This window comes from Patella vulgata, chromosome 3 (genome assembly GCF_932274485.2).
Source record: "Patella vulgata chromosome 3, xgPatVulg1.2, whole genome shotgun sequence".
In the NCBI taxonomy this organism is placed as follows: Eukaryota; Metazoa; Mollusca; class Gastropoda; family Patellidae; genus Patella; species Patella vulgata.
The window spans coordinates 78,807,862-78,952,040 of record NC_065881.2 but is presented as its reverse complement, the minus strand read 5'-3'; the positions used below and the strand labels follow the sequence as shown (position 1 = coordinate 78,952,040).

Here is a 144,179-nt window from a genome sequence, read left to right as displayed (position 1 = left end):
GAGACCGTGGGGAGAAAATTTAACTGCAGCAACTCGTTTTCTTGCTATTCCAACTCGTGGATACAGCAACTTCAATGTGGTCCAATATAGCCTACCTTAAGTGGCTGACCCGAATCTCAAACAACTAAACAATGGTCGCGGGCTATGGGAACCTCGCCCTCCCAGAGAAAACTTAACGGACGCAAATGCGTTTTTCTACTATACTAGCCAGTGACTTAAGCTACTCCAAAGTTGCCCAAAGGTTTTGTAACCGAAATCCCACTCGACGCCGACCTTAATTCCAACCATCCAATTGTATCCACAAAAAAATAATCGATGCCCGAAAAATGTCGCACAAAGTAGAGTGGCCCCAGACAAAATGTTTTAATCCATAGTCAATTCAGTACAAATTCGTGGTATTATTTATAAGAAAAGTAAATTTAGTGTTTTATTACACTTCTGGCACTTTAATTTGCCAACTAAATGAAATATTAATTTCTTTTTTCACTTTACCCGTCTGCCCGAAAAGTCAAATTGCCCGAACGTTGGGGGGGGGGGGGGGGGCAGGCTTACCCCTATGCCTATTATTTAGAAATCTGTTCATATGTGAAAACCAATATACTTTCAGAGAGTACGTCCTAATGTCTTAGATGCCTTTGCTTTTCTTCACTCTCATCCAGAGATCAACGAAGGTGCTCATGGCGGAACTGCCTTCCTTCCATTCCATAGATATTATCTTCATCTGTAAGTATATTACACTCTCCTTTAAAGGTCACAATGAGATAGGGGTGAACGGGAGGATGTTAAAACACATATACTAAACGACTATCCAGAAGTAATTCACAAACGACAAAATAATAATTTGAAAGTCGTGTAGAATAGTTAAGCAGGCGTAAACGACTGTCGTTCACGTTGGGCTGCTCACGTATTTTCTCAAACATAATTGATTAGACATTACAATAAAAAAAATAATTAAAAATTGAATATAAATCACTTTATATACATCGACATGTGCTTTTATATCCTTTTGAGGATACTTAAGGTTCCAACAAATAGAGTTATATATAGACCCATTTAATTGAGTGAGGTTTCTGACTATATGCTGTTGATTGTAGGTATGAGAAGATGTTGCGCATGTATGAGCCTACTGTCAGTTTATGTTTCTGGGATACCACCTTAGAGCCAGAGAACTACGAAGAATCGGCTATGTGGACTGCTGATATATTCGGTAGTCCCCGTGGACTTATCACAGAAGGTTTTGCTGCCAACTGGCTGACACCTTTGGGCCCTTTGATACGTGAAGTTGCCGGCGCGAGAGGAAGAACTTTAAATGACAGAGATATAGAAGAAGTTCTGCGCCAAACCAGAATAGGAGAAATATCATTTCCGAACGGTATAACGTCTGCCAACGTCGAGGAATTACATAATCATGTACATTTGGTTGTCGGTGGTCTAATGTCTCAAATTGAATCTGCTTCTTACGATCCTATCTTTTGGTTTCACCACACGTATGTCGATTGTTTGTATGAACGATTTAGGAAGAAGCAAAATGAAACCGGAAAAATAAATCCCCAACGTGACTGGCCACGTGATTTTGGTGATCCATCGAACGCTCCCTTTGTACCGATGCGATTGGGTGCGATGATGAATATTGATGGCGCCAATAATATCTTCAGCGGTATGATAACTTGTGAGGATGTACCGGAATGTCGAACTGATCGCGATTGTGGTCGTTTCATGAATTGTGACAGGATACGTCAACGCTGCATTTCAAATACCAGGAGAAATTCACAATCTGCATCCATGTTCGGTGGAATGTTTGGAATGAGCACAAATTCATTCGGTGGCATGTTCCAAAATGGTTTATTTTCTTCACAGGGTAGCGGTGGCTTTCCAGGTTTCAATCCAATGAGCTTCAATAATAACGGTAACCAAGCTTTTGGTCAAATGAACAACTTCGGAAATACCCAGGGAGGTTTCCCAGGTGGACCATCAAATATGCAGCCAGGGTTAATGGGCAATCAAAATCAAAATTTTGGAGGACCACCTCAACAATTTCAAGGGATGCAAGGATTCCCTGGAGCAGGTAATCAAGGACAACAGAACATGCCACAATTCCCAGGAATGCCAGGATCCAACAATATGCAATCTTTCCCCGGAATGGCCAACTTCGGAGGGATGATGCCGGGAATGCCTAATATGGGAGGAGGCGGAATGCCTAATATGGGAGGAGGCGGAATGCCGAACTTCGGAGGAGGAATGCCTAACTTTGGAGGGGGTGGAATGCCTAACTTTGGAAACCAGGGTGTTCAAGGTCCAATGGGATTCGGACGCGGAATGCCTAACTTCGGAGGAGCTGGGGGTACACAGAACCAAAATCCAGGAATGAATATGGGTCCTGGGGGACCACCAAGCGGTTTTAATTTCGGAAAATAAGACTTTTCTTAAACATAATATATCATTGGACATTTGTATTAAACTCAAAATATCAGTATCGTTTGAAATAGAATAATTCTGTTCTTGAAGAAATGGAGGGTAAAGTAACGGCGGTTGCATCATAATTATACATGAATCGTTGTATTAGATAAATAAAATGATGGAATAAGTACGTGATTGCAGAACGTACAACCATTTACGCTTTCGTGTGAAAATAAAATGTTTCTCAATTATATTATTCATTCTTGACTTATGTTTTAAAAAACCAAACCCAGGATTAGTAAAAAGAAGATTGATAATTTTATTTAATTCATAATTTTTTATGAAAAAAAATAATTATAACAAAAGTGTTTATTTCATTTCATTTAATTTAATTTATGTTATGCTAATCAAAAAGAAAAATATAATTATATTATTCTTTATGCGAGATATGGTATTCATATTAATATTACATGTATATTTAAATATATAAATAAAGATCTTGATTTGATTGATGTATCTGTATTTTTCAAACCTGTTTGTCCTCGCCATTCCATTTTATGAATCTTTCACCATGGAATATTTTGAGACAAAGCAGGGAGAGAGAGATGGGTTTAACGACCACTCGACATAAACTAGGCCATTTCGGGATTAACATATGGTTCAAATTCATTTCAAAAATTCGCTTGTGTAGGGGTCTTTAGCAGTGGGAGGAAACAGGACCCGACAGGCGACCTTACTCCTTGCCACGTACAACCGGGATATCGAAACCACGCCATTTTAATCACGCGCACGCGCTTACCATTCGGCCATCCAAACCCCAGAGACAAAGCAGAGTGGAGTTTTCGCATTGTTTGTCTGCGCATGCCATTATTTAGCATGGCGTAATAGAATACTTTACGTGACGTGATTTGTAATAACAAAATGAACCTAGATCTACGAAGCACCTCTGCCGGTTTGCACGCGTGTCCTCTTAACATTTGAACTTTGTATTTACTAAATGGAATGAAGTGAAATGGGGTTTAACGTTCTGTTGCTTTGCACCGAGTGGTCTCTGGTAAGCGGGCGTACATAATACAGTGTGCTACGGTCTACTCTTATTTCTAATTCCGACCATCAGGGGTTCCTTTATGTGTACGCAATGCACAGAACCTCGACTTTTCGTACCACTCAAACGAATAAGCATTGTTCTTGTCAGGTCCTCTTGGTAAGTGAGCACATTAGTCATTGAGCCAATAATCTTGAAATCAAAATCGGATCAAGCTCAATTTAATTAACTGTTACACATTGCAAGGTTTGCAGGCGTTTGAAAGGGTTGGACTTCTCTATTTCTGTTCCTGCAACATTCATAATTTATCCGATCATCTTGTAAGGTGTGAGGAAATTATATTCTACCAGGGCCTTGTTTCTCGAAATCTTAACTAAAGATAAAATCCAAATTTTAGTGGGTACTTCAATTTTGATTGGCTAAGCACTAAAATCAAACTAATATTATCCAATCAAATTACTAAAATTTGGATTTTATCTTAGTTAAAATTTCGTGAAACAGGCCCTTGATCTTATTTCACGGTATATTCACTGAGTTGTTATGTTCCAAAGTCTTGACCAATCGCGAATTAGCCTAAGCAGAAAATTATCATTATTAAACGTAGTCAAGGTAATGAATCTATACTCTGGGTTTCATCGCTCACACAATTAGAAGCAAAGTAATCATGTTCAAAAGCCTAAACCAATCAAATTGCTTATTTCTCCTTAGCCTTATTCCGACATTCCATATATCATGTTACATATTAGTGAAAAGCACGTTCATGTAAGTATGTAAATAGTTTTCTAGTACAATCGTATTTTCATAATTCAAATCCAATAAATATCAGATATCGAGAGTTGATTATGGTCTGGTGGATTAGTTAATATGCCTGGGGGGTGGGGGGTATTCAATGTCAAAATACGAGTCTTGAGTTGATAGACAAAAATCCAAAATGTTACCTATAATAATTGCTCTTTTCAAAAATGTAAATAATTTTCTGGCACATTCATACTCCCTGAAAAACGACCAAAGTTGGATGGAACTAAAATCTATTGCCATGATTGCGGAAGGGTGGGGGTATTCAATGTTAAAATAAGGGTCTTAATCCGAAATTCTCGATACCATGCTACCTATCACTAAAAGCACGCCCATTGCTGCTTAAAAATATGTAAATAATTTACTGGCACATTCAGATTAGCATACCTTGAAAAACATCGAGTGGTACGAAACACTATTAAAGGGGTATCCAAGTAAAAGTACTGGTCTAAATACGAAATTCCAGATACCATGTTACGTATCACCGATTGCTCTTTTCAAATATGCAAATATCTTTTTTGGGACATTCATATTTGAATAACGTTACAAAATAAGATTAAAGTTGAAGTGACGGAAAGATTATGGGCGGGGGGGGGGCAAAACTAAACCAAAGATACGGGGCTTAATCAAAGATTCTCTATTAGTAATAGCATGACGACCGCATTACACGCAAAACAAAAATCTACAAGATAAACCTGCGGACAAGACAGAAAATAGACATTGCACCAAATAAACAAATATAAAATCAAGTGAATGGATCCGGGGGTCAGCCGCAAGCGTCCACAGACTTCACTCGAATCTGAAAACAATCAGAAATACAAAAAAGACGCAACAGAAACAATGCGACCAATCTTGACAGTGGTCGTCTCCTGAATGGCGATAGTCTGCCAGTTGACGTCATGAGGTTAGAACGTCAAACAATTTTAACAATAAGGGCGATAATCCGGATAGAGTCTCAGAAAACGCTAAAATAATATATAAATGTAGTGAGCAAACAGGAGCATAACCCGACAACGAGAACATTCTACAGTACGAAGGGTTAAAACTCTACTTAGTCTATACTAAAAAAATGTATAGTCATTCCTCTCTTTAAATATATTAAATAAAAAGTGTAGTGAGCAAACAGGAGCATAACCCGACAACGAGAACATTCTACAGTACGAAGGGTTAAAACTCTACTTAGTCTATATTAAAAAGTGGCTAAGTGGCTAAGACGCTGGCTCGAGCTGGGCTGGAGGTCGGGTGTTCGATCCCTGCATTGGCCGAGAAAGTTCATTCAGATTTTCCGGCGTGATTCTCCCTTGTCAGTGATGCAGGACGGAGGGGCTGACAAGGAAAGCTGTCTAGTCTTTCGGATGGGACGAAAAACCGAGGTCCCGTGTACACATTGGCGTGCATGTAAAAGAAAGCTTGACAGTTGGAATTCGATATAAGAGTAGGCCGTAGTGCCGCTGTCCGGGCAAAATTTCCCTCATAGCACACTGTATGGCGTATGCCCGTCTTCATTAGCCCAGTTCGGAGCAAAACAGTAGGACGTTAAACCCCATTTCATTTCATTTCATTCCTATATTAAAAAAAATGTGTAGTCATTCCTTTCTTTAAATATATTATTGTTTTGTTTTAATGAAACAAAGTTAATTAGGCTGTACTCAACTCTGTTTATAGAAAGACCGTCCAGTTATTGTGTTATAAATTACTGGAAAGTATGTTTCTTCCCTCTTTGAATCTATCAATTATTTCCGGACACATTCAGGATTACGCACGGTCGTCTAGATAGTTTCTTATAGTGTGCCAGCTTGATTTAATGTTATCGTGAGGTGAATATCCTTGTAGTGTGCTGGTTTATAGTATGCCCGATTTCCTTAAATGTTAACAAGTCACGTGATATCATACGTTTGCATTGTACTTTTTACATATATTATCAATGGAAACGACATTGTCGCAGAGCATATAATATTCGCAGCGATAACCTTCCCTTCAAACGTGCATGAAAAACGTCATTTTTGTCAAGGGGAGCATGTTGAAGAATAACGACGACTGGTTTAATACTCTGGATTCAAGGCACCCGTCCTCTATTATCCGGATTTGAAAGAAATGGCAATGTCTGCCAGTCCCTTCATTGTTAATGACTCCTAGCTGTAGAAGCCATTCCACAAAGCACAAGATCCGGATAAACGGTACTAAAATCGATGGTTACCTTAAACGTAACCAGGAAGGCTGTGAACATCGTATATTTTATTTATTGAGTGCATCCTTGATGATGCGCAAACTAAACACAATCATGAAAAACTATGCCACTCACCTGCTGCCAACTCTCCTACAAAGAGATATCAATAAACCCCTGCGTATGGATCTCTCCAGAGGCCTACTGGACAGGTAGGGACTCGCCTACCCTGCCCTCATAAATGCAAAACAAAGAAACCGAAATGGTTCATAACGGTGGAATCCGATGAGATTTCCTACCAGGGTACAAGGGTGTGTATGTGGCTATGGACTCTCCCTTCCAACAATCTGCCCTCTCTTCTGAAAAAATTCCCTCAATTTTCGAAAGAGGTACCTCCAATTTCTCAAGGAAATTCCCGCTACCCTTCCCTTGTTCCAACCAAATCCAGAGATACTCAAAACCAATCATGCACCATCTATCAATGGTCCTTTTTTGTTGGCTCTAAAGCGACGGTTTGATGGTGGCAGGTGTTCAATGTTCTCTGATTTTAAGTTCGATTTTTAAACTTTTGCAGTTTGAAACAATTTATAATCACAATTCCGCATTTAGCTCCGTATTAAACTTGGCAGGGTCGACTTTGTAGCTCTGGATCCTCGGACCAACTGGTTTTGTTGGGGCCCCATTGCGGTGAAGATTGGGTGACGTGGCGAGAAAACGAGACTAGTTTGATTGCAATTTCTATATCTCACTCACAGATCATTTGTCTCCTCGCTTAGATGCCACTGAGGCCTGCGGACCAACTGCTTTCGTTGGGCCCCTATCACGGTGAAGATGGGCTCCCGCACCAAGACTGACGGGCCAAGTCCGACGCTGAAAACTGTACCTGTACATCATTAGAGCAACTTGTCCTGGACTAAAATGTGTCCAGAGTTTTTGACAAATCGACGCGGGCTAATATTTATAGAGAGGTTTTAAATTTTATTTCGAGATCCAACATCAAATTCATTTCCACCAGAACCAGATTGAGCGGGATGCTGACCGAGCTGTCTGTGTGTGTGTTCTAATGTGCTAAATAAATCTACTAACATATTGACATACAAATTGCTTACCAGAAATGTCCAATGTAATCTCAACCCGGCTTCCTAATTAAAATTCACAACTGGATTAATATTTCCATAATATTCAGAATCAATTAATCTCCCTTAGTTTTATTTATTTAGCTAAATGAATTTAGGAAAATGAGAATAACAATTGCAACGCTACCGCTGCAATATATGTGCACATTCCTGCTTTGAAAAAGTATTTTTTCAAATGAGAATAAAATATGAAATGGTAGCAACGACTGTAATATGACAAAGAGGCAACGAAGGCTAGGTGTTTGGGTTGTTTTGCCAAAATTTACAGACAAATTAACAAAACATGGGCGTGACACCGCCCAATGGGGTCGGGACATGCACCAAAATAAATAGTTGCTGGCTTTACGATATAAGAAAATGAAATGGGGTTTAAAGTCCTACTTTATATGGAACAGTATAAATAGGTACAGCCCTGTTATTGAAACGATTGATATTGAGTTAACAACCTTAGCAATTCATCAATAACGACGTAAATTCGTGATCATTAACTACCTTCGGGAGCCCTGAAACTACCATACTCCTGTTCAGCCCTTTACTAAAAAGGGAGGGGAAAGATAGAATGTTAAAACGTGTTGCAAATTTCTGCATTAATTAATCATCAGTAGAAATGCGCTATGTAAAATGATAAATCGTGTATTATTTTACAGGTACAAAAACAAAAAAAAGATATATTTCCGTTTTAACCAATAAACAATTGTAATTTCATGCAGAAAGATATGGTGTTAAAACGTGTTGCAAATTTTGGAATTGCATGGTAGGCCTTAAATAATCACATAAATTAACACATGGTATTTTGATTGAGTATTTTACAGCAATAAGAACGTTTCCGTTTAATCGAAAATTCCAATAAACAGTTTATTTTTAGTTCGAGTAGAAAGTGCTACAGGTGGTAGATAATATTTAAATGTTGTTTAAATGCGTATTTTCATAAATTATTATGCAGATAGATATTTATATGGAAAGTCCACTTGAATATAAAATACGATTTTATGTGAAATCGGCTTCCTGAATACAATGCATGAATGCAACATAGGAGGCTTATGAAATTTTACATATTTTACAAATTCTCTCTCTCTCTCTCTCTCTCTCTCTCTATATATATATATATATATATATATATATATATATATATATGTTTACTAATTCCAATTGTGGACGCCGGACCGACGTAGCCACGTATGGAGACGACGGCAATATACGACCACATTTCAATGTGGGCGTATAGAAATTGTTTGCATCAGTTTGGGGTGATCAGCCCAATTTGGTGGGCTATATCGCCAGGCTATTTGCCTCACTTCCACCGGTGTTATTATCGATATAAATTTGATTTCTATATCTTTCATAGCTAACCAGCTACACTCGATGACTCCCATCTACAAATTAAGAAAAACGTGACCCCAAAATTTGAAAGTCACACAGAATACATACATTTTTGTCTACAACTTCAATACTTTGAAGGATACGCGCCGACATTAAACCCCTCAGTGTGATAACAAATGACTCTCTCCTGCCAATCATATCCGAGATTTTCATGGTGGGCCCTTAACCCCACGTAGGCACTATATAAGACGTTACATAAACAGCTTTATTTCATAGAAATGGACAGAAAACTAGAGCAGGTAGGATAATGTCGATGGTCATATTTGATGACGTCATAGTGGAATAAACCTATCACGTGATGAGTGTCCACCAAAGTTTACAATACTTCATTCGGAACCCCTTAAACATTGTTTCAAAACAATTCCCCCTACTCCAACTTTCCTACAGAACCATAGTCAGATTCCAGATTAAAAGTGATTGTCTAATAACGGAACTGAGATTACATTGCGATCCTGATACAAAATGATTTTGTATATGATATTTCTTTACTATTATAGAAAGTTAACCATCTTTTAGATGACTGCCCATATAATAATCATATTTATAGGTAGTATATTTTAAAAATAACCCTTTTTATTGTTTTGGTCAACTACGTGTTTATTACTTTATTTTTACAAAACAAGTGTACTTGATACTTTTATCAGCTTTGATGGTGCAAACACAGTTATCCCTAGTTTTACCATCATACTCCAGTGCAAAGTGGTCACCTGGATTCTTGCAGTTTTCATCTTTATCTTCGCATTCTGAAACAAAGAAAATATAGTGTGACTGCCAGGCTTGAATAGGTGTTATTTAGATTGGATTTGAATTTTTGTAAGGAGTGTGTATAATTCAACGCCTTGTACGCGTTTGACTATAACTAGCAAGTGATAATGCAATCCATTTCAGTTTCAATAACAGCGATAAACACTGGGTTAAAAAATGGTGAAAATGTAAGTGTAAAATTTGTGAGTTACTCTAAATACGTATTGATTACATAGTTGTGATAAACAAATAACACATCCAATTTTCTAATAAAAGACAAAATAAAAATAAGTAAAATTTTGCAAACTGTGACTTGCAGGTTTGGGGTAGTCCTCATCAAACAGACCCCTTTGTTATTCTTAGTGTAACCATCGCATAAGTTCTATCAATTCGAGGAAAGACACCCTACGTGTAGCTATTTTTAGTAAAACAAGTGTAGCAAGTTCTTGAAAAGTGAAAAACTCAGACCTGAAGAGAGATCGGTTAAAGGATTAATGCTCAGATGACGACAGGCCTTGTCAATACTTACGGACTTTACTGCGCGTGAATACGCCATTATTGCAGGAATATGTTATGCATGGCCCATAGGTGTCTACAGTATGTTTTGTTCCATCTGCATAGGATAAACCTTCAAACTGACAGTCAACTGTAAAATAAATGGACATATCTTCATCCGGGGCCAGTATAAAATTGTGAATATCACCGATTTAGCCACAAAAGCCGATAACACCTGATATCACTTGTCAGTTGCAGTATTCACATAGCCAATATATCTGTGGTGTATGCTTATACAAATTATCCCCTTGTCAGTGGTGCAGAACGGAGGGCCCGGCAAGGACAGCTGCCTAGTCCTTCGGATGAGACGAAAATCCGAGGTCCCGTGTATACATTGGAATGCACGTAAAAGATCCCCTGGCAGTTGGAATTCGATATAAGAGTAGGCGATAGTGCCGCTGCCCGGGCAAAATTCCCTTCATAGTACACTGTATGGCGTATGCCCGTCTTCATTACCCCAGTATAGGAGCAGAACAGTAGGACGTTAAACCCCATTTCATTTTATTATACAAATTAAAAGTCATTTAGAAGATAATGAAGACGAGCTTACAGAAGTATTTGCATCTATTCTTGCTAAAATTCCATCTAGTGACTGTCGAGTGTTATTTTCCGGGCGGGGGCCCATCATTATTAGCTCAGTCGATTCGAAACAGTATGACTTTAAGCCCTATTTCATTTTATTGGTGGACCTCGATTATTTGTTCCATCCGAGCACCTCCGTTTCCTGGCGAGGCCCCGGCGCTACTGACAAGTAGAAACTAGGGTTAACAATTTCAAGGAGCCGGACCCCCCCCCCCTCCACAAAAAACAAGTTAGTTTGCATGCGCCGTACTGATTGGGTCGACGTAGTCTTGTGATTCAAATGCATTCTTTGTTTTAATAGTTTTAATCAAAATTAGGCTGATAATATGGAAGAAATGTATTTGAACGTCTCGCCGAAACATTAAGACTAATGTACGGCTGATTTTATTGACTAATGGCAATGATTGTTTACAGCAATCTGTATCGGTCCATTTTCGTCAAGAAATATTCAGAAAATGGCGTATTTAAATATGTAAACTTTCATTGATAATTTGTAGCAATATCCAATTCGAATCTCGATAATATATTTTCCTCTCTCCTATAATACTACACCAGGTTCAAATCTCCCCGACTCCCATTAGAATTCGACGGTTGTCCTAATTTCTGTACATTGCACAAATCAACCATATGTTGGTGTTATAATGACGTAAGTGTTTTAATGACGCCATTTCATTACACTCTTATCACAGCCACAGAATACACAGTACGTCAGGTTGTAGTCAGGTTGATTCATTGTGCATGAGGGTGGGTCACCAACGTCTATTCGTTCCAAGGAGTCTAAACGAATGTTAATGATTGCAAATCCCACATAACAATATGATGTTAAATTTACGTTACGTTTACGTAAAAATGGTCAGTCAGTTTACCATCATTTTGCTCATCTTTTTAACGATAATTTTACGTCAGGAAATGACGTTAATCTAACGTAAAGTTTACGTCATTTTTACGTTACATTTACGTCATTTTCTGACGTAAATCTAACGTAAAGTTTACGTCATTTTCTGACGTAAATCTAACGTAAATTTTGCGTAAAGTTTACGTCACTTATGTTAGATTTACGCCAGAAAATGACGTAAACTTTACGTTAGATTTACGTCAGAAAATGACGTAAATATGACGTAAAAATGACGTAAACTCTACATTAGATTAACGTCATTTCCTGACGTTAAATTTTCGTTAAAAGGATGAGCAAAATGATGGAAATCTAACCGACCATTTTAACGTAAATCTAACATTAAATAAACATCATTTTCGGATGCAATTCTAATGTCAAATGAGCAATTAAAACCTTTAATATAATCTATTATTGGTGGTTGTAATTGTAAAATTCAGTCAACCAATAACCAAATCTTCTTTAACCATATGAGGTGCTAAAGACTCCTGGCGCAAACAATTATTGAACTGAAACTGAATCGTAGGCCCCATTTCTCTCTATCTATTTCGTCCTCGAGGTTTCGGTGGTCAAACGGTTAACGCATGTTCGTTGCATCATAAGTTCCGTCATTGAATTAAGAGAGAAATCGGGTTTAACGTCCACTCAACACAAATAAGGTCATTTCGGGACTAACACATGGTTCAATTTTTTATTTCAATAATTCGCTTGCGCGTAGGGGCCTTTAGCAGTGGGAGTAAACCGGAGGACCCGGAGAAAACCCACGAGGTTGGACAGGCGACCCTACTCCTTGTCACATATTGAAATAAAACTAAACCACATGTTAGTCCCAAAATGACCTAGTGTGATTCGAGTGGAAGTTAATCCCCATTTCTCTCTATACATGTATTTATCAATAACCATTCAGAATTCTAAATGTAATTGCAACCAAACGCCAAAAAACCAGTACAACTTACATAATTATTCAACAAAATATACTACAAGTATCTATACTTTATTCAAAAAATACATATATAATGTAATAAAATACAAAAGTAGACATTTAAATTGTAACAGTTTATCCACAGCATTAAGTTGGTGACAATTTAGGAAATGGTCTTCGAGAAAAACTTTGAAAATGTGGAAATACGCCAACACATTCAGCAGTATATCAGAAAGGAAAACTGTGACGTTGACCAAATTTGATAAAAAAAAAACAAAAAAAACCCCTACGGCCTCTATCACGTTTGCTAAAGGTTTTCGAACTAGGTGGGATAATACTGGAAAGGAAATTTGTGGAATACTGAATATCTATGCTTCACACCAACTTTGAAACAAATGTGAATAAATTATAGGGCAGTGTTCACAGGTTTTGCAGCCAATCTGCGGGGGTGGGGACAAAATTTGAAAAAGATACATTAACGATACTTTCTGTAAGATTTAGATAAAGAGCTGACCATTCTTGCTATGATTGTTCAAAAATAAATAATATACATGTAAAATGAAAATTTCATTCAAATTACTTCATTCTGAGCCAAGTTATCACAGTTTCTAGTTTCGACATGATGTGTGCATTGTGGTAATGAGGGCACAGGTATATTCGAGACTTGGCCTCACTTTCCCATTTTTTAATTAAATTTTTAAATTGCAGGCCAGTTAAAATCTTGAGTATCCAATGCCTTCATATTGCATACTTTTACACATTTTGTCAGGCAGTTTCATTTTGATTTTCCCTAAATTCGAATTCAACCTTGATTATGCGATTTGTCGAACAATCAGGAGCCATAATCGAGGAAGTTACGTTCAGATATGCGCGATTATGAAAAGGAACCAAGATCTTAGTGTGTAATGGTTATATATATACACATGGTTTTTTTTTATAAATCGAATAAAAATTGTGACCTCTATAGGGACCACAAGCTAAAAACGGATGGACGTCTGGACTGACAGGGGCTACGACAATATACGTCCACATGAAAATGTGGGCGTATAAAAATTGTGACCTCTATAGGGACCACAAGCTAAAAACGGATGGACGTCCAGACGGACAAGGGCTACGACAATATACGTCCACATGAAAATGTGGGCGTATAAAAATTGTGACCTCTATAGGGTCCACAAGCTAAAAACTTGATTTTTCGTACAATCAGGGACCATAATCCAAGAAGTTACGGTCAGATACATGCCAATATCGAAAGCAACCAAGATCTTTTGGAGATAAACCTATATTTCAAGTTTCGTCAAAATCGGATAAGAATTGTGACCTGTAGAGTGTCCACAAACAATTGTGTACAGACGTCCGGACGGACCGGGGCTACCACAATATACGTCCACATGAAAATGTGGGCATATAAAAATTTTGACCTCTATAGGGTCCACAAGCTAAAAACATGACTTTCAGTACAATCAGGGGCCATAATCCATGAAGTTACGGTCCCACAAACAATTGTGGACGGACCGATGGACGTTCGGACGGACAGGGGCTACAAAAATATACGTCTACATGAAAATGTTAGCGTATAAAAAAACTGTCACCTTCACAAACTAATTTGGACAAACAAACAGTCAGGGCAACGATATAATACCCCAATATTGAAATAAGGTATATACTTAATTACACCAATATTACATGTGTGATAGAATTTGTTAAACACATTACAAATATAATTTTAACACAGATTTTTGCTATTATTGATCTATCACAAAAATTTGAAGAATTTGTAAGGGTTTAAAAAGTTTCCCCGTATACTATGGCGGTATATTAGATTCAAAATTCTAACATGCTATCGTCTAATTTCTTACTTCTACTCTTGTAATTTCTAACTTCCATTCATGTAATTTCTAAATTAAGACAATGTATAATTCAACTTCTTTTTTTGTTCAGTGTAAATTTTAATTGTTTCATCTTATTTCTATTATTAAGGCGAAAAATGTCTAGTCACTTTACATGTTAAGCATGAATGGTAAACAAATTTAGAATTTTGATTTCTACCTAGCAACCATCATTATGACGTCGTTTGGTGTCGCCACCGTTCGCTCAATTTGGCGATTGAGCACCTGATCGGGACCATTCTGTTGATACAAACGACTCGCTCTTAGTCCAGTTGAATGGTTTGGTGGAGTGCTAAAATTGAAAACAACTTCGAGAGAGAGAGTCTGATGGGGTTAAACGTCCACTCAACACAAACTACATGTAGGTTCGGTATTAACATGGTTCAATTTTATTTCAATTATTCGCTTGCGCGTAGGGGTGTTTAGCAATGGGAGGAAACCGAAGGACCCGGAGAAAACCCACTAGGTTGGACAGGCGACCCTATTCCTTGTCACGTACAACCGGGGAATCGAAACCACACCAGTTGACTCAATGACATACCTTATGGTACAGCGCGCACGTGCTAACCTTTCGGCCATCCAACCCCACAAACAACATTGAACGTGATATCTATGTATGGTTTGCAAATACGATTTCAAATACGGTCGGTAAGACGCTGGCTCACTAGCCTAGCGGTAGGGTGTTCGATCCCTGCATTGGTCAAGAAAGTTCATCCAGATTTTCCGGCATGGTTCCTCCTTGTCAGTGATGCAGGATGGAGGGCCTAACAAGTACAGCTGTCTAATCGTTTCGTAGTGCCGCTGTCCGGGCAAAGTTTCCTTCGTAGCACACTGTATGGCGTATTAGCCAAGTTCGGAGTAGAATAGTAGGATGTTAAACCCCATTATATTTCATTTTCTATTTCAAATACAAGCTAAACAGCATTTGTTCATTTTTTTTAAGACAAGTGCAGGATTTGGAGAATTTTATTTTATTATTTTTTACAGTTGAGCCAATTAGACGAAAGCTCGTTAGAATTTTGAATCTAATATACTGGCTGCAGTAGATTTTCAACTCACTGATACAACTCAGTTCATGCCAAAGAGCGGTTATATGATACTGTGACACAGTGACAGGATATCTGCTTGAGGCAAACTATTCATAAACAATTGACTCTTACAAGATCAGACGGAAAATATTTTAAGCCTACTGCTTGTAAAGTAAAGCTTTGGCCTACATTCTGGTGAATTTTGTGCTACCATAGATACATATATAAAGTCTTTATTCTTTGCCATCTGGGTGGTTTCATAGACGAGTGTTATTGAGGAGTGTTATTGAGTTCAGTCGCTTGGTTTCAATCCCAAGTCGGTATGTGACAAATAGTTGTGTATGATAAGTAGTAATGTCATCTAGCTTCCATATACAAAGCCCTTATCAACCTTTTTATAACTTCCTCGACATGACTGCCATGAATGGTGCTCAAATATAGGATCTGTAAAAAAAAAAAAAAAAAATTCAATTAAAGCAACTTTTATACTCCAAAATCAAAATGAAATTAGGTTTAAATTATCATTCAATGTGTACAAAATACCTTGGTTTTTTGTCCCATTCGAAAGACTGTACATTGGCCCCAGCCTGCAGAGACTGGCGTTGGCCCTCTCCAGACTCTCTGTCGTGCGCTCAAAAGTCAACTTTAGTTATGCACAGCAGGTAGATTTTTGATGAAAAGCAATAGCAGCCGGGGTCCAAGGGGGAGACGTCAAGTTTGGAATTACGTTCTGGTTGATTACAGTGTTACAGAAGAATTTGCTATATTTCTGCTATTTAGAATCAGAGAAGATTGAGATTAAAGTGTTGCCAATGCTATGAAAGTAAAAATGTCATGTGCCAAAGCCTGCAGCGTTGAGTAGTGAGGACATATTTTTTTTTAGTCCAAAAGGTCTAAGTAATTATTAATTAAGTAAAAATGAAAATGTGTACAGTAATAACCTGATAGTAATTTTTTTTTTTTCACAAAAGCAAACTGTTTCGTAACCTGGCGTCTTACAGAAGTAAGAATTACGGTGAAAAATTAGAAAAATAAGGACAGAAATAATTTTACATCTGTGTGAATAGTATTTATTAGTATTTTTACTACTATTACATTGTATTGTAAGTTCTTTTCATATCGCTGAATTTGTAGTCTCAGTATACGTGTATATCAGCAGTCGGGGATATAAGAAAAAACTTACTTTCAAATAAAACCTCTCAATTTAACTGGTATAATCTATCTTTCTCTGTTTGTGTAATCCAAGTAGCTGTATATTGAACATTTCTCATGCACTCCACGAATAAATTCCAAAACGCCCGCCATCTTTAAAATAACCTTCCCAGAATACCTCGCTTCCGGGTTCAGAGTTGTGAAAAAGTACGTACAAATATAGAAGAATCAAAATGATTTTAATAATGATAGTTTAATCAATGTGGACAATATACTGAAAAAGACAACAAACATAGACCACCTAACATTGAAATCAGTTAATAGAAATTACATTTAATAATCTATCGATGTAGTTATTCATTTGTATTGACTGTAATTTATCTTGACCTTGACCCAAAATGGCGGCATATATCATATACGTAGATAACGGAGTCTATGCGACTATCAACTGTATGCCTACGCACTTCAATATTTTATATATAGTCTATAACTACGTAATATTTTAGGCCTATGAATAGTAAAATTGAAGAAATTATTATATGATTCAGAGGCCTTTTTTTAAGCATGCATATGATATAATATACATACGTACAGCTTTATTCGGATCACGACGGATGCAGTACTGCACTGGCAGTAGCCAAACTCGTATATTTGGTTGATGTTTTTTTAAATAGATCGACTAGAGCCATTTTATTCAGTTGTATCAAATTAAATAATCCCGATTTTTAAAATAATATTTCCATTGCGAATATAGGTATCTACTTTTAAGATGTCGGAATTTTTTTTATATTTATTTTCCCAGTCTTATATTTATCTAGGTCAAACTACAACATATTTATTCGACCGTTGGACAACTTTCAAACGTGTGATAGAATCTACTATAAGGACTAAATTAAATATATTTTTTGTGGTAACAGAGCTTAGACACATAACAAATTGTACACACATGCAATAAAATAATATCTAAATTTCTACAAATTTTGACCGAATTTAAATTGGTTTGAAAGGCCACTAACTTGTCTGAGTTGGGGTATTATGATAATTTATATTTACTTATTGTGCAAAAGTTAGTCAATTTAATAAATTCAATTACCACCCATGCAGTTAAACGCTGCCCCAAAATTAACATTCAGGCTGTAAAGGTGTTTTGGGCAATGAAATAAAAAAAAGTATTGTAATATTTTGGAGCAGATTTTATTTTGTTTAACTTCTAATTGGTTAATTCTTGTATGCATGGAAAACAGGCCACATGAAGCCAAGCCTAGAAAATATGCCAGAGTGTCCTAAATCTAATTAGCCATCAAATTTCCAAACATTCAACCAAAATGAGACGGAGGAGTCCACTAGGCCTACTATATTATTATTATGGTTCAATTATAGCACTTCATTACACATGCGTATTTCTAAGCGCATTCACAAAAACACCCATTTCAACACCATTTTTGGGGGGTTGGATGGCCGAATGGTGACGACCTGTCATTTAGTCAACTGGCGTGGTTTCGAAACCCCGGTTATACGTGACAAGGAGTAGGGTCGTCTGTCCAACCTCATGGGTTTTCTCCGGGTTTTCCCACTGCCAAAGACCCCTACGTGCAAGCAAATTATTGAAATAAAATTAAACTATATGTTAGTCCCGAATGACCTAGTTTGTGTCAAGTGGAGGTTAAACCCCATTTCTCTCTCTCTCTCTCGTTAAACCCCATTTCTCTCTCTCTCTCTCAACACCATTTTTGAAATAATGATTTTTTAAGTTTTGGATGGAAGAGGACTCACAAAGAGTTTTTGGAAGACAATTTCACCGTTTAGCTGCTCTGACAGAGAAAGAATATTGACAAGCATATTCAATATGTTTCTTTTCTTACGATAGTTTAACAAAATAAAATTTACAGTTCGCACTACTTTCGAGTAGTTGTTGTAGTCACAGAGACTCGAATAGTAAGGAGAATGTGTTTGTGAACTGCACAGGTTTTTTTGTGGAATAATATTTATGACCCCTTTGCCACAGTGGCTAAGTGAATAAGACACTGGCTGGCTTGCTTGGAGGTCACAGGTTCGCTCACAGTGTTGCCTGAGAAAGCTCATCAGAATTTTCCGACATGGTTTCCGCTTGTCAGTGGTGCAGGGCGGAGGGCTTGACAAGGACAGCTGTCTAGTCGTTTGGATGGGACTTACACATTGTACACATTGGCATGTACATAAAAGATCCCCTGGCAGTTGGAATTCAATATAAGAGTAGGCCTGAGCACTGCTGTCCAAACAAAACTCCCTTGTAGCACACTGGCGCGAGGTTGGATGGTCAAATGGTTAGCGTGTGCGCGTTGTATCATAAGGTATGATTGAGTCAACTGGCGTGGTTTCGATTTCCTGGTTGTACATGACAAGGAGTAAGGTCGCCTGTCAAACTTCATGGGTTTCTCTGGGTCCTCCAGTTTCCTCCCACTGCTAAAGACCCCTACGGGCACGCGAATTATTGAAATAAAATTAAACTATATATGTTAGTCCAGAAATGACCTAGTTTGTGTCGAGTTAATGATAAATGCCATTTCATTCTCTCTGAGGTCCCATGTACACATTGGCATGCACTTAAAGATCCCCTTGCAGTTGGAATTCAATATAAGAGTAGACCTTAGCACTCCTGTCCAGACAAAACTCCCTGGTAACGCACTGGCGGAGGGTCGGATGGACAAATGGTTAGGCGGTGGACACACTAGCCGAATGATTCGGTGTCCACTGTCATTCGGCCGAATAATTCGCCCGAATCAATTATATTCGCCTGGTGTGTTCGCTTCGCCGAAGCATTCGGCCGAATATAGAATTCATTAGCCAATCACCACTCATATCGAGAAGTCACATGATAGATTAAAGACACAGACGCCGCCATGTTTAATCATGTGACGTGAAAGGTGATGCAACCGACAGGCTGAATCGGGCGAAGCATTCAGCTAGTGTGTCCACCCATTCAGCCGAACGATTCGGCTAGTGTGTCCATCGATTTAGCGCATGCGTGTTGTATCATAAGGTATGTCATTGTGTCAACTGGCATGGGTTCCATTCCCGGGTTGAATATGACAAGGAGTAGGGACGTCTGTCCAACCCCGTGGATTTTCTCTGGGTGCTCCGGTTTCCTCCCACTGCTAAAGACCCCTACGGTTAGTCCTGAAATAACCTAGTTTGTGTCGAGTGAATGTTAAACCCCATTTCATTCTCACTCTCCCTTTGGATGGTGCCACACTTTTTCATGTATTATCATTATTTGTTTTCCCTCTCAGGTTTGATTTCGATTGCAAAACCACATAAAAAAGGCTATTAATTGGACTACTTTCAAGTTGCTGTAGTCACAGACTCAAATAGTAAGGAGAATGTGTTTGTGAACTGCAAATTTTTTTTTTGTGGCACTACATTTATGACCTCGGAGCCACTGACTGGCTAGTGTTCATCAGGATTTTCCGATGTGGTTTCTGCTTGGCAGTGTTGCAGGACAGAGGGCCTGACAAGGACAGCTGTCTAGTCGTTCGGATGGGACGAAAATCTGAGGTCCCATGTACACAAAATGAAATGAAATGAAATGGGGTTTAACATCCTACTGTTCTGCTCCTAAACCGGGCTAATGAAGATGGGCCTACACCATACAGTGTGCTATGAGGGAAATTTTGCCCGGGCAGCGGCACAACAGAATACTCTTATATCGAATTCCAACTACCAAGGGATCGTTTACGTGCACTCCAATGTGTACAATATCAAGTTACTGTAGTCACAGACAGGAATAATAAGGAGAATGTGTTTGTGCACTGCACAGGTTTCTAGTCTTTCGGATGGGACGAAAAACAGAGGTCCCATGTACACATTGGCATGCACGTTAAAGATCCCCTGACAGTTGGAACTCAATATATGAGTAGGCCTTAGCACAGCTGTCCAGATAAAACTCCCTTGTAGCACACTGGCGTGGTTGAATGGCTAATGGTTAACTTTCAAGTTAACACACTGGCTAACTAACGATGGGTCCGATCCTGGTATAGAATTTTCCCCTTGTTTGTAATGTAGGACAGTGTCTAGTCCTTCAAATAGGACAAAAAATCAAGATCTTGTGCTCATGTTGCATGTGCATGTAAACGAAACCTTGACAGCTGGAATTCGAAATGAGAGTAGGTCATTCATTCATTCCTTTTTCTCTTTATGTGTCGCTTACAGGCTGAAATTCTTAAAGGAGTTAAAAGGTTCGATCCCTGCATTGGCCGAGAAAGTGATGCGGGACGTAGGGCCTGATAAGGACACCTGTCTAGTTGTTCGGATCCGATGAAAAACTGAGGTCCTGTTGACACATTAGTGTGCACGTAAAAGATCCCTTGACAGTTGGAATTCGATATAAGAGTAGGTCGTAGTGCCGCTGTACGGGCAAAATGTCCCTCATAGGACACTGTATGGCACATGCCCGTCTTCATTAGCCCAGTTCGTAGCAGAAAAGTAGGACGTTAAACCCCATTTCATTTCTATTGTTGAGCCCCTGGAAATGGACAAAAATGGGTAGCAAGGCATATAATAATATAACATGAATGTATATAAACTGAATAAAGTTCAGTCTTATCTGGTTTTACTGTATATTTTAATCAATTATGTTCGACAAAATATGCAAAAAGCCCAAATTGAATGACAGTCTTTGGCGTCTGCTTATTCTAGTCCACACCAGTATTCTCCTGTGGGATATGGTTAGCCTTCTTCATCGAGTCGCTTCATTACAAATGGTGCTCATGTTATTAAACTGACATTTGTTTACGTAAGAAAACTAAGGATAAAAAATGACAGTAATTTAATTGTTAGTATCATGAAATTAAACTGACATTTGTTTTACTTTATACAACTAATATCAGGTTTATGTTAGAAAACTAACATTAGATTTATGTTAGAAAATTAACGTTAGATTTACGTTAGAAAACTAACGTTAAATTAACGGTTAAAATTATGACATAAAACTAACGTTATATTAACGTTAGAAAACTAACGTTATATTAACGTTAGAAAACTAACGTTAGATTTACGTCAGAAAACTAACCATAAACTAACGGTTAGAAACCTGATGTAAAATTTACGTTAGAATAACGTTAGAATTATAACCAATAATACATATATAATTATTATGTCTGAATTCCAACTATTTATCAATTGTTAGAATGTGCACACACTTGTAATGTTATTTAATCAAGAAGTATTTAAAGCGAAAAAAATTGGTTAGTAATCCGTCATAAAGTTTACGTTACATTTACGTCATTTTCTGACGTAAAAGTAACCATAACCATTATGACGTAAAAGTAACGTAAATTTAACCAAAGAATTTTACCATTATTGGACGCTAACCAAAATCTAACCATAATGACGTAAACTTTACGTAAATCTAACCATCAATGTTAACTGGGATAGAATAAACTGAATCATATTTATATAAATGTATATATATAAAATAATACTTACGTGCCAATACTGCGGTTGTTATAGCCAGCATAAGAATTAATATATATTGCCAAGATGCCATCTTTCCAACCCTCAACTACTTTGTGAAGAATTTTCAAGTGAGGGTTATTTATATTCCTCTGACTCAGCACACAGTATGTTGATAATTTACACGATGCAATAGACTGCTGCAATTTTAATATCCTTAAAAAATATCTAATTTTATTGCATTGAGTTATGAAACTATTGATCATATAATTTGTGAAATACTATATCCCATACAATATAGTGTGGTAAGGCATGTCATCGGCCCGTAGGATTTATATGCTAAAATTGATTTTTTTGTTGTTTTGGGTTGATGTTGGACCAAGCTATGCCAAAATGTTGGGGATCAAATTTTCCGACCCCTTGGGAGGGGTATTTTTGAAATCAGGATCCCTCTGACCGAAGCCATGGCTATCTCCGCCAATAATGGTTGGATTTTCATGATCTGAAGTTCATTCTGGTCTTTTTTCATGATATACTTAAAGCGAATGGAAGTAGTCTTCATTGACTTCCGGTAGGAAATACCAATTTCCGGTGTCACACTCGGATCGAATTCAGCCAATAACTTTGGATTTTCATGATCTGAAGTTCATTCTGAGGTTTGTTCATCATGCGGACCTCATTCTAGGATTCAAATTGTTCGTTTTCGACCCTTGAAATCTGGACCCCTCTGACCCGAGTTCTTGGCTATCTCTGCCAACAATGGTTGGATTTTCATAATCTAAAGTTCATTCTGGGGATTTGTCATCATGCCGACCCCATCTATGATAAGCTTAAAGGAAATGGAAGTAGTTTTCATTTTTCATTAAATTCCGGCGGGGAATACCAATTTCCGGTGTCTCAGCCTACCACTTTTTGTGGTTTTTGAAGTATGGTAAAAATGGTTCATATGGTCACTTTTGGTTGACTGGGATGTTCTGTTATGAGATTCAAAACACCTTGACATTTTTAATTAGTAAACAAGTTTAATATCAAAAACAAAACGAATCTTAACAAGCCAGAAGTTCACTGCAACAGTTATACATCATCCTCGTCCTCCTGCACACCCCCATTAAAACATGTGCAGAGAGATTATAAGGCAGACCATTTTTGCGGCAATTGCATCGCCCCGTGCAGCCTGTTGTTCAACCAGATTTTGTGATTCGACACAGGAACATAAATGCCTGTATCCAACTGCCAGCCGCTTTCGTTAGGTTAGGTCGACTTGTCGCGTATCGCGGTGTACTTTGTTCCTGTGATAACGGGCAACAATGTGACACGAGTCAAACACAAAATCACGGTGATGTTTATGTAAGAAAATCTTTGTGCATGTTTGAAGACACAGAAAGTCCAAAGTCAGTAAAGTGATTGTGGATTTATTTTCATGAAACTTTATCCAAATCAAAACCATGTCATAAAGTTTATATAAAAAAAATGGGTAATATTTGCAATTACTGTCACATTTTTTTTCGGTGGGGCGTACCCGTCAGATTGTAAACCTATATCAATGCGGGTTTTTCCAAATTTATGTGACTTTTCCTTTGGGGAATCACGTGGCTAAGTGGGTAAGACGCTGACTCGCTAGCCTGGAGGTCGGGTGTTCGATCCCTGCATTGGCCGAGAAAGTTCATTCAGATTTTCCGGCGTGGTTTCCCCTTGTCAGTGCCCTGACAAGGACAGCTGTCTAGTCGTTCGGATGGGACGAAAAACCGAGGTCCTGTGTACACTTTGGCGTGCACGTAAAAGAACCCTTGGCAGTTGGAATTCGATATAAGAGTAGGCCGTAGTGCCCCTGCCAGGGCAAAATTTCCCTCATAGCACACTGTATGGCGTATGCCCGTCTTCCATTAGCCCAGGTTAGGAGCAGAACAGTAGGACGTTAAACCCCATTTCATTTACTTTGCGAATTGGTTTATATTTCTGAATTTATCCTTTACACAGATGACACAGAGATTTTAAATTACAACTCGTCTGTGAAATGATATATATTTTCAGAAAATCGTGGTCGAATCTCGCCTTCAGAGTAAATGTATTGCATGTAATGTATTTTTATGCTGTAATAAATCAAAACATTGTTTTCTAGATTTTCATGGTGCGTATGGAAATTAACTATACATTTGTATTTCAAGTTAAAATTGTTTACGCCTTTAGTTGAATAAATTTAATTATGGATTATTGTTTCAAATTGTTGAGTAAATATAGTGTTCTTTGTTTGAATAGTCTGTTTAGCGTTGCAAATTGAAAGTTATGGTGAAATTACAGATTTCAAAAATAATTTAAACGTTTGTCTTTTTCGTATACGGAACGTTCAAGCCCACCCCACTCCACCCGCTTCAGCAAAATTTGTAAAATTTAAAAATAATTTTGTTAAATGACAATGACGTCGTGTAGTTAGACTCAAATTTCTTCTTATAACAAGTTCGCATCCCGTTAGTATCCATTTTCCCTAATTGCTGGGCTATATAACCAAGAGTTTACTGACAGGGGCAGGTGACGTGCGGAGAGCAGCAGAGGAGAACGCAATATGGAGTTTATGGGCCCACTCGTGTTCAGCCGGGGCAGAAGTACGGAATGTTTGTCTTGTTGTACCATGTTAATGTTGTCGTTTATATTCCTGATGTATTTTAGTTCCTGTTTAATTTATGTAGCTGTTTTACATTCAGTTCCGATGCAAAAAAAACCTATAATATACGAAACTGATCTCTGTTATCTGTAAAATAGTGTTGCAGTGTCTGAGAAGGAAGTTTTTCTCTCGTGGCTTGTGTTGCAACCGTATACCCAAATTTCTAGAACCAGCTATTTGACATCAGTGAACCCGTTTATATGCAGGCGGATCTTCAATTTAATAATCCATCTGCGTAACAAATTTAATATGTATATAATTTAAAAATTAATTAACAACTTTTAATTGGCTTTTCTTTGTTTGGGGAGCCACGGTAGCTGAGTGTGTAGATGTTGGCTCGCTAACCTGAAGGTCACGTCTTCAACCCCTGCGTTGGCCGATAAAGTTCTGGATATTCCGACGTGGTTCCCCCTTGTTAGTGTTGTAAGACAGAGGACCCATATACACATTGGCGTGCTATTCGAAATTACAGTAGGCCGTAGCGCCGCTGTCCGGAAAAAAAATTCATCATAGCACACTGCATTAGCCGAGTCGGAGCAGAACAGTAGAACGTTAAACCCCATTTTATTTCATTTTTCCTTCCTTGGTGTTGTCTGTTTTTTCTCAATTAATCATGATGAATATAACACCTCATTTTGAAAAAAAATACAAATTTATTTTATGGCTGATTATTGTTTATATTTGGAATTATATATAGGCCTCTATAAGATTACCCAAATTTGTTAAGTGTTTGTCTCTATTGTTCATTTTCCGACCCTCTCTGTCACACTTTCCCTTCGGACTAAAAATAAAATGTTTATTGGAATTTTCTATTAATTGGAAACATACTTGTAGCCGTAAAGTACTTGATCAATATACAATTTGTTAATTTATATGAACATTTGAGGCAACCATGTAATACGTAAAGGTGTTACACGTTTCAACACCATAATGTTATTCTACGCGAACTAACAATAAATTGCTTATTGGATAAAACGGAAGCATTATCTTTTGTAGATATAAAATAATATACCAATTATAAATTTATATGATAGTTTTGGGTCTACCATGTAAAACGGAAATTTGTAACACGCGTTTTAACATCATATTATTCTATGCGAACTAACATTAAATTGTTTATTGGATGAAATGGATTTTTTGTATTATTTTGTAGCTGTAAAATAATGTATCATATTTCTCTACGCCAATTAACAATAAATTGTTTATTGGATAAAACGGAAACAGTAGCTGTAAAATAATATATGAATTATCAGATTGTATGACGTATTTTGTACATATAATTAAAGTAATGTGGAAATTTGCAACACGTTTTAACATCCTATCTTTCTCCTCCCTTTTCTGGGATCGGCTGAAAAGGAGTATGGGAGTTCCAGGGGTCCCTATAACTAGTTAATTGTATTGTGTACTTTGGAGTCCCCATTAAGTCATGAGTTTATGTCTTTTTTGATGAATTACTAAAATTGCCGCAATCTAAATATGTGCATAAACGAGAATCACCAGGATATACCATAGAAAGCACCATTTACAGTGAGTTTTTCAAAAGACATTAGAGATTTAACACGATCTGGGTTAATCGTAATTAGTAGAAATTGAACTCGGCAACCCCAAAACCCTTATATATGTTTGGGGACAGTGCCAAGTACTCGACTTAAAATCGAAGAGACACCTTCGATATCCCTGGATTAACGATCGCAACAAGTTATAGCCAGCGATTGCCAGTCAAGATACGCAAGAGGTGGATAGAGAACAAGCTAAATAAAAATAAACATTTTTTCGTACAATCAGGGACCATAATCCAGGAAGTCATGGTCCGAAATGAAAGAATATGTAAATGGACTCAGATATTTGGGATATAAAGATAGATTTTCCGGCGTGGTCCCCCCTCGCAGTGGAGCAGGACAGAGAGCATGGCAAGGGACAACGTATAGTCGTTCGGATGGGACGAAAAACCGAGGTCCCGTGTACACATATGTGTGCACGTATAGATCCCTTGGCAGTTGGAATTCGATAGGCCGCTGTCCGGGTAAAATTTCCTTCATAGCACACTGGCGAATGTCCGTCTTCATTATCCGGAGCAGAAAAGCTGGACGTTAAACCCCATTTCATTTTCGTTTATTTCGTCATTGTTGGATTGTAGCTTTAAGGTGGTGATATTTTCTAACTAAAGTTACCAAAGTGGTGGCTTGGATGAGGTTTGACGATGCTTGGGGCCAATTCCTTGATTGTATTTAATATTATTATGCCAACAAGACTCGGGTATAGGACATAGTACTCAGCACAGAAATGTGAGACAGGAAGATATTTTAAATGTCATGTCACAGACGAAATAATGTTGCTCCATAATTTTATTGATTATTTGAAAATATCAAACTGAATTTAACACGAAGTTTTACATGTATTTACAAGGCTTTACTTAAAGGAGCTAAGTCGCTAATATTTGGGACCTACAAATTGACACAAATGGGTCGCGACGCATACAATACTGTAATATGAATGTATATAAATTGATTTACATTCAATCGTTTCTGTTTTTACTGTAATTTCTAATCAGTTAGGTTCGGCGAAATACGCCAGTATTCTCAATCAAATTTCAATCTCTAACGTCTCGTTATTCCAGTCTACGCCGATAGTATTTATTGGCATGCTATCCAGATAAGAATATAGTTGACATAACTTGTGGAATATTCCTAGCCCCGTTTTTCGAGCCCTTATTACAAATAGCGCTGAAACGCATTATGGTACATGATTCGTGTACCAATTGTAAAATGTTTATTTTGTCTTTAAATATTGGATATCAGAAGGCCATCTTTTCCCGTTAAGATCACAACATCAATTTTGATTTAAACCGACAAATAAATCGTGTTTTCAATGTCGAAGATTTTGGATGATATTGAGTTAGAGACTTAGCTACATTAAATTAACACAACAATATGTTACCAACCCATGTTTTTTTTAACTATATTTTATTCAATAAGAACAGGGTTGGGGAACAGGCTAGGCCTATATCACCCTTCAACAAAACAATATAATTACAATTAGTTTACTTAAAGGTACAATGTCACTCTTGCTGGTTTGACAGCTTCAAAAGATAAATAAATAGCCTTATTCTAAGTACTAGATGTGTTATTGTCTTACCTGTTGTGTAAATTATCCATTAAATCATATTTTTACTTGTCAGAGGGTTATTAAATCCAAGTTTTCCATGATGTCATTACCGGGGTGTCCCACGCGTGTGGCGCTATATTTTCAGTATTGTCCCAAATAATGATAAATAGGCCTCTACATAAGATAGCGGAAATGGGGATTAAAATGACTTGGATTACCGCACAATTAATTCAAGTTGATTAATGACATTCTATAGACAGTTCGTCCGCGGATGATCTGCCTGTATTGTTTACAGATATATACTATATAGCCTATAACAAGAGAGAGAGAGAGCGAAATGGGGTTTAACGTCCACTCGACACAAACTAGGTCATTTCGGGACTAACATATGGTTTAATTTCATTTACATAATTCGCTTGCGCGTAGGGGTCTTTAGCAGTGGGAGGAAACCGGAGGACCCGGAGAAAACCCACGAGGTTAGACAGGCGACCCTACTCCTTGCCACGTACAACCGGGGATTCGAAACCACGCCAGTCGACTCAATGACAGACTTTATGATACAGCGCGCGCACGCTAACCATTCAGCCATCCAACCCCCCCCCCCCCCCCGCCTATAACAAGCTGGTGTCTACACCACTATAGGTTCGAGTTCGATATTGATTTTTTCTGTCGATTGACAAGTCGGAAGTAATATTTAAGTCACTCGTGTAATTATTAGTATATCGTTATGCCTATTGATTCGACTAAGAACTCAAACAGGCAGGATATCAGGGAGATGGTCGTGAAAACCAAATTCAACCTAGTATATATTCTCATTCTAACCCCGCTTCCTTCTTTCAAATTACACCCCTTTCATTCACCACAGATAACCAAACACATAATTGTGAGATATCGGCGACACTACCGAACAGATGAATTTTAATCATTATAACAACATTACAATAAATAAAGACCATCATATATATACAGCCAATGTTATTAAAATATATAATTAAACAAGAAATATCTCAATAAACTAACTATCAATAAAACAAAACCCCGTGTTGTCTGTCTCGCAGTGTCGTCTGAAGTGACGCAAACGTGTCATTGACATAGCGTAACCAATAACCTACTTTAAAGAAAGTACGGAAACACTTTTCCGCAACAATGAGAAAATAATTTTCCTCTCATTCCTTCGTCAACCGAGGAAAATATCATTTCTTATAAGCTTATTATTTGCCCTGGGAAAACATTTTTTAAAACAAAACATTAAATGATGTTTATAAAAGACGCAAAATGTTGTTTCAAGGACACGCCAGATTCGTGTTTCAGATGACAAAGTCCGACTTTGTCGTCCGTGATCTCTGAGTCCGCCTTTGTAATTTTAAATTTTCCATTTTAATCTAGTTGGTTATTAAATATACACCCGCTCAAAAATTAAGCACCACCAACTTCAATAATAAATTTTGAAGCGAAAATTCAACATAGAAGAAAACGGTCAATGATGTTTAAAACTAGGTTACGTTATAGAGAGGTAACATGCAAAAACAACTTTGCATGACATGCACGTGCCCGCTGAAAGTCACTGTAGCACGGTGACCATACAACTGTAAAAATCGAAGTTTAGTCCTGTCATTGCTAAAAGGTTTCAGAGTCAAAAACGCATTGGACCTATGCCTCGACGGCGTATTAATAACAATGAGAGGTGGCAAATCATCGGAATGCAAAATGCTGGCATGTCATGTAGGGAAATTGGACGGCAACGTAACATAAACCACAGCGTCATCAGTCGTCTTGTAAGGAAGCACAGAGATAAGGGGGGTGTCAAAGATCGTCAACGAAGTGGAAGACCACGAAAAACCACACCTCGTGATGACCGACTCCTTGTAAGACATGCCAGACAGGACCCGAGATCGACAAGTCGGAGTCTCAGAGACAGGTGGCTTATCAACACCCGATTGTCCCTTGGTACGGTGAAACGACTACTAAAAGCAGGTGGACTGGCAGCACGTAGACTTATCAGACGTCCTCTCCTCACTCAGAGACATATCCAAGAACGATTACAGTGGTGCAACGCAAGGAGTGATTGGAACATCCGGTATGGAGACGTGTCCATTGGTCGGACGAGAGTCCGGATTTGGCGTCCACGAGGCACTGCTTACCAACAGCATAACATCCAGCCAGAGATTCCATTCGGTGGTGGTTCTGTGATGGTCTGGGGATGCTGTTCATATGACTGCAACCTCAATGGCGACAGATATCAAAATCAAGTCCTCCAAAGGGAAATTGTGCCCCATTTCGACAACCACCCGTTGGCGGGTCGACCAATCTTTATGGACGATAATGCCCGGCCCCACCGAGCCAATGTGGTGAGGGAATATCTTCGACGTAACGCCATTGACACTCTCCCTTGGCCGGCAAGAAGCCCTGACCTCAATCCGATTGAACATTTATGGGACATTTTGGATCGCAGGGTGCGAGCACGGGTCCCTGTGTGCAAAATCTTGCTGAACTTACACAGGCTCTTCGAGAGGAATGGAATAATATTCCACAAAATCAAATCAGACGACTCATTTCCAGCATGAGGAGGCGTGTTGAAAATTGCATCGGTGTCAGAGGAGGTTACACCCGATATTAACTGCAATTTGGGTGAAGGAAGAGAGACAATTAACAAATTATTTCAAGGCCTTTCGGATGAAAAACAGTTGACCGGTTTCTGTGGACAGGGATACTTTATTGGCTATCAAATTTGCTGAAATATTCATGTATTGAAATATTGTTCATTAAACATTTCTTTCTCAATTTATGTAGTCATTTATCATGTGTAATACAAGTTTGCTGTCATACAAACACAGAGATGACATATTCAAGGAAAGTTTTGCAGCAGTTATTGATACACAGTGGGGGTCATTTCAATCATATCAAAAAAATCTGGTGGTGCTTAATTTTTGAGCGGGTGTATAGATCATTTAAGCTATGTATAATGTTTATGAAAGTAACCTGCATTTCAATTATGACAGGATGAGCCTTATAACCCAAGGTTTGTCAGATTGTTTGACGATCATCATTTCAATGTTTTCACTTCAGTTTTCAAATATCTCGGCAATAACTGAAAACAGCTTTTACTTGTTTTTCTAAGGACTGTTAAGCATGCCGTACAAAAATTAAGCCCACAAACAATAACTCTTTCACAATTTCAATCTTTCAGGTACCACAGAAAATACTTTTAAGAGGAATCAAACTGGGCTTTTGCACCAGTGAAAGGAGCCACGTATTATGGCTTCATGTTATCCTTGCTATATAATATGGTGAAGGGCCCAGATGCCAGTCAAATCTACCAACCTTAGCCTATGCAGATCACAGCACTAATTGCAATGCGGACCAGACTGCGCACGCTCGCGGTATTACGGTTTCCCACACAAACCCCATGAAATGTTACCTTGGACGCTACCCTGCAAAAGGCAATGTGTCTTTATTTAAGGAAACAAAATCGAATAGGCCTACTAATTATTGATCTCACATCTCCTGCCAATACTGGTCTAAGCCTACTATGTGGCTTCTCTGGCAAATTCTAAGGCACCACTTGTCTGCGATATCACCCTAGGTGGAAACAGGCATTAAACCTAAAGCCCTCCCCCCACCCCCCATTTCGGATGGAGCACGAGGGAAAAGAGCACTGGGTGGGGTTGACATCTGAAAGATTGCTTGCTGGGACCATTGCAAAAACCAAGCCTGAACCAACTTCAGAAATAGCCAAGAAAGAGAACCAGATTTTAATGTAAGAATTTTTTTAATTTTTCATAATAGTATTTCTTGGATTAAAACCTGTATACTGTCCATATGTTCAGGACACAACAGGGGGGTATTAGACTATTAGGACTCTATTCCCTGTAGTACCAAGGCGTCACATCACAAACTGCCTGTAAGACATGTGTCATCTCTGCGATTAACATCTAATTGCTAAGACATCGGTTCGGTACACATTGGCAACAATATGATTAAAATACTTTCGATGGCGTACACTACACGAAGGTCTGATCGGTTGTAGTGGAAGGTCGCGTCAGAGGTCATACAAGCGGCTTTTGACTCTATGACGTCAGTCATTTGATTAGCCAATCAGCGTTGATGTTTCTAGTTGGTTACCCACAGTTCCGTGAAATTCATGCAAAAAACTTGCCGTAACACTTAACATCATATATATAACATCTTTTCCAGATCCTAGTGTAGTAAAGACAAGTAAAACGAAATTTTGAATTATGAAAAATGAAACGAAACAGGATCTGTGTTTTAATCAGATTGCATTGGCAAAATCCAGAACTCCTGGCTCTAAACCCTTCTTTCTTTAGGCCTGAAATGTTATCTAAATTATTAGACTTATCCAGACCATAATCAACTCTCGATGTCGTCGCTAGACTGCGATATTTACTGGATTGGAATCCGACCTGCTGCTCAGTACTCCTTGATGATTAAATCAAAAAATGGATAATCGAGACTATGTTTTTTATCGTACCGACTTTATTATGATCGAGGCTAGGCCTAAAATTCTATCGCTAAATTCGCGGTTCAGAGTAGATCAATTTGACTGAAATTTTCAGAAATTCCTTTAAATTATCTAGTTTTTAACAATAATAGTGACAGCTCTTTTATCTAATTTTCCATAATGTATCTTGAACTATTTTGAAAATATATTTTCAGTAAACCGGGTAATTTGAAAAAGAGTGAAATGAAGGGGTTTTCACTACTGCTCTTCAACTATTCACGCCTATGACTTTAGTCTTCCTTAATGAAATCTTTCTAAGGATAATATGACAAAAAAGAATCACTTACTTGTTGTAAAGAAATACAATTTTCTGGTCTGTTACCACAACATAACTTCTCAATATCTGTAGGCATAACTCCACATCTGTCACAGGAATTGGATTTGGTGATTGGCTTGACTGTTGATTCACAACTTCTTCCAAAATATTAAACAAATTAAAGGCATTATTTCATTCATCTACTTCTAGCTCATTTACCATTTTCTGAAATTTAAAAATTGTGTTAGCAATTTGTAAATAATTATCCCCCAGCTCATATACTGTCTGAATATTTTATATAATTATTATCAGAAATGATCATTTTGTATTTCTATGTAAATATATCAGCTTATTTTTTATACAATTAATTTTTCGAAAATGGCTGCTCCTCCTGAGCTCATATAAATACAAGAAAGAGTGTAAAAAATAATCCATCGTGAGTTTGCAAAATTTTTTTAAGTAAATATTTCTATAATTATTAAAAAATTGTTCTTTGTAAATATTCTTCTATTTGCTGTTTTTGTTTCTATGTAAATACATTAACTAATTAAGACTACTATATTAAAATAAAGTTTGTTCTTACTTTGAGTCCCTCTGTTCCTTCCTTTCTGAGTCTTTCAACTCACTCCCATGTTGTGCCAGTTTTCCCTTTTTGTCTTTTGCCATTTTTGGACTCAGTGGGGGTGGATTATTGAGGGGTGGTTTCATGACATGTTACATGTAATTGCAACTTCCATCTAGATCTTATTGTCCTTGATGTAGATGGTGCTGTTGATTTTGAAGGTTGTGTTGCATTAGTAGCTTCTGGCAGAGTTGGTAAAGTAGGTAGTGGTGGTTGCCAATACCGGGTAATGAAACTAACGGTTCCACCTTGCATGTCCTACACAAAAACGGTAGATCCGTTCCAGTTTTAACTAATCTCAAATAGACTGCGAGAGAGAGAGAGAGAAATGGGGTTTAACGTCCACTCGACACAACTAGGTCATTTCGGGACTAACATATGGTTTAATTTTATTTACATAATTCGCTTGCGCGTAGGGGTCTTTAGCAGTGGGAGGAAACCGGAGGACCCGGAGAAAACCCACGAGGCTGGACAGGCGACCCTACTCCCTGCCACGTACAACCCCCCCCCCCCCACAAATAGACTGCTTTCAAAATACCTGTAAAACCAACATGCAAGTAAATAAATAAGGTTTTCCAGAATTCATATAAAATTTTAGCCAATATGTCTAATTAAAATTAATAATTACATACAAGAATTTTTTCTGATCCGCCCTAACTGCAGAAATAAATCTTATGGATGATTTATTTAGCTTGGGTTGATATTACTGACCGAGGGTGAAACTGTAAATATTCAGCTGTAAATATTAAAAATGCAGCTTGGTGAAGCCATGCCAAGATAAAGCCTAATCAAAGCTAATAATGAAGACAATCATCTCATTTAAAATATAATCAGACAGTTTGATCCACCAATTAGGTAACCAGGCAAAGCCAGTGATATAATCAGTTTACTCGAGGCCTGAAAGTGAACAAATATGTAAACAGAATCTGGTGGTAATAATAATAGACGATTACAGTAGTTAAAATCTTTTGCTTAATTCTACAAAAATTTGTATCTCAGAAAATATTAATTGATTTTGTTCAAGTGAAATGTCCGTAGAGCCATACTATAGAAATTTTGTGTTGATGTATTCCGTTGGTAATGTTTTAATAGGTGTGTTTCGTGCATCTAAATGTAAGCATATCAGCAGAAAGTGATAAGGATGTTTAAAATTGTGTCCACATCGGCAGGTTGGAGAGTCCGTTATGTGTCTTAAATATGCATGTCCATTAAGATCACTGTTTGATACATGAAATCGTGAATGGATGATTTGAACTTTTCTTTTACCAATATTGTAGTAAGAAGGTACCAAGTGATCATGTTTTGAGAGATTTTGTTTAAATGTGAATAACGTTTCTTCTGAATTACGTATAGAAAGATCTAGACTATTCCAAAGTCGCGTAGTTGAAGGAAAGTAAGAGTTATAAAATAGGTTAGTTTTGCAAAAATACTTTGTTCTTTTGAGTTTTTTTAAATTATCATAAAGGTATATAATCAGGGGTTAAGTGGTTTATTATTTTATATAGAAAAATCAACTTGTGTCTTTCACGACGTTGTTTTAGAGGTAATATACCGACTTCTTTATATAGTAAATCATGGCTAGTTAGCTTCACGGCGCCACATATTGTGCGTAAAGCATCTAATTGTAATTGTTCTAACTAGTTAGCTAAATATTCTGTGCACCCATCAGAATTATGTCAAATATAGGAACTATATATTGCTTTGAGTGACTTCCTGCCTAGTCGGTACTAAGTGATCTTAAGCAGTTGATAAATTTTGAAACTGTATTACAAAGATTTTAAATGTGTATGTTTCATTTAAGAATATTTTGAAAAATAAGCCCCAAATGCTCGTGAAGAGATACTACATTTACTTTAACCGTGCTCATGCAAAGAGGAATCGGATCGTGCTTAGATATGGTTGATATTGTTAATGTTTCAGTTTTACCAGGATTAAAGGAAACTAGCTGTGTTTTAGCCCATGTGTGTATTCTTTCAATATCTGAATTTAAAATTTGGACAGCTTTTGTATGATCTTTAATCAACATATATAACGATCTATCATCCGCGAATACTTTTATATTTGACTGTAATTTTTCGACAATGTCGTTAATGAAGATCAGAAAGAGCAAAGAACTGAGCCCTGCGGAACACCAGCAGTGACAACTGAGGTACCAGAGGAGGCTTTTCCGACGAGAACACGCTTTGTTCTATCAGTTAAATAACTTTGAAGCCACTCCAATACCAAACCAACCAAGTTTCAGATATTGAGAGAATATCATAACTATCTAATTTTGAAGAGATCAAGTCAGTTTAACCCCTGATACTCCTTACATTCAGATGCATTGTAGATAAATATACTAAACAGCCAAAACAACGCGTCAGTACGATTTCAAAATCAGAGAGGCACTTTTATCAATCATTCTAGAAAACGACTTACTAAATCGATCAAAGCAATGTTTTGTGAACAGTGGCCTATGTTGACACATTAGTGATTATTTCATCACAATTCCAACACATTACGAGACGGTTTAGACTCTGTACACAGTCTATATATCAGTATCTGGTGTGTCCACCGCGAGTGTTAATAACAGCAGCGCAGCGTCTGTACATGGAGTGGACCAGACGATTGATGAACGCCATTGGCACCTGGATACACACTCTCAGAAAAGCCTGGCGCAATCCATCGGCTGTGTTTGGTATCGGTACGACGTTATTAAGTCTACTCTGAATTTCATCCTAAAGGTGTTGAAAGGGCTGGCCAGTGCATAACGTTGACACCGTTCTGCTGTATCGGTACTGATGGGTCTTCCGTGTGTTCCCTGCACTGACGTGCTTTTTCAGATGCCTGTGTGAAGGGATTCTGTACGTGCTGTCGCACATGGAGATCTTGTCGCCTTGTGGTAACCCTTGGTCTACCAGTTCGGGGGCAATCATCCGTGGTGTTGGTGGCCCGAAAGCGTTGCTGAAGCCTGTAGATAGTCCGAACATTGACCTGGAAGTGATTGGCAACGGCCTGGTCAGTGTGGCCAGCGTCGAATCTTCCAACGCCTGGTTCCTCTAAGCTGTCGTGGCATGCTGCTGGCGTTGTAGTGTGAATGATTCAACCAGGTATGGGGGTGCATTTTATAGGGCTGCTCCCAGTGAACAGCACGTGCAGCATGGGTTACATGAAAATCATGGAGAACACATTAGCATCTCCGAAGTCAGGTTGCGTTTTTGAAAACATTTCCTAGGTTTAATTCTGTGTTTGGAAAGGACCCTTATTGCTCAGGTAAAGTTGGAGATGTGGTCACAAATATACAATAAAAACATTTGGCAAGTTTTGTGCAATGCGTCTATTCAGAGTAACATACCAACCCGATGTTTCTTTTGCTACTTAGTATAATTACTTTTATGATTAGGGCCCGGATTCTATTCAACATCCCCGGTTGTACGTGACAAGGAGTAGTCTACCTCTCACCATCCTTCAAGCCACTGGATGGTATCAAGAAACTGCAGCACCTCGGGTAAATCAGTTGATTTGAGTGATGTCAGGTGTTACAGTTACACTACAGCTGGAATGTTAGAATTTATTTTCTAGTTCCATTTCTTTTTTCAATTTATGTTTTCAGGTTTCCGGCGTGGTTTCCCCTTGTCAGTGATGCAGAACGGGGGGCCTGACAAGGACAGCTGTCTCGTCGTTCGGATGGGACGAAAAACAGAGGGCCCGTGTACACATTGGCGTGTACAAAAAAGATCTTTTGGCAGTTGGAATTCGATATAAAGAGTAGGCCGTAGCGCCGCTTCCCGGGCAAAATTTCCCTCATAGCACACTGTATGGCGTATGCCCGTCTTCCATTAGCCCACGTTAGGCGCATAACAGTAGGGCGTTAAACCCCATTTCATTTCATTTCATCTCTTCAGGTTTGATGGGGGGGGGGGATCACGTGGCTAAGTGGGTAAGGCGCTGGCTCGCTAGCCTGGAGGTCGAGTGTTCGATCCCTGCATTGGCCGAGAAAGTTCATCTCGATTTTCCGGCGTGGTTTCCTCTTGTCAGTGATGCAGAACGGAGGGCCTGACAAGGACAGCTGCCTTAATTGTATCAAGATCTAAAGCACATTTAATGTCACTTGACCCCTCCCCCACTGTACTTTAATGATCTGAAGCGCTCGCGTTTATGGGGGTGTTTAGTAGTTGGAGCGTGAACGTGACTAAACAGCATACCTCTATCTCGGAAGCAGCCAAACAATATTGACAGAGGAATGATGCTCTGCGGACGAATACTAGGAAGTCAATGCTTTCTAATTCTATACTGAAACATTCAGCGAAATATAAACAACTAGTTCTTACATGGAATAAACTTTATATATATTAACAGCTAACCAGTACAATTTACTACAAATATATATAAACAGTTCACACATCAGCTTACATTAAGTTTGGCATGGGCCTAGAATAGCCTAATCAGTCCGCATACGCATGGGCCTACTATAGCCTAATTAGAGAATTCGAATGCGGATGAATTCATCTATATATTCTGATTATACAATCTACGTGCTGAATATTACACTGAAGACACGCTAAATATTACTGACGATGCTGATTACATACTGACGTGAATATTATAATAATCTGAAGAACAATCTGAAGGTTTCACTGAACATTACGTGAAAACTGAAATAAGAAAAAGACATTTGATTACCATACAGTACTGTTTGACTAACATTAACAATGAACACAACGTAAACAATACGTAACCCTGTTGAAAGGACGAGAACAGCTGACAGCACTGTCTCGACGAATCCTAAATATGAGTAAAACATTGCTTGGCATAGCACAAAATAACACTTACTTGTAATTAGACATACAACAAACATCTTATCATATTAGAAATATACAAATTATGTGTTTATAAAACGTAATACCTTTATGACTTCACCCCTTTCCCGATTTGACACATTTGGCTGCCATGATGATCCTGCGAAAGACCACGTATTTTGAGGGAAGCTTATTAGGTATACGTAATAAAGTTAACTAAATACCAATAATCTTAATTTGATTCTCTGAATAAATATCTACATATTTAATATTCCAACTAATAATATAAAAGCTATGAGATTAAACAAGCTTAAGGCATATATACAATATTAAAGAGACACAATAAACGACACCAATTAATTCTCCCTCTAATATGCAATTGACCAGCAAACGGTCAGTACACTGAGTTAGCAATCGGAAAACTATGGCTATCGTACGGCTACCGTTACAGTGACAAAGAGTAGGGTCGCCTGTCCAGCCTCGTGGGTTTTCTCCAGGTCCTCCCACTGCTAAAGACCCCTACGCGCAAGTGAATTGTTGAAAAAAAGTTGAACCAAGTATTAGTCCCGAAATGGCATAGTTTGTGTCGAGTGGACGTTAAACCCCCTCTCTCTCTCTCCTCTCTCTCTCTCTAATGATGTATTTCCAGATTACTTAAACTACGTGAACTATTTTATCACCCACAAATGTCGAGAATTTTTTTGAATTTTTCACCTAGTAAACTTTATTTTTGAAAGACGAAATGTCGTATTGTTGAGTTATATGAAAAAGGCGCAATTTCACATGTCCTCAATCAGCCACCATAATATAATCAGGCGATACGTTTCAAGTCAGTAGCTTGAAGCGTATATATGGTATTAGTGTCAGTGGCCTGTGGCACGAAGTAACAGTATATTGTCGCATACATAATATATTATGTCAACGCTTGGGCGATATAATATATTATGTCAACGCTTGGAACTAGGATGGAGGTGACTAGGCATGAACTTGCAACGATAGATTTAATTGGCGCTTTGATAACCAATGAATGCTTTGGAGACATATTTTGGCGGTATTTTCCATCATGGAATCGGTAAGTTTCGATTGTTTTTTTCTTTTCTGTTTTTTCTCTCTTTTCTGTGTCCTAACCCTAACCCTAATCCGAAAGAAAAGTGCCCTTTTTTGAAATTCTGACATCACAGGTGCCCTTTTTCTGATAAGGATGCCCTCTTTTATTTACAGGGACACTTTCTATTGTTAAGGGGGTGGACCGGTCCCCATGGTCCAACCCCTGGATCCGCTCTGATGACGCGTACATTCCACTGAGTCTACAGGTCTAATATGCTAACACGCTTGGAGCGTCAACACAATATATTATGTCGCCCAAGCGTTGACATAATATATTATGTATGCGACAATATACTGTTACTTCGTGCCACAAGCCACTGACACTAATACCATATATACGCTTCAAGCTACTGACTTGAAACGTGCAGGGTGCTATAATTGTAAACAGCATCATTATTTCATTCTAGATAGTCTACCATAGTGAGCGGACTGCTGATGACTGTGTCTTTATCTTTGAGTTTCAGATACCGTACTATTGTTGAAAAATGGGAAGAATCAAAAATGTGAAGCGGAAAATTGTAAAAGTGTTCTTTTGCCTTTTTTTGTTCTCGTGTGCATTTCACAAATTTAACTGGAACTACTTGAAAACGATTCCGAAGGAAAGGGTCCATAATTTGTCTCCAGATTTCTTTGTGAATACAGCTGGGTGTAAAATACCGGATTATAATCCATTCAGTACTTCCATTAGAAGCATCTTTAAAAATAGAAAGAAATATGGCTGCAATGTGAAAGACACATACACGAGTAACGAAGGGCTTACCCTAAGAATATCTGAGAAACTGAAAGATTTCACAGAATTTTCCCATTGTGAATACAGAGGTATAGAAAGAAAGTCTAATTCCGAACACAGAGTTATGTTTACAGAACCCATAAAATTCACGGCTGATGTAAACGTTACGCGCGATCAAATCAAAGTCACTTGTTTTAATAAGAAAGGAAATATTATTTATAGAAATTATCACGCGTTTATTATACCCAAAACGGAACGAATTAAGGAATTGGATAAGAAATTAGTCCAACACAAGGCGCGAAACCGACCAAGTGAATTGCTGAATGTCTGGATGATTGGTATAGAATCTATGTCGAGACTCAACCATATCCGAAATATGCCTAAAACGAGAGATCTTTTACTAAAGAAACTCGGAGCATTTGACTTTAAAGGTTACACTAAAGTGGCAGACAATTCTTTTATCAATATTGTACCTATATTAACGGGACATTTCGCCGAAGAGGAATTTGAAAGACTAGATATCACCAAATCCCTCCGCGAAAGAAAACAAACACCGATGGATCATCTTAATATAATTTGGAGGAATTACTCTCAGGCTGGATATTCAACGCTGTTTGGGGAAGGTTATCCAAAATTTGGAACATTCCAGTCAACCGTGGGTGGTTTTCAAAAACTGCCAACTGATTATTATTTACGGCCCTTTACTTTAGCATTAGAAGCCGATTCCGACGTATGGAATAATTTCCACAACTGTGTTAACGATCGCTCAGAAACAAGCATCATACTTCAATACGGTTTAGACTTTTTTAAAACTTTTAGAAATCGTCCAGCGTTTGCCTTTTCATTTCCAGTACGCCTGACTCACGAAGATTCACTTAAATACGCCTATACCGCCGACGACTACTATTTTGAAATCCTAGAAAAGGCTCTAAATAGCGGAGTGTTTAAGAATACTGTGTTGGTTTTCTTTGGCGATCACGGCTTTCGTTTTGGAAATTTTTTAAAAACATTTATAGGCAAATTGGAAGAACGAATGCCCATGATGTATGTTGCAGTTCCAAAGTGGTTTCATAAAAAATATCCGCAAATTGTGAATTCTTTATCGCATAATACAAGAAGATTGACATCAAACTTTGATATTTATGAAACTTTAAAAGATATTTTATATTTTTCGGGTAAACCAACCGGGAATATTGACGCCAAAAAACAAAGGGGGATAAGTCTGTTTGAAAAAATCCCAGCTGACAGAACTTGTGAAAATGCGGGAATCCTTCCACATTGGTGTGTCTGTAAATTAGAAGAAGATGAACTAACTAAAAATACTAAATTTCGCGATAGAAGTGCGCAATTTTTCGTAGATGACGTTTATCATAGATTAGCGAATCACAAAATGTGCTCAAGACTCGAACTTGATGAAATAAAAGTGTTCAAAATATTTAAATCAACAAGCAGAAATCCCGATAATGCTTCAAATAGTGTCAATCATACCACAGTTACGAATTCTGCTCTCTCTATTGGTTCAAACAAACACATAATTAAAATTTCTGTTGTATTAAATCCGAGATCGGGCGAGTTCGACACCACCTTAGTTTACGACGCTTGGTCTCAAAAATTTGATTCTTACGAAGCAATCAGTAGATTGAATAAGTATGGCCACACGGCAGATTGTGTCAAAGGTGAAAAGATTCAAATGCTTTGTTACTGTAAAAAACAGTTACTGGATCTATTCCAAGATTGAAAGATTATGTGTTTTGGAATGCCACCGGGTGTGTATTTCAGAAACCATGCGATCATAGAAACAAAAGCTAGTTTGGGTTTTTGGGGGTTTTTTGCGGTGTTTTCTCTCAGGATTCCGGGCCACTTTTCACTGTTCGGGATAAGGGATCGGGATCTCGTGATTTCATATTATTTTAGTTTTCTCGCATACAGATGCGTCACTCAATATATTTTCTCAAATGTTTTTTTTTTATATATAGGCTGGCTCTTTTATTTCATAATTATTGAGCGGAACTCGCCCTTTGCATAACACGACAGACTGTGACAAAGTGATCTATAACTTTTATCAAATTGAACTTATTGATCTCCAGCTGCTTTTTGATAATATATATATATATATATATATATATATAATATTGACCTTTCAACTCTGTTTGCACTTCTCTTAAGTCACGACTGCCTGTGTTGTAATTAAACATGTAATTAATTCAATATGTCCTTTACAAGCTACGCATGGTCTGTGTACAACACTCAAAGGAAATGCAGTGGTCAGTGCATCATACTATGACCTTATAATGACTTTTAAGAATATACGCAATGCAATTACAGATACCATAATCTGATAAACAATATCAAATATGATGATTGCTCTTATCCATATTCTATATAACCAGGATTTTACTGGCACTAAGTCGGGCTTGGAAAAGAGCTCCTCCCGAATTATTTCTATTTCATGTTCTTAATAAAGGTCTTATCACTATGCTGATGATCTTCTCTTATCTGTAGTGTTACAAGAGATGACGACATTTTTTCTGTCGAAAAAAAAAAAATATTTTACGTACAAAAGCAAAGTAAAGTATATTTGATATTATTTTAGCTTTATATCGGATCAAGCCTCCAAATGATCGGTAGTCGCGGTAGCTCGGTGAGTAAGTCACTGACTCGGTAATCAGGAGGTCTTGGGTTCGCTCCCGGTTTTGGAAAGGGTAAGTTTCTCAGGTTTTGTTGTGTTGCAGGAACGGGGGGGGGGGGCTGACAAAGAACAGTGTTTAGTCATTCTAATGGGACGAAAACCAAATGGCGTTCACGTAAAATAACCCTTGACAGTTGGAATTTGAATTAAGTGTAGGTCGTAACGCCGCTGTCCGTGCAAGATCCCCACACCGGGTTTGTTGCTGCCATTTCATAATCTCTCGAGAACGCGAGGAAACAGGGCGAGGATATCGCCCAGAGAACACGAGATTATTTTCAACTCGACTTCTCGCTCCCTTGTCCCTCGAGTACTCGCTCCCTCGCGTTCTCGCCATTGAAATTCCTGGCGGTCTCGCTCTCTCACTCTCGACTTCTCACTCCCTCGCGTTCTCGCCTTTGACAATCCTCGACTTCTCGCTCCCTCGCGTCTTCACACTCTCGCTTCGTCACAATCTCGACTTCTCGCTACCACGCGTCCCTCGGCATTTATATTTGGACATGGATCCAAATAGACGGAAATGTTTGGGATTCTAGAAAGTTTAATAGTCCTAACCAATTTTAATCCCTTCTAAGACAGATATCATTGCATTATGTACTGGATTTTAAGTCTTCTCGAATCTCTCTTTGCTCTCTAACTTCATCAAGGTTCATCGATCGGGGTTTTTTTATGTGTGGTTCCCCCTTATCAGTGGTATAGGACGGGGAGTCTGGCAAAGGACAACGGATAGTCGTTCGGACAGGATAACAAAAAAGGGGTCTTGTGTCCGCAATCGAAATGAAGTGGGGGCTATGGTGGCCCAGTGAGTAGGAAGTTTGCTCTTTAACTTCATCAACGTTCATCGGGATTTTTCTGGCGATGTCCGCCCTTGTCAGTGGGGAAGGCACGGAGGGACTGGCAAGAACAACGTATAGTCGTTCGGATTGAATAAAAAAAACGAACTCCCTGGTCCGGAATCGAAATGATGTGGGAGGTACGGTACGGGCATTTCTACAGCAGAACGGATGTCAACGTTATGCACTGGTTATCCCTTAGTCCGGACTTAAACCAGATTAAACATCTTTGGGATGAAATTCAGAGGAGACTTAATAACGTCGTACCGAGAACAAACACAGCATGTACAGACACTCGCGGTGGGCACACTAGATACTGATGTATAGACTGTGTACAGACTCTAAACCTTCTCGTAATATCTTGGAATTGTGATGAATTAATCACACACTGTTGTGTGATATATGTCACACATACTGTTCACAAAAAGTTGCTTTGATCCATTTATTAAGTTGTTTTGTAGAATGATTTGATTAAAGTGCCTCTCTGATTTTGAAATCGTACTGACGGTTTGTTTGTTTTGTTTTTTTTTTTTGGGGGGGGGGGTGCTGTTTAGTTGCGGTTTAGTATATATAGGAAAGGGGGTGTGCAAAGTGCTCTGTAAATTGTGTGAAGAAGAGTCTAAAATTACAGATGTTTGCTCACATGTGGGACATGCCTAAATTTGCACAAAAACAACAATTGGTAATGTTGTGCGTCCCTGGGTACAAAAACGTCCTGACAGCTTACTAAATGTATTTGCAAATATTAAGCTATATATACTTATTGATTATTTGAAAATATGAAACTGAATTTAACATGAAGGTTTACAAGTATTTACAAGGCTTTTATTAAATTAACACAATATGTTACCAATCCATGTTGGGTTTTTTAGACTATACTTTATTCAACAAGAATAGAATTGTGGAACAGGCTACGCCTATATCACACTCTCCCTTCAACAAAACAACATAATTACAATTAGTTTACTTAAATACATGTATATAGTCAAAATTATTCATATTGTGTTATTAATTAATAAAATTATGAAAAGATACAATGATACTTTTATATTTTATAAATAAAAAGGCCTTTTGATATACATAATGTGTGATGTTGGTAACATCAATGCTGATTGGTTAATCAAATGTCTGAAGTCATAGGATCGAAAGCCGCTCGTATGACCTCTTACGTGACCTATCGCTACAACCGGTCAGATCTTCATGTAGTTTAGGCCATCGAAAGTATAAAAAACGAAACGAAATATAGACCTGGACCCTATTTTACAAAAACTTAAATCTCCTTAAAATCGTCTTAAACTAAAATTCCATCCTAACTTAAAGCAGCTAAGTCTCTAACTCAATATCATCAAAAATCTTCGACATTGAAAACACGAATTATTTGTCAATTCAAATCAACATTGGTCTTGTGATCTTACAGGGAAAAGATGGGCTTCTGATATCGAATATTCAAGATCAAATAAACAAGGGACTCAAAGAAAGAGGCTAGACATATTCCACAAGTCATGTCAAATGGTGACGGTATATTCTTATCTGGAGAGCATGCGCAATAAACACTATTGGTTTAGACTGGAATAACCAGACGCTAAAGATTGTCTTCAATTGAGACTTCTGGCGTATTTCGCCGAACATAACTGATTAGAAATTACAGTAAAAACAGAAAGGATTGAATGTAAATCAGTTTATATACATGCATATTACATTATTATATGCGTTGCAACCCATTTGTGTCAATTTCTAGATCCCAAATATTAGCGATTTAGCTCCTTTAAGATAGATGCGTTTCACAAAACGATTTTAAGCATTTTAGATAAAATCCACTAAGATAATATTGCAAGTTAAAATTGTATCTTAACTTAAAATAGTGGCGTTTCACAAAGCTATTTTAGAGACAATTTTAACTAAAATCAATTTTAACTTAAGACAGCTGTCACCCTCTCCTAACTTAAAATCACGACATTAACAGACATTGATTAGAGCTATGTTGTGGGATCTATTGCGACATATGGTAATATATTTGGAATAATGATAATATTGCAAATGGCCCGGGTTGTATAATTTAAAAATACTATCATTCACAAAAATAATTTCCATTCATTTTTTTTTCATCGCATGGGAAATATAGCTGCGGCCCACCCGTTTATTTTATTGTAAGGCAATATAAGCAATTAGATGACACCCCAAATTGAAACCCCAATAATAAAAAACTCTTCAAAACCCCAGTAAACAAAACTCTTTGTTACTATTTTATATATTACTATGATCCAAGTAAAAACTATACTATTTTCAAATAATTAATAGACCAAAAAAAACCTAAAATTGTTTAAAATGAGAGAGAGAGGGGGGGGGGGGGGCTTTTCCTGACTAACACATGGGAGGTCTTTAGTAGTGGGAGGGCCCGGAGAAAACCCAAGAGGTTGGACGGGCGACTCTACTCCCTGTCACGTACAACCGGGGAATCGAAACCCCGTCAGTCCTATAATACTAGATACGCCATAATATGCAAAGTAGTTATGGCTTTGGGGTTATGATTATTTATATAGGAGCAAAGGGCATTTTATATTGGGAAAAAATCATTTTAAGTTAGTAGGATAGATAGGCATTATCCAATAAGGAGTGTGGCACTTTGGCATTTTCCAATTATTTTTGAAAGGGTCCATGTTTGTTCTGTCGTAAGATCGCGTGATTTTGTCGTAAGATCGTGTGATTTTGTCGTGCCGTCGTATCATCGACTTGGCGCCACGATAAGTCGATGATACGACGGCACGACAAAAAGCCGAACTGTCGTATCATCGACTTGTTTAAAACTGCACAGTGCACATGCGCTATAGTCTTAATCTATATACAAGACCCTTTATATACCTATTCGCTAAAACACTTAACACATGTGAAAATAATATAAAATTAAAATAGTTTTAGAAAATATATTTTTATAGGTCTGGTTTTTTTTACGTTTTATCTGTCAACACTCTACCTACTGGCCGCGAATCTAGATGGACTTTGTTCATATTTGGCACAATCATTACTTTCAAAGAAAGGATGACACGCACGGATGTAAATGCATGACCGAACCACTATAACTGTCATATTGAAACGTGTTTTTTAAAATCTTTTTTTCTTCGATCGGCTGCTTCCCTTGTTTTCAAGTTAAATGGTGATCCATTGGAAGGAACATTTTGAGTAAATGTATCATTGATACGGATTCAAAATGTGATATTTCTCATTACTACCCTATGTTGTTTAATCAATTTTAGACACATTAATTTCCAGTCGTATCAAACATCATTGATAGGGGCCTACCATTTTATTGATTCCGAAATTATTTGTTAAACAAAATAAGAGGCAGGAGGGGGGGGGGGTCGTATGGGACTTTCAAGGTGTGTTCATAGCTGAAGGCAATACTGGACCTATTTTTGATCATCTAGGCCCCGATCCTATAAGTGATGCCAAACGGGTGAATATGCGATAAGGTCAATAACATTTTAAAGAATGTGGCCTGATTTGAGGCTTTCTACAATCCTCTTCCCACCCTGTAATAAAATAAATTGGAAATCTTCTGAAATCGCTTCTAAACTATCGCTTCAGTAATCTATAAGTATTGCTGGTGTGTCATACACCAGGCAATGTATGCTTGTTCGATACCTACCGACACCACTTGGGGGGTTGGATGGCTGAATGGTTAGCGTGCGCGCGCTGTATCATACAGTCTGCCATTGAGTCGACTGGCGTGGTTTCGAATCCCCGGTTGTACGTGGCAAGGAGTAGGGTCGCCTGTCCAACCTCGTGGGTTTTCTCCGGGTCCTCCGGTTTCCTCCCACTGCTAAAAAGACCCCTACGTGCAAGCGAATTATGTAAATAAAATTAAACCATATGTTAGTCCCGAAATGACCCAGTTTGTGTCGAGTGGACGTTAAACCCCATTTCTCTCTCTCTCCGACACCACTTCTTATTCAAGGAATAATAATAATATAATAATAATAATAATAATAATTTATTTACAACTTTAAGGCATTTGCCTATAGTACAATCACATATATTTGATAATGATACAATATAAATACAATCATAAAGTCTTGGCTTTTGACTAGTTAATATACAATATAATAATCAAGAAAATATAATAGTGTACAATTATATCACTGTTTTCCATAACTGTCAATATACAATTTAATAAAAATATTTTAAAAACATAATATAACTAGAACTAAAAAGAACAATCTGGTACGAAAGTATATAACACAATAAGATACATTTTAATATTTAAGTATTTCGTTTCTAATTTCCATTCCCTTTGAAATGTAGATAGACAAATTTCGAATAAGAACCGGATCGTTTGAAGTAAATAAAGATATAAGATTACATTCATTTAGCAATTAGCCATCGAGGTAAAAAATTATTTCTTATATCATTTAAAATTGGACATTTTAACATAAAGTGAATTTCATCACCGATTTGATTTAAATTACATATTTCACAAACACGGTTTTCCCTTGGGATTTTAGTCCGACGTCCTTCTTCAATTTCAAGTAAATGTGTTGAACATTTAAAGTTTGCTAATGCAAAACGTAGTTTGTGTGATAGATCATTTATTAAGTAATATTCCCGGTATATTCCCGATTTTTTTTTAGAGTAAAACATACAACGGGGCGAGTTCGAAGTAAACTCGTGCCACTCTTGTAAGCTAACATCTCTGACACGCTGTTTAAAAAGGAATAAAAATTCATTCACATTTGCGACCCCCTGGCTTATCCAAACATGACCAAATCCGTATATAAACAATATATTTCTAATTCTTGAACACCAATTTATCCGACCATTTAAATCCTGATTATAGAGCATTTCGTAACACAGTTTAGGTAAACCAAGATCGATCAATTGACATTAATTTAAAGAAGTATTTAATAGGTTTACAAACATAATTTACATACAGTTCGTATCTTCCACATTCAGCTCTTGCAAGAGCATTTGTTGTTTTTAACCCTGTACAAAGTATCCATTTACAAAACTTAGTTTGAACTTGTTCTTTGTCTGATATCATTTCTGTGCCCCAAACTTCAGCACCATAAAATAAAATAGGAGAAACCATTGAATCAAACAATTTAAAGGCTATATTAGCGTTTCTACTACCCAATTTTGAAATGCATAACTTGATGACGTTTAGTGCCTTAGATGCCTGCATTGATAGAGTTTTGCAGCACACATTCCATTTTAAACGGCTTGAAAACACAACACCAAAATACTTATAACTATTTACAACTTCAATCGGATTACTTTGATAGTGCCACTTTTCTATTTTGGACAGAACACCTCCATTTTTGAAAACTACAATTTTAGACTTTTCTATATTGACTTTCATATTCCACTTACTGCAGTATTTCTGTAGAATATCTAGTTTATTTTGAAGCCCACCTGGTGTATCTGCCAAAAGAGACAAGTCATCCGCAAAGAGAAGCAAGAATACATCATCAATGCTGGAGTTAATAAAGATCCCAGAGCCACTTTCAGTTTTGGTTACTAGTGCCAGTTCATTAATGAATATTCCAAACAACCAAGGACTTAGTACACATCCCTGCTTTACCCCTGAGAGACAGTCAAAGGAATCCGACAGAGTACCATTTGCTCTTACGCAAGATTGGACTGATTTATAAATATTACATAATAAATTATAAATTCGTCCATTGAGTCCTCTTTTAATAAGCACGTAGAATAGCTTACTTCTGGAGATACAGTCATACGCGGTAGAAAAATCAATAAAGGCGCAATAAAGCACACCACCTTTGGGTTTTGATAAATATTTTTGGACAATAGCATTAAGTGTAAATATATTGTCAATGGTTGAATACCCTCGACGAAAACCGGCCTGTTCCTCTACTAGTAAGCTATTCTCGTCTGACCATTTAACTAGTCGTTTGGTGATAATTATACATAGGATTTTACAAGAGATATCAATAAGCGAAATTCCTCGGTAATTTTTAGGAATATCAGTATCACCCTTTTTATGTAAAGGATGTATAATGCTTTTGGACCAATTCTTGGGAATGGTACCACAACTTAATATACAGTTATATAATTTATGTAACAATGGTAACAGTTGAGATACCACGCGTTTATAAAATTCGGGTGGTATCCGGTCCTCACCCGGAGCTTTTCCCGTCTTTAAATTTCCTATCGCATGCATAATTTCTGCTTCTGAAATTTCGCGGTTTAGCTCGGCATAACCTGGATCCCCTACGATTTGTTCATGTTTGCTTTCGTGTTCAATCACATATTGTTGTACAAAATTGTCAAAGTTAACATCCGATGTATCTACAGTCGGGTTTAATAACGTTTTAAAACGATCATACCAATCATCAATACTTATATTGACGGCCGGGGCTTTATTTGTGTTAAAGTGTGTTTTGATATTTGACCAAAAAACACTGGAATCTTTTTCATCGCACAATTTCTCGATTAAAGATTTTTTAAAGAGTTCTTCTTTAAGTTTATACTCGTCTTTAAAGGAATGTTTGGCATCTAAGTATCGTTCTAAATCTCGTTGGCTATTCGTGATACGAAAAGTATTTAATAAATTGCACGTTTCATGTTTCAGTGACCGTAAGTTACTGTCAAACCACGGTGGTTGTGGGCGGGATACTGTACTCGAAGTAGACACAGTTTTCATATTGGATTTATCACCAATGGATTGTAATAATTTGTTAAGGTCAAGGACGGTATTATCAATAGTTGTCAAATCAAGATTGTCACTTATACATTCGAGTTTACCTATGAAATCATCTGTATTTATGAAGGCGTCAAATTTGTCTGCAAAATCACCTTTCCACTTGTATCTCGTTATGTATTTTGTCAGTATACGTTTCCAGGCATATTTGTAGAGTACATGATATTGGAAAATGTTTGGAAATATCCGGTGTTAGAACACAAAAGTCAGTAATACTTTTAAAGAGGCTGTTACTAACAAGAATATAATCTATAGTGCTAGCACCGCTTGAAGATACATACGTAAAATCGCCTCTGCTATCAGATGGTATTCTACCATTCAATATCAATAAATTATTTTCCCAGCACAATTCTAGGAAATGTTTTCCGAATGGATTAATAATTTTGTCGGAATTTTTACGTGGCACGTCTATTTCAACATATATATTGTTCTACGAATATCTCGTAAAAAGATTCTAGACCCGGAATGTGATCTGGTTTATCAAACTTCACGTAGTCCAAGTCCAACCTCGTTCTCGCATTCATGTCGCCCATTAAAACAATATCGACGTTTTCATAAAGATGTTGTATAGAAATAAGTGCCGATTCGACTGCTGATAAGTTACATACAAAGTCGTTATTCTGGTAGAAAATCGAGTCTTTAGGAGGTGTATAGATACAACCAACTACAATGTCTTTTTTAAGACCGAACGTCGTTGTATTAATGTGTAACCATACCATTTCTTCGTATGTTCCGTCATTTAATATTTGTTTAGTATACTTTTGGAGAGAATTTTTCACAAGCATGAGTATCCCACCCGATGACTTGAGTGATTCACATTTTCGCATGCAATCAAAGACACAATAACCATGAAAAATTTGCGCAAATTCATTTTTTGTTTTTTGGAATGTTTCAACGAAACCTATTATATTATAATCTTGGATATGATCATGAATTTCGTCACCATACGAATTGAGTTTGTGGGACAGGCCTTCAATATTCCAAGCCAGAAAAGTTAATTTATCAAAATTGTTCTTGTTATTTTTCAAGTTGGGTTGCTATTTATTGATTTGAACAAGTTGTTTATTAGTAAGGTCAAATGTAAATACATCTTTGTTTATAATTAACTTGTCGTATTTCAAAATGACAAAGTTCTTACTTATCTTTTTGGCCTCTTGTAAGTGAGGTATGAGTGCTTTTGGGATTGAGCGAACTTGATATGAAAAATCCTCTGAAACATGGACAGTGGATTCTTTGAGAAGTGTTCGAGATTTAGTCACTATTAAGTCTCTTGTTCTGAGTCGATGAAAACAAACTTTGACTGGGCGAGGGCGATTACTGTTCAATGTTTTCTTTCCGATTCGATGAACTCGATCAATGGCTACTAAACTGTCATCATCGGCTCCATCTAACTTTAATTCATTAATCAAAACATTTCTAACCAATTTCTCGCTATCTTCCCCAGTCTCCCTTTGGCCAGCGTTCCTTTCTTCTAGACCATAAAATATCAAATTTTTCTGTCTCAATATATTATCCGTTGAATCAGTTCTCTGTTTGAACGCCTCAGTCGCCGATTTAATTTCTTTCAATTCACTTTGCAACTGAAGTACTTCATCCTTGATGTTCATCTCACGGACCTCTCCTCTTAAACTAGCAACTTCATCTTTTAGAGCGGATACGACTTGAGTTAGGTCTTTAATAGCATTTCGACTTGAAATAGATTCTAACTCACCGGTTATTGGAAGCTGGGCTTGCCTTGTAGCAGGGCCTGGATTACTCTCGACATCTCCGGCCATTATTAGAAGTACATTGGCAACGAACAAGAGTGATATCGTCATATTTAGATGTAAACCTTGAGTTCGAAACTTCCTGGCTGCTATCCTATGTGTATAACATCCAATGTGTGCCCTCCAGTCATCCAAATCACAAATCATTTTACGAATTAATGTTCTATATATAACACAGAGGAAAAAAAGTACACAAAATTATCCTTGTTATTAAATAGTGATCAGTCAAGCGAGGAGAGCACCTCTATAACACGTCTTCACATCTCGCTTGTTCAATTCAAGGAATCAACATAGCTGACTCACTTTTGTCCTGCTATTGTAATTGTAGATTTTTTGAATATAATATACTAAATATAATTCAATTTTGGGCGCAAAATGTTTCATTATTTTGAGAAAACGAATAATTAATCAACGTTTTCCTATTATCTCTTTTGTACGAGTCTTATTTATATTTATCTAATCTGCTACTTGTATGATGTAATGAGTACAGCTGTATTTTTGTGACTTGTAGAAAGAGACTAAGCCGACAAGTCGACATCTCGACGTTACGAGAAAAATGACACGATGACACGACAGAGTAAAGTGTCGTATGATTGCGTCAATACTGTCGTGATTTCGTGTTGTCGCGTTATGAAAAGGGCGAGATTTAAAAGGGCCACTATCAGCCACCATAGTTAACGGTTCAACCATGCTTTAGTGAATCCAAAGGAGATAACTCTTATAAATGCTTGGGAGCAGACCACCAAATATTCTCCCATTGTTGTCAATTTGCCCGGCTCTAGGAGTCCCTCAAATGTTGGGTTGGAGACTCTCCATCGCGGAGCAAGATTAGGAAATGTCTTGCTTACCCTACCTTTGCTTTTATTCCGATCAGAAATCATGAATATTCACCAAAACCTGGCAGCAAAATATCATTTCGATTCTAGACCAAAAATATGAATATACATGCAAAGGGAGGGAAAGGAAGTAACAACTGAAATGTTAAGGTAAGGTAACCATGCTGGAAAATCACGACGAACTTTTTCGTACATGTTGGTCAATTGTAAGAAATAAGCCATGCTGTCGTCTTATCGCATATTATGTTCACTCTACGTGAATCTAAACTCCACTAAATTGAAACTAAATTAAAGTCAATTTAATATGTTGCATTCGCTGTTGTTAATATACAATTGTGGATTGTCCCGAAATGATCTAATTTGTGTTGAATGGAATAGATCTACCTATTTCACAATGTTATCGATGATGTTTAACATCAGTTACGATGGAAATAATATCTTGTTAATTTCTCGGTGGAACTTGCTATGTCTAATGATGAGATTTAAAACATTTAATGGTAAATGCGAGAGAGTATCGTTTCGAACTGTTAAAGGACAATATTGGTGCCAGTCATTATCACATATGTGATAGAACTAATTAAACACGTTCCAAATATAATTTTATCACAGAGATCATTGCTACGATAACTGAGTAATACAGTTTCCTGAATCGGAAGTGACGAACGCCAAAGGAAAACACGAGCCATCCCTCTATATAACTGACTGATGTGACGAGTGATAACAGATACACGACCGAATATCTGCTCACTAATAATTACTTCCAAGACCAAAAGTTGTTATATGGGACTGTAAGAGGATACCTGACAATTCAATAAAGTAATTGAATGTCATTAGATAAGAGATCACGAGAAAAATAGAAATAGTCCGTACATTCCCTTGTTTATATTCATTCTATACCTTATAAAAACATGGTAATGCACGAACTTTATCTGTTTTTCTTCCGTGTTCTCTTATCTAGTGGCAGTCAATTCTTTTTCTGAATTGTCAGATATCCTCTCACCGTCTCACACAACAACTTTTGGTCTTGGAAGGAATTATTAGGGAGCAGAAATTCGCCCATGTATCTGTTATCACTCGTCACTTCAGTCAGTTATATAGAGGGATGGCTCGTGTTTTCCTTTGGCGTTCGTCACTTTCGATTCAGGAAACCTGTATTACTCAGCTATCGTAGCAATGATCTCTGTGATAAAATTATATTTGGAACGTGTTTAATTAGTTCTATCACATATGTGATAATGACTGACACCAATATTGTCCTTTAAAATTGTAACTTTTATACGCCCACATGGCTTTAAAAAATATTCATCCATAAAAAAGTTTTTGTCAAAATTTGCCGCCTAATATCTGCGAAAATGTGTCGAATACGGTGTACATTTTTCATTTTGCATTATGATTATCGATAAGGAGAAAAATTGATATAACTCTATGGCTTGTTTTTGAATACTATAATTTTTGGGAATGTATGTACATGTACTTAACATTAGCCGGATCTGAATAAATATTGTTTAAATAAAACGGTACGAAACATCAAACGAAACTTATGATATTTGAGATTTGATAAATGACGTATTAATTAGGTGCGCATGATACGAAACTGTTCTAATCGCTAATAATATGTACATTGAAAGGGTTGGCTTGCCAATGTTCTGGAACGGTCGTTGCCAATGAATTTTTAAATCGAATAATCTGTTCACAATTAAACAGAACAGACATCAATATACAAAATAACCAAATTAAAGTCTGTTCTCATTATGTAAGAAAGGTACAGTTTATCTTCATTTAAATGAAACAGAGTAATGTCGACGAAACTAATAAGATTTTAGATTTGATAAATCACGAATTAATTAGGCGTGCATGGTGCACCACTGTCTCAGTCGTCGATAATACACGAACATTACATTTATCAAACATCAAACACGATTTTTAATTAACAGAATTTAAATCAAGTTAATTTGTCGGCGGAACGTATTATGACTGTCTAAGTTATCTATGTTAAACCGAATGAATCATCAGTGGACCTAATCAATTTGAATTCAAATCGATAAAAATACCGACAACTTAAAAAAAAGATCAGCTAACATATCATTGTTAAACTTGTATATAAAACTATTGGACGGTTCATTAGTTATAATACTTGTTAATTTTTCAAATATAGCGACCATTATTAACAATAGTATTAATAATATCGCGCTGTGTTGATAAAGTACCGTTAATATAACAAAGATAGCGACGATATCGTACTGTTACTATTAATTTTATCAATGCTACGAGTAATATAACACTGTTTAGCTCCACGGAAACTTGTTAATACGGTATAGAGGGTGAGATAAAGAAGCTATTAAGGTAGCTAAGTCTCTAACTCAATATCATCCAAAATCTTCGACATTGAAAACACGAATTATTTGTCAATTTAAATCAACATTGATGTTGTGATCTTACGGGGAAAAGATGGGCTTCTGATATCCAATAATTAAGACAAAATAAACATTTTACCGTTGGTACACGAATCGTACGTGTACCATGGTGCATTTCAGCGCCATTTTTAACAAGGGACTCGTAGAAAAAGGCTAAATATATTCCACAAGTCATGTCAAACGGTGACGTCATATTCTTATCTGGAGACAATGCACAATAAATACTATCGGTACAGAGTGGAATAACCAGACGCTAGAGCTTGCCATTGGATTGAGACTTCTGGCTTATTTCGCCGAATATAACTGATTAGAAATTGCAGTAAAAACAGAAACGATTGAATGTAAATCAGCTTATATACATTACATTATTATATACGTTGCGACCCATTTGTGTCAATTTCTAGATCCAAAATATTAGCGATTTAGCTCCTTTAAATATAGTTTAACTTTTGAAAATCATTATTGTTATTGTGAAGAGTTGTTCTGTATGAATCACACGAGTTATATAAAATATGTGAAGTATTTATCACGTGATTAGGAACTACTTTTAACTGTGTTATAATATATTACACTCTGACAATAGTCCGGTAATTGGTACTTTATTCTAGTATGATACAATACAATTATAGGTAAACTAGTTTAACCTTTGACCTTGGCTTCTATAAACTAAAGCAAATATGGAACACCACTTTCAATTAATCAGGATTGATTCAGATGTCAAACTGTGTCAATAATTTCTATTGGTTGGTTTATTATGAGGATAAACTAACGAGATAAACAGATAATCCTATTATTATAATTAACAACATCACTCAGATTATCTCTAACAATCCGATTAAAAACAAACTAATTTGATGTTTGAGGGTGTTATAGTGTTTGCCGCGTCTGTTCAGAAGTTGATAGGCAATTAAACCTGTATGAGCAGCGGAATCGCAGACGTTACATATTTTTGTGAGAAAATATGGAGACCACCCCAACCCCCAAAAGGGGGAACGACAGGTATTAGAGATTGGAAAAAACAATGTATCCTCTCTTTGATGTTTCCTCTTCCGTCACGAGCTACCACATACATCATGGATGCGCGATAGTCACATACATTGTTTTAGGTATAAAATAGGTCGATAAAAGTCGATTGATTTTGCGATGTTCTATAGCTAAAATAATACACACATTATTTATTTATTTAATAATCTCACATAACACTGCGCAAATAAATGATGCTATGGATTTCTATCCTAAATGTTAACTGCGATTTGACCTAGTTTCTGTTGAGTTAGCGTTACCCCCCCCCCCCACACACACACACTCTCTCTCTCTTTCCATCTCTCTCTCTCTCTCCTTTAGTTAACCTCGAGGTTAGGCGGGCGGCGACCCTACTCCTTGTCATGTACAAGTGTGGTATCTAAACCGCGCTACTTGACTCAATGCCAGACATTATTTTGTTAGGCCCTTTGGGCACTCATACTCCTCACAGTGTTTGGTTTGATTAGAGCTAATCTCACTTAACACTGCTGCAATGGAAGCAAATTTCTGTTCCAAATTATGACTGGTCAATAGTCCGATTACCAACCAATAGCTAACTGCGTAACAATATCATTATGTTTTAAACAGAGCTCCAAATTGGACGAAATATGTTTACATAACGTTACGTCATGACTCACGATTTTATTATGCCCACTTGACCAGTGCATTGCAGAATATTGCAGAAAAACTAATTGTGTGACAAACGAGGCTGTCAACACGTATACAATGTAAACAATACTGTTTGGAGACGAACAATACTTTCACCGTTTTTAATACCTTTAATCCCTTGTCAGTGATGCAGGACGGGCCCGGCAAGGACAGCTGTTTAGTCGTTCGGATGGGACGAAAACCCGAGGTACCGTGTACACATTGAAGTACACGTAAAAGATCCATTGACAGTCGGAATTCAATATGAGAGTAGGCCGTAGTGCCGCTGTCCGGGCGAATTTCCTCATAGCACACTGTATGGCTTATGCCCGTCTTCATTAGCCCAGTTCGGAGCAGAACAGTAGGATGTTAAACCCCATTTCATTTCATTTAATACCTTAAATCACCGTCCAAAGTTTTAAGACCCCAGATTAAACGAAGGGCTGTCATGTCGCTGTAGATTTGATTGAACGGGAAGAATAGACATACTCCCTCAAAAGCTCAAGTATCAGAAGCCAATCCAGCAATGGCGAGAAAGGGATTTCTCGGACCATTGCTTCAGGAATATGTTGGGCACCCAGCCACTGTATAAGAAAACAGGTATCATTCTAAGTTTGTATTTCTTTTATTTTTGCATATAAGAATATTAAAAGATCTCATCTCTAATAAATATATAAATAACTATAGTAGGCACATCACTATATAATATATATATATATATATATATATATAATAAACTATTGCTTGCACTCAACACATATAATATACTAATAATCTACGTTTCAAACTATTAATAAATACTATTAAATACATACATTTCTATCTTAGAAGGAAGAAATACAATGAGGTTTATTGTCCATTTACAGACCAACATAATTTTCTATGGTACAGGGGAAATGAAATGGGGTTTTGGGATCCTATATATTCGTTAAGGGAGGAACCCCAATATTGAAGAAAATCGGACGGCTTCTATAATACGCCTTGTACATTTGGCAGTCGAGTGTCGGGGTAGGGGTAAATTCCACCCCTAGTCCAATCTATGTGTAGGAACAGCCCAACCTGAAATATAATTTAATAAACGTGGCAAAATTTCAACACGTGTGTCCAAACGAATAACCCACTGAACAGGGTGGGTGTGTTGTGCGACACCGCGAAAGTAAATAAATAAATCGAATGTCGTTTTTTTTAGTCTTAAGCGCACATTAAAATCCATTTGTGACAACATTTTATTGCTCCGTCGGCGCCGATGTTCAGGTAGGGACTAGGGTGGATGAATAAAATCTATACGCGGGTTATCCGTTTGGAATCGAGTGCTGACATTTCGCGACCATCAGATCTAAATATTAAGGCTACCTGAAGATTTCTTCAAGGTCACGAGATGTAAACAGAGTAAAGGCACGTGATTGTTGCCGACGATTGTGGGTTAGGCTTAGGGTAAGGGTATAGGTTAGGTCTTGGGGTAAGGTTGGGGTTAACGCTAGCTTTGTTTACATCTTGTGACAAAATATGCAGGTGGCCTTAGATCTAATCATTTTGCGACGGTCCCTCAACGCTCTGGAACACAAACATATACGAGAACATTCAATATTTAGCAATATGTTTTAGCACAATGACAAAAATTTGCTGGAATATAATCTGCCTTAATATAATACATAATAACTTAATAATAACATGTCATTCATTAAAATCAATTATATTATAATAAATTAAATAATTATAGAAAAGTTAATAATTCTGATGAATAGGCTATATATAATAAAATGTTTATATACAATCAAATGGATAGAATAAAATATCACAGGGTTCAAAAGTCATAAATTAACATAATAATATTCATTAACAAAACAAAGTTTATAACTAAAACAGGACGTATATCGATAGAGAGAAATGGGCATTAACGTCAACTCGACACAAACTGTGTCATTTCGGACCTAACATATAGTTCAATATATATATAAATAATTCGCTTGCGCACGGGGGTCTGTAGCAGTGGTTGGAAACAGGAGGACCCGGAGAAATGATAGGCCCTACCACGAACATCGAGACCAAGATACATCTGTGATATATACATTTGGTGTCTAAATAATGATCTAAAGTTAAATTGGTTTTCTGTAGCATTGCGGCTTTCAACAAATGAACGACATGAGTCCACGGTTGTATCCGTAGCCATAACGACACTGAATACACCTCGACGATCTGTATAGCTAAACTGATTACAAAGGAAATACTGTATCTCTAAGATCTATAAATAGTTAATCAATATTTAACTTGGTTTTACTTATGAATAAATAATAATTTTATCGTGACTGTATGATTATTCTTTAAATATAAAAAATGTCGTAAAATAAAACTTCCATTTCATTCTGGTAAAGTTTAAAAATCGAGGATATGTTCTTAAATAAATGCAACAATTAATTGAACAAATGAACACAATTCGATATCTAAAAATGGACGTTTAACACTTCACAGACCTATTTCTTCACCTCTTATTAGCATTGTGGTACGATCTGTTTCATACATCTCACATTGGTCATCATAAAATATGGATATAAAAAACAATACACAATTGAACACATTTTGAGATGATAACGTGGCTCGTTAACCTTTCGCGTATTGATCCGTTCCATTCATAATATATTATATGCCTTGCACACGAGAATACTCAAGAACACACGGGTTGACTGTGTAGCACCATTATTTATTGATGTCTGTCTCATTCGTTTATATATTCGAACCGGGATCGTCTGAACTTCTGTCACCGATTTGTTCCATGATCTGCGACGATGATGAAGATGTTGGTGACAATGGTGAAATTAATGGAGGGGGTACAGGTGATACGTTATGTGGTGATGGAGATGGGCTCTGTTGCACTAAAATTTGGCGGGAATGAAATGATTCAAGATCTTCAGAGGTTTCAATATCTATGATATCTTCTGATATTCGCTGTCTTTTTCGTGGACGGGAATCGTCCATGTCTGGTTCTGGTCGAGCGCCAGATATCGAATGTTGGTATGATTCGGATAAAGAGCTCGTTGAAGATGTTTTTTCCAACTTCGTTTCTGATTCGCTTTGTTCAGATAAATCTTTATAAACACTAGTTTCTTCTGCTGCCGTCTGTTCTAATCGTGTCGCACTAGACTCTACAGTAACCTGAGATTGGGTAAGCCGTTCTTTAGGTGACATCGACGGATCATAATAATCTCCTTTCAACCAAACATGGCGGCCACCACTGATGTAATGACGAAAGTGGCGTATAACACGACTGCCAATAGAATCGTACGTTTCTCCCATAACCTGAAATATACAAATGTAAAATTGTTTTAAATCACAATATGGCGATTTATCAATACACATTTAGCTAACTTTAGTTAGTACAGAACATATAGCACACTCACAATTAATACAGTTGTCTAAGAGAGGGAAAAATGGCGAGTGAAATGAACACAAACCACTTTAAACTAAAAATGATCATAACTTATACAAGACTTGTTCCATATGAATAATATTTGGACCAAAATGGTGGGATATTCTTTTAATAAAAGCAGTTTTGAACAGGGCCTGTTTTAAGGTTTTATTGTCGGTTTCAGGAGAATTGAGTTTGTAGAGTTCCTTCATACATCTTCTCAGAGAGAGAGAGATAGAGAGAGAAATGGGGTTTAACGTCCACTCGACACAAACTAGGTCATTTCGGGACTACCATATGGTTTAATTTTATTTCAATAATTCGCTTGCGCGTAGGGGTCTTTAACAGTGGAAGGAAACCGGAACATCTTCTCAGACTCACAAGGAACAACACGATTTTTCAAAGCACGGATATCTGAGTTTCGATACAAGGATATTTCATCCTGACGCACACCTGGGCCTGTAAGTGCCTGTAGGCACGTTAAAATAGGCCCTAATTCTGAAAATGCATGGTCTTGTCCACTATATTTAATTAACCTTTATTCCGTCAAATTGTGGCTTTCATTAACAGTACTTACCTCAATTTCTAACTCTTCATTTCCAATGAGTAAAGTAGCTTTATAAAGATTTTTAGTTTTAGAAGCATGTACGCCACGGCTCTGTATAGGACCTATTAATTCTAGATCTAGTTTTTGTAGAATTTCTTCTCTAACTGTGACTACATCACTACCGGAATCAACCATAAACTCTGTAAAAAACAAAATACAAAAATGTTATTTTATCTATTTACGAATACAAAAGTTTAGCTACTTGATCTTGGGAAGAGTGACCAGGTAAAAGAGGGAGCATGCGCTGCATCGTACATGATAGTCAGTCACAACTTATAGTTGGACTGGCGTTTTAGAAACCGAATTTACTGTGTAGAAAATGGTTAAAGACATACATAATACCCCCCCCCCCCCATCAAAAAAAAAAATAAAAAAAATAGAATAAAAATAAATAATGTGTGTATAATTTTAGCTATAGAACATCGGAAAATCAATCGACTTTTATCGATCTATTTAATACCTAGAACAATGTATGTGACTATCGCGCATCCATGATTTATGTGGCAGCTCGTGACGGAAGAGGAAACATCAAAGAGAGGATACATTGTTTATTCCAATCTTTAATACCTGCCGTTCCTGGGGGGGGGGGGTCCGTATTTTCTCACAAAAAATATGTAACGTCTGCGATTCCGCTGCTCATACAGGTTTAATTGCCTATCAACTTCTGAACAGACGCGGCAAACACTATAACACCCTCAAACATCAAATTAGTTTGTTTTTAATCGGATTGTTAGAGATAATCTGAGTGATGTTGTTAATTATAATAATAGGATTATCTGTTTATCTCGTTAGTTTATCCTCATAATAAACCAACCAATAGAAATTATTGACACAGTTTGACATCTGAATCAATCCTGATTAATTGAAAGTGGTGTTACATATTTGCTTTAGTTTATAGAAGTCGAGGTCAAAGGTTAAACTAGTTTACCTATAATTGTATTGTATCATACTAGAATAAAGTACCAATTACCGGACTATTGTCATAGTGTAATATATTATAACACAGTTAAAAGTAGTTCCTAATCACGTGATAAATACTTCACATATTTTATATAACTCGTGTGATTCATTCAGAAAAACTCTTCACATAACAATAATGATTTTCACAAGTTTAAATATATTTAATAGCTGCTTTATCTCCCTCTCTATACCGTATTAACAAGTTCCCGTGGAGCTAAACAGTGTTATATTCCTCGTAGCTTTGATAAAATTAACAGTAACAGTACGATATTGTCGCTATCTTTGTTATATTAACGGTACTTTATCAACACAGCGCGATATTATTGATACTATTGTTAATAATGGTCGCTATATTTGATAAAATTAACAAGTATTATAACTAATGAACCGCTCAATGGTTTTATACAAGTTTAACAATGATATGTTAGCTGATCTTTTTTTTAAGTTGTCGGTATTTTTTTATCGAAATTGAATTGAAATTGATTAGGTACCCCCGACGATTCAATCGGTTTAACATAGATAACTTAGACAGTCATAATACGTTCCGCCGACAAATTAACTTGATTTAAATTCTGTTAATTAAAAATCGTGTTTGATGTTTGACAAATGTAATGTTCGTGTATTATCGACGACTGAGACAGTGGTGCACCATGCACGCCTAATTAATTCGTGATTTATCAAATCTAAAATCTTATTAGTTTCGTCGGTATTACTCCGTTTCATTTAAATGAAGATAAACTGGACCTTTCTTACATAATGAGAACAGACTTTAATTTGGTTATTTTGTATATTGATGTCTGTTCGGTTTCATAAACATAATTCATTAGTATTTTCTACGATGTTTTAGTGAATCCACCAAATGCAAAATGTCTAAAATCACTCGTTATGTTTCCACTAGTTGTTCCAGAATATGTTCCAGGACATGGGAAAGTCAACACTTTCCCTAGAATGATGTTTTATATAATATTTAAATACAGTGTTAAAAAAGTAGACTTACGAAGTCTTTGACTGTCATCAACGTTATCTTTGGTCGATGAAAGTAGGGCGTCCACGCATAGAAAATCGTATTTAGCTTCTTGCAGGAATTCTGGTTTACCCCACCATCCTTCAGTAACTGGTGATTCGAACTCGGGACTCATCGACCGTCGTTTTCTTCTTAACTCTAGTACTAAAAAGGAGAATATAACATAAAGCTTTGAAAAAAAAAACAGTTCAACATAGGCTTATCAAAATTATTCGAATACTATAAGTAAGCGAGATTTTCAATTCTAATTGTCGGCCAAAGTTAAAAATGAATAATAATTCGCATTTTCCAATAAATCGGCTAAGCTGAAAAATATATTAAGAGCTATTTTAGCCGAAAAGATAACAATAAATCTCAGATAAGCAGTAAGTAAATAATACTGTAAATTTAACCCCTTTCAATTCACCAAATCACTTTGCATATGTATAAGGCGCATGCATATTATAATGTGAAGTTTGTGAACACTAGCCAGGGCCGTAACCATAGCTCAGAGCAACGAGGGGGTGTTGTAAAATTGACAGACAATGTATATCTATTGTTTTTATGGTCGACAATTTGTTCACCGAGGGGGGCGGGGTACTTTTTGTGGGGTGGGTGGGGGGGAGCTTCCCCTAGTTACGGACCTGGCACTATTATACTTTCAATTCAACAGTTACACACTACTAGTACAAGATCCGTATATACGACGAAAGTCTGCACATTGTCATTTAAATTAACCCTTATTCAGAGATAAGGAATGTCCATATAGAAATATTATATAATTAAATCCATGTAAGACTTATATTAAACAGCTATAATAACTCCTTTCTTTACAAACCCAGTGAATATCGTAGCTTTTGTTGGAATTCTCACACTCGATAAAAGAAGTAACCGCACATCAAAACCGATTACCGTGAAAATCAGCGACGTAAATACCGTTACAAAATAATCCAACCAATTTTGAACAAATGAGGTTTCTACGCGAACAGCAAGATCTTGCTGGTATATTTCCTAAATTAAATCAAAGCTTAGTATCTTCCCTGCGGTGCCTCACGTTTTGTAACAAATGACTTTCGATTTCGCTGTGTTAACTTTAATGCAACATCGTAAACCAGGATCTTTAACTTAATGCGCACTCAAGCTCAGTGACCAGGAAGTTATTCACATTATCGCACATTATTTTAATGCTTTAACGCAGCTCTGAACTTCGGTCAGTTGAACAGTAACTAAATCAATATGATTTTCGTCCGAACTGATTAAAAATATGGACCTTGGGTTCATGATTAAAATTAGATCTTTTTTCGTGTCGGTTTTAATAATTTCGTTGGGCATTATATTCCATGCTGCATACTGTAGTTTGAAGGTAAATAGAAAAACGTAATGGATTAAAAAGCGAAACGAAATAAAAGTCAGGTCAGATTTTACGTATACTATATTATGTAATTTGTCGAAAAAATATCAAATATCTCACCAGCTTTTGTCAATCTTTTCTTGTGACCAGGTAACATAATTTCCAACTCATCAAATATTTTTTCATCAGGAAGTTTCATCTGGGCTATTTCTTCAAAATCCGTTAACTCCCCGTTTACAAAATTAACAAAATAGTAATCCAATCCATTTTCCTGTAGCCATACGTGAAGACGATATTCTTGGGATAGACAGTGTTGGGAAGCTGTAAAGACAAAAAGTAGCAACACATGTAAATTGACACAAACTTATATTTAAAAAAAAGAAGTACAGCTTGGTTTAAACAATATTATCCTTAATATAATTACATATAACCATACAATTTTAGAGGATACACCTTGGCGTATGAAATGATAAATATTGCGCTTTGAGAAACGTCATTTTCATATGTAAAATTGAATTGGGACATGGCGTTGAATACTTTATTTAGGCATAGATCATACCGTATTATCTATGATTTAAGAAATGCAACTCAATAGGGCTTCATAATTTAAAAACAAATGAAATCCAATACATTAAATTACAACCTAGATTAATCTCTTGCAATCAATGATAATATTTTTAAAAAAGCAATCCATACAAATAACCAAGATTATAACGTAGTATAGTAGACGACCTAATCATCCATAGCCATAGCCTATATAGAAAATTTTATAACGTGTGATAGGCTATGCAAAGTGTTTTATACATCACAAGGAATCCGTAGCCTAAAGATACGGATAACCAGGTACGGATTAACTCGTGTTAATAACCATTATATATACACACCTTTTCGTTTTAATACGACCCTGTGTTCCTTTTGAGTTATCCTCATTTCATCTAAATCATCGTCATTAAGATCTAAGAGATCGGTTTCCATGTCATATCCCTTCGTGACGAAGGCTTCATAGTATTGCGGTAATCCTAATTCTTGCAAGAAATGTTGAACACCTTCAGTCATAGCTTGGTAGTTTTCGTTCATTCTTCATGAAACACCTTTAACCGATCGTAGTAGTAAGACTAATAAGGATCTCGAATGAGTAAATAACGGTAAATTGTAATTTATAGAAACATGTCCAGATATGTTTACGGTATTGTGCACAAAGTATTGTACCTGGGTCATTGTAGTAACTTATGATTGGTCGAATCATTGTGGATGCGTCCCTGGAAACAGTTAAACGACCAATCAACACCGCGTGGGAATTCTTGCCGTAACTTGGATAGTCTTGATCAACTAGTTACTGATTGAAAATAGATTTTACGTCATGAAAACCAGGACTAAAAAGAACGCGAAACGACTCGTGGTGACCTACTTGTTTGCCATGTGTAGCTATTTTTAGATTAAATCACGTGACTGTAGTATACCACGTTTATCAAGATGGCGGCGCCGGTAGAAGCAGGAGATGGTAAACGACCCGTGGCTTTAATCACTGGTATTACAGGACAGGTAATGTTTGTTTAAGCCGTCAGTAATAATGGGACATTAATTGGATTTACCATTGAAGCTATTTTAAGTCCGTGTTATCCGATTAATCCATTAACTTATCGTAATATTGAGTAAGCAATTTGACATAAAATTCACGTTTACACAACCAGTCAACCTTTTATTTTTTATTGACACTGTGTCACTGACAACAACGGAAAACATTACCGTCAACAATATCAGCCATAATCGATATTTAATACAGTGCCAATCAATTAATTAATTCACAATAAATGAATAACCTTAGACTTACCAAATTATCCAAATTCAATGGGTAAACTAATTTTGTTAAATGAACGTCAAACCATCCCGTTTTGGATTGGAGGAAGGGTCAGGGTGTGACTTAATTTCTGGACCAGAAACTACTGTACGTTTTGAACCATCGTAAATTTGTTCATAATCGAAGAAATCCGTTTGAAATTTACGATGGTTCAGACAGTAGTCCCTAATCACTAATCATTTTGTTGTTCTTCTTGGTGGTGACACTTTTTGAAAAAAACCAAGACTCCACCAATTCATTTTCAAGTACAATTATTATTAACATGAAACTTGGCATGGTTGTTCTTTGGACAGTTGTTCATTGATGACAGACTTTGATGTCACAATTACAAGATGGCAGTGATGACTTTATGCTGGGCTCCAGGCCCATGTATATGTAGTAGTACTTATGTACTTGTTACTGCCAAAGAGCATGGGACACAATTTTACTAGCAGCAAGCAGTTGCTGTAAATGGTCTTTAGTTTAAAGGTTTATAAAAAATGACCAAAGCAGGCATTCATAATGAGAAATGGTGCCATGGCAAGAAGTTGTATAAATATGAACAGAGTATGCAATATGCATAGGGTATGCAATATGCATGTAAAAGATTGAAATATGTTTGATAAACAAGACATCAATGAGCTAGAAATACTGCAGTGGAACAAATTTAGCAAGAGGTATAATAATAATAATGAATTTGTATAGCGCCTCTCATCTAGAACTGTTCTACTTGATGGCGCTGAGCTGGACTGTCACAAACATGACCTCTTTTGATCAATTTCTTATAGCCAGGGTATTCCCTGACAATTGCAATGTTTTGAGAAGGATTTGAAGCAAAATTATGATAAATTAATTAGTTTGAATATGTTTTTAGTCCAAATGTATCATCAAATCACCCAGTTTGTACCCGGGAATGTATCTTTAATAACTGATGGTGATATATTCTAAAAAAGATAAAGGAGGACAGAGACTAATTTTCCAATCTGATTAAAATACAGATCTATATTTCGTTTCGTTTTTTTTATACTTTCGATTCCCTCTACTACATGATGATCTGACCTGTTGTAGTGGGAGGTCACGTCAGGGGTCATAAGAGCGGCTTTTGACCCTATGAAGTCAGACATTTGATTAACCAATAGCATTGATGTTTCTAGTGGGTTATCCACAGTTCCGTGCACCTCACACCAAAAACCCGGCGTAACACTAACAGACTGTTTCATTAGCTAATCCCTCACATCATCCAGAACGCAGGTTATATAACAACTCTTCTAGGGCCTGGTATAGTAAAGACAAGTAAAATGAAATTTTGAACTATACAAAACGAAACGAAATTGGATCAGGGTTTTAATCAGATTGCCAATTTTCAAACACAGGTTTTTGGCAAAGAAAAAATCATACAGTCCAAATGACAAGTGTTTACAGTTTTCAAATCATTATATCAACATAATCAGTACACTAGTTCTACTCATACAATATCGATCAACACCTGTTAAGAATTTATCGGACTAATATTGCTTATTTGATACTGCTTAAATTATTCATTTTCATTAAATGATACAAAATGATCGTGATAGTCCTCTAAATTCTAAACAATCAGTACTGATCTCCTAAATGGACATGGTGTCTTGCTGGCTAAGTGGGTAAGACGCTAGCTCGCTTGCCTGGAGGTTGGGTGTTCAATCCCTGCATTGACCGAGAAAGTTCATCCAGATTTTCCAGTGTGGTTCCTCCTTGTCAGTGATGCAGGATGGAGGGCCTGACAAGGACAGCTGTCTTGTTGTTCAGATGGGACGAAAAACCGAGGTCCTGGGTATTCATTGGCGTGCACGTAAAAGATTCCTTAACAGTTGGAATTCGATATAAGAGCAGGCCGTCTTCATTATCCCAGTTTGGAGCAGAACAGTAGAACGTTAAACCCCATTTCATTTCATTACATTTCCTAAATGGACTGATAAAATAGTTCATAAACACATTTGAGGCGATGATTTATGTGGATTTGATTTCATGGTTAAACTAAAAATAACGGACAAGGTTTAAGTACATTACACACCATACTACAGCAAGATTTGGATATTGTTTTGTTTTGGTTTTGAATAAAAGAACATTGATTTTAAAGATTATACATGTAGTTGTTGTTTTATGGTGGAGCCTGGTAAGATTTGACTTGTATCTCATGAATTTTAACGTATTTTTATTTTAGGTTTTGAAATATTTTTTTATTGGTTTTTAAAGGTTCTTAGTTGATTGTCCAAGCTTAATTGTAGTTGTCTCCCTTTTTTGATTTTTCCATTATATTTTGGGGAATCAAACCTTTTGATGGTATTGTTCATTTTAAATATCGATAGTGTATTATTCAAACTATTTATAGCAAATAACAAGGTTTCCTGACCTAGATCAGTTCTTAAATAAATTATGAAACCACAATCACAGTTTCACACTGGATCAGGGGTTTGGATGGCCGAATGGTTAGCATGTGCCCGTTGTATCATAAGGTCTATCATTGAGTCAACTGGTGTGGTTTCGATTCCCCGGTTATAGATGACAAGGAGTAGGGTCGCTTGTCCGACCTTGTGGGTTTTCTCCGGGCCCTCCTGTTTCTTCCCACTGCTAAAAAGGCCCACACACAAGCGATTTATTGAAATCAAATTGAATCATATGTTAGTCCCAAAATGACCTAGTTTGTGTCAAGTAGACATTAAACCTTCTGTCTCTCTCTTTCTAAAAATTTGTCTGTGGTTGATAATCCCAGAGAGATTAAAGCACAAAGTTGGGGTCTTCAAGCTGTCACAACACAAATGTTATATTTATCTTAAGGCCTGTTTTCCATGTAAGTGTTACAACGACACAATCCCATTACATGTACATTGCATTAGACCGATTTTTTCGCCAGTAAAAAGGCACAGGGAAACGTCACAAGAACGCATACATGGAAAACAGGCCTAAGTCAGAAAAGTATATGAAGACATGTCATCTTCTATTGGTCAATAACCATAATTTCCATAAATTGAATGTTCAGATTTTACATGTAGGTTGTTCTAGTTAATATATTCCCAACTGGCATGACTGCATCATAGTTTGGGGATCACGGTGGGTAAGACGCTGGCTCGCTAGACTTGAGGTCAGGTGTTGATCCCTGCATTGGCCGAGAAAGTTCATCCAGATTTTCCGGTGTGGTTCTCCCTTGTTACTGATGCAGGACAGAGGGCCTGACAAGGACAGCTGTCTAGTCATTCGAATGGGATGAAAAAAAGAGGTCCCATGAACACATGGACGTGCACATAAAAGATTCCTTGACAGTTGGAATTCGATATAAGAGTAGGCCATAGTGCCACTGTCTGGGCAAAATTTCCCTTGTAGCACACTGTATGGCGTATGTCTGTTTTTATTAGCCCAGTTCAGATCAGAACAGTAGGAAGTTAAACCCCAGTTCATTTTATTTCATTTAGATCATAGCTTAACTAAATTGTAAGATCTCAATGACGATTTCATTTTTGTCCGCCATTTTTCCCATCCTGTCTGATTCTAGACTTTTTTCTCAGACAGTATTGACCTCTTCAAGACAAATATCTGCAATATTGCCCTAAGTTGAAGTGGGTGTTAACTTTTAATCCTTAACTAGTTGAAGTAGTACTGAGTTGTTTAGCTGATCAGCCGATGTCCCAAATGGAACACTGAATATCAATTGAGTTCATCATCTCATGACCCTAATGCTTGCTACCAAATTGGACAAAAATCATTTCAAAACTATAGCCTCGATCACATTCACTAGGGTTTTTGAAACCAGGGGCTCTCGGAAAGAAGGCTGCTGAACACGCCTTGTCTTACTACCACAATGCTTCACATCAAGGTGTACATGTATGGAAGAGGGGTAGCAACTCTGTAATGGATGAATATTGATAGGGGTTGACCTCTTATGATCCCCAATTCTTCACACCAAATTTATCGCATTTTCAAAGTATTTGGAAAAGGGGGGATTAACTCTTGAGCCGTTCATACCAAATTTAAACAAATTTATTAAACCCTGTAACCAATATTGCATTGTCAAGGCATTCAGCTTAACTCGAGAATGGAAGGTCACAGAATACTTAATATTGATTAATGACCACAATGCTTGAACTGTTGTTCAATTTGGACTTGAGGTGTGGCTTTGATTCCCTTCTTGTGCGTGACAAGGAGTTGGGTCGCCAACCTCATGGCTTTTCTCCGGGTCCTCCTATTTCCTCCCATTACTAAAGACCCCTACGCGCAAGTGAATTATTGAAATTAGGGCTGGCAATCGATCCTGTTTCAAGTATTGATTATCGCCGATCAATAATCAATAATATCGGCAAATTATTTTGACTTACAATTGATTTGAAAACAATCATGTGTACATGAATAACGAATTATATGCGAGTTTATGTTGTGATATCATTCTGTATACATGTAGAATTTTTTTCATTTATTTGACAATAAAATAATAGCATTCCATATCAAAACAAAGGTGTAGAAAGAAACTCGATCAACTTCATTTGGAAGACATAACCGCCACCGCTCGCCATATCTTTGTCGCTTATGACCAGAATAATAATGACTAAAATGTAGTTATTTCCTCTTCAGACATTTCTTTGCAAATACCTTGATAAACTAATAAAAGGAAAGTACGTGTTTGACTTAGAAACAGAGAAGATGAAAGAAATGGAGAGTCAAAATAAGGGGAATAAGGGGCACACTGAATATTACGTGAAACCATTGGCTCTCATCATGACATAAGCGTCCAACATTACTTACCAGTGGCGTCTCGCGTGAAAAAACAAAACGTGTGCGTTTTATTATGACTATTCTGTTTAATTACAGTTCTAGACCCAAGCACGTGTTGCAAAGAATACAGTGATAAGGATTATTTTTATGGACCTAAGTACCTATAATTGTGCGATATTCGATATTTTAAAACTGTATCGATAATCGATTTTCAAAACGCTTACCGACGATTATCTGCAATATCAATATTTTCCACCAGCCCTAATTGAAATAAAATTGAACCATGTCATAGTCCCAAAATGACCTAGTTTGTGTCGAGTGGACTTAAACCTCATTTCTCTCTCTCTCTCTCTAGTTCCGAAATGACCTAATAATTGATTAGAAATTACTACCGTATCAAAATTGTTAGAAATTTGAAAAAAAAAATTCAATTTTTATACATGTACATGCATTATGCAAGAGCAAAATCTGCTTATTACTAGTCTTTCTTTAAGCCTGAAATGTTATCTAAATTATCAATTAGACATTAATTAACTTATCCAGACCATAATAAACTCTCGATGTCAAGGCTAGCCTTTGATGTTGGCTGGATTAGATTCCTATACATGTATGCCGCTAACGGCCATTGATAATTAAATCAAAAAAAGTGGATAATTGAGACTATGCTGTTTATATTAATGATTTTAGTAATGATGACCGAGACTATGCAAAAATTTCACCCGCTTCTTTCTCGGCTCATAGTGGATCAATTTGACTGAAATTTTCAGCAAATTACCTTTACACTATCTAGTTTTTAACTATTATAGCGAGAACTGCCATCTCTTTATCTTATCTCCCATAATGTATCTTTAATTCTCGTCAAAGAATAGAGACATACACCTTTAAGCAATAAATACAGAAATAGAAACACAAACACCCCCTCTGGCTATTAATAATAATAATAATATATTGCATTTGATAATGCGCCACATCCACCCAAGTGAGTGCTCTGTGCGCGGCTGCATGTACATTTACATATGTCTGTCATATAGGTACTAATATTTGTTTAACTGCAGTCATGCAAATGTACCGGTAGATAAATCACAATCCATCCTTGAATAGAGTTCATGTTTATAAAGGTGCTCAATCGAGTTCAAGCCATATTGAGTATCTGAATCTCGATACAGGAGAGTTTTTTGTCAAGCATTTTCTACAGCTGAAAATCATTTTTGTACCCATCATTTCCATATTATTTTTTATATCATTGATAAATGAATTGGCTGTAACAATCTGATTAAAATACATTTCGTTTTGTTTTTTTATACTTTCGATGGCCTACACTACATGAAGATCTGGCCAGTTGTACTGGAAGGTTGTGTCAGGGGTCGTACGAGCGGCTTTTGACCCTATGACATCAGACAGTGATTAATCTATCAGCGCTGACGTTTCTAGTGGTTTACCCACAGTTCTGTGCATCGCATGCCAAGAAGTCGCCGTAACCGATGGTTTCATTGGCTAATCCCTCACGTCATCCAGAATGCAGGTTATATAACAACTCTTCCAGATCCTAGTGTAGTACAGACAAATAAAATGAAATTTTGAACTATAAAAAACGAAAAGAAATACATGTAGGATCTGTACATGTGTTTTAATCAGATTGGCTTATTCCTTCAAAATCACACTGATCACAAATTCACAACACAAAAAATATTGTAAGAATTAAAAATGAAACAATTCAGTACAAGAGCACAAAAGAAATAAATGACTATTTCCACCTGTAATTAAAAAAAAAATCTGATTTTTAACCCGATTGTTATCCAGGACCAAAAAGTATAGCTTTTTTTATACATAATACATGTGTAATTTCACGCCAAGTCTTACCAATTCAATTATACTTGTAGATAAGAAATATATTCAGTAATTGATTGTGTAATGTGATAAACTTGAGTTGATAGTTGTATAAAAGGGTGTTCAATGAAAAAGTCTGTAGGGCATTAGATTTAACCGATAGTCCATGACAAGAAATTGGTGACGTGGACAATGTGTCAATGTATAAAAGCTGGTGTGGAGGATATATGGATTGCTAGTACAGGTGATATTGTTATTAGTAGACATACAGTGGTAAGAGAAGCATCAGTGTGTCTACAGTGTATAAAACATTTTAACTAGGATCAGATTTAGAAATGTCTCAAAGTAACGGTAGTTTTTGTACAAATGGAAATACGAATAAGAAAGTTGCTTTAGTAACTGGTATTACTGGACAGGTATGAATAGTTTTAATTTGTTCTTTTCATTAATTAACTGCTTAACTTTTTAACTAGCAGAAATGAAATGGGGCTTAATGTTCTTTTCATTAATTAACTGCTTAACATTTTAACTAGCAGAAATAAAATGGGGCTAATATTCTACTTTTCTGCACCAACTGGGCTAATGACAGGTCTTATGATAGAGCGTGCATGTACTAACCATTCGGCCATCCAAACCCAACCCCCCTCCTCCCCCCTGGGCTAATGAAGATTTGCACACACCTACAGTGTGCCCGACAGTGGTGCCGTCTATTCATTTTTATACGTCCACATTCATAATGTGAACGTATTATGCCGTCGCCCCTGTCTGTGTGTGTGTGTGTGTGTATGTATGTGTGTGTGTGTGTGTGTGTGTGTCTGTGGTTCGCCTACAGGGCGCAATTCTTCATGGATTTTCTTCAAACTTGGTATACTTATTCCTTATACCCCAAGGAAGATCCCTATTGTTTTTGGTGCATGCCCGACCCCCCGGGGCAGAGCCACGCCCATTTCTAGTATTTGTTTGTTTGTCGTCTACAGGCCACATTTCTTAACTAATAATCTTGAAACTTTGCATACACATTCTTTGTACCCTAAGGAACATCCCTATCGTTTGGGGTGCATGCCCAACCCCCAGGGGCAGAGCCACGCCCATTTTCTTTTCGTGTGTCTTTGTGTCGCCTACAGGGCGCAATTCTTCATGGATTTTCTTCAAACTTGGTATACTTATTCCTTATACCCCAAGGAAGATCCCTATTGTTTTTGGTGCATGCCCGACCCCCAGGGGCAGAGCCACGCCCATTTCTAGTATTTGTTTGTTTGTCGTCTACAGGCCACATTTCTTAACTTATAATCTTGCATACACATTCTTTGTACCCTAAGGAACATCCCTATCGTTTGGGGTACATGCCCAACCCCCAGGGGCAGAGCCACGCCCATTTCCCATTTTCTTTTCGTGTGTCTTTGTGTCGCCTACAGGGCGCAATTCTTACTGGATTTTCTTCAAACTTGGTATACTTATTCCTTATACCCCAAGGAAGATCCCTATTGTTTTTGGTGCATGCCCGACCCCCAGGGGCAGAGCCACGCCCATTTCTAGTATTTGTTTGTTTGTCGTCTACAGGCCACATTTCTTAACTTATAATCTTGCATACACATTCTTTGTACCCTAAGGAACATCCCTATCGTTTGGGGTACATGCCCAACCCCCAGGGGCAGAGCCACACTTTATATACTTATTCTTTGTACCCTAAGGAACATTCCTATCATTTGGAACATCCTTATCATTTGGAGTAGGCCCTACATGCCCAACCCCCAGGGGCAGAGCCATGCCAATTTTCTTTTTGTGTGTCGCCTACAGGCCACAATTCTAAATCGATCATCTTGAAACTTAAAATACATATTCCTTATACCCTGAGGTTGGTCCCTTTTCTTTTGGGTGCATGCCCGATTTTGGGGAGATAACTCCATTTAACAATGTCAAACTCCATTTAACAATGTCAAACTGACGTGATATGCTTTAAATAGTTGTCACCCATGTAACATTCGGGTTTTTGTGAGTGGTTTCTGAGAGCCTTTGTTCAACTTATTTTTCAGAACGCTTTGTAAGTGTTAGAAGTATTTATACCGGTTATTTGTTGACGTTTCAAACCACCGTTTTCTCCCCCTTTCCTCCCACTGCTAAAGACCTTTTGGTACTGCAATGACAATGTCTCTCTCTCTCTCTCTCTCTCTCTCTCACACTAAATAAATTATAAATTCATGTAACTGCAAGTACATGTGCGTTTTCAGGATGTACATTTTTAAAAAGTCTTATGTTTGGGTGTCATTCGTTATTATAATTTAGTACCAAATTTATTATTAATAATTTGTCTTTTAAGAATATTAAGTACTTTTGTCAGATTGGGATTTAATTTCAGACTTCGGTTTCACTTGGTTCGGAGGAGATAACTCCGTCTAACAATGTCAAACTGGCGTGATATGCTTTAAAGAGTTGTCTCCCATGTAAAATTCGGCGTGATATGCTTTAAAGAGTTGTCTCCCATGTAAAATTCGGGTTTACCCCAAGGAAGATCCCTATTGTTTTTGGTGCATGCCCGACCCCCAGGGGCAGAGCCACGCCCATTTCTAGTATTTGTTTGTTTGTCGTCTACAGGCCACATTTCTTAACTTATAATCTTGCATACACATTCTTTGTACCCTAAGGAACATCCCTATCGTTTGGGGTACATGCCCAACCCCCAGGGGCAGAGCCACGCCCATTTCCCATTTTCTTTTCGTGTGTCTTTGTGTCGCCTACAGGGCGCAATTCTTACTGGATTTTCTTCAAACTTGGTATACTTATTCCTTATACCCCAAGGAAGATCCCTATTGTTTTTGGTGCATGCCCGACCCCCAAGGACAGGAACTATTGATGTTGATGCACGACCCTCAACGCTAAACAAACCAAAAGCCTAGCCTTCTTGACAAAGTACCTTGTCAATCAAAGCAGAATTGGAATGTGGACGTATATTGTAGCGTTAGCGTTATGTTTCTGAATTGCAACTCTCAAAGTTTGTTTTACTGGAACACCAAAGTTTACACAGGCCTTCAGTTTTTCATCCCATCCGAATGATTTGACAGTGTTCCTTGCCACAGTGTTAGGAGATTTACTGAATAAAACTGGTATTTCACGTGTTTGACCAAATGGTACAAATGGAGTTACATGGTTAGGGTTAAAAATCTCTGTGGACATGACTGAAATATCTGTGGTCAATATGTTATAGGCATAGCCTAGGCCTATATACAAAACTTGACACCCACACACATTTAAAATTCGTTACAGTACTAAGTAGAGGGGGTTTGAAGATCTGTTAAAGAATTTATCTGTATTTGATATCGCTAGGTATAAAGTGTTGTATAAGTACATGTATTATCTCCTGAGATATTTTATTATATTAATAATTTTATGGTGTTTAGAGAAAGAACTATATCTCATTCATAAAGTGCCTAACAACAGTTAATAATAATAATACATAGTAGAACATTTGCCAGTCACTGCTCATATTTTAGCATGGGAAATTACCATTCGGAAATTGTTTTTTCCTATTTTGAAAGTCACAGTAGAAGAAAGTAGGTCCCAGGTTCGATTCCAGAGTTTCTCAGGAATTTCCAGCCTGGTTTTCCCTTCTCAAGTTAAAGTGTCTACTCATTTGGATGGGACAAAAAACTGAGTTACATATGTATTCCATTGGAAGCAAAATATGAGTTGGCCGTAGCACAAAATCTCCCTATTTGCACACAGCATGGTCTATGTCCATTGAGCTTGGTTGATGTAGAAAAGTAGGATTGATTTCATTTTATTTCGTATGTGACTTAGTGAGGTTCATGTATATCAATAGACGGGTGTGGTTCAGTTCAACTCTGTATTGTTATTAGAAACTGATAAAAAAAACCACTCTATTGAAATATATGTGAAGCATGACAGATCTACATTCATCACACAAAACCTGGCCAAATGCATGTAACTACATTCCTGACTTAAATCCATTTACTATGTGAATAATATAAATAAGGTTTAAAGTATTTTCATTGTCAGTAATTGACAAGACTCATTTCTGCTAGCTGATTTTATGAGAGTCAAATTATAGGAGGAGAAATATACATGTACTTGCAAGTTGAGGTTATGCTGGATACATGTATATATCATTGTGCTTACATGTAGGTATAATACAACACGCACACGCTAAGCATTCAGCCATCCCCCCCCCCGCCCGCCACCGTTGTAGCAATATGTTAACGATGCATACCTGTGTACAAACGGGGGGTTTTCTCCGGGTCCTCTGGTTTCCTCCCACTGCTAAAGACCCCTATGTGCAAGCAAATTATTGAAATAAAATTAAACCATATGTTAGTCCCGAAATGACCTAATTTGTGTCTAGTGGACGTTAAAGTTAAACCCTATTTTCTTTCATTTACATCTTAAAGTTATCATCTGATTACATGTTTTGTATAAAAACTGGCAGAACTAGGAAGAAAAACCGATGATCATTTACATAGTTATGGCCCTTTGTTATAAAGGCACTCAATCAAGCTCAAGCTTTATTGAGGATCTGAATTTACAACCGTCTTGTCAAACCTTCAAAGACTAATATCTTCGCTCGCAGTAGAGTAATTTGAATGAAATTTTCAAATTATTCATTTTACATGTACATGTATCTATTTTCCAACTATTATTGCAAGAATGGCTAGCTCTTTATCTAAATCTTACATAATGTATCTTTAACTACCATTATCCTCATTATTGTATTGTTTTAACTATTCCAGGATGGGTCATATCTGGCTGAATTCCTCATTGAGAAAGGTTATCAGGTAAGCATTTCATCTACTGTACATCCTCATGATTTCAAATGGTTAGAAAATGTTTGTCCTTAATTGCATTCAATGCAAATTGGATGGGATTTTAAAAAATGCCAGTCAGCATTGTTAAACATTTATTTAGTGAATTGTTGAAGTCAACCTCTAGTGGTTTAAATTAGATTATTGATGATTAAATATGTATGCTCTATAATTAACTTCTCTACTGATTTGTTCTAACACAATGTAACACCTGTTGACATTGGAGTAGACAAAACATCAATAGAGACTTTAACAGGTGTGGTAGGTTGTCCTGAACCCAGAGAAGGAAATATTCAAGCAATTGTAGAATAGTTTCCAGGCCTATAGAAATTTGGAGATTTAATTAAATTAAAAAGAATGTTGTCTCCATTTTCCAACATTCCACATGGTTTAACATCGAAGATGAGCATATGCCACGCATTAGGAGGAATTCAGAGAAAACCCATGATGTTAGACAGCAACCCTACTCCTTGTCACATGGGGGATTGAAACCATGCCACTTAACTCAATGACAGGCCGTATAAACTAAAGCGATTAGCACAGGCCTTAGGCCATTCGACCACCCAACCTCCATCAATGATTAACCAAGGGATCCTGGGTTCAATTCTGGTAGCGACCAAGAAAGTTCTGCAGGATTCCTTGAGTTGTTTCCCTTTGTAAGTGGTGCAAGATACTCAATAGATGGTTAGTAGATAGAGAGAAACCGGAGGACCCAGAGAAACCCCATGAGATTGGACAGGCAACCCTACTCCTTGTCACATACAAGTGGGTAGAGAGAAATGGGGTTTAACGTCCACTTGACACAAACTAGGTCATTTCGGGACTAACATGGTTCAATTTTATTTCAATAATTTGCTTGCGCGTAGGGGTCTTTAGCAGTGGGAGGAAACTGGAAAATGAGGAAAAAACCCACAAGGCTGGACACCAGTCAACTCAATGATAAACTTTATGATAGATCTTCGCCCCCCCCCCTCCAGATGGTTAGTACATGTACCTAGTACACTGCCGTATATAGCAGAGTTACAGATATACAATCCATTACAACACAACTCTGCTGCTACCCTTGTGTCATATTCCTGAAGCAACATCCCGAGAAATCCCTCTCTGGCCATTACTGGATTGGCTTCTAATACTGGAGCTTTTGAGGGAGTGTGTCTATTCTTCCCGTTCAATCAAATCTATCTCGAGTACAGCAACATAACAGCCCATCGTTTAATCTGGGATCTTCCCTAAAACTTTGGACAGTGATTTAAGGTATTAAAAACGGTGAAAGTATTGTCCGTCTCCAAACAGTATTGTTTACATTGTAGCCGTTTGATAACCTTTTTTGTCACGCAATTAGTTTTTCTGCAATATTCTGCTATGCACTGGTTAATTGCGCGTTATAAATTTCGTGAGTCATGACGTAGCGTTATGTAAACATATTTGGTCCAGTTTGGAGCTCTGTTTAAAGGCGAATTATATTAGTAAGCAGTTAGGTATTGGTTGTTAATCGGACTATTACAGCAGTGTTAAGTGGGATTAGGTTTAAACACTGCGAGGAAGTATGCCCTTGATACATACATGTATAACTACATGTACATGTGTGGTTAACTAAATCTGTTCAGGGATTTTAAGTATTTATATGAATCTGTCTTCTACATAAAATATACCAAAGGGTTTAGATCAGACCAGGGTTCATATTCAAAGGTTTTCTTAAAGTTAAGTAAAAATATTTAATTTTTCCACTTAGCCAAGTGTCTTACATTAAATCGGTATTCCAAGGCTCTATTTTACATATACTTGGCTATGTGAAAAACTTAACTGCACACTTAAAATATGGAATACCAACCCCTGTGAAAATACACACTGAAATTTCAGTGAGAGATTTGGTCAAAATATTATTGAAATTTCAGTGAGATTTTACTGAAATTTCAGTGAAATTTCAATGAGATTTCAGTGAGATCTCAGTGAAATTTCAATACAATTTTGACCAAATTTCTCAGTGAAATCTCACTGAAATTTCAATAATATTTTGACTAAATCTCTCACTGAAATCTCATTACTATTTCAAAGTCTATTATTAGTATTAACATGCATTCTGAAAAAAAAAACTCCAAACAATTACAATATTACTATATTATTAATTATCCCTCAAATTTCTGTATCCCGTCTTCTAAATTTTCTTTTTCTTCTAGTGTTGTCCTTTTCTTCAATGATAATAAAAATATATGGCCTGAAATGACACAATCAAAATAATATTAAATAAAGATAGGCATGTGCCATGCAGTGTGCTGTTAGAGCATTCAGCAGTTTCAAAATTATCCTGTCAAAAACAAAGCATATAATATAAATTTTGGGATAAATGTGTATCAGCTGTCACTAGTGGCAGGCATTTAGTAATTACTTCTGAATACACAAGGTTATAACACTGATAATTTACTCTTTAAATATCTTTTGGTTTATCTTAGTGGATCCGTAATATATATAGACAGAACCCTTTTACCTTATTTTTTAAAAACTAAACATAGCCAGGTCACATAATTTGCATGATGAAAGTTAATTTACCAATACATAGCCCGATCTACTAGAATTTAAACAACTATACTCACCATGCCATGGCTGCTTTTGAAAATACGCCTTATCAGTACATCCATTTTATAATTAACTACTTCAAAATTTATCCAACAAACCATTCTGTGATACATGTAGGTGTTTTGGGGGTCATATAATCCAAAAATTTACGTCCACAAACACAACTCTATATTATTCCAAATACGCGCCTTTTTCCAGGAATTTCAACATTTGATTAAAAATTCGGAATTCTTTAGCGAAACGGTGAAAAGAACTTCGGTTAATTAAGCCTGTTAATCTGTTTAAATAGCGACACCAGTTTATCAATTTAGTAATTTAACATGCACGCAAGGTCATTTTGTTTGCATGAGAGTTTCATATAATTTACAGCCATTTCCAAATATGGCTATTGAAGTTATTGAAACACGTGTGTTACGTTTGAGAAAATAGCCATTCTATCATAATACAACAATTATCGGAACATATCGGAAAAAATTTTGATGTTGATATTACTTAGCACGTATTCATGGATTACGCACGGTGATGGACGAATAAAATAAACGTCAATTAAATTGTCTACTTCAGGAAATAACGTGATTAATTAATGGAAATTAAAAACATTCGAAGTTCTCTCTTCACAAATTACAAATCTTTATATGCAGTTATTAAAATATTTGCAATGAAAAAATGTCATTTTTATGTTTTGTAATTTCAGTGAAATTTCAATGAAATTTGCAATATAAATATTTCAGTGAAATTCCAGTAGACCAAAATATATTTTATTTCAGTGAATTTTCAGTAGACCAAAATTTTTGTTCATTTCAGTGAAATTTCAGTAATAGACCAAAATGTATTTTTATTTCAGTGAAATTTTGGTGAGATTTCAGTGAAATTTGGTCATTTCAGTGAGATTGGGCAAAATTTTCAAATTTCACTGAAATTCACTGAAATTTCATTATCATTTTCTCTGGGGAACATTAGCCAAAAAACATGAATTTTTAACTTATGGAATAACCTCCACTGCCAAAAATCACGAATTACTCACGTCACATGCAAGTTATGTCACCTTAAGAACACGGCTATCCTCTGTTGAAATCTTAGTTGTCATTACCAGGAAAATGTTTGTCGAAATATTATATTGAGAATAGTATGACTATAATTTATGATACATTGTAAATTATGATAGTACGCATCCATTACCGGAACAGTTGTTTTCATAGATGTTTTTCAAAAACAATAGATTTCAATTGCAGCTATCGAAGAGTGGTATAGTATAATGATGAATATTGTAAACTTTAATATTTTAACAATGTATAACAAATTGTAAACAGCATATTAGCATGTTTATCAATCTATCATTTGATAAATTTATAGAAATTGTGTCCGTGCCTACACTTTAGAATCCCAAAACGTGTACGAAACATGCATGTGGCGTAATTTTCTACCTGAATAAATAAATCTCAATCACCTAACTTTAAAAATCGCTATTACGGGCTAAGCACTAATATAAGTTAAGACAGCTGAACTTCAAGGGAAAATTTGATACAGTACTTAACATTGACTTTGATTACCACTTACCCTTAGCTAAGTGTCTAACTCAATATCATCCAAAGTCTTTGACATTGAAAACAAGAATTATTTGTCAATTTAAATCAACATTGATTTTGTGATCTTACTGGTAAAAGATGAGCTTGTCATATCTAATATTTAAGACAGAATATTTTACCATTGGTACACGAATTTTGTACCATAATGCGTTTTTCAGCACCATTTGTAACAAGGGACTCGAAGAATGAGTGCTAGACATATTCCACAAGTCATGTCAAACATTGATGCCGTATTCTTATCAAGAGAGCATGCGCAATAAATACATGTACTATTGTGTGGACTGGAATAACCAGATGCTAAAGACTTCTGGCGTATTGCGCCGAACATAACTGATTAAAAATTAAAGTAAAAACAGAAACGGTTGAATGTAAATCAGAAATTAGCGCATTTACCGGTAATTTGGATAACCCCGTAATACTTGATATCCCAAACTTAAGTACAGAAATACAAATGGTGCCAGTCATTTGTCGATATCATTATTAGCTATATATAATAATAACCATTTCTATACATAAAGAACAACTTTTATCGTAACTCCATTTGAAATTTACAGTGAATATGGAATTTTCCGATCACTATGCATAACATGTACAATAGATATCCCTCATTTCTCAGCCAATCAACGCTGGGAATCTTATTACCATGTACGGTTCCATGTACTACGGGTGTAGTAAATGAGGTTAAACTTCGGCGCGAAAATTGCACGGGATCATACGTGGAGTTCCTGGTGCCGTTTGGTGAGTGATTAAACTGTCAATGCAATGGTAAAATACTTTTATTAAAAAGAAGATAAACGATTGTTGTTTAAACGCCAATCAACAAATAATACAAGGCTACTTGATTACAAAAACACCGGTGAGCAATACTTATTGGGTAAATAGTAATTATAAACCACTGATGAGTAAAACTTAATTATTTTATACAATTAATGTGCAGGTGTACGATTCTACCATCAGTTCGTTCATGAGGTATTATGCACACGTTCCACTTAGAGTGATGTCTTTGATCTGGTCGGCGTAAAAAAAAGATAATTACCTAATCAACATTCTTAATCCCACTAACACTCACTGCTAACACGGACGTGTAAATTAATTTATGACCCATGCCTGTATAACTTTTATAGTCGGATTGATTAATTAATGACAGATATTAACGACACTACACTTTGTGTGGAAAAGCGAAGTGCTCGCAGTAAAAACCACATTGCTGGACCCGTATATTATTTACATATTAAAAGTGTTCGTCCAATAAATTCCATTATGTAAAAAATTAATTAAGAGTTCAAGACTTCAAAGTTTAAAAGTTGTAGGCAATCTAAATTGGATCTTAAATTAAAAAGATTTACGAAACAAATTATTCTGTAGTCAATTGTTTTGGGCAATTCCGCGGCAGAAAATAAAAAATGCCAAAAAAGAAAATTGATGTATATGAACCAGTTTTGTTATATTTAAGTTCAGAAATTATGCCAAACAATGAATCTGGTAGAGTTAATTACACGCAAATGCTTTGGTCAAAAAAAAATTATGTCTAAGTCAAAACTTATTTTTCTTACTTTTTACTACCATGGTACCATGCATTACCATGTTTTTATAGGGATAGAATGAATAAACACGTGTGAATGTACGGACTGTTTCTACTTTATCCATGTTCTCTTATCTAATGACATTCAATTATTTTTTTGAAAATATAACAACTTTTGGTCTTTGAAATAATTATTAGTGGGTAGAAATTCGCCCATGTACCTGTTATCACCCGTCACTTCAATCAGTTATATAGAGGGATTACTTGTGTTTTCCTTTTGTGTTCGTCATTTCCGATTGTTGAAGCATTGATTACGCCTCTATCGTAGCAATGATCTCTGTCATAAAATAATATTTGGAATATGTTTAACCAGTTCTATCAAATATGTGATAATGACTGGCGCCAATATTGTCCTTTAAGAAATGTAGATCTGTCTATATAAATCACAGAATTTCTTAAATAACCACAACCATCTAAATGAGGGGTTTTTGACTTGTAATTCCGTTACCATGGGGTTCACCTACATAGACACTTTATAAGTTCATGCGGCAAGTCAGTGGCTATTTTTTAGAGAAAATATGCCTGTTAGCTCTCACTCTAGTACAGATTTGACAACAAAGTAGCCAAGGGTAAAAATCTGTTAGCTGTCTTACAGTACCAAATAGCTCTAAATGTAATTCCGTTACTGTGGAATTGCCCTTTTATTCAATTAGGGGGATTTAGGAATCCTTCAGGCATTAAAGAATACACACGCCGGCTGTATATAGGTAATTAAGGAATAAACATTCCGAATATGCATTCGATCACTGTGACGTCACTGGAGTCTGGGGGGATTAAGAGTGTTTTCGATGATTGGCAAAGTCGTTTTTACGGAAGGTCTATTTTTACGACTTTGAGTGAAGATAGCTGAATTAATTTCATCCATATTGGCGTGAACTTGCCGTAAAGTGGATATAGTAACCACTGGCTACACACTTTAAAGAGATTTTTCGGCCATCTTATGTGCACTTTAAGATATGCTTTGAATATGGACACAGGTTGATAACATATGTTACAGAATTTATTGATCACCGATTTATAAAATAAGACTTTGTGAGAATAATATATTGCCTTGAACCACCAATAAAACAATATAACATTACACATGGCATACATTTAATTGGGTAGATTATTTAACTTCTACCAATACCATTAGTTAATGTTTTATATTTTATTTTCAACCACATACCAATGTAGTATAGTGAAATGAAATGAGGTTTAGCGTCCCACTTTTCTGCACCGACAGGGCTAATAAAGGCAGGCATAGCCATACACTGTAAACCAGGTTTCATTTAATCTTGTGTATCTAGCACTAATTTCTTTCACATTCATTTAATATCTAATCTTTGTTTAAAAATTCGTAAAAACTGTTTAAAATCACTATAAATCGTTTAATTTGTACTTCTGTCCAGTTTAAAGCTGACCATTCAATTTTGATAATGAGTGTCCAATTTACAAGTGTTTAATTTTTCAATCACTGTTAAAATATAAAGAACCCAATTGATTAATGATGTATAATAGTTAATTTTTTAACATTGGTCAGGAAATTGGACACTCATTATCAAAATTAATCAGTCAGCTGTAAACTGGACACAAGTACATTAAATGATTTTTGGTGATTTTTAACGATTTTTACGAATTTTTAAACAAAGATTTGATATTAAACGAATGTGAAAGAAATTGGTGCTAGATACACAAGATTAAATGATACCTGGGTTACAGTGGGCCATATGCTGTGCTATGAGGGAAATTTTACCCTGCATCCAACTGTCAATGGTTCTTTACGTGCATGTTAATGTTTACACAACACCTCGTTTTTCCATCCCATCTGTTCCGACGTGGTTTCCCCTTGTCAGTGGTGCAGAACGGAGGGCCTGACAAGAACAGCTGTCTAGTCCTTCGGATGAAACGAAAAACCGAGCTTCCGTGTATACATTGGAATGCACGTAAAAGATCCCTTGGCAGTTGGAATTCGATGTAAGAGTAGGCGATAGTGCCGTGCCCGGGCAAAATTTCCCTCATAGCACACTGTATGGCGTATGCCCGTCTTCATTAGCCCAGTATAGGAGCAGAACAGTAGGACGTTAAACCCCATTTCATTTCATTTCCATCCCATCTGGGTGACTTGATAACTGCCCTTTTCAGGTCCTCTATTCTGCACAGCCGACAAGGTTGCATCACGGCAGAAAATCTCAAGGAACTTTCTCTGCCAGTACCAGGACCGAACCCTAGACCTCCAGGTTAGCGAGCCAGCGTCTTGCTAAGCCACTGATGGATAATAAATACCAAGCTAACTGATTATTTGTGGGGATGATCTTCGATCTGGGTGGGGGGAGTGGGTGGCTGAATGGTTAACAGGTGCGTGTTGCATCATAAGGGCTGTCATTGAGACCAAGCTAACTGATTATTTGTTGGGTTGATCTTCGAACTGAGTGGGGCAGTGGGTGGCTGAATGGTTAACATGTAGGTGTTGCATCATGAGGTCTGTCATTGAGACAAATGGTGTGGGGGGGAGTGGGTGGCTGAATGGTTAACATGTGTGTGTTGCATCATAAGGGCTGTCATTGAGACCAAGCTAACTGATTATTTGTTGGGTTGATCTTCGAACTGAGTGGGGCAGTGGGTGGCTGAATGGTTAACATGTAGGTGTTGCATCATGAGGTCTGTCATTGAGACAAATGGTGTGGTTTTTATTCCCCGCTTGTATGTGACAAGGAGTAGGGTCGCCTGTCCAACCTTGTGGATTTTCTCTGGAGCTTCCAGTTTCCTCCCACTGCTAAAGATCCCTAGGCACAAGCAAATTATTGAAATAAATTTTAACCATATTTTAGTCCCGAAATGACCTAGTTTGCGTCAAGTGGACATTAAACCCCATTGATCTATCTCTTGCTCTCTTCGGTCTGTGTTGATGTTTATACTTTGTACTGCTGAGTCGTGTTTGCAATGTCAAAGACTGTGGATGATATCGAGTTGGTGACTTGCCCTTATTAATGGGCGTGCCTTCACTAAGCTAGAGCTGGCGAATTTAAGCTGACCCATTCAGACACCCAAGATAAGACTGCTTTTAAGAAAAGCCTTCTCGAAGACAGGTACACAGCTGGTGCTTTTAAGAAAAGCCTTCTCGAAGACAGGTACAGAGCTGGGGCACTTAAACTGGTTTATTTGCCCCTGGACCTTTATGTTCAGTCGCACAAGTTAACTACATATATAGTTAAATGATCGCCAGGGATTTTAAATCAGTTTAAGGTTGCAATTTCATATTTTTACGTTATATTTTTAAAATTTATTAAAATAAAGCCTTAAAATAGATGGTATCTATAAACAGTCCTACCTTGTTAAAGAATAATCATATTAATCTTATAATTCACTATTGCCAGTTGAGAAATTGGCAAAAATATCATTTTCCTCTTCAAATTCAAACTTTGAGGATAGCTAATCCATGGTGGAGGTAATTGGGGGGTAATTGTGTTATTACTTCCGGTGTAAATGAGTTTTAAGTGTGAGAATGACACCTATGATCGTATAATAGTGAGTTGACAACCTATTGAGCAAAAGACATAGAAATAATTATGTTTTGACTTTCATAGAAAATATGAAATTGTAACTTTAAATTATTCGATGTGCTTAAGTTTAACGGACTATGATGATGGTTTGTGTTGCATTGCATCCAGTTCCACAATACATGTATCTGTTGGATCCATCTGACAACCAACCATTTTCCTTTTACTAACGAATAATTATTAACAGAGATCATTATTTATTCTTTTAATTTTGTGGAGTAATGATTTATTGATTTTCATCGTTAAAACACAAGACATTTTCTCTTACCAGATGTCTCTGTTTTGACTAACAGTTAATGTGTATATGTAAAACAGCTGAGAGTATACAGCCAAGTCTAGAATTGATTTTCAATCCATTATTCGTTGCTTTGTGTTCATTTTTAGTATTAAATATACATGTGGAATACAGAGAAAATAGAACAAATATAATTGAAGCTTTACAGATCAAATTGGATATCTGAAAGGAATATCAGTTCAGAAGTGGTTCAATTCCGTTCAGGACCCTCTAGAGGCCACATTTTTTATACTCCAACATGGAAATATGGTTGTATATTGCTGTCACCCCATCCGTCTGTCTGTTCACAATTTCTTGTGAACACTCTACAGACTACATTTATCATCTGATTGTTTTGAAATTGATATATGTTGTGTACATTAGTGAATGAAGAATCCTATTTGATTTCAATAATTTCTGTTAATTTCTTCTAGAGTTATGGCCCTTGTTTCACTTTGTTGAACCATGTAAATGACAAAAGTTATCTTTCGATCTGTATGAGATTTCTATGCATCACTTACTACTAGGGTTATGGCCCTTGTTTCACTCTGTTTAACCACTAGGGTTATGGCCCTTGGCCTTGTTTCAGTCTGATTAACCTTGCAAACACTCAAAGACAAAAGTTATTGTCCGATCTGTGTGAAGTGTATATGCATTATTTAAATTATTAAGGCGAAAAAGCCTGTCAAATTTCAACGATTTCTATAAATTACTCCCTTGTTTGATTTTGTAGAACCTTTTGAACCCTCAAAGTATGAAAATCATAATCTGAACTCTATGAAATGTTCTTGTAAATGCACCCCATTACCTACAAAAGAATAAATATGCGACAATCCTTGTTGACTGCTCAAATGATTTAGCTGCTGTGGTCGTATGTTTGTTGCTTGGCAACCTATCTTTGTATGATTTAGCCAAGCTATGATTTAGCCAAGGTCCCTTGTATACATTGGTGTGCACATAAAAGATCCCTTGACAGTTGGAATTCAATATAAGAGTAGGTCATAGTGTCGCTGCCTGGGTAAATTTCCCTCACAGCATACTGTATGGCGTATGCCCGTCTTCATTAGCCCAGTCAGAGCAGAACAGTAGGATGTTAAATCCCATTTTAGTTCATTTCATTTTGCTTGTGAGGGTGAGCCCTATCAATTTCCAACACCTGTCAGTCAACAATATCCTGTTATTGTGTTGAGTTGGACAATTATGATGTGAAGCATTGCGAGCATGAACCCAATCAATTTTCATCATTCTTTCATTGGTCTATCGGCAAGTCAAATTTGATCTGCACCAATGGTACCATGACAGGATGAACCCTATTGATTTTCACTGATCTACACTTGGAATGTATGTGTATCTTGCATGGCAACTGCTTGATAAAATTACGACTAACAAAGTTTTCTTTGCATTCTCTGTCAATTTGAAATCTCGATCTAAGAGATAACTTTACCCTGGTAAAACTTGCTGGCCATTACATGTAATCAGCGTGAAATCGGTTCCTAAGGCCCCCCCCCCCCCATATAAAATCGGTTCCTAAGGGTCCCCCCAAGTGGCTATTGATTGACAGGATTTGTTAGAATTTAATACTAACGTTTTCTTGACAGTTAGGCATCGATTCGTTGCATGAGTTACATATTAATGATCCTTGGAACATTTTCCAGATCTTGACATCAAATGTTTATTCGAAAACAGCCAATTTGATGATTTACCGGGAACTATTTTTAGCACACAGTCAATGTGATTGATTTGGCTGAATATGTGAAATTTCTGAAGAAACGTGAGTTTGTAGCTGCCATCTTGGATCTTTGTACATCAACAGACAAGAGGGTACATCATGTGACATTCAAAATGGCTGACTTGTGGCCAGCGAGTTTTTCCCAGAGATAAGTTTACCCTTTGAGATTGGTCAACAAGGAACCAGGATTTCAATTTGTCACATTTAAATGACAATACTTATTTTATAATAAAATGTTTAATTTTGACCTTTGGTATATTTTTAAGGTACATGGTATCATTAGAAGAGCTAGTACATTTAATACACATCGAATAGAGCATCTGTATGCAGATCCTAAATCACATACAGAAGGAGGTAAGTAATCATTGTAATTAACTAATATAATTCTGAGTGCACAACGATTTCATGGTTTAATATAGCATTAATAAACATGAACATGCGCTTGATGCCATGCTTAGGTTATCATTAACATGGAAACTGCAAAACCACATCCTCGGTATCCCCAGTGTACTCATTCTGGGTTAATCCATAGGGTTTCCACGATTTCAAATTATCTACCCTGGCCTTGATTGTAGCTATGGTCTACGAACCAATCAAAAAAACAGTTTACAAATCTATCGTTTCGCCTTCGTTTTTATGAGGTTAGATAACCATATTCATGTCCATTTACTGAATGATTTATGTAAATAAGCAGTGGAAAAGGATGACAACATATTTACATATTTATGTATTTACATATTTATGTAAATAATGTATATATTTCCAATTCATTTATATTTAATTGAATTATCTAAATCTGTAGTATGTTTCGCGGATTTCAAATATGTATAACATATATATGTTTGACTTTTGTTATTATTATTACTATTCGTTCTTTGTCTAAAATGTTTCATTCTGTTATGTTTATTATTATTGAACTTATACTTGGCAATTTGATTCAAAATAACTTGTCTACGTTATCACATGGACGTAAAACTCCGCGAACGAACAAACGATCAATTCACAATAAAACTCTTGAACCTACATAAACAACCGATCTTCATTAATATAATTTATTATTAAATACGCAATTAGAATAATTTGAACTTCTCTCATTTCGGCTAACTCCTAACTTGTCCGTTGAGAGCTACTCCCCTTTGCCAACTTCCTTTTTAATTACCGATGTATGGGATTGGTCGATAAAAATAGCACAATCATCAAGGGCAGATAATTTGAAAACGTGTCTCCCCCATAGATTAACCCAGGGGTTAGTGGAGTAGAACGGAATGAAACCACTGGGGATACCATGTTTTAAATATCAGGGGCTATTTCTGTAGTGCCTAACATTTTGTCATGTACAGATAATATTATTTTCAGGCTGGTGTATGTTATACATTGTGTTTCTTTGGAATGTAAGAAGGTTAATTAGGGCTTGAAAGACAGTGGAAAAAGAGAGTTAAAACTACATGCAGTGAATCTGGGCCATGTTTCTCGAAATCTTAACTAAAGATAAAATCCAAATTTTAGTAGATACTTCAGTTTTGATTGGATAATCACTAAAATAAATCTAATATTATCCAATCAAATTACTAAAATTTGGATTTTATCTTAGTTAGAATTTCGTGAAACGGGCCCCTGTGATCTGTACTGTCTTAAAATTAAATGATATGTTTGTTTTACTCAAGAAACGTCCATGTTACAGCCTATCAATGAGAGAGATGGGGTTTAACGTCCACTCAACACAAACTTGGTCATTTCGGGACTAATGTATTTGATTTTATTTCAATACAGTAGTTCGCTTGTACGTAGGGGTCTTTAGCAGTGGGAAGAAACCAAAGGACCCAGAGAAAACCTGCGAGGTTGGACAGGCCACCCTACTCCTTGTCACATAAGCGGGGGATTCGAGACCAATCTATTAAACCATTCTTCCACGCAACCCCCAAGACTATCAGTGATTGAGTCCATGGCCTTATTCATGAAACTTAAAACTTAAGATGTTTCAACATTTTCATTGGTTGAGAATTAACTTCCCAGTACAAACTTTAGCTTTCAGCCAATGAAAAGGCAGCATTCTGAAAATATTTTAGTTTAATATTTCGTGAATACAATTCTCGATTAAGGTTTCTGTTTCAAATTTTTGCCCCCGGTTGACAATTTCCATGATTTTAGGTAATCAAAACTGATTTTTTGGGAGTATCAAAAATAATTTTGGAATCAGGAGTTTATTTTGGTAAAGGAAAGGATCTGGTGATGTTCTCTCGTCAGCATGATGTTATCTTGTTAATCATGATGTTATCTTGTTAATCATGCATGTATATTTTTCGTCCCTCCCATTTTGAAGAAAGCAAGGAACTATTATAATGGGTGTGTCCGTATGTCTGTCCGTCCATCATACCTATTGGAACACAATAATTAGGCTTCTAGTTGAGCTAGAATGTTCAAACTTGGAAGTAGAAAAAGATGAATTTGCTGAATGTTCAAGTAATTAAAAAGTGTCACACCTGTGGGGTTTTTTAAAATTGAGGTAGGGGACATCAGCCTTAATGTTGACTTGTTATGATTGCTATATCTTTAAGTTTGAATCAGCATGTGCATTATAGATCAGTCTAATTAAAATTATCGTATATTACAGGCTATAAGTCATTGGGGTGTATTGGTTTTATATTATAAGGTATACGTCGTCGTCGATGTGGAGTATAAGTTGAATAGATGTATTTTATGATAAGATGAGCTGTGTAGAAGACAAATAATTTTCTACTCCATACAATCTTGTAAAGAAATGAAATGGAGTTTAGTGCTCTATTATGCCACTCCAACTGGGCTAATGAAGACGGGCATACACCATACAGTGTGCTATGAGTGAAATTTTGTCCGGGCAGTGGCACTATCGCCAACTCTTATATCGAATTCCAGCTGCCAAGGGATCTTTTATGTGCATTCCAATGTATACACGGAACTGCCTGTTCTTATATCAAATTCCAACTGCCAAGGGATCTTTTACGAGTTCTCCAGTCCAATGTGTACACTATACATTGTCCCTTGCAAGGCCCACTGTCCTGTACCACTGACAAGGTGTAACCACGTCAGAAAATCCTAATGAACTTTTTCGGCCTAAGCAGGGATTGAACACAGGAACTCAAGGTTAGCGGGCCACTGTGGCTCCCCCATCCTATCTTGTATCAAGTGACAAGACTGTTATCGTAATCTGTTGCTGTATCAATGTACATCATAAAAATTAACCCATATTCAAGTTTTATTTTCATAATGTCATGTGAAATGAACGGCCTATTCTTATGGATTCTTTTACGTGCATGCTAACCAGGCGTGGAAATAACAGTTTTAGATGTACCTGACAAAATGTCAGGCACTAATGAAATAGTACCTGACATTTTCAACTAAGTGTCGGACATGTATTGATAATAGCAATAAAAAAGACAAATCAATGGCGGACAAAATGACTGGCACCAGAGGTTTTGTGCCTGACAAAGCCTGAATCTGTGCCTGACATTGTCTGTGACAGGTGCATTATTTCCAGGCTTGATGCCAACATGTCTGAATGACTAGACACAGTTCTTGCCCCCCTCCCCCCACTCCCTCATCCTACACTACTGATAAGTGGAAAACATGCTGTAATATCCTGAATAGACGGAACAATAATAACATCTGATTTTGATTAGATTGATCTATATGTGTGTCTGTGATGCTTATGTATCTGTGATCTGTATGTGTCTATGTGCCTCAATCTGATTAAAACACAGATACTATTTCGTTTCGTTTATTATAGTTCAAAATTTGTTATATAACCAGCGTTCTGGATGATGTGAGGGATTAGCCAATGAAACAATCTGTTACAGCGAGTTTTTGGTTAATCAAGTGTCTGACATCATAGGGTCAAAAGCCGCTCATATGACCTCTGACTCGACCTCCCACTATATCTGGTCTGATCTTAATGTAGTAGAGGCAATTGAAAGTATAAAAAAACGAAACGAAATATAGATCTGTATTTTAATCAGATTGTATGTTATGGTCTGGTATCTTTAAATGTATTTATTTGTTTTTAAGCTTCAGACGACAAGAGGGGAGGTAAGACAAGAGGAAACTTTAAATTTTCCATTAAAATTCAATATGCAGAGTGTCTATATGTGATTACATTGTAAAAACAATTGATGGAGTATACACTATACGGGTCTCATGACAAATTTCACTCAGCTGTTAGATTCACTGTCTTCACTAATTAGGTGTATTTTATTGATTTATTTCATTTGGATTAAAAGAAATTTTATTTAAGTAGCAAATAAATTATAAATAAGTTGGAAATAGATTTAAAACAAAGCATTGGATGAAATACACTCTAAAGGGGATGATGACATACATGGAACTGGAGAAATAGGTTCGATGTGACATTGATATCGATCTTGTAATATGGCATTAAATTTCACTCTAAAGAGGTCAAACACTTAATTGTTGAATTAATTCGCCTATTATCAAGGACAATCAAGTAATAATTATTTATTATCCTCAGTAAAGTAAATATATTTTGGAATTTTGAATACGTGCATGATTCACTATATGTTGATGTCTCATTGGTCATATTCCAGGTCGGAGTCGCTTGCAATCTTGCATAGGACATGTCGAGCATATATGGGCGAAACAGCATCCATGCATTAAAATATCAGAGCAAGAGACTAAAGTATTTAGTATTTGTGTAGTTCGCTTTTAAAACTAAATTATTTCCAGCTCTAGCATGTTGAGCTCCTGGTAGTTCTAAAGTACACTCCATCAAACTGATTTACTACTTTTCATTTTAGACTCTATGCAGCATTAAACTAGGGCTAGAGTTATTTACTTAGCACTGACTTGAAGCTTTTAAACTTGACACAATTATATGGGATACATGTTTATTTCTGTCGACAGGTATTGATGAGGGAGCTCTTTGTCAATACATCATCAGAAATAATCATCTAAATAAATTGTATTTCATATATTTGTTTCGGGTTTATTCTGAGTTATTTCTCGAATGTTATTTGTTATTCAAAGTTATTTGTTTATATATAGCACTACATGTATATTCTGGGAGCACTTTCTCGGTCTTATACTCTTAACCAGGGCTTCCACTTCAAAATTTTCACTCCCGGTCGTTTTTTGATAACGCACGAAAACTTTGCCAATTAAATTCATATTTCACGTTTTTATTCATGGTAGGGTATTGTGAATTCACGTGTCTATACCACTTTGTCAGCATGGGTACACAATAAGTATATATTGGACTTAAAAATGATATATTAGTAAGGCTTATGATAATTATTTATTAAATATTCCCTTTTGGCTACTTAAATAATCGAAATAGCTGAATTGGCCATAGAAAAATCATTCCAGTAGCTCACACGTAATTACCACATGCTCTATAGAAAACACACTGCCCTGGATAATTTTAAGTTGTTATACAATAAACTTCGAAATTTCTCACATTTATTGGTTTTAGACCATCTCTTACAGCATTACGAACTGCAAAATTGTGAGGTAAATCCTAATAATGAATAACTAAATAACTAACGGATAACTAACTTACAGCTATCGACACTAGCGCCCCCTAAAATATCGTTGTATATAATAAGAGTAACCATATATACACAACATCTTTGCAACGCGTGGAATTATCAATGTTGCTGCACAATAGCACCGGAATATGTAATATTCTTAATTTTTCGGTAAGCAAGTTAACTAATCTTTAGATTTTATTTCTTCAATTCCCACAAGGTCGTAATACCGCTATAAAAAAATTATAATGCATTTTTCTCCCAACATTTACATTTTTGAGGATCTATGTAATTTCTATGCTGTTTTTATTTAATATCACATTTGGTTGGGTTCGAAGAGCAGTACTTCATATCAATTGCCCTTTTTTCGACGATCATAATAATCTCGTTTACATCGTGCGTGACCGTAATAGCATTAAACAGCTTTGTTGTAGAAAATTCTTATGACACATGGACAATACCAAAAATTTGCACATAGTTTCTTTTTGATGTATTTGATACATTAAAACAACAAAAGTTTTATAAAGGGCTATATTTTAGTTAAAATAAGGTGAACAATTTTGAGTTAATGCTTTGTGAACTCGGCGTCCAGATACTTAAAATCGATCCTGAGTCGTTTCAGATTTGTTATATAATATTAAAACAGTTTCCATAAAATTCAACTAGTGTCAATTTTTCTTTTATGTGCACTCTGTTGTACATGGGTGGACCCCAGATGTCATGGTACTACTCAACCCATGGCCAGAGTTGAACCCAGGATTTTCTAGTCAGGAGTCAAATACCCTAATTTTCATTTAGGAATAATACAATTGTAGAGGGATAATTTAATCATAATTTAATTTAATCATACAGCAGTAACAGAAGTAGATAAACAATTGAACAAGATTTAACCTTGTTGCCTTCCTGTGGTATTCAGTAATAATGCATGTAAAATTAGGGAAAAAGTACCAAGCTTTAATGTAGTTGTCTCCCTTTACTCAGACCAGAAAATTGATCCATGCTGAAGAATGGTTAATTTGAAATGATAAATGTCTTAAAGATTCATTTTTACGAAAGTATTTATCGGGTTGTTATTTCCAATAAAAGTATGGCAAATTTGGTATATATGGAAAGTAGAGACACACAGTCTCACTAGAAAAATATTGGATTACCTGAAAAACACTCATGGGGCAAGCACTGGGTAAAAATGTCAGCATATCACTAACTGGCAACCTGACAGCTTATTGTCTGACAGCTTGACTTAGGGAGCGGTTGTTATTTGTTGATCGAATAGATAGGCGGTTTTGGGAACATTGAGGAGTGTAACCATACAACAGACTCTTCAGTTAAATGGCGGAAAAAGAAGTTAACCGAAAATAATTCATGAATTTATTTAGTCCTCAATATGTATGGTAAATGGACCGTAAGTAATGACAAATACATTCTGAAAATTCAACACTAACTCTTTGCATAATCTCGAAACACTTTGAAAGTGATATTTTAAAGTAGACCTGTATCACTATTATTCTGTTATCACTCCATTTGATGTTCTTCTTCACTCATTGAATTTACAAGGTGATGTGGATGGAGTTGCTTCCCTTGTATTAGATATCGGTCCTTGATTTCCACTTTACACCAAGGCTAATATATACTTATATCAATATTATTCAGTTATCACTTTGTTTGATGTTCTTCACAAATTTAACTTTAATGTTAGAGGTGATGTGGATGTAATATTGAATTGCTTCCCTTGATATAGAAAATCAACCCTCTGTTTCCAATGTATACATTGTACCATTGTAAATATCTATGCAATTATAATGCATGTATCCTACTTTATAGTTTATCCCACCTGCCTGGTATCATATAACCTTGCATGTTAGTCTCTACATTTCTTCTTTGAGAGAGAGAGAGAGAAATGGGGTTAAACGTCCACTCGACACAAACTTGGTCATTTCGGGATTAACACGTGGTTCAATTTTATTTCAGTAATTCGCTTGCGCATTGGGGTCTTTAGCAGTAGGAGGACCCGGAGAAAACCCACGAGAATCGAAACCATGCCAGTTGACTCAATGACAAACTTTATGATACAGCGTGCACATACTAACCATTCAGCCATCCAATCCAACTTCCCTTCTTGTTTGATTAAAACTTAAGTATATATTATGAGCTATTAATTTGTATATATACATGTCGTTCATCGTTTTTTTTATACGTTAATTTGTAACAGTAAAATCTAGAATTACATAGTGACTAAAAAATTTAAATTTTGTTCCGAGAAAACTGAATAATTTGATAAATATTTCCATATTTTTCTTATAATTAGGCAAGAATTTTTTTCTTAATATTAAATAATGTTGACTACTTTCTAGGCATTTTTGATTATTGAATGGACTCTATTAATTCATTTATTTTACTTTGGCCACATTTGCCGTGCCCTTACCAAAATAAACCATTTAATCCACTGCATGCTTGGCCAGCAAAGTATAAGATGGTAGCCTCCAGCTATTTCAGCCAATATCTCAATTTGAACAGGTTCGACAAGCCTGTCATCAGATTGGATAGGATTGTAATTGCACATCTGTGCGGTGTCTTTGTGTGTTTGGCTAAAGTAAATATTTTGAGAATCTTTATGCAATAAGTTTGCTTAATGACTGATTAATCTCATTATCTGTAAATGTGTTTGCAACTTGATTCATACACATTTAGTTGCTACCCATTGACAAATATCAGACCAGTTTGGTCCAATAGAATTAAGATTTAATTTGTTGAAGAATATTTGCGTTTGTTAAAAATGTGACCAGATTGGAGCCTATGGGCTCTTTCTGAAGTCTTTTTAGTTAAAAATCTCAAACAGTAGAGTGTGCTTTAATTCTGTATAATTGTGCTATCAAAAACCGCAGTAGTAATTAAAATTTTAATCTCTTAAATAATAAGTTATAAAAACTATAAATTTGATAAGATAAAAAAAAATCTTAGTTTTTACACCCAGTAGAATATCGGTGAGAACTAAAGTGAGCTCGTCGAATTTAATTCTTGCTATATTTTCTCGTAATATAATTGCTTCAGCCTTTTAAATTCGTCCATTGTGCTCGGAAATTTAGCTTAAAGCTTTCTCTTGTTGTGAAAAATGAAATCTAAGAAGCAGATTGTTCGTGCTTGCTGGTTTGTGAACGCAAGTGTTTGAAGCCAACAATAAAGCAATCATAAGCTACCGTAAAGGCCTCAGGCCCCAGAGAACAGATATCATTGATTCAACTGATACGTTATTTAAAAACATTATCTTCCTTCCTACATATCATACCAGTCAATTTAATCTTAAAGTGATACTCTTTAATAAGAGGGGATATTAAATATAGATATCCTTACTTTCATGTTGTTTAATGTGATGTCAACCTTTTCGTAAAATTGTTTGCTTCACTTACTTAACCTACCACAAATATTTCCTATCTGGAAAAATATTATTCATTTTTTGGCTTGATGCAATGTTGTTAAATTTGTTAACAAAATTATTTGCTTCAGTTATTTAAAAATATTTCCTATATGGAAAAATATTAAACTCTGTGGCTTGATACATGTATTTTACCACACATTTTTTTATATTATGGAAAAATATTACACAATTTTGGCTTGATACAATGTTGTTAAATCTGCTTCAGTTCATTATACCAGATGGTCACATCAGAAACTGATTTTACTAGTCAAATGTTCTAATTCGTATTTTCGAATGCTATTTGAATATATTATTCGATTGAAACAATAAATTTTTTGAATAGGTTTAGTGAATTTATAGATTTCTACAAACTATATAAATTTTGTTATCAATTTGCTGTCCATTATCTGTTTATTTCTTTAACATTAGTGGATTTCTTTGGAAATTAGAAAAATATGTCCATGGATACAAAAAAACACCAGATCAAATTTCTTTCTTTTTTTTTGATTGATTGATGAGTACTAAATAGCTGTGAAAAAGAAATTCAAATATTTGAATATTTATGTGAGCACCATTTCTAATATGGATTATATTTTTATTTTTGTAAATGATTTGATGTTAATTAAAGAAGGGGCACAATGACATGGGTGGCTCTTGAACCGTCTCGCTTGAGAAATTATAAATTTTCTCTTGTTACAAAGTTTTCTGAATTTCGCATTTGCTGGAAAATATGAATTAAAATTATAGATATAATATCAAAAGAAGTGCAAATAAGTGTCGTGTGGGAATCACCACTGAAAAAATTTGAAGTCGGCAATGCCTCAATAGCAAAGAAGTAAAAAGGATATATATATATATATATATATATATATATATATATATATATATATAAATGTTTTATTTCTAAATGTACTGTAGCATTTGAAATTTTTCTTTTAACCCTTTTCTCAACAAATAAACTATTAAGATTTTAGTATTATAGATAACCATTTAAATCTTTTTTTTTTAACCTGTCTTCACTTTCTTCTAGTCATCATATGTACACATAAATTATAAGATTTTGATATTAATTCGGTTGGTGATGGGTATTTATCTTTAAGAATTGTTTTGATTTGTTTGGTGATAAATGATTTTATATGAATTATTTTAATTTTGTCATTGTAATTCTTACTGTATGTTTGTTTCGTAATGCTAATGCTGCCATTGTTATGTTGTTGTTGGAATGTTAATTTTGCTGGTGCCTTAGATTATAAAAATTGAACAAACATTACTTTTAGTTATTTCTATAAATTAAAATGGACTGTTGGTGTGAATTTTATTATGTAGGCTGTTAATCTTTTTCAGTAAAGAAGAACTACCTCCTTTTTTTTTCTGTTTTTCCAGTAGACTAAAGTTTTATTTTTTACAATTTTTCAGCAATGCATCTCCACTATGGTGACATGACAGACAGTACAAGATTAGTTAAAATTATTAGTGACATAAAACCAACGGAAATATATAATTTAGCTGCTCAAAGTCATGTTAAGGTGAGATTGGTGTTTGTACTTTGAAGTCCTGATTGTTATTTTTAAATTTAATGGATTTGAATCACTTGCAAACTACGTTATTGTGAAAGTTGAATCCCTGAATTAAAATCAGTCCATAAATAATCATCATTTGCCTTTTTGGACAAGGTCTAATCTTTAATTTCTTAATCCATGCAAAGATGTACTTAGATTGATTATTTAACATTTAATTAAGAAAACAAATCTGTATCATCAATGGTAGGTAATCTTCCGGCTTGGCTTCAGTTGGATTAAAAAGAGGTCCATGGAAAGTTTTACCCAACAGTTATATGTGTGACTGGCTTATTTATATGTCAAATATTACAGAATTTTTAGTTCATCATATCTGTGTAATACTGAACGGAATCAAACCATTTTTGGACTAATACAGGGATCTTAATCGGCTGGTTTTTGTCGGCTTTAGCCGTTTGAAGTTCAATCAAACTGATTGGTAAAACAATGAACCTGCCAATCTACTTTCAGCTAAATTACAACAGGCTAATTATTACTGGTTAATTAAGAAGCTTAAAATTTTAAAACCCAGTTCCTACCGGGACCCAATTCTGACTGATTCATTTCAACATGCATTAAGAACCCTGGACTAATATATCCATATTCAACAATGTATTGTGTTTGCGAGGGATTCAGGATCATTAGAATGATGATCAGAGGGGTTAAAGTAAATATTACAATCAGAGTCTATTTATTTCTTAAATGTATTAATAAAATTGTCATTTTATAGTTTGAAAGAAATGTTCATTTAGTTATTGAAACAAGGGTCTCGGATGAATTCCTTCATACACTGTCACGTTTTAACAGTAAAATAGAATGTTTTGACTATCTGCATTGGCTATGCTCAGTTCATTTGGCTGGAAGCATCCTATAACAATTAATTTCAGTTAAACAAAATATCAGCACGATTTAATTGACACGAGAAATTTGATCTCTTGCCTTTAGCCAAGCTATCTCTATTCTGTTAGCCGTGTTGTGACAAATACAATAAAATCGCTTCTGTCCTCGACACAAATCGCCACAAAGATTTGTTATTTTCTGTCAGGATTGTGCTTGTTCATGGTCTTGTTACAATCTCCCCGAAAGCTTAACAAAATAAAGTAACCAATGAGGCAGACACAGATTCTGATTAGATCTAGTATTGACAGGTCGAGACAAGAAATTTGTCATGATTTGGTGAAATAAGCAATTTCTTGAATTTCGCTCTAGCTATCAGCAAGATGGTTTTGTTATTCTTTGGCTTTGGTCAGTGAATGAGAAATAACCACACATCCAGCATAATTTATTGCCCAACGCTGACAGATTTGTTCGCTTCTGAAATATGGAAAACTGCAAGGAGTAAGAAGAAAAAGACAAAACAGTTATTTTTTAACCATTTGCTGATGGCCTGTTACAGCAAAAATTGTACAACAGTCAATAAATATGTCAACGCTGATACCCTGAATTATCGGTTTCCATAACAATTAAGATCATCTTCTGTCTAAGTATTTGTTGTTCATCTGGCTTGAACAAACAAACAAACCATGCTCAAACACTAGTGTAAATTTTATCAAGAGCTTCAATGACATTTCAATGGCTTTTTTCTATTTTCTTTAGATCTTGTCTTCCTGTTTTGACTTACAAAAGCATACATGATGTTCTTTTGTAATATTTCTCCAGAAATGTTTTTTTTTTCTCTGTCTTTCTGATCTATGGAATATTTGTAGCACTTTGGACCCATTTATAAAACAAGCATATGTTACATATGTAGCATTCTTTGTATAAAGGTATTGATATATATTACAGTATCTTTCAAATTTATCTTGAATAGAATTTGAATTTTATGAAATGACTGCTGCGACTGATGTCATGTTTATGTATGCTGATATCTTGGCAGCCATCTTTACCCTAGCTGTCAGGCGACCTGTTTATCTTGCCTTGATGTAGTTTGTTCTTCCCTCTTCCACAAACAACCATGTTTTCTAATAAAATATCATTCTATGTTTTTCTTGTCAAACTCTGTTAGTTTTAGTTTGCTATATAATATCTGCTGTTCCTATTCATTTTACAGAACATAGTGTGCATTTGTGTAGAATGGACTAACAATTCACATTTCCTGCCCATCTTGGATTAGGTTGAAAATTGCTTTCGTGGATGCAGCTACCCATGTCTTGGTGGATGCAGCCGCCTTTGCCTTCAAAGATCTCACAAATCCAGTGGTATTTTGAAGTTTTACAAAGCAATTACACTGGGCAGAAAATTTTATTTTTAATGATTGATTTGTCTTCAGGTTTCATTTGAACTTGCTGAATACACTGCTGATGTAGATGCTCTTGGTGTATTGCGTCTGCTTGACGCTATACGAACATGCGGCCTTACAAAACAGGTTAAGTTTTACCAGGCTTCCACATCCGAATTATACGGAAAAGTACAAGAAATACCTCAACGAGAAACCACACCTTTCTACCCCAGGTCTCCGTATGGTAAGTTCAGATTTGTTTTATATCTGTTTAAGAATTTCATATTTCACCTAATTAAGATTATGTAAGATTTAGATAAAGAGCTGACCATTCTTGCTATAATAGGTCAAACACAGATAATTTAAAATGAAAATATTCAAAATTACATTCAAATTACTTCATTCTAAGCCAAGTTATCACTGTTTGTAATTTTGACAAGATGTGTGCATTGTGGTAATATAACCAGGGCACTGGTATATTTGAAACTTAGCCTCGCATTCCCATTTTTAAATTAAATTTTAAAATGGCAAACCGTTCTAATCTAGTTAAAATCTTGAGTATCCGATGCCATCAAGAGTTGAATATGGTCTTGTTTTGTTCATAAATGTGTAATTTAAATAGTTCACATAACATTTCAGGCCTAAAGTAAAACCTGCAATAGGCAGATTTAGCTCTTGCATAATGTATGTTTAAGTAAAGTTGAATTTTAAAGAACGGTATTCGATTTAATCGGATGTGTTATTTCTATTAGTGATTTGATAAGATCACTACAGTCAAACTTCAAAAGTTAGTTTGAAAATGAAATCAGTTACATGTATGTAAATGTAGTCAGGTGGCCACTGTGCATAGAAATGAACACATCAACTCTTAAATCATCAATTTTGGGCGCAAATCGAAGAGGAATATCTCTTTGTTGTAAATTCAAGAAAAAAAATATGTCTTTAGTAAAATATGTCTCTGTATCAAGTTTAAAACTGTTTCTTTTTTCTATATGGTTATTCTGAACTAAATCAAAAATATGTCTTTTTCTGAGAAAAAAAAAATAAATCGTCTATCATTGAGTCAAGTGATGTGGTTTCAATCCTGAGTAGTGTGGCCTACCCAACTGCTTGGGTTTTCTTCGGGTCCTCCTGTTTCCTCCCCACTGCTAAAGACCCCTATGCGCAATTGAATTATTAAGATAAAATGGTACCATATTATGTTAGTGCCAAAATGACTTAATTTGTGATATTAAACCCCCATTTATCTCTCTTTGTAATCTTGAATGATGTTTTGATTATTTTAAGGTGCTGCGAAACTATATGCGTATTGGATCGTAATTAATTATAGAGAGGCTTATGGTATGTTTGCCTGTAATGGTATCCTATTTAACCATGAAAGTCCACGAAGAGGTAAGTCATGTAAACAAATACACAAAGTTGATATTAAAGTTGAATTCCCATAAAGTCATGTAAACAAATACACAAAATTGATATTAAAGTTGCATTCCATCGAAGTCATGTAAACAAATATATGAAATTAATGTTAAAGTTGAATTCCAGTATAGTCATGTAAACAAATATATAAAATTAATATTAAAGTTGCATTCCCACAAAGTCATGTAAACAAATACACAAAGTAATATTAAAGTTGAATTCCCACAAAGTCATGTAAACAATTACACAAAACTAATATTCACACAAAAAGTGAATAAAATTTCTGCAGAATTAGAAAATCAATTATTTTTATTTTAAATGTTGGTGATTGTTATTTTGGGGGATTTCAAAATGGGTATGTATATACAAGCCTGGTCATAAGTTACCTGTCACAGACATTGTTAGACACAAATTATTACATAATAACCTAATAATCAAAAATTGTATATTGTCAAGCCACTCATCATAGTCTATTGAGGGATTTTGAATACCTTTCTGGCTACAATATTGTAAAAGGTGTCATTTTAAAGGGGATATCTGTCCAAAATAGTGCATTTCCATTCTGTATAAATTTTACAAAGATATGAAAAATTGAAAATTTCATAACATTTTGCATACTCTGCAGAAAATATAAACAAGCCAGTGCCACCTACATGTGATGGATAAATCTTTCACATGATTCAAGTTGCTTTTTATTTATCACGTCCTTAAAGAATTGAAAATTAGCTTGTTTTGGCCTCATAAGGAAAGTTTGATTTTATCAGGTGTAAGAGAAAGTATATGATATAACACATATCAAACAAAATCAAGATGAAAATACAACAATGTTTTTTTTTTCTTTATCACACTTGCTCCACAAAACTGTCAGTCAATCTGATAGAATATAATCTGGTGTTTCATTCTATGTGACAGGGAAGACATTTTAAGTTGTTTACATAAATTACTCCGATGGCCCAGGAACAAAGGTGATTCTCCATTATTGACAATTAGCCGGCATCAGACAGCCATCAGATTGAGTTGGTGGGGTGTTTATTTTAGGGGGTGAAGTGTCTATATCACCTCTCAACTAATTGTTATAAGTCAAGTTATTACGGTAGTTAAGATGTTTAAGATGTTGATTTACTTCATCTTGATTGACATGCTAGTCTCCCACTGAACAAGTTGACGGTCTCAAAGATGGTGGGACACGTTGCGTTTTATAATATCTGTAATAGTATTCATATTCTCACACTGTGTAGAATTGATTTAACCTAGAGCCGATGATTGTAATTTAAGGGATTTTGAAATGTAAAAGTTGAATCTCTGAATGGAATATCAGTCCAAAAATAGTTCAATTCCTTTTAGTATTCATAAAGATATGATAAACTGAAAATTTTGAAAGATTCAGCATTCTACATGTGCACTTTATCACTCAATAATACATTCTACAGTAGATATCGCTTGTGTGATATATTTCATAATCTACTGCGATATCTCCTAGGAGATATCGCTTTACATGAATTTGATTGGTCAGTTGAAAAGAATTACTTTTTTTTTATTTTCAAAGAACAGTTCATTTCTTATTAAAAGTAACTTTTTTTTTTATTAAAAATGAACTATTGTTAATCAATTGACCTTGATGGAAACATTGGGTCGATAAAAAGGACTTTGCAATGGTAGAATTGCTGTCAAAAAATGATGTATCACTACGCCGTAATGTTCAGTAAAAGTGAAATCTACAGCAAAGAATTATATTTATCTATTTGTGCATGTAAGAAGGGATTGGGTGATAAATAAAATCTCCTACTCGTCTTTTTTGATATCAAAAAATATCAACACTCGTTGATATTTTTTTGATATCAAAAAAGACTGGTAGGAGATTCTCTATATGTCACACACCTGTCATCTTTGCAAGAGATGTCTTTTTTCCAACTATTGTGGATGACAAGATTGGATTTTTAGGTCCTCCCCCTCTCCCCCCACTGTCTTGTTCTTAAACAGGCATTATGTAAGAGCTAAATCTGCCTATTGTAAGTCTTTTCTTTAGGCTTGTAATTTTATATAAATTATTAATTTATAAACATGACAAGACCATAATCAACTCTTGATGCTATCGGATTGCTCCAATTTTAAGTAGATTAGAACGGTTCAGCCATTTAATTAGTGTTGAAACTACTATTCGGATATCCGTTAACGGATACAAAATAAGGGTTATCCGAATCATTTTACTATCCGTTACAGTCTTCTGACATTCCGTATGCTCTATATTTAGCAATTTTTACATCTTATTACTTTGAAATTTTCCCCAATGCTATTGATCACTACGCAGCTTTGAGCATAAATGTTAATATCACGCGTATTATTTAGCGATAGTAACTAATAAAAATATTAATGCAGTGCAACGAAAACAGTAGTCTAAATAAAAAAATATTCATTCATTCCTCGCGCTGGTTTACGCTAGATAGTAGCTACTTCTTGGGTTTACGGGATACAAGTTAACACTGTGTTTAGACTTCCCGCAATGAAATTTATTCATAACGACCTAGGTCACGTATATTCTCACTTACTGATTGGTTCAATAGCAGTAGATTATCAGAATGAGGCAAACGACCTTGGCGGAATAAATGTTAGATGTTTTTATTTTACTTTTTTCATTCGTGTTGATTGAGCAAAAATGATAAGTGGGAGGGCCGCGGATTACAGGAGTAGTTATACACAAATTTATTCACCTCATTGATTATTTTGGTTATCATAGATAGTCTTAATAATTGCGACTAAAGGTAGCCACGTTTTTTTTCTTCACAGCTCAAACAATTTGCAAATCGAAAGTAAGATTTCATACTCGGCATACACAGACACTCATAAACCTTGAAATAAGTAAGAAATTATGAGTATATGAACTTTTGATGTGATTTTGTTCAAGAATGTCACGTTTCCGAATTACCCGAATAGTATTCGGATAGCAAACAAAAGTATTTGGATCACAAATCTCGTTCCGATTTTCAATTCTACATTTAATGATTTAATTTAAAAATGGGGAAGCGAGGCTATGACTCGAATGACCAGTACAGTGGTTAAGATCAATGCACACATCTTGTCAAGACTACAACCATTGATAACTTTACTCAAAATAAAGTAATTTGAATGAAGTTTTCAATATATTCATTTTGCATTATCTATTTTTGAAATATTACAGCGAGAACGGCAAGCTCTTTATCTAAATCGTCTGTAATGCCCTTTTGAGATAAATTGACTATTGAAATACCTGAAAATGGTTCCAACATGGCTTCCCCTTGTCAGTGGTGCAGGACAGAGGGGCTGACAAGAACAGTTGTCTAGTCATTCGGATGAGATGAAAAAAACCTAGGTCCAGTGTATACATTGACGTGCACATAAAAGATCCCTTGGCATTTGGAATTCGATTTAGAAAAATTTCCCTCATAGCACACTGTATGGCTTATGCCTGTCTTCATTAGCCCAGTCGGAGCAGAACAGTAGGATGTTAAACCCCATTTCATTTCATTTCTTTTCCAGAAAATGTTTTAAAACCCTAATTTTCTCCCTGCCCTCTGTGTTAATAATTTACACTTTGTAGAATTATATTAACTTTGAGTCATATAAAAGTTACCATAATGTAAAAAAATTATTAGTAGTTTATTTAGCATCTGCTTCTAAATAAATAATATCTTACCAACTTTCATATATTTTTATATACATATTTATATAAATATATTCTCTGCTATGCTATTTATTATCATTATTTTATCTATTTTAAATAAATAAATATTTTTAAGTGGAGGCCACCAGAGTTTTATTTTAGAAAATAATAAAAGTGTTATTTTTCTAACCTAAGGCTTGTCAACACACATTTCATCACCATCAAAATGTGATGATAGGTATACATTTCACTCAACATAATCCTGCAATTATTTCAGCCAGGGAATTAAACAGTATTTTATCTCTTTAAGCGCACCCCTTCGTTGTTTTGCCTGTGGCTGAACATGGGAGCCATTGTAGTTTATATATATATTAGGTCACTGTCTGATCATGGTGCAACCCGATAATATTGAGTTTCGTTCATGCAGAAGTTAGATCCCTGTAATTATCTGAATTATCGTGTTTATAAATAAACGGAATGCGTGTGGTAAACATCTCTCAACGTGCGCTACCCACAACAAAAAAAAAAATCCAAATAGAATGGTATAAGAAGAATTTTCCCACTCACTGGAGATTGTAATGGAATATGATTTTGGATTAAATTTACTTGTGTGTGGTCCGTGGCAACCACTCGTCTAATCTGACAAAATAAACTGTGTATAAATTTTAAAATTCTGAAATCCAAACTCTCTCTCTAGACATTCTAGATTTGATTAGCCTACAATTGCTATAATTAGTTACCTACATTTCACATAATAATACATGTATTTCAATAAATCTATGTAAGTTTGTAGCTTCTGTGATAGAGACTTGTTTGGGTGGTCGAATGATCTAAATGAATAAATTTGAAATTCTGAATTCCAAAATTGCTAGACATTTGTGAGGGTGGTGAGGGGTGCCCGAATGGTTTAACATGTGCAATGCCGTGCATGTTACATCATGAGGTCTGTCATTAGAGTACAGTGACATGGTATTGAGTCCTCATTTATAAGGAGTAGGGTCGTTTGCCCAACCTCGTGGGTTTTCACTGGGTCCTCCGGTTTCCTCCCACTGCTAAAAGACCCCTACATGCAAGCGAATTATTGAAATAAAATTGAACCATATGTTAGTCCCTAAATGACCTAGTTTGTGTCGAGTGGACGTTAAACCCCATTTCTCTCTATATATTTATTTGTTGTTTATTTCTTGCAATGCCTGTGAAGTTTGTGTCTCGTCTGTAAGTTTGTCTTGTCCATTTGGTCAGCATATAGCTCAGTCCTCTTGTACTTACTATTAATTATATTTGTGTTATCTACGTACATTCGTTTGTCGAAGTCATATATTTTTCTCAATTAACAGTTGGTTAATTACTAGTATTGAGATCAATTAGATATTACTGAAAGTGTGGGGGCACTTTAAAATCTACTTGAAGTCATTATAAAAGGGTAATAATGTCAAATATAATTCCTTCCTAACAATTAAGAAACTCTTTAAAGAAAACTAAATATAGTAACAAGTCATTGAAATATAGATCAAATTACATTCAAAAATATGTTATGGAAAAATACTGACTTTATACAAAAATGTCACAAAACCTCTTACAAGAACAGCAAGGACAAATATTAATAAAATGGTTGAGAAATAACAACAAAAGATATAATTATTTTTGGAATAATTTGGTGTTCAGATGTAATTGGTTCAATTAAAGTAAATATAGCTTTTCATCAGTTTCTGAATTTCTCGATGTCATAGTTCTGAAAGGTGTTAATTCTCAAACATTGTCGGATTTAGTTTTTGAGATACGAGAGGAAAACCTTTTCCAATCTTAATAACGCAATTAGGATATCAACATTTTTAAAAGCAATTTTTTTGTGTGGAAGTCACGACCTTACAGTTTTGAAATTTTGCATAGAGAAGCCCCCCAATATGAGTAGTGATCCTATGCAAAAAAGGCTATTTGGGTCATAAGTGGCACTTACAATCTTCCAGAACTATGGCATCATTCTGTATCTCTACCTGAATAGAGTTAATATAGAAATTTAAAGCCTGTTTATAGTCATGGTACATACAATTACACGTTATGGGATATTTACAAATAGCAAATTGGTATCTGGTGTTCCAAACACAGTAAGCATATACTGCCTGATATATGACACCAGTCACTACAGTATATATATATAATCGAAAGCAGAGTCCTCATCATCGACAAGGGCGTTTTTTGTCAATATCGCTCAAAGTATTGCAAAAAGTGACTGACAGAAGAATTGCTCCTGTCAACGATTAGTACTACTAATAGTCAATCTCATTAAAACACAGATCCTATTTCGTTTTATTTTTTATAGTTCAAAATTTCGTTTTTCTTGTCTTAACTACACTAGGATCTGGATCTGGAAGAGTTGTTATATAACAGGCGTTCTAGTTGATGTGAGCAATTAGTCAATGAAACGGTCTGTTACGGCAAGTTCTAGACATGCTCTGCACGTAACTGTGGGTAAACCACTATAAACATCAACGCTGATTGATACTGAATATCTGACGTCACAGTGTCAAAAGCTGCTCATATGGCCCCTGATCTTCATGTAGTGTAGGCCATCGGCCCATCGAAAGTATATCAAATAAAAACGAAAAGAATTATAGATCTGTATTTTAATCAGATTGGTTAATAGTAGGACCATTGAAAGCATGATTAAACAGATCTTTGGCAGTGAATCCACAGTAGTCTTATTGTATGTAATATAGTGATCTTACAATCCAGTGATGTCAAATCAACATTATACTGTATTTTTCAATATTTCCATAATATTGTGAATTTATGCTTTCTTTTTTTCAGGTGAAACTTTTGTAACAAGAAAAATCACACGAGCCGTTGCTAAAATCAAGTTGGGACAACAATCGGTTTTAGAATTAGGTAATATAGATTCTAAACGTGATTGGGGTCATGCCAAGGATTATGTCGAGGTAGGTTAATGTTTCTGTATAAAAAGCAATTCTTTGATTTGAAAATTCTCTTTTCTTTTCCATGGAAACAGTATCGTGCAATATTTTAACTGCTTTTTTACATAGAAACTCATTCTGAAACACACCTTCTGAAATTTGAATGTGAACTTCATTAGCCTTGTTTTGTGCAGAAATTAGGACTTAAAAACCTCATTTCATTTCCAACCTGTAAAGGGGGGTTGGGATGGCCTAGTGGTGTAGAGTGTCAGGCTTGTCACCACTGGGTTGTGGTCATGGTTTCGATCCCAGGTGTGAGCGTATGTTGCGTCTTGTCAACTTTGCGGGTTTACTCCGGGTACTCTGGTTTCCTCCCACAGGAAAGACCACTGTGCGTTCGCTAAATTAATGAAAATGAAAGCATGACAGCTTGTCTGCGATATCACGCCTTTTAGAAGCAGATGTTAAACACCAAGAACAAAAAACCCTTGACCTCTTGCGATAACGATATTATCTGCGATATCACCCTGGGTGGAAGTGGACATTAAACTCCAAGAACAACAGCAAACCTGGGGAACTTTACTCCCTACATCTAGATCAAGCCCCTGACCTCCTGGTTAGTGAGTCAGAACCTTACTCGGTGAGCCACAGCAGCTCCAATAAAAATCTGACATTAAACATGAACAGTAGTTTTATATGATTATTACATATAGTGATAAACTGATTTCAGGCTATGTGGAGGATGTTACAATTAGATGAACCAGAAGATTTTGTTATATCAACAAATGAAGCTCATAGTGTGAGAGAATTCGTAGAAGCATCTTTCAAAATTACTGGTGTTGACATAGTGTAAGTAATAAATTTATTTATCAATAATTCTCAGAATGCATTGAACCTACAAATACTGTACATGAGAGAGAGAGAGGGAGAGAGAGAGAGGGAGAAAGAGAGAGAGAGGGGGAGAGAGAGAGATCATTTCAGCCCCTAACACTTGGTACAATTTGATTTCAGTGATTAGAGAGAGAAATGGGGTTTAACATCCACTCGACACAAACTAGGCCATTTCGGGACTAACATATGGTTTAATTTTATTTCAATAATTCGCTTGCGCGTAGGGGTCTTTAGCAGTGGGAGGAAACCGGAGGACCCGGAGAAAACCCACGAGGTTGGACAGTTCAGTGATTAATTTGTACACATGAGTCTTTAGCAGTGGGAGGTAATCCACAATGTCTGGCAGGTGATCCTACTCCTTGTCACTAATAAGTGTGGGATTGAAATCATGCCACTTGACAATCTGTTTTACAGAGGTATTGCGAAGACTAATAGCTCTGTAAAAGATGACTTCTTTCAGCATGTGCAGCAGGAAAAAAGTTAATATTGGGGGCTCATTAAGCCACATTAATGTCATCCCTATCAGTGATTGTAGCGGACTAGCGAATATTCACTGCTGATTAGTGTGGCCACTTGACTCATTGATAGACCTTATGATCTAAAGTGCACATGTTAGATCAATCGACCTCCCAACCCCTGTTCTGTACATAACAAAACCTAAAGGTTATTCAGTGTTCACAAAGTGAAAGGCAAAGTTGGGTAAATAAGGAAATATCAATACAGAACAATAATATTAAATAGTGAAGTAGTATCAGGTGTTCATCGAAAAGTAAACTAACTCTGTCCCATGCATGGCACCCGCCACGCCTTTTACACCATATAATAATAAGCCATGTGAAGTACCAGAAAATGAAATATGCTGGAAATTTCAGTCAAATTGCTCCACTCTGAACTGAGATATTGGCTTTTGAATTTTAGGCTAGTCTTGTTTAATTATTTTTCAAAAATGTATTCCAATCCACAAAATATCACAGGCTAGCGATGACATCGAGAGTTGATTATGGTCTGGATAAGTTAATTAATGTCTAATTAATAATTTAGATAACATTTCGAGCCTAAAGAAAGACCTGCAATAGGCAGATTTAGCTCTTACGTAAGGTGGTCTATTGTATTAAAGCTCAAAGGAGACATTATATATGGAAATTTACAATGTTTTTACTCTATGACCTTAGATGACCTTTGAAGATCTTCAAATAGTCTCCACCCAAAATAGGAAGGTGTAGATTAATTAGTCTAAGACTAAAAAAAAAAATATAAATATATTTAAAGTAAGATTTACTTACTACGCAGAAATATATTGACAGGAAATGTTACAGGATTCCTAATATATGTTTGTAACACAGAAGTTTTAAAAGGTCAAAATTACTCAGAAGAATAGGTCGTCCAATATCTGAGTTTCGTTGATTTTGATTAAATGGATCTGAGAGAGAAAGAAATGGGGTTTAAATTCCACTCGACACAAACTAGGTCATTTCGGGACTAACAAATGGTTCATTTTTATTTCAATAATTCACTTGTGCGTAGGGGTCTTTAGCAGTGGGAGGAACCAGAAGACCCAGAGAAAATCACAAGGTTGAACAGACAACCCTACACCTTGCCACGTACAACCGGGGAATCGAAACCACGCCAGTTGACTCAATGACAGACCTATGATACAGTGCGCACATGCTAACTATTCGGCCATCCAACCCCCCTAAATGGATCTGTATTAGATATAGTTGTTTAAAAATGTTGTTTTGTTTAGACTCTTTTCGTAAAAAATAGGAATCGCTTTCATTGATGCATTATAGTAATAATAGAGGGGCACAATGATGTCTTGTAAACCTAGTGGGTTTTCTCGGGGTTGTCTGTTTCCTCCCACTGCTAAATACCCCTACGAGCAAGAAATTTATTGAAATAAATTGTACATACTTTAGTCCCGAAATTACCTAATTTGTTTCAAGTGGAGGTTTAACTCTCTCTCTCTCTCTCTCTCTCTCTCTCTCTCTCTCTCTCTCTCTTCAATAAAATTAGTACAGTATTTTATTATGTTAAAATTAAACCATGGCTGACCTAATTCACAATGACTACACTGTCCTACTGGTAAGTGGGTTGATAGTTGATTGAGGAAAAGCTTGTCTGAAGATATAGTATCCAGGGGTATTGGACTCCCGGGTTCAACTCTGGGCATGGGTTGAGAAATACCATGACATCTGGGGTCCACCCATGTACACTGGAGTGCACGTAAAAGAAACCTTGACGCAAGTTGAATTTTATGGAAACTGTTTTAATATTATAGAACGACTCAGGGTCTCCTTTAAGTATCTGGACCCCGAGTTCACAAAGCATTCTCAGACTTAAGTTAATAATTTACTAAAAATTGTTTGCCTTATTTGAACTAAAATATAGCGCCCTTTATAAAACTTTTGTTGTTTTAATGTATCAAATACATCAATAAGAAACTATGTCCAAAGTTTTGTGTATCTGAATCGAAGATATTTCTCATAAACAATGATTGAAAGTTGAGTAAATTCTTAACGCAAATCTGACAATGCTTTGTGAATTTGGGGCCAGATGTAATTGGGCATGTACCGTACAATATAAAAGTATTTATATTTTCATACGATTTCATCATTTCTCATAAAATACAAAAAATATCATAAAAAAATATAAAATTTCACCAGTTCTCATAAAATTGTCATAGAATTAGACAAAAAAAATTCAAAATATAGAATTAACCATAAATCCATATTCCCAATAATAGATTTCTATACTAATAAATCCTGATGTGAATAAGAAAAAATCATACAGTTTGCTGATTTCTTTCATTGTCTATTTGACAGTGTTCAGTCAATGTTATGTGGGTGTATGAACATAGGAGAAGATGACTGCACCAGTGCTACTGGTGGGACGTTCTTATCCGCAATACCACTGGCTGAACACTACTTCTTGGACTGTGTGCAAAAAAATCATAATATTTGATAGTGATAAAAACATAAAAAGTCATGAAATGTGATAAAAACATATTAAGAATTTCATAAAATTTGATAAAAACATGATAAAATAATCATAAAATTTGACTAAAAAAATATCATAAAAATTCAATAGAAGATTTCTGTGGGGTTTCTGAATTGGGGATACAATGAAATTATTATGGTAGAACAAAGATTTTGTCCTAAAATGTGCAGTCGGTTTCAAATTTCACAGAATATACATCTGGTCTAAGCTTAGTAGTAGTCTTGTATAAAGTTAGATGAGTATTGCATGTAGATAAATGTAGGACCATTTATAGACCACGTAGAAAATTAGAGGTTGTACTTGACACTATTAGGTTTAATATATATTCATTACTGATTCTTGTCTGACAAAACAGGAAAAAGAACATAAATGACAATGGTTTAATGACAAATTGACGTACCTTGTAAAATATAATTACTTTCAATTTCATTTAGTTGAGTATTTCAAGGATAAGTTTTATTTTACATTATATATTATAAAAATCTGAGTACACTACATCAAGGAAATCATCAGCATATTTCACAAGTCTTCAAGAAATTCTGACGAGGACATTTTCTTAACAACCTCCCCAATACAATTGTCTCCCGATGGTAACATTTGGTATAACTTGGCCTCTGGGTCTTGCAACAAATGTAGGTTCTTTACAGTACAATAGTCACCAAAAAAAAAAGTTAAGACATTTGATGCAAGATTTTCCATTTTAAAAGTGTAAATATTGAGAGAAACCATATGGATATAAAAAGGCTGTATTTTTATGGTTGTCAACCTTGGGTGGTGGGTCTAGTTATAATGCTATCCTATACCCAGTGTCAAGATAGTGTTTATAAAATGCTTTTTAGAACAACAATTAAGGCATCAGCTATGGGTTATGTTAGTTATGTATGGTTCACACCTGGACTCAAGACAAGTATTAACATATATTTTAAAAAGGGAGAGGGAGGGAAATGGGGTTTAACGTCCACTTGAAACAAACTAGGTCATTTCGGGACTATCATATGCTTCAATTCTATTTCAATAATTCGCTTGCGCAGATAGGGAGGAAACCCGGAGGACAGGCGACCACACTACTTGATTCAATTACAGACCTTGTGATCTAATGAGCACGGCTTAGACTATTCGTGCTCCCCGTCCTTCTTCTAAAAAGGGAAAGGGGGATATAACTCTCATACACAAAAAAAAAAGCAAAAAAAAAAGCATATCACCCAGGTGGTAGTGAACTTAAATAACCTTATTTACACAGAGAGAGAGAGAGACTAACATATGGTTAAATTTTATTTCAATAATTCGCTTGCGCGTAGGGGTCTTTAGCAGTGGGAGGAAACCGGAAGACCTGGAGAAAACCCACGAGGTTGGACAGGCGACACTACTCCTTGTCACATAGGCCTACAACCAGGAAATCAAAACCACGCCAGTTGACTCAACATGCACGTGCTAACCATTTTTTATGTATATATATTTATTTATTTACATTTTTGTATAATCGTTTTGCATGTATTTGCATGATAAAGAAAATTAAAATACAAAAAATGTTGTAGATTGTGAATTTTTGAAAGGATTTAGACCAAATGCTTCACTTTTGAGTTGAAATCTTGTAACATAAAATTTATCTTGACAGCACTGACAAATATTTGACAGTTTGTGTGAAAGTTGGACTGTTTGAGAATGATGATGTTTTATGATATGTTTGTGTGTTGTTATCATCAACAAACACCATGTCTATGGTTTTCACATCATGCTGATGCTTGTAATGCCACTGATGTTTACTGAAAACAGAACGCGATCTTTAAGATCTACCACACTAGACCATGTTAAGTTCAAATGATTTATTGGCATTTAATACAACTCAGGAATTTTTATATGGAATTTTCATATTTTTAGTGGTGCAGATATATTTTTTTTTTTCATGACTTTTCAGAAAATATCCAAAATATTTGTCAACAGTTAGAAGTTATTATAAGCTATTTAAAAGCTTCATTTTTTTATTATTTTTTTTTTTACTGCTCTTCAATCCAATTCCAATTCTAACGGTGCCCAAACACAAACCTTTACCTTTACCGGTACATTTTATGAACATAAAGTTAAAAAGCAATATTGTTTTTAAACATTCATTATGCAAGAGGTAAATCTGCCTTTTGCAGATTTTTGTTTAGGCCTAAAATGTTATATAAGCTATTAGTTAGACATTTATTAACACGAAAAGACTATAATCAACTCTCGATGCCATTGAAAATCTTTTGATATTAAGTAGATTAGAACGGTTCAGAGTTCAGCCACATCTTGATTTAATTTAAAAATGGAGAAGCGAGGCTTAGCTTCGAACAACTAGTATGATGGGTCCAATTAATACATATATCTTGTCAAACTTTCAACGGCTAATATTTTTGCTTGTAATAGAGTAATTTGAATTAAATTTTCAATATATTCATTTTCCATTATCTATTTTTGAATTATTATAGCAATAATGGCTAGCTTTTTATTTTATTCTTACATAATGTATCTTTAATTTATTATAAATCAACAACATCCAGTCTTTGCATAGAGTTAAAACATACTATATTACGATCATCTGCAGACTTTTTGAATCTTAAAAGCCTCCACATTTAAATTTGTAGGCTACAAAAATAACATTTGTTTAGGGTAAGTGGTGATATGGGCATTTTTCAAGAATATTGCAAATGCTGGAGCTTAAACTGTTAGATTTTATAAATTAATATAAATATTCAACCATTAGCATGATAAAATGTCGATTAATGATGACAAATTATTCATTGTCCTGCCAATTTTGTTTTTCAGATGGGAAGGTAAAAATGAGAACGAGATAGGTAAAGACAAAGCTACTGGTGAAGTGCGAGTTAAAGTTAATCCTAAATTTTATCGACCTACTGAAGTGGTAAGTTATTCATTTATTATTAATATTTATCTTTCATTTTAGTCAAGCCAGGAAATAATTTAAACCCATTCTGTCTGTCTCTCTCTCTCTCTCTCTCTCTCTCTTAGGTTCAATTTTTATGTGACTTAGTCTTTCTATAACACAGGTTTAGTCTGTTGTCTTTAGCATTATACAGAGGCAGTTAAGCTGGATTGCTTTGGAAATTATATCTGTTATTTTGAATCGGAATGAATTGCGATGCTAAAATTGAACTAACATAAAGTCATTTATATATCTTTGAGAAACAGACCATCAATTGTATGCACATAAATTTTAGAGTCAAATACAAGAAACTGTTAAAATTGTAAAATAGGTTGAAACAGACGATCAGAGAAATATAATGTATTCACCTGGACTCAACTGACTTGATGATAGATACGTGTGGTGGACATATTACATGCCTTATTGAGCTTCTAAATACTCCACAAATTTCAGACAATATTAGATTTGTGAAAAAACGATTGATGCGTTTTCCACGAACTTGCCTAAGTTTACCTTATGTTAAGTGAGTTTGAGTTGAACTTGAACTGCGGTGAGGCCGACTCGATGATATGAAGTTTATGTTAAAGGGATTTCACTAGATCTGATGAACCATTTAACGAGGTTTACAAAACACAGTGGGATTCGGTGTTGGGTATTATGTTCTCGACGGGGCTTGTTTTATTGTTAAAATTCAATGAATTCTTTTGAAAATTACTGAAACGGCAAAATGTTGGGTTCGTAAATCAATCTTCTGGTCCTGTCATAATCATGATTTACACTACACTAAATGGTTAATGATCGCTTAGTTTTACTGAAAAGCAATAGTTATTCCAAACATCAATATTTCAAGAATGATCGTGAAATTTTTCAAGACGAAAAACATGTCTGCTAGATCACAGTAACTTTTATTTAGTACTTAATGAGTTTTTAATGACAGGGGGTGAACAAGTCTCGTGAATAGAGTAATAGTTTTATACAAGTAGTGGGGTAATAGTATTTGGGATTCAGTCTACCGTTAAATAACAGGTACGAATGTACTATGCACCAGAGACCAATCATGACATCATCGTTGCCATTTTGGAATTGTGATGTCATATCAAAAAATGATGTTTGTCAGTTGATGCACAATTGTCCAAAGAAGAAGCATGCCAAGTTTCATGTTGATTGTATATTTGAATTGGTGGAGCGTAGCCCCCAAGATTAACTATAAAAATGAAATGAAATAGGGTTTAACGTCCTACTTGTTCTGTTCTGACTGGGCCCAAGATTAACTATAAAAATGAAATGGGGTTTAATATCCTACTGTTCTGCTCCGACTGGGTCCAAGATTAATTACCGGTATAAATTAGAAATGAAATGGGGTTTAACGTCCTACTGTTCTGCTCCGACAGGGCCCAAGATTAACTATAAAAATGAAATGAAATGGGGTTTTAGCATCCTACATGTACTGTTCTACTCCGACTGGGGCCAAAATTAACAACAAGAGGAGTAGCTCCTGGTCCAAAAATTTATTTTCAGTCGTTTATACAACTTCCCCTACAAATTCTTATGAACGATTTTGATTATCCAGACATTTGATTAGCTTGATAATACTAACAGGTCCAGAATGCACATTTATTTATAGTGTTATAACTTATTCAAAACATATACAAATACAAATAACATTATTGACATTATATATCTCACTCAGTCTGATTAAAACACAGATCCTATTTCATTTCGTTTTTTATCGTTCAGAATTTTGTTTTACTTGTCTTGACTACACTAGGAACTGGAAGAGTTGTTATTTTATGGCCGTTTTGGTTGAAGTGAGGGATAAGCCAATGAAACAGTCTGTTACGGCGACTTCTTGGCGTGCCATGCACGGAACTATGGGTAAACCACTAGAAATGCCAATGCTGATTGATTAATCAATGTCTGACGTCATAGGGTCAAAAGCCGCTCGTGCGACCCCTAACACGACTTTTGAGTACAACTTGTCAGATTTTCATGTAGTGTAGGCCTCCGAAATTATAAAAAAAACTAAATGAAGTATAGATCTGTATTTTAATCAGATTGATCACTGATAATGATAGAGCAGAACATTTTGATTAACCGGTAATATGTTTTGTAAAATTAACCATTATTATAGGACATATCAAAGTAGTTTGCTGCAAATGCATAGAATAACTCGATCATAACAGATCTAAAACCATGGGGGAGTTGGATGGCCGAATGGTTAGCACATGCGCGCTGTATCATAAGTCCTGTCATTGAGTCAACTGGCGTGGTTTTGAAACCCCCGGTTGTACGTGACAAGGAGTAGTGTCGCCTGTCCAACCTCTTGGGTTTTCTCCGGGTCCTCCAGTTTCTTCCCACTGCTAAAGCGAATTATTGAAATAAAATTAAACCATATGTTATTCCGGAAATGATCTAGTTTGTTTTGAGTGGACATTAAACCCCATGTCTCTCTCTCTTTCCCTTACATGTAGTTTTGATTTTAATACATGTCACTAGAGAACATGGCCAGCAATAAGCCCTAAGGTACACTGTCTGTTAAACAAACCATGGCTCTTTATCTGCACCTAATTTCTCCCCATGTATCTTTTGCACTTTTGATTTACAAAACATATTTTCCTTGATTGAATGTAATTGGTCCCAAGCTTCACGTTAAATTTGGAATAATGACTTAAGTATTTTCCAACATTGAAACCTTTACATGCCATTTTTGTTAGCAAATGACGTTAACTCCAGATGTGCTGTAGTCTCTGGGTAAAAGATTGTCAGTTAAGATGGCTGTTTAATCAAAGCAATGCTTTATCAATTATCCCAAATTATTATCCAAACAAAAACTGTCTTTGAAACATTGTTGATGTGTTTGCATAGAGCCTTTTAGTTCTTCCATCACTTGTGAACTAAATGGTCTTTTGAAGGTTGAATTAAAACCTCGAAAAATCCTACACCTGCAAATGGACGTTTTAGTAGCGTCTGCTGTGATTTTCTTTTTAATGTGTAGATAACTGTTTGATGATAAGATTATCAAAGATAAAAAAATATGTTTGAGGAATTTATAAGTGGACGATATTACGAGGGAATGATCTACTGATTATCCGATATCAATATTTTGATATTAATAGGACACTTGATTTAGCCATTGTTGCTCTCTTCATCAATATCAACCCAAACCTTTTGAACAATATCATATTAGTCATACACATATTTGTTGAATCAGCAATTGATGGCCATTTGGAAAGGTTCGCAGACTTTTTGCTAAGTTTCCTAATTAGAAGAATTCTTTCTTCAGTCTGGCATCATCTGCAATAACGATGGAGAAAGAGTGGAAGAGATCGCAACTGATGATCATCAGCAGAATTGTTTATATCTTCCGTGAAACTAATTTTTCTTTGAAAGCTACACAATTTGGTTCTCTTTGATTGTAAAATAATTCCAGTTGTTGGATGAAAGATGTTTGTAAAATCATGCCACCTGTGTCTAGCCAACTATCTTGTCATATTTTGTATATCAGATATAGGATCTGTAGTTAGTTGAGGTGCGTATGTTTGTAAGTATTTAGGTACTTACTACATATTGTGCTCTTTATTTTCACCTTAAAGTCATCTTTCTAGTCGATATTACCTACATATGTTGATCTTGATGATGTACACTTGTTTCACAGACTACTTTAAAGAGCCATCTATCATTTTTTTCTTACCAAGATAAAAATGGGTATCATTGAATACATGCATATTCTTTATTCTTATATCTCACTCAAATAGACAATGACATCACTTCATAGTCATTCATATTGACAATCCTATGCTTAATACATTCATATACTAGTTTGTGTTGAATGGAGGTTAAACCCTCCCTCCCTCTCTCTCTCTCTCTCTCTTGAAATATTGAAATTATTTTGATAAGATTATTTTTGGAGTGCATAATTTATATCCTAGTTTATATCTGCAGTGTATGGAATGAATGAACTCTATAGTGATGTAAAACAGAATCTCCTGTTTCAGATTTTACAAGACGTTTCACTGTTCAATATGGTGAAAACATAATTTTACGAACATATTTTAATGAATATAAAAAAAATGCTATTTTGTTATTTCTGCTGTTTTCGTTATTTTTGAGTCAAAGAGGGTAAAAGGTTACGTACAGATTTCCACAAGAAAAAGCAGCATATGGATTCCAAATAGGAATGAAATTGTTGTTAATCTGCTTTTGAAATTCTTTTAGGCATAAACATGTGTAAAACGCAATCTTAGTGTGTTTACGTATTTATATAGGAGCGTATTATCTTGTAGAGACAAGTTGTGTTTTGTGTATTGTATAAACACGATAAATCCAGGGGGTTGCTCGTCCCACACCTCATTAACATCTACAGCTCAGGCTTGAAGTCATCTCCGTCCAATCAAATCTCTCCTTACTGTGAAATATGGGCAAATAATGACTCGTCTTTCAAAGAAATATGGCATTATAATAACTAATTTTCAGACACATATATTTCTCATAAATGTAATCAGCATACTTTTTGGAAGATTTCGCTTCTTTTTTTATTTCTTGAGTGATGTATATCATGGAAATATAAGCAGGCAGATTTTTTAAAGCCTTTTACTGCTGGTAAAAATGTTTCATGTAACAAATATATTAAGATTTATGTATGATAAAATTCTGCTGGAATAACTTCTAGTCAAAATACTAAAGTCTCTCTGTTTCAAACTCAAAAGATGAAAGGACATGTCTGAATGATCTTCTTGTATCAAGTTTTCAAAACTTTCCAGAAAAAAAGAGTTTGAATTACTGGAACACATAATAAGGAAATATAATAGATTTTGTTATTTTGGATGAATGAAACTGTCTTGAATTTTTGTAGTGGAAATAATTATTTAGAAACATACAATTTTTGAAGGAAATGTAACTCTTTTAGGCATGTAACAGTTTTTCAAAACTTTCCCGGGACACACATAGTAAGGAAATAGAGAGAGAGATATGGGGTTTAACATCCACTCGACACAAACTAGGTCATTTCGGGACTAACATATGGTTCTATTTTATTTCAATAATTTGGTTGGGAGGAAACAGGAGGACCCAGAAAAAACCCTCGAGGTTGGATAGGGAATTGAAACCACGCCAGTTGACTCAATGACAGACCTTATGATACAACGCACACATGCTAACCATTTGGCCATCCAACCCCCCTAGTAAGCAAATAAAACAAATAACTGATTTTTTGGGATGAATGAACTATACTTGAATTTTTGTAGTTGAAATTATTATTTTGAAATACATAATTTTCAAAGGAGCTAAATGTATTTGCTTTAGGATTGCGAAGATAATATGAACAAAAATATGTTGTTATTTTGTTCCCAAACACAAAAAAAGATTTTTAAGTAGGAATTACCTCATGTATGATTAAATTTTATGTAAAATAAATTTTGAGTTTGTGATTGTGTGTGGTAGAAATGTCGATTAACAAGCTTGACTTAGCTCGTAAATATATGTGGCAACATCATATTACCCTATGTAGATTACCCAGGGTTGATAAGTTTAGTATGAAAAGGCTTTTTTTTTTCTGCTCAACAGCTTTGATGAATGACTGAGCAATATGTTTTGCAGAAATTGTCACCATGGATCGGTGATAATGTGATTTGTTGTCTTTCAAAACATGTTTCACTGGGTATCCCGTCTGCTCGGTGTTCATAAGGTCAGACCAACTTACATGCAGGCATTCAATGGATTTTGTTGTGAAAAAAAATCCCACATCAGAAGAAATTATGGTTTACGTTACTTGAAGAATTTACCCACTATGGTGGCCTTTTTGTTTTAGTAATTCTATGTTTCTTTACATTCGTCTTGGCGTAAAGTCGATACACCAACAAGTATTTAAAAACCCCAAACTAGTATTATTGTTACATAAATAAACCATGGTGAAAATATCAAAGATGTCCGCTCAATACACCTGATTTTTTAATGAGTTATTTTTACTTTGAGTGGCATCAAGTACGCGTACCGGTACAAGAACTTTGTTTTAGAACTACGTCTGAAAAATAAATAAAATTGCTTCCGATACACAGGGCAATTCAATAAACCAAGGGTGCTGGTAAACTTGAGTTTTAAGTAAAAGCAAGGTCAGGATGCCTCCAACAAACTCCTTGCATTATTTTAAGGGTAGGGAAAAGAGAGATGACATGATAAGTTTAAATTTTAAAGCGAGAATTTCATATTTTCTAAGAAAGTCAAAACATAATTATTTCTATGACTTTTGCTCAATAGGTTATCAACTCACTATTATACGACCATGGGCATTATTTCCCACCCTTAAAAATCATTGACACAGGAAATAATAACTCAGTTACCCCCCTTGTTTTCCTAATGCCTCCATGCATTAGCTACCTTCAAACGTTGGAATTTGAAGTTGAAAATGATATTTTTGCCAATTCCTCAGCTGGCAATAGTGAATTATAGGATTAATGGGATTATTCTTTAACAAGGTAGGACAGTGTATGGATACCATCTATTTTAAGGCTTTATTTTAATAAATTTTAAAAATATAACTTAAAAATATGAAATTGTAGCTTTAATTTTTTGAGGAGAAAAGATTAATGTTAATAAATATTTTGGATGAAGAATGATTATGTGATCATATGTTGTCATAAGTCCTGATCCATTCAGGGATAGTCAATATTGAGATCAAGATGGTCCCTATAGAATTTGAGTGTTTTCAGAAAAGTTGTTGCCCTTGACTTATGATTGCTGATTAAAAGATATTACCATCATTACCATTAGTCATTTTGGGACTAACATATGGTTCAATTTTATTTCCATAATTCACTTTCTCGTAGGGGTCTTTAGTAGTGGGAGGAAACCGAAGGACCTGGAGAAAACCCACAAGGTTGGATAGGCGACCCTACTCCTTGTCACTTACAACTGGGGAATCGAAACCATAGCACGTGCTAACCATTTAGCCATCCAACGCCCCCTACATGATACAAACTCCTAATCTTGAAACGTAACTTTAAAAGAACAATATATGGGAAAATCATGAGATCCTTGATTCTTTTAGGTAGGAGAAGAAATGAAATAGATGTACAGTTGATTACTATTTCAAATAGGTTGTAGAAATAAGACATTAAATTACTTGCTAATTGTTTCTTTCTTGTATTGTAGAGAACAAATTAAAATAATTTTTTTTAATTATTCTAATGCATCTATTTTGTAAATAATGTGCGAACATTCTCCTCTCATCGAATTTTGATCTGAACAGATGGTAATGTCAATTCTATTTCAAAGTCATTCACAATTTGGCAATCTTATCCAGAATTTGGGCTTTACCCACATTGCAAAATATTCATGATCATCTCCAAGAGGACTCAAGTTACGTATGATTAATCGTGCAGGTTCATTAGCCCTATCGGTTCAGATAAATAAGATATTAAATTCCATTTGATTTCATTTTTAAGATTCAAAATACGATCACAATTTGGTAAAGCGTCAAAACTTATTTTTAGTAGCATAAAACCTTATATGAGTACAAAGATTTAAAAAATTGGATTGTCTCTTAATTTCCTTATATGAGTACAAAGATTTAAAAAATTGGATTGTCTCTTAATTTCCTGCAAGTCAAAGGTAGCATTTTTTTTCTGGGGTAAAAATTGTAACATCCCTAGTTATTTTTTTAGTGATGTTTTGCTCTGCTGAGGTGATAAATAATGTCAAACTTCACCTTTTGTGCTAGAAATATGAACCAGAGATTTTTTAAATTTACGAAACTCCAAAAATTACGTTATAAAGAAAAGTGTTTTAAATGTCTTGACATTACTAAATACAAAGATAATATTATAATGTTTTTCGTTGGAAACCAAATAATCCACATAAATAAAATCTGCCGTAAATATTATGATCTGTTTACTGATAGATGCTACGAAACATTTTTTGTCTTTGACCCACGAGCAGCGTATTAAATTTGATTGGATTATTCTGCCGAATTGTGCCATCAGCATGAAGTGGGTTCCAAAACACAAGGTAGTTTATATACATGGTATCTCTTATCATTTATTCTGTAGTGCAGACCTCACACATTATCCTTGCTAATCATTTAATAAATCTGTTTTGTTGTGAAATAGAAACAGATCTTGACTTATTCTTCTAGCAAAACACTTAAAACATGCTTTTTATATATATACATTTACCCTAGCTCTAAAAATATCTTGCATGTCTGGAAATAACAAATTTTAGTTGAAATCTGTGCTATAGATGTATTATAAATATATAATAAAAACACAGAAAATTAAAAATATGTGCAGAAAGTATCAACAGGCCAAATGGATTGTGTCTGAAAGTCTGAATTTGGGCCTAATATTATGTGTGACAGGTGCCTTATTTCTAGGCTGGAACTGGTGCAAGCAAAAATGCTTACATCTTTGTTTTGAGTTTCCTGAAATAATTCCTGTTCTACTTATAATTTCTTATAAAGATTAATTTCTCAAATGTTTGTGTTTTAAAAAACGGTTTTACTGAATACAGTGTTTTTGTGTATTACAGTTTCATAAAATAATTTTACAGAAAAAATTGTATTTTAATAAGATAAAAAAATATTCTAAGATTAGTAAGCTCTGGCTGTCGTCTGCTGGGTGTGTCTGCCTAATAAACTTACTTCCAGTTATCTCCCTTTCATAACAAATGTAGAAATCATCTAATTTTTTTATACCACAAACAGGTGTGTTTAATGTTTTTTAAAAATTCTAGATATTTTTTTTTTGCTAGAAATGTTCTGGTTAATGTGACAGGTGCACGACATTTCTAAAAAACGATTTACAAGTAATTAATCCCAATTAATGCCAAATCAACATTTTTAAAACAGCGTTGAACAGATGAAATATTTGCAGGATTTCTTTTTTGACACTTGTCTATTTTTAAGATGTGATGTTCAAAACCTAAAAAACTGTGCAATGTAAACAGACTTAAGCGATTAGGAAGCAATCGTAATTAATTTGTTTGACAATGTAATCTTGCAGATCTTGAAATTCTTCGTTAAATTACAGTTAAAATGACGTCCAAAAATCAGATAATCTGCAATGAACTTTAATTGAAGTGATAACTCGGGGAATTTGTGTTCATTGCAAATGGACCAATCATGTTCGGCTACACATACATGTAACTTCAAACAACTTAACGTCTCCGGCATTTACATCTTATATTTAGTCTGGATGAAACCACATTTGCTTAAATTTCATGGGTGGGGAAAAGAAGTAATAAATGCCTGGCATGTTTTGAGAGGAATTGCTGATGATAACAAGAAAATTAAAAGGACTGATGTTGACATTTTGTGTTTTTGGCCTTCCAATGAGATATTTTAATTAGGGGAAGGTTTATGAGGTACAGATGTAAAGGTTAGGGTGAAGCAGGTGGTGTAGACATGATTTACCAATATGAGAATATAAATAGGAAAGTTGAAACTTGACTTTAAATTATGTCGAGATGTCAATATACATCAATTTATTGTTTAAATATGTTACACTGGAACCATTACACTTAGTTTGGTTCAACAATGCCCCTGCCATTTTCCACCTACTTGATTTATTGTCAGATTTTTGTTTCGCTTCCTTCAGATCTATGGGGGGTTGGTTGGCTAAATGGTTAGCGTGCGCGTGCTGTATCATAAAGTCTGTCATTGAGTCGACTAGCATGGTTTTGAATCCCCGGTTGTACGTGACAAGGAGTAGGGTCGCCTGTCCAACCTCGTGGGTTTTCTCTGGGCCCTCCGGTTTCCTCCCACTGCTAAAGACCCCTATGCACAAGCGAATTATTGAAATAAAAGTAAACCATATGTTAGTCCCGAAATGACCTAGTTTGTGTCTAGTGGAGGTTAAACCCGATTTCTCTCTCTCTCCTTCAGATCTAATAATTGTCTCTGCCCAATAACTCTGAAAATTAACTATAACATTATTTTGGCGGTTGGGTACAGTTTAGAGTAGCTCTTCTGTTTTCTTTTTTTAAATTCCTGTTTTTCATATATTTTTTTAGAATTTTAATAGGGCAATCCCCAAAGCTAGTCAAAAATTTAATAGGTATCCTTCTTTGGCTCAAATGATAAAACATGAAGGCTCAGTGATAAAATATAATCTCCATCCAAGGTGGTCTGGCTGACCTAATTTTAAACAAGATGGACCGGCTTCATTTTGTACAATATGGTTAGGTCTCTTGACTCAAATGTCCTGAGAAAAACCTCCAGGATTTTTAAGCCCAATTCTCACTCATCACAGATCGAAATGAATATGTTCTGGAAAAATTCTCACAGTACATATAACTGTTGGGCACCCTGTCCGCGCAAATTGGACCCTGCGCACGCAGATTGTAATCTGCACATATCAAACTGGTGCACAGATTGTCAACTTTGCGCCGACTACTCCCCGATATTTTTAAGTGGGATGTTAGACGTCCCATGTAGGATCTGTCCTCTATCGACTTTGTACTGTAATGATTTTTTAAATAAATTTCAAAATCACTGCATATTAGCTTGTGTGCTCAACATAACCATTGAAATAAAAAAAATTACCATATGTTAGTCTCAAGATAACTGTTGGTAAGATGTTAAACTCCGCCTCCATTCCCTATTATGTGATTGTTGTGTATAATTAACAGAAGTTAAAGATGGCCGACACATGCCCATTGTCTGACTGTCTTCTCATCTGTCTCGTTTACATTCTATTATTTATAGAACTAAAAAAAAATTCCAACATTTTCTGTCCAGGGTGTCATTATGGATTCGCTGTCAGTAAGTTGTCAACTGGTTATATTCTCAATTCCTGTTCTATTCTGATGTTAACAAATTCTTCTACAATATAAACAGAGAAAACACAGAATAGAATTGGTTGTTCAGACCAAACCGTCTGCCCACATTGCCATTAACAGACTTTATTTTGGTTCACTACTTTACAAGCTTTCTAAAGATTTATTTATTTGGTGAAGAAATAATCACAAGCTTGACATCTCAAAACACATTGATAGCAAGAATGGAGTGGTTTTCTCAAAAAAATGAGGTAGGGAGAAAACGAGAATGGTGTGTTTATTTTTCTCCATAAATTTGACTTTCCTAAGAGAAGGATTAACATGGGAACTATTTTAGCTGTGGGTCGTTTGAAAGCTTCGATGTTCCTGTATCAAAATATTAAAACTCTGATCATGTTTGACATCCGCGTTCAAATCTGAAATCACAAGATTAATTGCTTTCTGCAACGTCTTTGGCATTTTTGTGTAATGTGGATGAACAACAAACATGTCAAGAATTTGTCGGAAAAGAAAACACGTAATTTGATAAATCAACAATGGCTGGTTGCAGTCTGAAAACAATCGCTATAAGTATGATGTGAAATATTCGAAAAACTGAAAGGAAAATTAACTATAAAACACATTTACCGCATTCCGAGTACAAGCTTTATCCTTTGTTCTTGATTTATATCATATGGCACCATGGGAAGTAACAATGTGGAAATGTTTTTCTCTAGCTGAACCACTTCAGACAGCTAATAAAAAATGGTCCTTCAAAAAGAATTTACTGTAATAAAAAGTTCATTAGTTGCCTAATACTTTCCAAATTTTTTTCTACTGGGCTGTTATTGAGAGCTGGAAGAGCAAGAGATGGCAGGATTATTTGTGTTAAGCGCCACTGGAACTCCTGTTATCAGTGACAGACAGACATGAAATCCCTTCGCGATAGTTTTGAGAAGAAATAGATCAATATGTGGTTATCAGTTGTAAAAATAAATATATCGCAGTCTCATATCCTATAATTTGTACGAACACTCGTCACTGCTTAATAAATATACCATTATTGGTTGATAAATAATTGACTTGTGTGGATAAACAACTGGGTATTAGTAGCTTTAACACATATTGACTGGTAATGTGCCTTTTGGCCAACTGATGCATTTTCTGTTTTTTTGCCGGTGTTTTTCGGTTTGTTTTTTTTTTTCATGTGTGTGTTGATACACATCTGGTCATCTGATTCGTCTATATGGATGCACGTTATAAGTTTATTTTTCTTAAGATATATACTCTAAGCCATTTTTATTTATTCCCCATAAATTTGAATCATTGACTTTATATACACGTAGGGTGATAGGAATTTCAATATTCCATATTAATTATTGTTTTGTAGAAGATGCCACTAGGGAGGTAGGGTTCCTTGTATTGAAATGACTGTGCAAATAATTATGATAGCGTCCACTGGAAGTTGGCATCTAAATTTGTCATGCACAACACAAGCAGAGTATATCTAATCTGTCATTCTGCAATACCTGACATAATTTCTTGATTTTTTGGGGGTAGTTTTAACAATTTTACATTGCTGCCGCCCAGTCAAACTTTTGCGACTCAAACTTTAGGCATTCATTCCAATAAACATAATGTACCAGCTTGTGCTCTCTCTATAGTTTTAACATTTTCTATTGCTGCGGCCAGTCCAATTTTTACGAACAATTATTATACACATAAAAAATAGAATTTACATGCACATGTAATGTCAAAATAATCGAAGTGTTGTTTTGATGAGACATTTTATGCAAGAGCTAAATCTGCCAATTGCACGTCTTTCTTTAGACCTGAAATGTTATCTAAATTATTAATTATACATTAATTAACTTATCCAGACCATAATCAGCTCTCGATGGCATCTCTAGCCTGCGATATTTTCTGGATTAGAAATGCTCATTGATAATTAAATCAAAAAATGGATAATCAAGACTATGTTTTTTATCGTACAGACTTTAGTAATGATGATTGAGTCTAGACCCAAAATTCAATGGCTAAAATCTTGGTTCAGAGTGGATCAATTTGACTGAAATTTTCAGCAAATTCCCTTTACATTGTCTAGTTTTTAACTATTATAGTCAGAACTGCCAGCTCTTTATCTAATCTCTTTAATCTCCAAAGGGTTAACATTTCTTTGAAAGGGTTATTTCCTCCAGTCATTTTTATACATGGGCATATATTGGGATCATCCTTTCCATCTGTTCATCCATTCACATTTGACTTGGGCTCACTCTACAGTCTACAATTCTTTGTGGATTCTTTACTTATCGATTTTTATTGTGTGTGTCAATATCATTTTGAAAGATGATCCTTATCGAATTTGTCCAAGATATGGACTTGACTCAAACTTTAAGCATTCATTTCAATAACCATAATATATCAATTCGTGGCCACTCTTTTTTTAGATTTTTATGATGCGAGTCAATATCATTCTGAAGGTGGTCTCTCTTAAATTTGGTGAAGATCTGATAATATTCTTCCAAAGTATCCACTGCAGTAGCAGTATGTACCATACATCCATAGTTGAAAACCCAGACAGTTTGCTTCAAATTATAGCCTATTTGGGGGCTTAATTGCACTCATTACTTGGTTATGATTTTGAAAATGCAATGTGTAGCCAAATTAAGGACCTCTATTTTCGTTTTCATTATACTAGGTCAATTAATTATCAGTGGGGTGCATTTTTATTCATATGGTTTCGAATCCCCGGTTGTACGTGGCAAGGAGTAGGGTCGCCTGTCCAACCTTGTGGGTTTTCTCTGGGTCCTCCGGTTTCCTCCCACTGCTAAAGACCCCTACGCACAAGCGAATTATTGAAATAAAATTAAACCATGTTAGTCCCGAAATGACTTAGTTTGTGTCGAGTGGACGTTAAACCCTATTTCTCTCTCTCTCTCTTTTATTCATATTTTATTCATCTTTTATTTATTTTTTGTTTACTATTACATGTATTTACTGATTTTCTTCTTCAGAAGTTCTTTAGTAATTTCCGCTCTTATTATACTAGAACAAGTAACTATCGGTGGGATGCATACTATATTTATCATTTTAAGTATGTTATTCTTTTATTGAATATAAAATGTATTTACTTATTTTCTTCTTTAGGAATTTTTACTTGGTGATTGCTCAAAAGCTCAGGAAAAACTAGGATGGAAGAAGAAATATAATTTTAATGTAAGTTGGGTTTTATTCTTTTTTGAAACAAGAATTAACCTTCTGAGTATTGATTAGGTCAAATTAGTGCTTTGAATATTAAATATAGGTGTATGAGCACCGGGTGTGGGGTGGGAACGTTTTTCGGGCACAAACATCAGAGAATATGAGAACATATATTATAGAAATATAATTATTATTATATAACAGTCATTCATAATACATATGTATTAGTAGCGTAGGTGTAACAGGTAATTATATTGTTGTCTTACTAACTAACTTAACTAATACATGTGTGATACACAAGCTGCAGTACCATTGTCTTACAGTGTTTCACAGGGTTCCCGCGGTCCTTGAAAATCCTTGAATATCCTTAAAATTAAAATTTCATTTTCAAGGTCTTGAATATCCTTGAATTTCGCGGAAATAGGAAAATATCCTTGAATTTCAGTTGAGATCCTTAATTTTGTTTCAAATGTCTTCAATTCCTTTTAAATATGAGATTATAACGATAGTTGGTAATGTTTTGGTTATTTTAAAGATGAAAAATTGTAACTTTAGGCTAAAAAATGTCCTTGAATTTGAGTATATTTATCCTTGAATATCCTTGAAAAAATGTTTGACGAAGCTGCGGGAACCCTGTTTCATTCTAATTGGAACAAGATCAGATCATATTATGAACATCCAAATCATGTTTTCACTATTGTGTAAACCAACCAGGCCTTCCACTTCAAAATTTTCTCTGTCGGTCATTTTTTATAATGCATGAAAACTTTGCAAATTAAATTCATATTTTTTTATCTATGGTAAGATATCGTGGTGTACACAAAAAATTATATATTAGACTAAGAAATTAGATATTAATAGAGCTTATAATAATAATTTATTCATGAAAAGTTCTCTTTTGGCTATTTATATAGCTTTTATTATCAAATTTTTTATTTGGTTAAAGACAAATAAAGAGCTAAATTGGACATATAGACCAGGAATATTTTGAGTTGTAATACAATAACTTCGAAATGAAGATAAATATATATTAATCCGTGGCATTTTTCTCACATTAATTCTTTCGAACATAAAAATCGGAAATTGAAAATCACGATTTTATGATGAAGACATTGCTTTAAAGAGCATGTGTAGGTACAACTTCTACAGTTTTGTGGAAGACACACCGTATACCAGAGCCATAGCCCAAAGTTTTGGATGCCATCACACTACCCTCTTGAGATTGGATGATCCTTTCTAGCAGGAAGGGTCCACTAGATGATCGTTTCTAGCAGGAAGGGTCCACTAGAGACTAGTCAGGGCCTTGACGGCAATCCGTGTGGGTGAGTGACAACGCCTCAACAAGACCAGCAAAATGTGCTACATCGTTCTGCTATTAAAGTAAGGGGTTCACATGGGATCATCAGTGCTGACACTCTACAATGCTTTGGACCAATTCTGATTCGGTCTTGGGGGGCCCCAGATTTGAACAGTTTAAAAAATATCCATGTTAGCATTAGAAGATAATTTCGTATTACCATAGAACAGACCAGTAATAATACTAAAAAGTGTTAATAAATGAAAGAGTTTATATTATATCAAACCAAATATTTTTGTGGGTATTTATACCCGACTTCATTAGCCTGGATGGTGCTGTAAAGTAGGATGTTGAACCCTATTTCATTTTATTGTCGACCACCAGGGGTTGAAATGTTTGTAAAATTTTACTTGTCTCAGGTGACAAGGACATATATACATGTATATGATTAGAATTTTAAGATTTTTTATCTTATGTTCCCCAAAACATTATCGCCAAAATTAAATTTTAATCACAACTTCCATTTTAATATCGTAAATCGCCCTGATTGCCATGGAGTTAAGTAATGTTGACTGTGATTGGGTGATTAAAAAGGAATAGCCAATGGCATTACGGTTTTCACAGAATCAGTACTGTTAATTTTAATGCAAAGAAACCTTTCCCAGACGTATAGAGCAAACTTAAAAGGACCATATAAGTTTCAGTCTTGTTAATCGGGAAGAAATTCGCCACCACAAAAAAGTACTATGGAGACAAACGAACAGCTTGTCGCGTGCTGTTAAATAACGTCTCATTTGTTTTAAAATGAAAAATTCTCCTCTTCCAATTTTATTGGAATGGATAAATTAGACATACATTTTTAGCCTGAATTTTTATAGATATTATTCTAGTTGTCACCAGGGACAAGTAGATTTTTTTTCTACTTGTCCATTAAAAATGTTACTTGGATTCGACATGTAGACAAGCGTTATTTCGACCCCTGTCCACCACGTTTTGAAGAAAGCAGGGGACTATTAAAATGGGTCTGTCCGTCACACTTTTTGGGACACAATAACTCTTCTTCTAATTGAGCTAGAATGTTCAAACTTGGTGTAGGTGTTTATTAGGTGAATGCCTTGATGGAGTCCGAAGATAGATGATCATTCTCTGCTAAGAGTAAGCAGAGATAAGCAGTTTGATTGGTTGATGCTTTAGGACACGATAACTTTAGTTATAATTAAGTGAAGGTGATGAAACTTGGTGTATAGATTCATTATTACATCAATACTTTGACTAAGTTCGATAATGAGCATTTTCTGCCCAGGGTAAGCAGAGCGATAAGCAATTTGATTGGTCGAGACTTTGGAAGACAATAACTCTCCTTCTAATTGAGGTATAATGTTCAAACTTGGTGTAGGCCTTGATGGGATTGAGGATAAGCATTTTCTTCTTAGGGTAAACAGAGATGAACGATTTAATTGGTAGGTGCTTTGGGACATGATAACTTTAGTACTAATTAAGTGAGAGTGATAACACTTGATGTACTTATATCAATACCTTGACTAAGTTTGATAATGGATATTTTTGCTGTTGACTTGTTTTATTTTTATTTTTGAATTTTATTTTAGGAATTAGTGAAAGAAATGGTAGACGAAGATCTGAAACTTATGCAAATCAATCCGACAGCATAATGATGGCGATCTTAGTTAATACAGGTAGGTTGATCTGATATGGATGATATTTATACCTGAGAGCTGCAGTGGTTCTGTGAGTAAGATGTTGGCTCGCTACCCTGTTCATTCCATGACGAAAAACAGAGGTACTTTGCCACACTGATCCGCAGTGAATATTTGCTTGGCCGCGACAATCACTGATAAGGATGACATTGATGCGGCTTAATGAGCTAGAAATATTAACTTTTTTCCTGCGACAAATTAAATTCTAAAACATTTTTTGTATATATTGGAAAAATAAATAAAGGCGTTTGACGTATTTGTAGGTAAAAATTATTTCCTATTTAGTGTAAATGGGTTTTAAAATGACTAAAATGCAGCATTCTCTCCGAAGCAGTTATGTCTTATGTAAACAATGCACGCGTCATTCAGCCAATGATTCACACCGCGTGCTGTGACAGCACGTGTTAAGGCAGTCATCTATGACAGAGGTATTATACGAGACTCGTAATTCTCTGTGAAACAGATTGGTACTTTGCACGTAAAAGATCAAGATCCTTTGCCCGTTGGAATTCATTATAAGAATAGGACTTAACACCGCTGTCTGGACACTGAACAAAATTTCCCTCGTAGCACACTGTATGGTGGTCTTCATTAGCAGAATACTAGGAAATTAAACCCTATTTCATTTCATTTGCCTATAGATTACTTGGGTCGACAGGTGGTAAAATGCAAAAGTATGGATGCTGTGTATGTTGGACATATCCTACACGGTTATCTATGCAAGTAGTGTGGGTTCAATCCACACACCTGTGCATCATTACAAGAAGTAGTTTCACCCACCTAACCTTGTGGTACTCTGCAGGTTTAAGGACCCTTTTGCACAAACAAATTATTTAAATAAAATTGAAGCATATGCTAGTCCCGAAATGATTTATTTTGTGTTGAGTGTTTGTCTAAACCCTGCGATATTTAAAAATTTCAAAGAATTATTTTCAAAGCATTCAAGTGGGAGTGGAGACAAATGTACATGTATGTGCACACTCAGATGTGTTTTATTTATGATGAATTTACTCTGTATGTGTTACTCTGTGTTTTATTTGTTATTAATTCACCCTGTTGTTAGAGATGTAATGTGTTACTCTGTGTTTTATGTATCATAAATTTACGCTATATGAGATGTAATATGTTTTAGTTACGAATATATATCAAATGCAGCCTATTTTATTTATGACTGGTTTTTTTTGTTTTTCAGATTAACTGACATCTTTCCACACAAGCCAATCTGACAATGTGATACTTTATCATTTGAAAAGTTTATTTGAATCAAGGTGTATATGTCATTATTTTACACTTGGGTTGATATATTATTAATTTGAATCAAGGTGTATATGAATTTACAGCCTTTAGTGGATATATATATTATTTTTTTAGGTTTTTTTATGCTATGTTTATGTGTTGACAATGATATTTTATTAACAAGCTTTAACTTTATGTGATGCTGCTTTACGTTTTGTTCATTGGGCGATCAGATACAAGAACAACCACTTAGTTTTGTTTATGTGCAATCAGATGTTAAAATTACTACATCCTTGTAATATATAATCCTTGGTTTTTGTAATACCACGATTAACTGTTATAATCACTACACCGTGTAATACTGTATAATCAGTGGTTATTAGCAAGTGGTAACTATTGCAAATTGGTGCATTATATTTCATATTATACTGTAGGCTTTCAAATCATCAGTAATATCAAACCATTCATTTTTGTAGTCCACCTTGTAAGAGTATATTGTTGTCATACACGTCTAACCCACACTCCTTGTCAACACTGTACATGTCAAGAATTTTTGCTGGGATGCTCAGAGGAGTAGAAGCTTTATTAGAAACCAGAGTTTTCACAGTATTACTAACCCTGTCATCGAAACCTATGAGTTTTTGAGATTTTCTTTTCAAACTCACTAGGATTGTTGTATGCTTCCAGAAGATCTTAATCAAAATTTAAAGTCAGGAAACAATTTTTACAGAGTCACTGTCAATGATCAACTGGTCAGAGATTTTTGAGATTTTCTTTTTCCAAACTAAATTGTCCTGATTAAAATCATTATGATTTTTTATGGTCAATTTTCTGGAATTGTTAGGCAAATTATATAGAGGAATCTTTTTGTAATTCAGAGTTGCCATTGAATTTTTTATATCTAGTTAATGGCCATGACCTGAGTGTGGGCATATGTTCATTCCCTGGTATGACTATATCATTAAAAGATCTGACTGGTGACCTTACTTATTAAATCAACTTGCTTAAATTATTTGTTTTTTTATGTCAAATTACTTAATTGAATTAAACATCAAGTTAATTCCAAAAAAATGTTGTAATCTTTGCCATAATTTGCAATTAAAGCTATCCGCTTGAAGTTTGGTAGCAGCATACAATGTTTACTAATTTGATAACCATGCAACATCTAGGTTACTAAGAAAACTTAACACTCATTCAAACAATTTTTATACGCCCACATTTTCTCTTGCAAAATTTGGCCGAATCTTGCATGGCAACTGCTTGTTGGATCTCTGTTGAAACTGGAAATCTCATAGTTGCATTCATTAGAATGTTGATTTGGATTTTAATTTATTAACTTATAATTATTATTATGTTCAAATAAGGTATATAATAATTATTTTGAGTTTTTCATCATTATTTACAAGCCAGTTTTTGTTAATTGACCATCAGAACAAAATTCAGAGTAAATTAATGAAGACACCCTTAAAAATATTGGTTCCAGCAGTTCTGCTATATAGAGAAATTATGTTTGATTTCATTTTTCATATATCAGATTTACCATCTTTTGTTTTTGTTGACCCGCACTCCGTTTATTTATTAATTAAATATTTGTTTTTATCTGTTGATTTATTGTGGGACCTTTACTTAAAAAGTATTTTTGTTATGTATGTATCTGTCATGTTTGGTAATTACATTAGTAATGATATTAATATATGTGGGAAAAATTATATAAATACATGTGGGAAAAATTATATAAATATTATTAATAAAATTTAATGAGAAATAAAGTTGGTTTTAAAAAACATGTATTTGATAATGTTTGGGAAATTTTGGAGGGAGGGGGGGGGGAGAGAGAGAGAGACAAACTAGGTCATTTGGGGAACCCACAAGGTTGGACAGGCAATCTTACTCCTTGTCACAGATCTTACTCCTTGTCACGTACAAAGGAATCTGTACAAAGGAATCTAAACCACGCCAGTTGACTCAAGGGTATCAAGGGCACAGTTGCCCATGGGTGGCTGAATGGTTTAACACATGCGCTATAGATCAGATCATAAATCATTCTTCCCGAATTGACCTAGTTTGTGTCAAGTGGATGGTAAACCCCATTTTTCACCTGTGTGTGTTATTTAGATGAAGGGCTAAATGTTTGAGCTGTTCAAAAATTGATCATGAAAAATTAATATATTGAATATTTCAGTTAAATTACTTTATTCAGGGGGTAAGTTATGAATGGCTACTTTATGGGGTTTCGGACAGTGGATGCAATTATATTTATAGTAGTTTTAATGCAAAAAATACTTTAATCGTTTGTACCCATTGGCGTATACGTGAAAGAACCCTTGACAGTTGAAATTAGAAACAAGAGTAGGCCACTGTCCCGGCAAAATTTCTCTCATAGCATGCCGGTCTTCATTAGCTCACACAGAGCAGACAAATAGGACCTTAAATCCCATTTCATAGGCCCATAGCTAGCATGGGGGCAATGGGGGCATGTTGGTCGTTGACTTCCAATTTCGTCCAATAGAAAAGGCGCTCTTTGGCGGAACCGATTCTTTCCCCAATGGACAAAGGCACCGTTGGGTGGGCCGATTGTTTCCAGGGAAGGCAGCTGTCCCTCTAACTACGGACCTGTTTCATTGCAAGACTTATAATAAGAATAGAATAACTCTTGTAAGGCCTTCTATCGACAATCTTCCATGGGTGACGTCATTTTTGGAAAATTTTGGCTGGTCCAGCCATATTACCGTTTAACACAGACATGGCGGACATTGTATAATCCACTCGATACCCAAGCCATCCTAAGCTCTAGAGATTTGATTATGGACCGATAATCTTGCATACTACCTCTTTTATCAAAGCAAATTCGACCATTTATGATTTCTGTTGTCAGTCGGTATTATCAGTTCTCGGTAAATCGTGGCACACTGCATAAAGCGGTGGACACACTAGCCGAATCGTTCGGCCGAATGGGTGGACACACTAGCCGAATGCTTCGCCCGATTCAACCTGTCGGTTGCATCACCTTTCATGTCACATGATTAAACATGGCGGCGTCTATGTCTTTAATTTATCATGTGACTTCTTGATATGAGTGGTGATTGGCTAATGAATTCTATTTTCGGCCGAATGCTTCGGCGAAGCGTACACAACAGGCGAATATAATTCGGCCGAATATATCAAACCTGTTTGATTCGGCCGAATGACAGTGGACACACTAGGCGAATTTCAACGCCGAATCATTCGGCTAGTGTGTCCACAGCTTAAGCGTTGTGAATTTCGATAGTTATATGCTCATTCTGTACACGGAGAACTATCTGTTTCAAGAATAGATCTCTGCCCCGAATACCCGCCATTAGTATTCCTTTCAACATCTGGCATATACACAAAGACGAAATAAATCTTGTAAATTTCATTAAATGAAAACTTATTTTAATAAATACTTCTCAAAATTCTTGAAGCGTTTGGACTAAAATCGTCGATTTTGGAATCAAAATGTCGGTCAACCAGTTCAGTGTCTTGTCCCTAGCGGTGTGTATTGTAGACAGATATGGTAAGTTTAGTATGGCATATGTACGCCGGCATGTCTTGGAGAGCTTCGTGACAAAAATGTGGCATTGTTATCAGCTTATACAGCTTCTGATAGCATTGTTGTTTGTAGCGGCGCAATCGGCGGAGAATGGGCGAGTCTGCAATTCCACATACAGACGATTTAATTCTGTGTTACGCATGCGTGCTATTTATAAGGATATGAAATAATCTTTTCGTCGCGTTGGGGGCCCCGCGATACTAGTCAGGCCCAGGGCCCCGCTCGGGCACATTTATTCCCGGGAACTAGGTATCGGGAGATCCATCATACAGCAAAGCAAGACATCATGACAAATCAAAGCTAAGTTTGGAATTAATTCTGGAGATAATTAATGTATTGAACTACCTAATATTGAATTCCATGCAACCCATAGATCTATATCTTGACCATGCTTAAATGTGACCGTAATATTTACTTTTGAAAAGTGGCGTATAGTAGTTCGGATAGGACGAAAAACTCCTGTATCTTGCCACATAACACCATGGACCGTATAACACACTGCATGGCGTATGTCCATCTTCATTGCCCGGATGGAGCAGAAAGGCCTGAAGTTAAATCCCATTCCATTTCTGAATAGCGTTAGACTGTCTGTTATCAGAATGTATCCATTTAATTGTTGAAAAAGGAATTTGATACAAAGTCAACTAAAACCGTGTATTGACTTATTCACTATATTACTTTTAAATGTAACTATGGAATATTTGATTAGCTTTCTCTAAACAAGCAACAGGAAATCTTCAATATTAGTGCGTTTTGTTCAAACAATTAAAACTTTCAATTGTGAACATATTTATTAGGTTTGAAAACAAATAGAGAGTCGCTGTGAAAGAGGAGATTCACAATGGGCCATTGGCCGTGAAAATAAACATTGCCCTTTGACCCTTATTCATGACCCTTTATAGACCAACTATATATATATTTTGTTTCAATTATGGACGTGGTCCAGTGTATCAAAGTGGACAATTAAAGAACCCCTGGCTGTAACAATATAAACTGCACTCCTAGAATAAATGGTACAATATTTGTACCTGTAGTAACCCAACAGTGATCAGGATAATCCACAACACGTGGGGCTGCGTCATGAATATTCGCAGGAAAGTGGCCATACAGAAATAAATGAAATGGGCTTTAACGTCCTACTGTTCTGCCAGGATCTGGGCTAATGAAGACGGGCATACGCCATACAGTGTGCTATGAGGGAAATTTTGCCCGGGCAGCGGCACTATGGCCTACTCTTATATCGAATTCCAACTGTCAAGGGATCTTTTACGTGCACGCCAATGTGTACACGGGACCTCGGTTTTTCGTCCCATCCGAACAACTAGACGGCTGTCCTTGTCAGGCCCCATACAGAAATAAAATGGGCAAAACAACTGATCCGCAGTAAATTTTAGCTCGATCGCAATACATCCTGGTTGGTACTGACCTTGCATTAAACACCGTTGTATTCATTTAAAGGGACATTATGAGAGATTATATACGGAGTTTAAAAAAAAACCAGATAACGTAAATAGAGTATGCTGAAAATTTCAGTCAAATTTCTCCACATTTTCAAAAAATGTTTTCCAATCCGCAAAATACCACAGGCTAGCGATTGTGGCGACAGTTGATTATGGTCTGGATAAGTTAATTAATGTCTAATTAAAAATTTAGATAACATTTCAGGCCTTAAGAAAGACCTGAAATAGACAGATAAGCTCTTGCATAATGTATGGTTTAATAAAGCGTCCGTATTAACTGTCAAGGTTGTTTTTTCGGTATTTATGAAATGAAATGGGGTTTAACGTCCTACTTTTCTACACCAACTAGGATAATAAAGACAGGATGTGTACGACTTTCCTCTTGAGTTCTGCACTAGGTTGAAACATCCCGAGGTACTTTCTCGATCCATACCCGGGACTGAACCCGAGCATCATCCCTGTTACTGAGACACCATGGCTGCGAAAACGTGTTTATGATTCGTAATTTGAATATTAAATTATTTCGCAAGAGACTGGCATACTTAATATAAGCAGACAAATATTGGGGACATTTCAGAATCTACGATATATTTTTCATAACTAATCTCTTACCCTAACCCTTGTAACTGGTGGGAGCCGCAGTGATTCAGTAAGCCATTGGCTCGCTGAACAGGAGGTCTCGGGTTGGCTCCCTGTGTTGGTAGAGAAATTTCCATGGGTTTTCCAACATCATTTCCTCGTTTATCGCTAAAATTTCCAGCAATGACTTTGATCTGCCGCCAATGAAAAATGAACAGCCCCTTTGTTTCAAATATTCTAGTTTAAGATTTCAGGAATACGGCCCCTGGTAAGAGTGTCATTGAACGCGACCCCTATAGCCTAATAAGTTTATAAAATAGTCTATTTAAAAATATTCCAAAAGGTCATGTACTTAAAAATTAATTAAAATTATATAAAATCTAAGTCTTTCTGGCTTCAACTATTATATAAAAAATTATTTAGACATTTAATCACATGACGACCCCATAATCCACTCTCTAGAGCATCGGGTGACATAATATTGAATGGATAAGACAGTGCCCACCATATCTGCATTAAACGCTTGTATGAAATTAAATGAAATGAAATGGGGTTTAACGTCCTAATGTAACGCTAGTATGGCCGGAGGTTGTCGATAATAGGTCTGGTAATCAAGGCTTTCTTTATTATGGAAATCTGGTGGGAGCAGATTACTTATATAAGTAATTTACACTTCCCATATTTTACTTTATACTGAATCTGGATTTTCCAGCCTTTTACAAAGACGTTACGAACATAAAATGGTTTTATTTTTCAAAATTATCACCATACAAACACCGTCGTTCCTACTGGATTTATTCCCACTATCTATAGCGTCAAGTCAACCATATCAACTCAGAAACTCCAATAATCTAACGAATATTTGCTGTAAATCCAACCTTTATAAAAAAAAATTCGTTTTTTCCATCGTCAGTGCTGTAATGGGATCGTCTTGACGAAAGCATCAAAACTTCTGACTCGATCTCTTCATTCAAATTAGACAAGCATACGGTAAACCTAAATACAACGATCTATTCAATTTTGGCGACAGGGCGTTCCAGATTATTCACTCCAAATTACGCAATTCGAAATCTGATTTAAATTTATCATAAATACCTCATGCATATATCTGATGACCCATCCTGTCTGTGCGGGAACAAATGTGAATCTAGCGAACAGTTCTTCATTCATTGTAGCCTTTTCATAGAACAACGCAGATCCACTATCGATACATTGGACGACTATTACAAGAACATTAATTCACTTTTATTTGGAAATGACAGTCTTTCTAAAACTAAAAATATCTGTTTACTCTCAGTCGTTCACCAATATATAACTTTGACTTAACGCTTCAATTCTCCGAAATAAATGTCGTTTAACCATTCTTTACGAGCCACTATTTCAAGTATCCTTCAAATTTTATTTGCGAACAACGTCTACTAGTTGTCTCATCACATACAAACCTCCCTGACCAAGCCACACTAACCAAGTCAAACGTAAGATATATGTATACAACTACCAATTAAATATACTAGGCTGGTCTCCCCCCCCCCCCTTGGCATCGCGTCTCCAACTTTCTTATCCAAATCGGCACTTGAGCCCCCAGTACTTTTCCAATTATCTTTTTTTTTCTTTTGACTGTTTCGATGGGTTTTTTTTCAATTCATGCACCCTTCTTCCATATCACCGTTAACTAAAACCCTGATATTTATAATCATTCTTATTGTATTACATTACCAGCTGATCATTAAAATTATATTCATGTCACCCTATTCTGGAAGCAGTTTTACATAAGTACATAAGCATTAAGTTGCTTGTTACTGTGTCATTGAGTCGACTGGCGTGGTTTCGAATCCCTGGTTGTACGTGACAAGGAGTAGGGTCGCCTGTCCAACCTCGTGGGGTTTTCCGGGTCCTCCGGTTTCCTCCCACTGCTAAAAGACCCCTACGCGCAAGCGAATTATTGAAAGAAAATTAAACCATATGTTAGTCCCGAAATGACCTAGTTTGTGTCGAGTGGACGTTAAACCTCATTTCTCCCTGCTTGTTACTGTATCAAACCTATTCATATTTTCCCTCTATGACTGTATATAAGAATTCTGAATAAATACTTTTTTTTAAAATCAATTTACATCAACAAAATTAATTTCATAAATAGAATATTTGATGATAGATTCGTGATGTCTGTTTGGGGAAATATATTAATATATTAGATTATTACGATAGCCTATACAAAAATCAGATTTCAAATTTAATCAAGTTATTGTAAATTGACATAACCAATATTAAACTATCTTGTTTCGTTGAGTTCGTGATAATTTTGCATATAGAAAAATCAGATTTCAGATTTAGTCAAGTTATTATAAAAAGACATAACCAATATCAAACTATCTTGTTTTGATGATTTCATGATAATTTAGTATATGTTTAATTAACAACTGGAAATACATGTTACGTATTTCTGTATTATACTAATTTAAGATAATAATTCTGATTCTCTTACATCTATTTTAGGTAGCCTCTGTATTAAGTTACCATTTTCAATTAAGGGATCATATTTTTGTTGAAATATACCTGTTTTGTTTGTTGTTGCTAATATACAAACTATTCAATTTTGAAACATTCTTTAATATTAACAATCTGATTAAAACACAGATCCTATTTCGTTTCGTTTTTATAGTTCAAAATTTCGTCTTACTTGTCTTTACTACACTAGGATCCGGAAGAGTTGTTTTCATTGACGTGTTCTGAATGGTGTGTCTTTACTACACTAGGATCTGGAAGAGTTGTTTTCATTGACGTGTTCTGAATGGTGTGAGAGATTAGTCAATGAAACGGTCTGTTACGGTGAGCTTTAGGCGTGTTTTGCACGGAACTGTGGGTAATCCGCTAGAAACATCAATGCTGATTGGTTAATCAAATGTCTGACGTCATAAGGTCAAAAGCCGCTCGTATGACCTCTGACACGACCTATCGCTACAACCGGTCAGATCTTCATGTAATGTAGACCATCGAAAGTATAAAAAAACGAAACGAAATATAGATCTGTATTTTAATCAGATTGTAATAAATAAAAGAAATGTGAATGAAGGTTTTAAATCATTTTTTGTCCTCTTGCCGGTGGTGTTTTTTTTTAAACATATTTTATTGTTCAATAAAAATCTGGATAAGACACAAGTTTTACAACTTATAAAAGTCTTCTCCAATACATATATACATATTACATATTGCTGCCTGGACAAAATTTCCCCCATAGCACACTGTATGGCGTATGCCCGTCTTCATAAGCCCAGTCGGAGCAGAACAGTAGGCCGTTAAACACCATTTCATTTCATTTCCTTTATTATATAAGATTTGCTGAAACTATTGCCTTGAGCTGGGCGTTGTGTAAAATATGGTTGTATTTTTTAGGCAGATATATTATTTATATCCGGATTTGTCAATGAATTGGCAATGTTTAAAATCGATTGCTACCTAACAAGTTCGAGATACCGGAAGGTTAGATTGTAATAAAGGGGTGTTCAGCATTGTTTAAGGGAAACTACCACTTCTAAAACTAATAATAATCATCTAGAAATCATTGAAAGAAAAAAAACTACAATTCCCACACCCAAACTTAAACTCGTCGACATTCAATGAATCATCTGTAATCTTACAACATGAATTTGAACTCATTGAACAGCGGAAATTGAATAATATTAATTATTAACAAAATCTTATCGCTTCTGAGTTGACCAAATAAGGATTTTGACGAGTGCTATTGTTTAATCCGCCCATTGAAATATTGAAAGAACAAAATATTTGAGTGACGTAATTTATTAACGATGTGACGTGGTCCAATATCTGTGTGGGTTGAATACAAGATACATTTCAAGGGCAAGCGCACTTGTTTGATCATTTAATGTTTATTTGCCTATAATTAAATGAGGTGAGAGAGAGAGAGAGAGAGACAGAGAGAGAGACAGAGAGAGAGAGAGAGGGGGAGGGGGTGTAACGTTCAGTCCACTCACAGAAACTAGGTTATTTCGAGGACTAACATATGGTTCAGCTCTATTTCATTAATTCGCTTGCGTGCAGATGTCATTAGTGGAAGGAAACCGGAGGATCCGGAGAAAAACTCACGTCCACTCAACACAAACGAGGTAATTTTCTCAACTGGCAGTACAGACGCGTGTCTGTGGGGGTTGGGATGGGGGAGGGGTGATCCGGACCCCGCACGAGCAGCTCTGATAATATTGTTTCACTCCACACTAATCCTATTATGCGCCTACACGAGCAGAAATATTGTCTCAGAG

At 35.7% G+C, this 144,179-nt stretch overlaps 4 protein-coding genes and 1 long non-coding RNA gene across 7 annotated transcripts in view; 3 read left to right on the top strand and 2 right to left on the bottom strand.

Moving 5' to 3' along the window:
• The window catches only part of LOC126814396 (putative tyrosinase-like protein tyr-3), a 3,520-nt gene extending 823 nt beyond the window's left edge, over window positions 1-2,697 (top strand). Inside the window, exons 2-3 of the mRNA XM_050539493.2 lie at window positions 608-723; window positions 1,095-2,697. Coding sequence (XP_050395450.2) covers window positions 608-723; window positions 1,095-2,415 — 1,437 coding nt within the window. The 3' untranslated portion in view covers window positions 2,416-2,697. The remainder of the gene's footprint in view (window positions 1-607; window positions 724-1,094) is intronic.
• A 6,819-nt stretch (window positions 2,698-9,516) lies between these two features.
• LOC130012291 (uncharacterized) lies at window positions 9,517-22,217 on the bottom strand. Its single transcript, XR_008787702.1, has 3 exons — window positions 22,145-22,217; window positions 10,191-10,307; window positions 9,517-9,660 (listed from the first exon to the last, which is right to left on the bottom strand). It is a non-coding gene; the product is annotated as an uncharacterized LOC130012291 (long non-coding RNA).
• Window positions 22,218-37,963: 15,746 nt separating this feature from the next.
• LOC126815590 (uncharacterized) lies at window positions 37,964-41,716 on the top strand. Its single transcript, XM_050541302.2, has 2 exons — window positions 37,964-37,974; window positions 40,707-41,716. The coding sequence occupies exons 1-2, from the start codon at window positions 37,964-37,966 to the stop codon at window positions 41,623-41,625; spliced, it is 930 nt and encodes a 309-aa protein (XP_050397259.2). The 3' UTR covers window positions 41,626-41,716.
• Window positions 41,717-57,444: 15,728 nt separating this feature from the next.
• Window positions 57,445-65,300, bottom strand: LOC126816006 (uncharacterized). Its single transcript, XM_050542135.2, has 5 exons — window positions 65,017-65,300; window positions 64,253-64,453; window positions 62,776-62,946; window positions 60,789-60,958; window positions 57,445-60,102 (listed from the first exon to the last, which is right to left on the bottom strand). Exons 1-5 carry the CDS (start codon window positions 65,207-65,209, stop codon window positions 59,530-59,532), a joined length of 1,308 nt encoding a protein of 435 aa, XP_050398092.1. The 5' UTR covers window positions 65,210-65,300; the 3' UTR covers window positions 57,445-59,529.
• A 287-nt stretch (window positions 65,301-65,587) lies between these two features.
• Window positions 65,588-136,081, top strand: LOC126816867 (GDP-mannose 4,6 dehydratase). 3 transcript variants are annotated; one of them, XM_050543659.1, is made up of 13 exons: window positions 65,588-65,674; window positions 77,279-77,323; window positions 88,901-88,988; window positions 92,676-92,696; window positions 98,979-99,088; window positions 101,388-101,580; window positions 102,624-102,728; window positions 109,198-109,325; window positions 110,032-110,150; window positions 115,983-116,079; window positions 129,994-130,062; window positions 132,952-133,038; window positions 134,252-136,081. In XM_050543659.1, exons 1-12 carry the CDS (start codon window positions 65,606-65,608, stop codon window positions 133,012-133,014), a joined length of 1,107 nt encoding a protein of 368 aa, XP_050399616.1. In that variant the 5' UTR covers window positions 65,588-65,605; the 3' UTR covers window positions 133,015-133,038; window positions 134,252-136,081. The 3 variants fall into 3 exon arrangements, with proteins under 3 accessions (XP_050399616.1, XP_050399615.1, XP_050399617.1); XM_050543658.2 differs by lacking the exon at window positions 65,588-65,674 and adding an exon at window positions 72,796-72,952; XM_050543660.2 differs by lacking the exons at window positions 65,588-65,674; window positions 92,676-92,696 and adding an exon at window positions 72,796-72,952.
• The last annotated feature ends 8,098 nt before the right edge of the window (window positions 136,082-144,179 follow it).

What these genes read in the sequence shown, in the direction of transcription:
- LOC126816006 (XM_050542135.2), bottom strand. Translation starts at nt 65,209, where the DNA reads ATGAACGAAAACTACCAAGCTATGACTGAAGGTGTTCAACATTTCTTG. An exon ending in GGTCGTATTAAAACGAAAAG is followed by an intron (nt 64,454 to 65,016) that starts GTGTGTATATAT and finishes TTGTCTTTACAG; the next exon opens with CTTCCCAACACTGTCTATCC. An exon ending in ATGAAGAGTTAGAAATTGAG is followed by an intron (nt 60,103 to 60,788) that starts GTAAGTACTGTT and finishes TGTATATTTCAG; the next exon opens with GTTATGGGAGAAACGTACGA.
- LOC126816867 (XM_050543658.2), top strand. Translation starts at nt 72,872, where the DNA reads ATGTCTCAAAGTAACGGTAGTTTTTGTACAAATGGAAATACGAATAAG. An exon ending in TAACTGGTATTACTGGACAG is followed by an intron (nt 72,953 to 77,278) that starts GTATGAATAGTT and finishes TAACTATTCCAG; the next exon opens with GATGGGTCATATCTGGCTGA. An exon ending in CTGCTCAAAGTCATGTTAAG is followed by an intron (nt 99,089 to 101,387) that starts GTGAGATTGGTG and finishes ATTTGTCTTCAG; the next exon opens with GTTTCATTTGAACTTGCTGA.